The 124,395-nt window shown below is 44.3% G+C and overlaps 9 protein-coding genes and 3 long non-coding RNA genes across 24 annotated transcripts; 5 read left to right on the top strand and 7 right to left on the bottom strand.

The window, feature by feature from the left end:
- Positions 1-2,832: 2,832 nt before the first annotated feature.
- Positions 2,833-15,585, top strand: tpp2 (tripeptidyl peptidase 2). Of its 2 annotated transcripts, XM_040203569.2 has the most exons (29): positions 2,871-3,420; positions 4,259-4,387; positions 4,599-4,694; positions 4,844-4,948; positions 5,066-5,190; positions 5,300-5,463; positions 5,625-5,779; positions 5,882-5,958; positions 6,039-6,166; positions 6,385-6,633; positions 6,733-6,848; positions 6,944-7,115; positions 7,216-7,373; positions 7,464-7,540; positions 7,640-7,746; positions 7,827-7,981; positions 8,139-8,255; positions 8,339-8,439; positions 8,523-8,619; positions 8,711-8,848; positions 8,943-9,187; positions 9,502-9,580; positions 10,997-11,035; positions 11,473-11,624; positions 11,741-11,837; positions 11,955-12,085; positions 12,929-13,214; positions 13,840-13,959; positions 14,044-15,585. In XM_040203569.2, exons 1-29 carry the CDS (start codon positions 3,256-3,258, stop codon positions 14,131-14,133), a joined length of 3,870 nt encoding a protein of 1,289 aa, XP_040059503.2. In that variant the 5' UTR covers positions 2,871-3,255; the 3' UTR covers positions 14,134-15,585. The 2 variants fall into 2 exon arrangements, with proteins under 2 accessions (XP_040059514.2, XP_040059503.2); XM_040203580.2 differs by lacking the exon at positions 10,997-11,035 and having other exon boundaries at positions 2,833-3,420.
- Positions 15,308-21,316, bottom strand: mettl21ca (methyltransferase 21C, AARS1 lysine a). Its single transcript, XM_078085573.1, has 8 exons — positions 21,272-21,316; positions 20,721-20,821; positions 20,480-20,625; positions 20,184-20,301; positions 19,236-19,928; positions 17,941-18,089; positions 17,742-17,859; positions 15,308-17,353 (listed from the first exon to the last, which is right to left on the bottom strand). The coding sequence occupies exons 2-8, from the start codon at positions 20,770-20,772 to the stop codon at positions 16,902-16,904; spliced, it is 1,728 nt and encodes a 575-aa protein (XP_077941699.1). The 5' UTR covers positions 20,773-20,821; positions 21,272-21,316; the 3' UTR covers positions 15,308-16,901.
- Positions 21,317-23,171: 1,855 nt separating this feature from the next.
- On the bottom strand, positions 23,172-25,692 carry mettl21e (methyltransferase like 21e). Of its 3 annotated transcripts, none has more exons than XM_040196750.2 (6): positions 25,609-25,692; positions 25,405-25,517; positions 24,308-24,447; positions 24,103-24,220; positions 23,870-23,967; positions 23,172-23,774 (listed from the first exon to the last, which is right to left on the bottom strand). In XM_040196750.2, exons 2-6 carry the CDS (start codon positions 25,436-25,438, stop codon positions 23,448-23,450), a joined length of 717 nt encoding a protein of 238 aa, XP_040052684.2. In that variant the 5' UTR covers positions 25,439-25,517; positions 25,609-25,692; the 3' UTR covers positions 23,172-23,447. The 3 variants fall into 3 exon arrangements, with proteins under 3 accessions (XP_040052684.2, XP_077941698.1, XP_040052691.2); XM_078085572.1 differs by having other exon boundaries at positions 24,308-24,511; positions 25,609-25,678; XM_040196757.2 differs by lacking the exon at positions 25,609-25,692 and having other exon boundaries at positions 24,308-24,511; positions 25,405-25,541.
- Positions 25,559-32,119, bottom strand: ercc5 (excision repair cross-complementation group 5). 6 transcript variants are annotated; one of them, XM_078085568.1, is made up of 16 exons: positions 31,850-32,119; positions 31,505-31,680; positions 31,285-31,400; positions 31,092-31,193; positions 30,797-30,851; positions 30,416-30,559; positions 30,117-30,327; positions 29,009-29,905; positions 28,604-28,917; positions 28,254-28,373; positions 27,943-28,156; positions 27,211-27,355; positions 26,882-27,082; positions 26,725-26,809; positions 25,928-26,486; positions 25,561-25,692 (listed from the first exon to the last, which is right to left on the bottom strand). In XM_078085568.1, the coding sequence occupies exons 1-15, from the start codon at positions 31,935-31,937 to the stop codon at positions 25,968-25,970; spliced, it is 3,387 nt and encodes a 1,128-aa protein (XP_077941694.1). In that variant the 5' UTR covers positions 31,938-32,119; the 3' UTR covers positions 25,561-25,692; positions 25,928-25,967. The 6 variants fall into 6 exon arrangements, 5 of the variants coding, with proteins under 5 accessions (XP_040052647.2, XP_077941694.1, XP_077941693.1 ...); XM_040196713.2 differs by lacking the exon at positions 25,928-26,486 and having other exon boundaries at positions 25,559-25,692; XM_078085567.1 differs by having other exon boundaries at positions 26,725-27,082.
- Positions 31,517-36,500, top strand: blzf1 (basic leucine zipper nuclear factor 1). 2 transcript variants are annotated; one of them, XM_078085570.1, is made up of 7 exons: positions 31,517-31,606; positions 32,811-32,900; positions 33,379-33,839; positions 34,117-34,316; positions 34,450-34,578; positions 35,098-35,326; positions 35,424-36,500. In XM_078085570.1, the coding sequence occupies exons 2-7, from the start codon at positions 32,882-32,884 to the stop codon at positions 35,607-35,609; spliced, it is 1,224 nt and encodes a 407-aa protein (XP_077941696.1). In that variant the 5' UTR covers positions 31,517-31,606; positions 32,811-32,881; the 3' UTR covers positions 35,610-36,500. The 2 variants fall into 2 exon arrangements, with proteins under 2 accessions (XP_077941696.1, XP_040052672.2); XM_040196738.2 differs by lacking the exon at positions 31,517-31,606 and adding an exon at positions 32,375-32,513.
- On the bottom strand, positions 36,294-38,227 carry trmt10c (tRNA methyltransferase 10C, mitochondrial RNase P subunit). Its single transcript, XM_040196724.2, has one exon. It carries the CDS (start codon positions 38,225-38,227, stop codon positions 36,671-36,673), a length of 1,557 nt encoding a protein of 518 aa, XP_040052658.2. The 3' UTR covers positions 36,294-36,670.
- A 441-nt stretch (positions 38,228-38,668) lies between these two features.
- Positions 38,669-39,895, top strand: txnl4b (thioredoxin-like 4B). Its single transcript, XM_040196769.2, has 3 exons — positions 38,669-38,881; positions 38,982-39,133; positions 39,515-39,895. The coding sequence occupies exons 1-3, from the start codon at positions 38,750-38,752 to the stop codon at positions 39,678-39,680; spliced, it is 450 nt and encodes a 149-aa protein (XP_040052703.1). The 5' UTR covers positions 38,669-38,749; the 3' UTR covers positions 39,681-39,895.
- Positions 39,896-44,703: 4,808 nt separating this feature from the next.
- On the top strand, positions 44,704-51,527 carry LOC120831290 (LIM and senescent cell antigen-like-containing domain protein 1). Of its 4 annotated transcripts, none has more exons than XM_040196678.2 (11): positions 44,708-44,939; positions 45,848-46,004; positions 46,152-46,218; positions 48,167-48,258; positions 48,372-48,521; positions 48,634-48,784; positions 49,483-49,575; positions 49,670-49,718; positions 49,803-49,878; positions 50,098-50,269; positions 50,749-51,527. In XM_040196678.2, exons 2-10 carry the CDS (start codon positions 45,856-45,858, stop codon positions 50,234-50,236), a joined length of 966 nt encoding a protein of 321 aa, XP_040052612.1. In that variant the 5' UTR covers positions 44,708-44,939; positions 45,848-45,855; the 3' UTR covers positions 50,237-50,269; positions 50,749-51,527. The 4 variants fall into 4 exon arrangements, with proteins under 4 accessions (XP_040052604.1, XP_040052612.1, XP_040052597.1 ...); XM_040196663.2 differs by having other exon boundaries at positions 44,711-44,939; positions 48,138-48,258; XM_040196670.2 differs by lacking the exon at positions 50,098-50,269 and having other exon boundaries at positions 44,704-44,939; positions 48,138-48,258.
- A 379-nt stretch (positions 51,528-51,906) lies between these two features.
- nkpd1 (NTPase, KAP family P-loop domain containing 1) lies at positions 51,907-58,670 on the bottom strand. Its single transcript, XM_040196650.2, has 6 exons — positions 58,496-58,670; positions 57,863-57,914; positions 57,329-57,445; positions 56,291-56,619; positions 53,607-55,052; positions 51,907-52,835 (listed from the first exon to the last, which is right to left on the bottom strand). Exons 2-6 carry the CDS (start codon positions 57,879-57,881, stop codon positions 52,608-52,610), a joined length of 2,139 nt encoding a protein of 712 aa, XP_040052584.1. The 5' UTR covers positions 57,882-57,914; positions 58,496-58,670; the 3' UTR covers positions 51,907-52,607.
- Positions 58,671-65,940: 7,270 nt separating this feature from the next.
- LOC120830531 (uncharacterized) lies at positions 65,941-67,241 on the bottom strand. Its single transcript, XR_005713917.2, has 3 exons — positions 67,070-67,241; positions 66,873-66,944; positions 65,941-66,697 (listed from the first exon to the last, which is right to left on the bottom strand). It is a non-coding gene; the product is annotated as an uncharacterized LOC120830531 (long non-coding RNA).
- Positions 67,242-81,776: 14,535 nt separating this feature from the next.
- On the bottom strand, positions 81,777-83,139 carry LOC144385303 (uncharacterized). Its single transcript, XR_013451528.1, has 2 exons — positions 82,915-83,139; positions 81,777-82,237 (listed from the first exon to the last, which is right to left on the bottom strand). It is a non-coding gene; the product is annotated as an uncharacterized LOC144385303 (long non-coding RNA).
- A 24,915-nt stretch (positions 83,140-108,054) lies between these two features.
- Positions 108,055-109,632, top strand: LOC144385282 (uncharacterized). The gene is made up of 2 exons (XR_013451471.1): positions 108,055-109,392; positions 109,486-109,632. It is a non-coding gene; the product is annotated as an uncharacterized LOC144385282 (long non-coding RNA).
- The last annotated feature ends 14,763 nt before the right edge of the window (positions 109,633-124,395 follow it).

Here is a 124,395-nt window from a genome sequence, read left to right as displayed (position 1 = left end):
ATGATTTAAAATGGGTCACCGGCACATTAAAAAATGCTAATGCTTTAACCGAATCTATGCTGACGGCGAGCTAATGGAAACAAGGTCATTAAAAAATCACGAAAATTGTTTGTTGTGTTTTGAGAAAAATCGACCAGATGGAAGAATGGACGAGGTCTCTTGGTGGGAGGGAAGGCTGGAAAAGGGTTTAACGTCCATTCAGGTGAATGACACGGGATCATCATCAGCCCGCACTTGAGGCTGTCGGACCACGCCTCTGAGGTCATGACCACGTTCCTCTAAATAGCCTGACTGCGGTCTGGAGTCTATTTCACAAAAAAGTTGTGTAATTGTGTATAAAGTTGCAAAATGAAAACAGATTGAGGAGGATAAGGTTGTTTTTTCTAAACATCTGACTTCCCCTCAGTTTTCTCCTGTGACCCTTTGGTGGGAACCTGACAGTAAAATGCTGCTTACACTGATGCATTATTATGACGTAACTAAAATGTCTCATAATAGTATAACACTCACAGAACAAGTTCTTTAACTTGCAGTAAGTTTTGCTTATAACTCATTTGGGAAGTAATTTTACAATGTTGTATTGAAACTTCTTCCATCAGTGCAAATCATCAATATAAAAACACAAATAGCAAAAATGCTATGATACATTGTATTAGAAAAGCTGCCCAACAGTATATCAATTTGTTCAAAATCAGCTCTTAAATTGTACCAGCTAAAAAATTAGCAACTTTACACGTTGATGATCCATATGTAATCATTGCATATTCCAATATTTTGATGCTAAAATGCTACAGAAATGTATTTTTAATGCATGTATTTCACTTACAGTACCAGTGAAAAGTATACTGGTGTATCTGAGCACCTTTCCTACCACATAGTGAATGTGTATTCTGTGCCTGCGTATCAGTGACCGTTAATCCAATTTGCCTGACTTTGGTTATCTCCTCTCAAATAATTTTGACACTATTTACACATAACCATGGTGTATACGCAACCTTAGCACGGCTTAACAGGGCAACAATGTGGGTTCTTTATGTTGGCCACATCCTGCCAGCTGCATGTTTGTGCAGCTTGTGGTTACATGGGAAAGCGATTTTGGGCTCTACCTTTACTCAAAGTCTATTTAGCACGGCAGGTAACCCGTGAACTCTCCTCTTATCTATACATTTTCATGCACAGACGCAACACCAGTCAAATCAGCAAAATATAACACACTGCAAGAGTAGAAGGGTTGCCTCTATCCTACAACACCAACCAAGGTACCGTCATATCCGCCAGTCAAAATTATAGTTGGAGAACACTGTTTTTTTTGTGGCTGTGAATGCGCGGCATCACAAAGAGAAATAACGTTTTAAAGACGTTAATGACGTGTGTTTATTTCAGTTTAGCTGAACTGGCTACGCCCTGTGGTGAACTACCACAAGCCTGTGTGTGTGTGTGACACTGAATCTGTGTGTGTGTGTGTGTGTGTGTGCAAATGCTATAAAACAAAAAAACAGAAACAGGCCCTCCTGTTGTGGATCTCTAACTTACCACGGGCAAAGAAAAGTGAACAAGGATGTCAAAACAAGCGTCAGCTTGGCATCAAACAGCGCGTGTGTTTGCATTTGTACGCCTGACAATGAAGAGCCACGGACGGATAGAGGAAGAGAAGGCAGATGCTGTCTCTAAGCAGATTAGTGAAAGGATGCTCACTGTTGTTTTATTGTGCACGAGCCAGCCACCGGAGGAGGGCGCGGCACACTTAAAATAACTGCACACCAACAATTTACTCTCCCAACCGTGGCTTACTCTGTATTTTTTTTGTGGTACGAGCACCCACCGTAATATACAGTGTACGCCTGTGAATGTATACGGTATACATGACACAGACGGGGAGTTCTGAGTTGAACAGATGGTGATTGACATGTGCTAAATTAATCGGGTACTATGGGGGGGGGGGCATAAAATCCCAGTACATAGGACCTGAATCAAGGATTAAAAGAGTGAATGTGATCTAGCGTTGAGGACAGATCACCAATGCAACTTTATCTCTATTATTTCCAGCTTACATATTTGCAGAACGTCCAAGTCGATTGTTTCCCCATCGCAGCATTCTCAACATCTGGAGAAGATAAAAATACTAAAAGTAGAAATCCTGTTCCCCATAGTTATTAATTGGGTTACAGAAAAACTAATCAGACACATATGCAGATATGGGCAGTCATTGCTCCACAAAGATTTGTACAAAAATCAACCTTTTGTAAATGTCCTACAGTCTCTGATTTGCAGGGGTGACTATTTTCATTATGTAATCCTTCCAACCACTTAAGCGAGTTTGAGTTACAGTCTAACGATATACAGCAATATGGGATTTTTGATTTGTGCAAGCGGCGACAGAGTTGCATGACTTGTTTAGATAAACATAAAACTTTAAAAAGCTAAATCCTTAGCCGTCAATGTCCATTATGTCGTCCATAAATATATTGTACAAAAGTCATTTATTTTCAATTGCCAAAGCAGAACTGACAAACTTGGCCACACTCCGTTCAGTTTAATAAGCCCTTTGGAACAAGGAGAACAGTGTGTGACAAAAGCAATGCCACAACTATCGGTGTTATAGCGCCACCTAGTGTGCATTGTGGGCCAGTGACCCCCCACCTTCAACGTTTAAAGGACAGAGGCAACAGTCATAAAGAATATTTTAAACTTGTCTGAGGGTTTATGCCGTTGTTAATTTGGACTGGCTGGTCTAATGCAAACCAGTCAGTTTCACCTTTAACTCGGTCCTCTTTGTTAATGGGGGCCACTGGTCAGTTGGTGTCACGGCTCGTTGCCATGGAGACATGAGTTAGGCCTGGGGCAGGGAGCACTAAAGATCAGCAGCTCAGCTCTGCGCCGTGTTCAGACAGTTGAACAAGTCCACATACCGACACACGTGGCACCGATGCAGCACAAGGCATCTGCTGTTTTAGCTCTGTGTTCAATATATCACAATACATGTAATTTTCATTCATATTTTGTGTCACATGGTGAACTCGGAGCTTTCACCCAGAAAAGCCAGGGTACGGGCTTTGAATGCTAGATAAGACGGCATTGGGCATGATCAGCCAAATGCTGTCATTTGCAGTATATAATGTCGAATGTCCCGTTCAACCAAGGTTACAGAGGGTCGGCTTGCACTGCCGCTTTAAACGGCTCTCCGCCCGGTCTCTCTAACCCGGTGGTTCTCTTCCCTCATTTCGCCGCTTTGTTTTCACTGTCGCTCTTTTGACCATGGCTGCTCATTCCACCGAAGAACCGTTCCCCTTCCACGGGCTGCTCCCCAAAAAAGAAACGGGTGCCGTGTCTTATCTTACCAGGTTCCCCGAGTACGATGGCCGAGGGGTCCTCGTCGCCATCCTCGACACGGGCGTGGATCCCGGGGCCCCCGGCATGCAGGTAAATCTGACCCGCTGCCTCACGTTAGCTACTCACATAGCTGGTGCTAGCTAGCAATGCTAAAGGCCCCGCTCGTTCACGTTAGTTGTAATTAAGGTAACACACTGTCTACCAACGCTGGTAGCTACATGGCTAGCAAAGACAAGAACACCGACTCTGACGGTTAGCCACGTAGCTGGTTTGACAACCAAATGAACAGAAAGTAATGGATAGCAGGCACTTTCTCCCTGCTGTCTAATCGCGTGTCGGTGTTAAAACAAATGTACGAGCACCAACGGTAACGGTTAGCTCGGTGGTTTATCTGCTAGCATGTTAGCCTGACAGCTAACGGTTGGATTTGTGTTGGCCGTCATTCTCCTCAGTCACTTCGGTTTCCCTGCCAGGTGCTTCCAGTACATTAATCACCCGCGATCTCTTAGTTGTGGTGAAGTGAGACGTGAGGTCAAGTGGTCCACGAGTAGATGTTTTAACTTGACGTTACTGCCAAGTCACACCGTAATTATTTAATTAAATAATCATTCTTTTAAGCTGAAGTTAATGTCTATGTAACCACTTGCGTTAGTTACGTACGTAAACGTGTTTGACGTATCGTTGCATTAAACTTAAGGGCGATCGTTTCATTTTCAGTCAAATGTCACCTATCAAATATGTACGTTACATGGACAATTCTGTTACACGCCATTACAACGGTATTCAGCAGGGTTAGTACATCATTTAATTTAATTCAAGTTGAGTTGACAGCCCTCCCTGATTAAGATGTGCTGTTGCCCTGAATCCCTCTCAGCCTTAATTTTGTGATTTAAGGTCCTGATTATTTTCTTAATTCCTGCTTCTTTAGGTCACAACTGAGGGGAAGCCAAAGATCGTCGACATCATCGATACGACGGGCAGCGGGGACGTGAACATGAGCACGGTGGCCGAGTCTAAAGACGGGACAATCCTCGGCCTCTCTGGTAGAACGCTTAAGGTCAGTGGCCACCCCAAATACTAATAATAGAAACAAAACAAAATGAATAACAGCTGTCACATAGGACATGTTCCAACGCAGGTATTTGTCCTACATCATTTTTAATTCAATCTGTGTGGCCCCTTTTTAAATCTAATTATACTCTACTAGATTCTGAGAGCAACACTTTGTTTCCGTCTTCATATTATCGTGGTCTTTTTATGTCTTCCAGATCCCTCCTGCCTGGGTCAACCCGACAGGGAAGTACCGCATTGGAGTTAAAAATGGCTATGAGTTCTTCCCTAAGGCTCTCAAAGAAAGAATGCAGGTAGATAGCACGTCCCAGTGTTGGATTACTACAACGTAATGGGTTTATTTATTATTACTAAAACTATAATACACAATGAATGAAAAACAATTCGCTCGCCATCCTGTGTGGATCTCTCATGTTACTTTTGTTTTGCTTTGATCCACTAGAAAGAGCGAAAGGAGAAGATGTGGGACCCAACACACCGAGCAGCAGTAGCTGAAGTCTCTCAGAAGACTGAAGAGTTTGACCTCTCTCACCCAACACCCTCACAGGTCAGCCACGGACCTGAGTTCTTTGTGAACCCGTCATGCAGTTTCTAGTCACAGTGCTTTGTGTTTTAAAAAAAAAAAGTCTCTCCCTCCTGTTATTCTCCTCCTTTCTCTCTCAAGGTGGAGAAGTTGCAGAAGGAAGAGCTGCAGAGTCAGTCAGAGTTGCTGGCATCGTTGGAAAAGAAGTACAGTGATCCTGGTCCTGTGTATGACTGTGTGCTTTGGCACGATGGCGTCACATGGAGGCAAGCAAAAAACGTTTTTTCCCTTTCATACGTGATCTTTTTATTATTTTCCCTTTTTTTTTATTTTGAACCTTTCTTATGTTTTATCATTCTTGTTCGTTCTCCTTAGGGCTGTAGTCGATACTTTAGAGAGTGGAGAACTGTCCCAGTGCACCGTGCTGAGCGCCTACAAAGAGACGCAAGAGTACGCAACGTTGGGCAATGCTGAGATGCTTAACTACTCTGTTAACATCTACGACGAGGGAAACACACTCTGCATTGTCACCAGTGGAGGTGAGCTGTCCCGAAGCACACAGGATCTATTTCCTCTAAAATCTTCATAAGATTCAGTCAGTGGCCACAGACGGCTGTACACCTTCACCTTTAAAGGTTGCATTATATGTAGAAGTCCACTACATATTTTCCACTTCAACTTGTTTGTGCGCTTTTTAAAGGCGCTCACGGGACACATGTGGCAAGCATTGCAGCCGGCTACTTCCCAGAAGAACCTGAGCGTAACGGCGTGGCCCCCGGTGCCCAAATCCTGGCCCTGAAGATTGGAGACACCCGCCTCAGCACCATGGAAACAGGCACAGGACTCATCCGAGCGGTATATTGCTGAGACAAATATAGATTATCAGTTGGCTTACCCTTTTTTCCATCCCACCCTTTAATTTTTTTTCTTCTCCATTCTCTCTCTTGTCACTCAAAGATGATTGAAGTCATCAACTACAAGTGTGACCTGGTTAACTATAGCTACGGAGAAGCCACCCACTGGCCCAACACGGGGTAAGTATTGCAACAGCATATATGTGGGGGGGGCGGCTTCACAACAATGTCTGAATTGATGTCAATCTGTCCCCTTTCAGGAGGATTTGTGAGGTGATCACAGAGGCTACGCAGAAGCACAATGTCATATTCGTTTCGAGTGCAGGAAACAACGGGCCGTGCCTCTCCACCGTCGGCTGCCCCGGGGGAACCACCAGCAGTGTCATAGGTACGTTCACTGAGGACCTCCAATCACTTGATTATCCTTGGTCTACAACTTGACTGGTCTACCACGTTTTTGACCGTCATTACAATAAAACATTGGTCTGTTTTTATAATTGAAATTGCGATGGCAGTTAAAAGACAAAACAAATATATTGTCAGCTTTAAATGTCTGTATTCATTTTCTTTTCATGCCTCCTTAATCCCACTCCCTTCTTTCCACAGGAGTTGGGGCATATGTGACTCCGGACATGATGGTGGCAGAGTATTCTCTTAGGGAGAAGCTACCTCCCAATCAGTACACCTGGTCATCCAGGGGCCCGAGCACAGACGGGGCCCTGGGTGTCAGCATCAGCGCGCCGGGCGGGGCCATCGCCTCCGTACCCAACTGGACACTTCGTGGCACCCAGCTGATGAACGGCACGTCCATGTCCTCCCCTAATGCTTGTGGCGGCATCGCACTAATCCTCTCAGGTGAGTGCGGGTTCATATTCGACACGGGAACAAACTTTCCTGGTATGGAAATGCAAATCTAATGCCAGCGTCTGTTTTTTTTTCTCTGTGCTTTTAAAGGAATGAAGCAGAGCGGGATCCGTCCCTCTGTTCCTGCGGTGAGGAGAGCGCTGGAGCACACGGCTCTGAAGATTGACGACATCGAGGTGTTTGCACAGGGTCATGGAATAATCCAGGTAACTCTTAGTCCATAGTCATTTTCATTTGTTTGGCCAGTTCTTTGGACGTTTCTGTGTGCCATCCCGTGACCTACTCCCTTTCTTCCTCCCAGGTGGACAAGGCATTAGACTACCTCACTCAACACGCCACTTTACCCACAAGCCACCTTGGCTTCTCAATAAGTGTGGGATCACAAAGAGGCATCTACCTCAGGGACCCAGCCCACGTTCTCGCCCCCTCAGATCACGGAGTAGGAATTGAACCCGTCTTTCCGGAGAACACGGGTACCGGTCACATTTAGAAGCACAATCATTTACAACAACGGCATTTTCAGTGTTTTCTCGTCTTTTCACACCATCTGTCTTCTTTCAACGCCCACCGCAGGAAACTCTGAGCGAATCTCCTTGCAGCTCCACTTGGCGCTCACGTGTGCCGCCCCGTGGGTCCAGTGCCCCTCCCATCTAGAGCTGATGAACCAGTGTCGCCACGTGAATGTACGCGTTGATCCTGTGGGACTGAAAGAGGGAGTGCACTACACAGAGGTAGGGACGGGAAGGAGAGCAGGGCGGAAATAATCACTTCGTCTATTGATGCTAATCTGGACACTTTGAACACGTGCTGCTTATTTTTAGGTCTGCGGGTATGATACAGCAGCACCAAGCTGTGGCCCCTTATTCAGAGTCCCAATCACATGCATTATCCCCACCAAGTAAGTCCTTGCATCATATTGTTTCTTTTTTTCCTTTCTGTCTGTCGCCACCACAAGAGGTTTAAAATGTGTCTGATGTGTCTCTCTTTCATCTGACAGAGTGACGGATACCCGTAATCAGGAGGTGGGTTTCACAGACGTCCACTTCAGGCCCGGCCAGATCAGACGCCACTTCATCACCGTTCCTCAGGGAGCCTCCTGGGCAGGTCGGTGGGCTTGAGAAACTTATCATACATTTCTTTCATTTGATCCAACGTTCAGCTCCAGTAAAGTGTCTCTCCTGCAGAGATCACGCTGACCTCTCATTCGGGAGACGTCTCATCAAAGTTTGTCCTCCATGCGGTGCACTTGGTCAAGCAAAAAGCGTATAGAGCTAATGAATTCTACAAGTTTTCCTCTCTGTTGGAAAGAGGCTCCCTTACTGAGGCTTTCCCTGTGCTGGTACGTATATTTTATTATAATATACGCTCAATTGCTCAAAAGAGTCCCCTTTTTTAAAAAAAAGACACAAGTATCTGTAATGGAAGTCACTTTATTCTGTAGATGCATAATAAATAACACGACGGTGGACTAATTTCTACATGCTTCTTGTCTCCAGTCCGGAAAGATAGTCGAGTTCTGCATTGCACGCTGGTGGGCGAGCCTGGGCGACGTCACAGTGGACTACAGCATCTCGTTCCACGGACTCCACACTTCACCTGCACCGCTGCACATAGTGAGGAGACGACGTGAACGAGTAAACTTGGGCCGGAGCGCTCTCCGTTCTCTGTGCGTGACTTGTCATTTGTCTCCGCGTAGCACGCCTCAGAAGGAGTGACGAGTTTTGATGTGTCGTCGCCTCTGAGGTACGAGGAGGTGTCCCCCACTATTACCCTCAAGTCTTGGGTTCAGCCTCTCCGGTAACTGCACACAAAACACACACATGCAAACTGGAACGTACGTGCATGTGCAGGTCATTGAGTGATCCTCGTTCTTGTTCTAGGCCCTTAAATTCAAAGATCAAAGCGCTGGGAATGAGGGACGTTCTGCCTAACAACAGACAACTCTACGAGATTGTCCTCACCTACAGCTTCCACCAGGTAGGACCAACCAATCGTCAGAGTGGAATGCAAGATTTTTCGGCCCGGTTTTCCACGCGTTGTGTATAATCTTTGTCTGTTCTATCCTCAGCCAAAGAGTGGCGAGGTCACCCCCAGCTGCCCCATGCTGTGTGAGCTACTGTACGAGTCCGAGTTTGACAGTCAGCTCTGGATGCTGTTCGATCAGAACAAGAGACTACTGGGCTCAGGGGACGCTTATCCACACCAGGTACGCTTGGCCACATTTAGGAGCTCACCCCTGAAGAGGACACCCTTTCTCTCTATTTAACACGACTCCCTGCTGTCTGTTTTCCCCTCTTCAGTACTCTCTGAAGCTGGAGAAGGGGGACTACAGTGTGCGCCTGCAGGTCCGCCACGAGCAGTCCAGCGAACTGGAGCGCCTGAAGGACCTACCGTTTGTGGTCTCTCACCGTCTATCCACCACGCTGAGCCTGGACGTCTACGAGTCGCACCGCGCTGCCCTGATGGCCAAGAAGAAGGCGAACTCTGTCACCTTGTGCCCAGGGGCTACGCAGCCCTTCTATGTCACAGCCCTGCCCGACGACAAGTGAGTCCATTTGGCGAGCGACTTTTCATGTGTGTTGTATCAAAGAGCAGCAGAGAAATAACAAACAAAAAAAGCTGTGACACAAGAAACCCCTTAAATATGTTTCGAGATGATACTATACAGTGTGTGTTAACATAATTGCTTAAATATGAGGCAGTGGTGTCTTCTTGTTTCCTGCTTGTGCTAATTAGTTCACCTAAAAGAAGTCAGGGAATGTATCCGGGTGCTCCAAGGTCGGACCACTGCTGGAAATGTGTGATCAAATGGAGTTTAATGTTCCCATCTGTCGCTCTCTTTCTCCCTTTTTTTCCCAGGATCCCAAAGGGGACGAGTCCAGGAGGTTATCTTTCAGGCTCTCTGGTTGTCCCCAAGAGCGAGTATGGCAAGAAAGCAGTGAGTTGTTACCCTCTGTCCTCAAACAGTAGTCAGTCCTGCTGCTCGGGCTCTGAAGTCGTGGTAGTTTTTCCTCTCCTCCTGTAATGAGGCTCATTCCCATATCGTTAGGTGAACACATAACACACTACACTGCAGTGCCTGTTGGTTATGTTGACCAGTGTGCTATTTAGTTTGAGCTGATTAATATAACAATGTGGAACTGTACATGTCGTCCCGAGGATCAGGATTTAAGACGAGTGATCCCATATTGCTTCCTCTTTTATTATGTTTGTCATCACCTTCAGCGCTGTTTCGACTCTGGTGTGTGTTGCTTCTAAAATTGGTTGCTTTTTTTTCCTCTTTTGCTTTTGTCCATGCTTTTGCTGCTCGGCCAAAAACCCAATTTGATCTTGCTCAATCCGTCCCTTGGATTCTAACACACTGGATCTGGCTAGTTTCCGGTTTGTTATGTTGCAGATTAGTAGGAATTCTATAGCCAACACTATCATATAAGTTGTCACTCTTTTAGCCAGTTGGGACTTCAAGAAATTAGAAGGATATTTAGAATTACAAAGAAAACAACATTAATTTGGTTTGTGTTCCCTTAGAGTATTTATTTATTTCAATGCAAGTACAGATACAATGCCTGTTATTTTGGCCCAAATAATAAATTGATCATTTATTTTAAACATTACTTAAACCTATTTTGTCTTTAATCTAAGAAAAGAAGCCAATATTCAGTTAAATGTCTAATTACAAGAATAATGAGTCTGACCATCCTCAACAGTTAAAGATGCATTTTGGTAGTTATTGCAAAAAAGCATTCAGGATTGATACCAAATCCAAAGCTTTTACATGCAAAAGAAAATGGCTTTTATTATTACTTCAGCTAGCATGTGTTGCTTACCTTTTGGAAGGGAATAACAAACCTTTTGTATGTGTGCAATACAACAGCAAATGCATTTCTGGAGCTTCTCTGTGGGCTGCAGGCTTTCCACTGCTCGATGGTTCTCTCATCGCACACGTCCACGTTCTTTTTGTTTTGAACAGCTCTGTGTGTCTTTGGCTGGACGTTCTGACCGGGCAGCCCTGATGCCAATATCTTGTCAAACTTCAGCACCCATTTAGAAATATCTATTCAATGTTTTTCTTTTTGTTTCACATTGCACTCCTGAAGACGTTTCATTGCTTTGAGTGTCACGCACAGATCCAAAGTTTACCGTCTTCCAAGTCAGATTCACTGTGAAACATTGTATAGTGTCGTGTTCAGAAAACTTGAGCTTTGATTTCTACACTGTAGCATTTATTCAAATCCGACCGTTAGGTGGATTTAACTCTGTTTGAGTGAGGATGAAAGAAGAAGAAGAAGAGACCGAATCCTTTTTGTTATGTTTTTGTTGTCTCTTCCTTACTGTGTGTTATTCTGACCACCAGGGGCAGGCCTCTGCAAAACGACAAGGGAAGTTTAAAAAGGTACTGGATGAGCTAGAAACTACAACAGAGCGTCCACCGCTCTCCTACCAGCAAGAAATGGCTTATTGCTTACCTTCAGATGGAATCTGTTACATCCTCATTAATTATGTCAAAGCATGTCATCACTGAAGTATGCAACTGGTCATAATGGGACTTTCATTTTGATATAGATATAGACATTTTCTGGTGGTCAGTTCAAATTAATAATACCTAATAATATATTCATTGTCAATACCACAACATTTAATTGATAATGAGCATCAATTTAAACTTGTATCACCATATTTAAAAGGGACACAACTAAAAGAGTTGGGAGTCACGGGACAATGGTAGGAAGAGAGGGAGATTTTGAGTTGGAGAAGAGGTCATGGATTTTATTCCATGTATTGGTTATCATTATTGGACTGATCTATATGTTTTCTTTGGTATTCATACAGGATATTGTGCCAGTCGTCTACCACTTAATTCCTGCTCCCAACAAATCAAAGAATGGCGGGAAGGAGAAGGACAAGGAGGGGGACAAAGAGAAGGATGTGAACGAGGAGTTTGCAGAAGCTCTGAGGGACTTAAAGATTCAGTGGATGACAAAGTGAGCACAGTAGCTCTTTCCTTTTTCTTAGCCACACTTTGCTCGCTTTACCTTTGTTTTTAATAATCTTTTTTGGTTCATCGAACCAATCATCACGTTCTCTCTTTGCTGTTCAGATTGGACTCAAGCGCCATCTATGAGGAGCTGAAAGAGACCTACCTGGATTACCTCCCGCTGCACGTGCAAAGGCTTCACCAGCTGGACTCTGAAAAGGTAACGCTTCACGCTGGGGAGAGACCAGGCGCGACGAAGCATTTAATTATTCGGCTCTGGGAGGAGTTTGTCTGAACTCTGCTCAGTTCTTTTTTACGCCTTCTGTTTGTTGTTCAGGAGCGCGTGAAGCGTCTCAAAGAGGTGGCATCAGCTGCCGATATCGTCATATCCCACATCGACCAGACGGCCCTGGCCGTTTACCTCACCATGAAGACGGACCCTCGGCCCGACGCCGCCTCTATCAAGACGTATGTCGACACAGTATTAACGGGAGAAAGATGATCGTTGTTGGTAAAGAGAAGGACAAACATTGTTTAACCACATAAAAAGTGAATTGAAGCGGAGCCTTTGACTGCGATGAACATTACAGACATGGGATGTTTAAAAGTTCTTCAATAACTGCAGTTTGATTGTCCTTTAACATATATCAAATGTGGAACGTCAACACATAGATACAGTATAAATCACAACCTGAAGGTGGTTAGTGTTCAACAATAAACTACACAGTGTAGCTTTTGAAAGTAGAACTGGAAGAGGAGATGTTAAATGAATAAGGGATAAAAGCGTAACTCGGGAATTGATCATTTATAGCCAAAGTATGTTAGTCATTCAGGGAATTTGGCCTGGCAGGTCGTGCATAACATTAGCAAGAAGACCATGAGACGATGGACAACGAGACAAATTCAGGCAGAAAAAAAAATATATATATATTTTACAACTTAAATGTACACTATAATATATAAACTAATATAAGGTGAAACAAATTATATTACATGCACACTCTTTGTAGCCCGGTGTGACCAGTGAATTATGTTAGCAAAGGTATGATAAACATCACGGTGTAACTGACATTTGTGAGTTTGTACTCCTCCACATCACATACATTACATCCAGTCACGTGTGGTCAGTGATCAATGTTTGTTGTGTGAAAAAGTGCCTTTTTGATCATTTAAGATGTCAGCAGAAGTGGTCTCTGTTTCCGGTGTCTCACACTGGGACCGAGACACCCGAGTAGATCGTCCCATTTAAGGAAAGATGCTTAATCTTCAGGCCTCGATTGTGAGCTGTCCTTTTTAACGTCTGCGTTTCAGGGACATGGAGAAGCAGAAGTCGTCTCTACTGGACGCGCTGTGCAGGAAGGGCTGCGCTCTGGCCGACCAGCTGCTGCTGCTGCTGCCCGCCGTGCCGCAGGACGGCGCCGGTGCCGTCTCCACGGGACGGGTAGCGGCAGCAGGAGAACAGGAGGAGCCGCAGCAGGAGGAGGAGGCTGGGGAAGAGGTGGCCAGCAGTTCTGGCGACACCACGCACATTGTGGTTAAAGCTCTGACGGATACGTTTTGGGAGGTGCAGAAGTGGGCGGAGCTAACTGACTCCAAGGTGAGCCAGATGTTTTTAGAAAATGAAAGCAGCCAAATGTTAAGAACAAATGTGTACTTAATCCCCACTTACGCCGTTTTTATGAAGATTCTGGCATTCACCAATGTTTTCTTATTTGGGATTTGTTGTTCGGTAAGAACACAACCAAGAGAACTCCTACACAAAATAAGTATAGTAGTAAAGTTATACCGTTTTCTAATTTAAAATAGAATATTTCTCTCCTTTATAATTTTGCAACTAATTATTTTTATCATTTTACACATAGTCTTTGCTTTAAGAAATACACATTGCATTCCATGCATCGGACGGGACACAAGCTTTCAATTTACAACATATTGGAATTCAGCCTCACCTGCAAACACCTCACCTTCGGCCGCACCTGCAAACAATTCCGCTGTTTAGGAACACGTCATGAATCACGCGTAGACTTCTTAGGAACAAATGTAAGAAATATCTTGGGAAGATATTGGTGAATGAGGCCCATTGTTAGTTAACCAGTGTGAACAACAGTGTGTCTGTTTCTCAGTACTTACTGACTTTACACCGGTTCTAGACTGAAAATGCCACTTTGTATAAATTAAATGAATCTTCAGCTAATCTACATCTATCATTTTGCGTTGCTCAGGTGTTGATGTTTTCATACAAACACGCTCTGGTGAACAAGATGTACGGCCGAGCCTTAAAGTACGCCTCAAAGATGGTGGAGGAGAAGCCCAGCAAAGACAACATGAAGAACTGCATTCAGGTATGGGAGCCATCTGTCTTCTGCCTCGTCTCCAAAGACTCCTGCTTCCCTTTAAATCACCTCTTGTTTTATTTTGTTTTCCAGCTCATGCGGCACCTTCAATGGACGCACTGTGCCACCTTCAGTGAGAACTGGCTCCCCGTCATGTACCCCGCAGAATACACGCTGTTCTAGACACATCGCATGCAGCACGAGCAGCATGGCCATACATGGTCAATTGGATATCATGTCCCTCAGGGTCACATGATCTATGCATCTGGGTTTTCAGATGTAGGTGGACATCAAAATGAGGGACGACGCAGAGTGTGAACGTCATTCAGCGCTGCAGACCATGTGGCATCGCTGTTCATTTTAATGCCACCAACACATTACTTTTTTTTTTTTTTTACACGTTTGACAGCCTGTAGTTATCGCTGAATACTTTTATATTGGGTGTTCTTCATTTTTAGTGTCATCTACACATTTAGAAGCTTTTCACGTCTGCACTCATGCTCAGCTGCCTGGGCGCCACTTCACAATGACCTCATTCTTTCGTGTAAATACTGTAGAAGTCCAGGGACGCATCCCTGGTCTTAAAAAAGGAAAGTCGTGTCCCCGTCTCCTCACACAAACAAATGAAGAGCAGAAACAGCCGTAGCTGATGGTTTTGATACTTCAGTGAGGCCTGGAGGACCTGCTGTGCATGAAGTTCGGACATACGGGGTCTCCGACCTAAAAGGGAGACAGAACCTTTTCTTTTTTTTTTTTGATTGTTCCAACCGGGCCAGATTGATAAAGTTAATATTTAGTCTAGTCTGTGTTGTTAGACTTTGACTGATGTACACAGAGCAGTGTTGAGGTGCCTTCCTACATCCACCGGACCTTTTTTCTGGTCGGATGACAAACGATGCGAGGCCCTCTTGCAGTTGTTTCATCCCCCGGCATTTGGTGTCAAATGTGTGTCTAAAGCTCACATGCTCAGTGGGACGAGGAAGCCAAAAAAACCACACCGTCTCAGCCTGGGCTCACCTCCAGAGGTGTTCCACACAGCAGCGAGCCGAGGTGCACATCTGCCGTGAGAGATGCAGTTGTGGGCAGCGGAAGGATGTTTAGTTTTCATCGTTAAATGTTCACCCAGGATTGGATGTTTCTCTGCAGCCGTCGAAATGTTGCATTTGTACATACAATAATGTACATACACACATAACATCAAGATGCAATAGGTCTATAGTGCAAATATTATTGGAGTTGATGTATTTTGCATAAATGCATGTCTTCTAGGATGTAACGAAAAACACCCTGAACAAGCTTTTGGGGATAATCCATGAATTAGAGTTGTGTGTGTGTAAGTGTAAAAACAGAACTGAAATGAGGGGTTTAATTATATTTTATTTTTCTCTTTTTGTCGGATGCATTAACATCCGACCACATTAACCTTATTTACCTTTAAAGGACAATCGCAATGCTTTTGTATGTTTTATCGTTTTTTACTGCAAATTGTATACTTTACATCAAAGATGACCATTCGACATGTGTTATTTAGAATGTTTATGGAATTTTCCATAGAACCATTTATCAACATGATCATTTTAAAACGTCCATAGTGAACACCAAGTCTGCATTAAAGGCCCTTAAAACATTTCTAAATCATCTTTGTACTTTGAGTGATTTGCTTCTAAATGAACATTCAAGGGAAAAGTTAGTTTTCATTATTTCTCTTGAACATTTTTTTTGCTTGTTCTGTCCAACTGGGTGGTGTGGGCTTATTTACAAGTATGAATCCTTACTAATCCATATTTCATCAAAACACGATGATAGGCGCTGTGTTTGTTTTCCCTGTTGATTTAAAAAAAAAAAAAAAAAGCTTAAACCTCAAGGCAATTTATCAGACTTGTCGCATCTCAATACCCCCAAAAGCTTTTAAACACCCTTTTTTTTTCACCACATATGCAGCAATTGCCATTTGCTACTTTAAGCTTACGTGAGTGATTTAACAAATGGGGACATCTGCCTGCTAGTTTTTCAGTGCAAATGAGGACCATGACACTAACTACACGATCACGTTTCAGCTTTTATAACTAAGATTTTAGGCCGAGGCCTTTCGTCCTCATACGAGTAGAAAATCTTTCCTGACGACAGAACTGTTCATATACACAGCGAATCCGTGGTCAGAGCTCAAGGTCACCTCGTTTTCATTGTTTTTAGCTCGGACTTGCACTCGCGTGTTTATTCCTGCGTCTTCGTCCGTCTATTCTCCTCTCTTCCTGCGTTGGGTTCGGGCAGATGTCGACTGTAAGTGCAATTCAGACGCAGTAAGCGCGGCCTTGACGTTCGCTGCAGGACTGTAGCGTCTTTTTCTGGCACCAGACTGCTGCTATCTGTTGCTTCTGCTGGATGTCTGGGGTTTATATTTGCAGTCATACAATCTAGTAATCGCCAATATTTTACAGAAAGTTCTGAAACAAGGTTGTATGCTCTTATTATTTTATACCCATTCTTCCTGATGATGTGGGGAAGACTCAAGCTGTCACACTATTTTGTGTTTGCATGGAAGTACGTCACACACAAGGAAAACAACACTGAATAAAACTGAGCTTTGCGTGGACGGTTCTACCATATTACTCTTGATTTTACTCTGCGTCTGCTGGACCACAGTTTGTCCAGAAATGACAAAGCAGAGGACGTGAAGAAGGTCGTGCACAGGCTGTACAGTGTGTATCTGTGGGCCGACACGGAAGGGAACCCTCACTCAACCCATTACTGGCCCGCTGACACAACCACGTGCCACCGATCCTCCATGCCCGTGATCATTGCGATCAGGTCCTCGCCCTTCCAGAGCGCGATGTGAGTGTAAACACTTCAAACGGAAGCTCTGACTAAGCACTCTGAGCCTGTCGGGCTCGTGGAGTTATCTATCCATACGTTTCTATCTCTCCCTCTCCACATGCCGCCATGGAGTCTTTTTATAGCGTTTTATTGCCCTCCACGTCTTCATCCTCTTCCTCCTCCTCACTCGTCAGATCTCCCTCTTCCTCCTTGCATGTTGCCATGAAGATCTTCATCTCTCCGTGTTCAACCAGCAGCGTCGTGTGAAAAGCCTTCTTAAAGTTCTCCGTGAAAGTCAGATCGTTCTCAAACCTCACCTTGTTGGCCCAGATCACTTTGGTTCCCGGTTGGCAGAAATGCTTCATGGCGTCCAGGAGCCCGTCCAGGTAGTCGTGATGGTAGACCACGTCGGCTGCCAGCACGTAGTCGTAGCGGTAGACGGATGCGGGGTAGGTGCTCTCCAGGTCCTGGCCCCAGGACAGAGCTGCCACCTGGGGGAAGGATCTGCAACGACCCCTGGTGTTCCTCATCACGTTGGCCAGCAGGTTACCCAACACCTCAGGCAGGTCTGTAGCTGTGACTGAAGCTCCTGAAGAAAACGAGACACCTGATGTCAGTTTGACTATCACAACAGGAATGTATGGGGACCTTTCGTTCAGGAGTTTCTTGTGTGCAAATGCAGTTCAAGTAACTGGAAAAATGCATCCAAATACATACTTTTGTCCTGCAATTGATAAATATAATATTGCTAAAAATAAGGCAATAGTTCACACACAGGTGTGCACATTATAGACTGTGTGTGTGTGTGTGTGTGTGTGTGTGTGTGTGTGTGTGTGTGTGTGTGTGTGTGTGTGTGTGTGTGTGTGTCATATGCACGCAGACACTGTGTTTTGTGTAGAGGTTTGTATATCACGTCACGGTTACTTTCACTTTCACTGATTGTGCTCATTGTGTAATTTAACCATGACGCTGCTCACCCAGCAGACTGGCCACGATGGTCACCAGTCCAGTTCCTGCTCCGAGCTCCAGGACCTCCTTCCCCTGCATGTTCACCTTCGTCCTGTTGTTCTCCAGGAAGGAGCACAGGGCCAACGCCTGCGGGGAAAAAGACATACACATCTGTTACACATCTTCAGAAAAACAGTGGAAAACGGTAATGACGTGTTAAGCGCTCACCGCCGGCCACATCACCGCTCCGAAGGAGTCTATGGACTCGTGAATAAGTATGTCGTGTCCCGCGTAGTGGTAGACGTCCCTACCGATGCGGAGGTTGATACTGGGAACCCAGGCGGGAGTTCTGTCCCGCCGTTCATCTGCTTTGATGTCTGGATGGGATTGTTGAGAATTGAATAAGAACATTGAGATGAATCACACACGATGCCACAATATGCAAGTCGAGCACGCGATTAAAAGAAAAGGCCTGCAGCTTGATGTGATACAAGGAAAAAAGTGCAATTCAGACGCACTACACCGGTGGGAGAAGCACACCGGCCCACTGGTTGTACTGACTGCAGAGGTCAAAGGTTTTAGCTTTAGCACGCTCTGGGTGTGTCACACCTCAAGTCTAAGATGTTACGTTTGTTACTACTGTTTCCAAATATTATAAGAAGCCCCAGAGCAGCTTTTTAACTGAGGAGTAAACTGAACTGACAAACCAACACAACGTTTCAGGTCATTTGTATTAAACGGCCTTTCTCTCCGTCAAAACCTGTGAAAAACTCTGCCTGGGTTGGTTGTTTCTTCACTTGTTGTAGCTTAGTGATATCTAGCAGACCATCTAGTTTAATGATTATTTGTGGAAGTCCCTTATTTTCACTGCCTCACTAAAAAAATTAGGCTTAGACAAATTGTGATTTGCATCAAAGCTCATTCAATTTAAAACAATCTTAAGAGTGTGCAGCTATTCTAACAGCTCCATGAGGCCCGGTCACAGCACCCGTCTGTCATGGCTACATGGTTCTTCCCACTCGGCCACGTTCCCGGCTTGCCTTTGTGTGTGTGCGTGTGTGTGTGTGTGTGTCTCTCTGTCTGGCGGTCAACCAGGGGCCAAGTCACTGCTCAAACCTGCTCCTCACCTCCCTCAGTCCACATAGCTGCCACTAATCCTCTCATCTTCTCGGAAGCACATCTACCCCGGCTCTGTCTTGAGCAGCCGGAGGAGTTCATTTCAGGTTTTGCTTGTCGTCTGTTGCCCTGTTTCTGTGCTAACCAGCGTTGCTCTGTGTGAGACTCGCCCTCCTGCAGCTTTACCCTCTCGCAGCCGGCCAGCTGTGTTAAGTGGCTCGGCTTGAAGATCAGCGTTCTACATTTCAGCCTTTCAGGATTCCTGGCCACACATCAACACCTTGTTCTCCGCCAGCCGTGAAAGCTGTGACAGGCCTACGTTGCATTGGAAAATTGTTCATCTCTGTACTGTATATTTGTCCAAACCAAATAAAACAAAATGATACATGATCAGGTAGTGGACTCACCTGTTACTTCTTCCCCACTGTCCGTCTCCTCGTCCTCTTCATAGTCGTTGTCTTTAGGGCGCGTGATCCCCTCTATCTCTTCCTCACAATCAGACTCAGGCTTGTTATTTTCTTCCTTGTCTTCTCTTACTGGCTCTACCACGAGGGGTTCTTCGGTTACATTATCTTTTCCTTTACTTCTTTCTGTATTGACATTTTGAAGCTCAAGCTCTTTATTGCTCCCCTCCACCACGTCCTCCTCCTGCTCCTCATTTTCTTCCTCTTCCTCACTCGTCAGATCTTGTGTTTCCAGATCTCCTTCTCCCTCTTCCTCCTTGCATGTTGCCATGAAGATCTTCATCTCTCCGTGTTCAACCAGCAGCGTCGTGTGAAAAGCCTTCTTAAACTTCTCTGTGAAAGTCAGATCGTTCTCAAACCTCACCTTGTTGGCCCAGATCACTTTGGTTCCCGGTTGGCAGAAATACTTCATGGCGTCCAGGAGCCCGTCCAGGTAGTCGTGATGGTAGACCACGTCGGCTGCCAGCACGTAGTCGTAGCGGTAGACGGATGCGGGGTAGGTGCTCTCCAGGTCCTGGCCCCAGGACAGAGCTGCCACCTGGGGGGAGGATCTGCAACGACCCCTGGTGTTCCTCATCACGTTGTACTGGAGTTTACCCAACACCTCAGGCAGGTCTGTAGCTGTGACTGAAGCTCCTGAAGAAAACAAGACACCTGGCATCACTGAGCTGCTGATCTACATTTCTTTTTCTCAGCTAGATGTTTCTAGTAAGTTCTGCTTTAAAGGGTTGAAACCAAACACAGTTTTCAAGGCACGCGCTGAGCGTATAGAAGAGTAATGGACGCTGGGAAGAGCCCTGTCTCGTTCCCATTCCTTTTATTTTCCCTTACTTGTTCTCTGAAACTGTGCAAAAGACAAATAATGTTGTACGTGAATGTTAAGCGTCTTACCAAGGAGCGCTGCTACAACAGACAGGAGGCCAGTTCCTGCTCCCATCTCCAGGACCGCCTTGTCCACAAGACTCAGCTGTTCACGATGAGTGTCCAGGTAGTGACAGAGAGCCAGAGCCTGAGGGCAGCAAAGCCAACTTTGATCATCGGGAGGCATATGCGCTTTAGGATTTGGGAAACTGAAGGATCACTAGAGAAGGTTGAATGTGGAGCGAAGGTTCAGAACAGCATCAGCAGACAAGGTGTTTCTAGATGGAAAAACAGCCAGCCAATTCACAAAAAAGGGGCTTACTCACCGCTGGCCATACCGTGCCCGCATAGCAGTCAAGGACACCGTCGATGAAAATCTCCTGGCCAGCATAGTAGTACACCTCCCTGTTGGATCTGCAGTAGAACCCTGGAGACCAGTCCGGTTTTCGTTGCTTCTGGGCGGCTAACTCATCTGAATGAAAAAGTCACACTCTCAGTTCTTTGAGGTCTTTCTGCGTGATTTTCTGAAGTTTTAAATCCAGATTTTTCTTGTATCCTTGATCTTACCTTTCACTTCTTCTTTATCTTCTGCAACCCCATCCTTCTCATCCTCCTCCATCTCCTCTTCTTCCTCCTCCTCCTCCTCCTCCTCTACCTCTGTATTTCTGCTGTAATGGGGTTCCCCCAAAAGGTGTGTGGACAAATTCTCCATTTGAGATCCTGTATACTGTTGAACTTAAAGAGATTTACAGAGTTTAACCTTCAATTCAACTTTTATTTTACTAACTTTTTTGTTGAAACAATAGTAAAATCATTATTATTAAAACAAGATCAATCAAAGGGTATTAAGATTATACAAGGTTTTCAAGTGCTGATACGCCACAGTAATTTCACCCGTCTTCTCATAATTGCTTACTTATTGCATAATTGCATACTTGCTGTGTTTATAAAATAGTTTATTTTCTTTAACTCTTAATTGCAGTCCTTCGATTTACATTTAGGAAAAACTAAGCATGCAATTTCTTGATTAAAAAGTTCTGAAAGTACTTTGCAGATAAGTTTGGTAAATATAAGCAAAGGTTAGCTTTTGAAAGCCCTGCCTGACGTCTGTGACCTACCTGCTTCTGCTTCGTTTCCCTGTGAAGGATCTCAGAAGCAACCCGACTGCATCTGGGGACCTCTGACTTTGAGGTTATAGCATCCTGCTGGTCACACCCATCACCATCACACGGGCACAAGGGTATTTTTAGAGCCGTGCCCAAATGAACACAAGCAAAATATAATATTAGCACGCACGTATACACACACACGCAAACAGCAATAACAAAAATGAGACTGTGAGGAAGCCAAAATGACATCATGACACCGGCAGGCATGTGTCGTTGCTAGAAGTATGGACTTCTGCTTCATGGAATCCTTCACGGTCTGCAAGCTCATACTGGATGTCATTTGAAATGATGTAATATGAAGTAATACTAAACCTGCATTAAACGGCACCTGCGTTTACTCTGCCGAATGATTTCCAGCCACTCGGTGGTCCACAAATAGTCACATCGGTAAACCAGACCAAAACCTTATTTGTGCTTGGCTGCCAGGGGAATATTGGCAGACAGCCCTTGAATGTGTATGTTGTCAACCAAACATTTATAACCCTAAAGCCTCGAGTCACTTAACTGCTATTGAGTTTGTTACACTTTTAACCGACTATGTAGACCATTCAAAACGTAAAGATGTCAGACGATGCAACGTAACACGATCAGGTTGGCATGCAACATAACCCCAAGCAAAGAAGGGGGCTCCTGTAACGTAAACCTCAATCTTTCTCTGTTATATTTGACGTCTTTGGCCATGAAGTATGAGCTCACAGTTTCAGATATCATCAAACTAAATTCACTCACATCCCAGAGCTTGAAACCCATCCAGGACCTCGGGAAGGTCCGGCCTGTTGATGGGCAGTGTGCGGTGGTTAGGTCATTCCTGAACCATGTGTTGTCAATGTGGCGCAGCCTTACTTGGACAAAAGATAAGGGTTTTTAAGCTCGAGTTTGTTGGCAACATGTTGGCTCTGCCTCTCGGGGGAAAGGTTGTTTGTTATCAAGAGACTGTTGACGGAGTGATGAGGTTAACCGATGCCTCTGTTGAGTATTTGTTGGTCCGGACGATGATATGCGGACCATCACAGCCCCCAGCATGGATAAGCCTCATTGGCCCCCCTTCCACCCAGCGGGCAAAGAGACAGGGAATGAAAGGACGGGAAAATGTTGGATGATGGAAATCACAAATTGGATATCAGATTTAATAGGTCACATTCATATCAGTTTATATCAACTTTTAGGCAATTAGTCTAACTGGTGACTTTCCAAAATATGTCATAAGTCTGTGCGTCACTCGTGTTACTGAAGCAGCAAATGCTGCCCAATATGGATGTGATCTTTTAATTTGACCTTGTTTATGTGTTGGGCAGCATAATGTTCTGTAAAGTCTCAGTCTGGTACAAACCTTGATGTTGCAAAGAAATATTAAACGTGTTGGACTTATGGCAAACTTGGTAGCAAACAGTTGCTAATTAACACACCCAGAGGTTATAGATCTACTTAATATTTCTTTATTTTTCTTCATTCACCAATATTGACTCGTATGGCTCTGTTTTTGGTCTCTACTGACAAGAAGATATCGGGCAGCTCTGCAGCTAAATGTCATGTACGGCATCTTGCAGCTGTTCACCTGCTGTTTGGTGCTGAGCAGGTATCTGCACAGAGAGTTATTAAAGCTTTTTAGCTGAAAGTGAATCGACATTGAAAGCAGTAAAAGTAAAAGAGTTAAAGGGCAAAGCCCAGCTTTGCTCGGCATGACTGACTGCATTTGCTGAATGCATTCACATTATCAGATTAAGGCTCAGAACATTCATTGTCCCAGCGTGCCATTCAGTGACTGATCGACCTTCATAGAAGAACGCGATTAGATAACAAATCCACAAAGTCCACTAAATATAAATTAAAAAACGTGGGTGTCCAAACGTACATTTTCCAGTTTATTAAATGATCAGAGCAGCAATAACAGACTTTTTCTTGACCCCTCGTCAAATCGAATTCAATGACCATTTTGGAGTCAGGGGTTTGTAAAATAAAAATGAGTCTCCTCAGTAGATAAATTCACCTGTCAATACTGTAAATAAAATGGGACATTTAAACATTTGCACATGAGATCCATAAAAAACAAACATTCCCAATCAGCAAAACCATTATCACATTTTACTGGCTCGCTCTTGAAATCACAGACACAGCGAACAAGCATTCAGGCGGCGGCCCCTCCCCGATCCTCAGTCCTCTCGTCCCTCCTCCAGGCTCGGTACAGCTTGATGCTCAGACTCGGCAGGTCGTACAGCTCCTCCAGGTGGAAGCGCCGCCGAAAGCGCTCGACGAAGCTGTTCTCCCGGTCCAGACGAAAGCGCATGGCCCACAGGATCTGCGTGTTCTCCTGGCACAGGTGGTCAAACGTGTCCATCAGCTCCTCCAGGTAGGGATGGGCGTACACCACGTCGGCCGCCAGGATGTAATCGAAACGATGTGTGGCCCGCGGGAAGCGCTGCTCCACCCCCTGACCCCAGGTCAGCTCCGTGACCTTGGAACAGAGGAAAACGTCGAACACAATGCAACAAACCTCGCTGGCCGGATGTAAGATCGACCCGACCGTATGACGAGTGCAAAGGACGATACCAGAGGGATGTACTTGCATCGGCCCTTGGTGTTCCGTGTGACGTTGTACTGAAGGTTCCCCAGCAAATCCGGCAGGTCAGTGGAGGTCACCTTTGCACCTGGACACAGACACAGGAGGGGGGGGGGGGTTATAGGGAGCGAGCTGCAAACAGCACCCGAGAGAGGAACAAATCCAGAGCTGCAGACGGGGACAGCAGTTACAGCTGATCCCCAGATGTGTTTTGTTTCCGTACCCAACAAGCTGGACACGATGGAGACAAGCCCAGTTCCAGCACCAAGTTCGATCACATTTTTGTCCGTCAGGTTGTGTTGGTCTCGGTTGGTCTCTAAGAAATGACACAACACCATCGCCTGTTGGGGAAACACAGGTTTACGGTTCGCTGGCGGCGGAGCGCAGCAGCTAATTGTTTGTTTTGATGCATAAGTCGGAGGGCGTACTGAGGGCCAGAGCACAGCGCCATAGAGGTCTGTGGACTCCTTGATACGGATCTCCATGTCAGAAAAGACGTATCCCTCCCAGGCCTCCGGACCAATCAAGGAAGGGTGGAAACAGCGAGCCATTATGGCTTCAGCCAGCTCTGCACACGCAGCAGGGAGGAGAAGAAATGAAACGCAGTGTAAAGTGTGAGGAAAATGAAGAGCCTAGAACGACAAGACGGACAATTAGACTCTCTCCCAGCGGGCATTTTGACATCACAGCAGCAGGTGCGCGGCGGTAATTCATCATACTGGCTCGCTGGTATGCTCCAATGTTACGGAGCTAAAAATAATGGTATTTTTTTTGCACTGAGCTTTTCATGTCAAACATTTTGCTTCAAAAAAGGTCATAAGAATAAACAGTTAACCTACACAATGCTACTGGGGCTAAATAACAGACATTGCTCATAGCAGAGTTCAGTACTTTTATAATAGTTTTTGTTAAAGTTTTATTTGATGAAATTAATGGCTAAATTTACAAAAAGGAACTTTTTTGGCACAGTGAGAGCTGTGGATTATCCAGGCTAACAAGAAGATTCTATCTGGAATTAAATTTGATTTGTTTTCATGCGAGGCTATCTTAAGACTTGTTGACCAGTTTTGCAAAACAATTTGAAACAGGTTGAAATGTTCCAACCATAAAAAAAAGCAGATGTCATGCAGCTTGTTTTTCTTTTATATCACATTACAGGTAACGCTTGATTCTCTGCTCTATAAATGAATCCGATGTAGGCTCGTGAATCTGATCCCGCCGTTTGTGTGTCAGACTCCAGCTGTGGTTCAGTGCCAACGGACACTCAACTTCTGTTATGCAACACAGATCTGGAGAAAAGGTCAGGGGAGACCACAGAGCCACACAAAGGTTGGGGAGCCCGCTTATAAAATATGATGTTTATACACACAGAAAATGTCATTAACGAGCAGAGAGGCACTTGTTTCCATGGAACTAATATTTCAGCATATTGTGAGCATCACATTATGGCATTTAGGATTAATTGTGCACGCATACCTCCTTGGAAAGGAACTTTGGTTTATAGGTATGCATTACTAATTCTCACCTTCTCCTTTAGTCTTGGACTGTTGAGTCTCCATGTTTGAACGAGTCCAACCAGGAGGGAAAAAACGCCCCCAACTGAATTCTTTGGCCCCAGATCCTTTGGATTTGAGTCATCTGGATCCAGATGTATGGAATAGCGGTTAGCTGTTCTAATTTTCACCCAAGTAAAGTGTTTCCAACAACTTCAACTCCACCCAGTACTTGCCGTCTCTCTCTCTGGACTTGCTTACACACCCGTCTCTGTTGCGGTAGAGTGACGTACAGCAACAGCTGCTCTGTCAAACTGGAGCTGGGGAGGGACGGGGATTTCAAAAGCCTGATCCGAAATACACCCAATTGATTTCACCAGTTAAAATACAACATTCTCATCCCTCCCACAGATTGTAAAACCTCCAAATATTTGAAAAAAATATGTTCAATCCGGTCAACAATAAAGAAAATACATATTCTTTAATACAAAAAGGTTCAATTCATTAAGGCATTCGTTCACCCGTTTCCATTGTAAGGATCAAACGTGATCTCACAAAGTTTCAACCGCTTGAAGGATTTATGTCCGTAGTCGAGTCAAAACTTCTTCCCCCGTGCCTTTCCTCTCCTGCCTCCTCGGCCTCCTGCGCTTTTTGCTCCACGGCCTCGTCGGCTGCCTTCGAAGATGGATCGGGCTGTAACCATAGCGACGTCCGCCCCACCGTCGCTGTCTTCACTGGAGCTGCTGCCTCTCCGAGGTGCGGCCTCCGCAGGCTGCGGGGCGGCTTTGGCCGAGCGAGACTCCCGGCGGGTGCTGCTCGCCTCCTTCAGCGATGGGAGAGGTGATTCAAGAATCGCCTGCGATCCCAGGAAGCCTCCTCCTGCCACAGGCCGCGGCTCCGCTCCCTCCTTTGGGCTCTTGCTTGCCTCCTTGCCTTTCTTAGCTGTGGATGGGGACGGCCTTTCCTCGCCGCTGCCCCCCTCTTCATCCTCCTCCTCTCCTTCTCTCCTCTCCTTTCTCTTTAGGCAGGTGACAGCTCTGCGCAGACGCTCGCTGCGAATCGCCTGCTTCTCCCGTTGCTCCATGCGGAAGAACGAGTCGATCCGCAGCTGAGTCTGGACCACAGCCGTGAGGGATGGAGGGGAGAGGATGAGCGAGATTAGAGAACGCGGCGGTGTCCCCTCCATTAACGGGTGTCTCAGCTCCGCACAACAGAGTGTGACCACGATCAAGAGACGGGGACTGAGGACAAGTGTCTCTCACCCTGTTTTACTCTCAAGCTCTCGTGAGTTAAGTCATTAGCTGGCATTTCCCTGCTATGCTATCATTTGAGGTACAAGTACACCGGCTTACCTGCTGGCTGCTGAGCTGCTTGATCACGGGCATAAGAGCCTCCTCCGTCCTCCGGCTGCTCCAGCCGAAGCGATTGAGACAGAATGTAAAAGGCCGGTTAAGGAGGCGTGACGCTGTGATGGACACGCACAGACACACAAACACATAGAAAGGATATTCTTTGATCAAGTCGGGCTGCGGGCGTCCCCAGCTGAAGAAGTTATCCGACTGGTCCACGGCGGGTTGCAGGTAAGCCTGAGCCACCGCCGGGTTTGGGAAACCAGGATAGAGTTTCAGAGCCTTCAACTTTTTCTTAACCTTCGTGTCCCGAGGATCAGCCACCAGGCGCTTCTTCTCCTGAACCTCGGACCACCATTCACTAGAGGGAACAGCAACGAGGAAGCACAGCTAATTCATAGTTTGGCTTTAGCAATAAGTCTATGGAGGAATTAGGCGTGAAAATATATAATCAGGAACCTTTGTTAACTCAAACCCGGAGGAACACACCTGAACTGTGTGAGTGGCTCCAGGCCGGACCCTGGGAACTCATTCAGTATCTCCATGCCAGTCACATATCCGACCCCCGGAACGCCCTCTGTGTAGTCACTTCCCAGCAGGTACGCCAGGTTTATCAGTTTGGTCCTGTCCAGACCTGAGACGGAGACGGAGGTCGGATTGGAGACGGAGAAGACCAAAAGAGACCAAAAAAAAGGCTGTGTGCTCTCTGCTCAATTTGCAGACCATCGCGACACAATTCAATACAAGATCAGCAGAGGAGCAACAACGTGCTGTTCCAGCCCAGCAGGCCACGTGACAGCCAAACAGCACCATCTGCAGCATCATTTCACCCGAAACGATTAGTCTGTTTTCTTCTCTTTTTTACATTAAACAGGATATTAAGACGTGACCTGATTGGACGGAGCGTTGGCTTAATTTCCCCCAAAACACAACAGTTTCGCATGAGCATCTCTAAAAGATTTTTTTAGATTTTACAATAAAAAGGATAATGATAATAGAACAAGTTCTGACGAAAGATATATATTCATGTATATAGTGTGTATGTATTTGACATCTTCAGTCAACATTTTGTCTGTGATCATGTGTCACGTGATCTGCTAAACTCAAAACATTGAAACTTCTACCAATTAAAATAACCCCAAAAAGGAACTAGGACAAGAAGAAATGACGCAGGAATAACGGCTGAATGCTTGACGAGGCCATGTGACCGGGAGCACCGACCCAGTTGGTTCTGCAGGTCGCTGTACTGGTAGTGTTCCACATATTTGTCCTGGCTGAAGAAGTTCCTGTAGACGTGTCTCCCCCCAAACAGCCACACGTCCGAGTCGTCCGTGATGGTCCCGTTGGTGTGGTCAGCGCGGTCCAGCGCGGCACACTGCGCCTCGGCCTCCATCGGCGCCACCATGAACGGCACGCCGAACAGCCGCAGCAGCTCCTGGGCTCAGAGAGGGAGAAGGTTGTTCACGTCAACCCCCCCCCACCTCATGCACTTTTAGGTGTTTAGGTGTGATTTCACTGGGTCTTCGGCTCACCTGGCTCTCCAGGTGCATCTGCCCGGTGACCGTGTTCGCCATCCTCTCCTGCTGCTGTTTCAGCTCCCTCAGGTTGCTCTGCTCCACCTGCAGAGAGCTCTCCAGAGCCTCCAGCTCCTCCTGCAGCACAACACACACACACACACTCTGCATGAGCCTTGTGTCATACACACATTAAACTGCTACACAGCTCAGCCTCAAACCACCAAACGGTGTGCAGTGTTAACTGAGAAGGTGAGGCACAATAAAACGGCGGCTCGTTCCACTCCTGAGGCCACATTCTTGGTTTTCTTAAAGAGAAGCAACGATGAAGTTCTCTGTGTCTAAACCATCATGACAGGAAGTCTCACCACGTCAAAGTGTTCCCATTCATTTATTGCGTGAGTTGAGGTGGATTCTGTCTCTGTTCCGTCCTTTAACTCAGTCTGTCTCTCTGTGTCGTCTTCTTCTTCCTCCTCTTCCTCCTCCTCCTCCTCCTCCTCCTCCTCCTCCTCCGAAGCAGCAGCTGGACTGAGAGCCTTCTCCAAACCGTCATCTGGTCTTTCTTCTGGCTTGGTCTCATCTTTACAGGCCTCAGGTGGAGATCCTTTCTGTCCAGCCATTACAAGTGAACCGTCTGCACCGCCCTCTTTCAATTCTTCGTCCGACACCTCGATGAAGCTCTCTGAGAGAGAAAAAAAAAACACTTTTTGTTATTGTCTGCGGGTTTCGGGAGTCACCAGTGAGTTGCCCTCTTCCCTCGACTGCCACCGTACCTTCTGACTCGCTCTCCTCACGGCCCTCCGACTTCACGTCGTCTCCTTTCCTCTCCTCCGCGGCCTCGACCGCCTCGTCGCTCCTCTGCTTTAACGGCCCGGGGGGCTTTTGGGCCTCGCCGCTGAGGGGTTCCCCACCTGGCTGAGCAGAGAGATTGCTGGACAACGTGTTCCGACCGAAGGCAGCAGCACAGTTCGCCTCTGTGGTCGTGGCTTGTTGTTTCTCCGTGTGGCCTCTACTTCCCCGCCGCGTTTCCTCTGTCGGCTGTTTTTTCTGTTCCGAGTCCGCTCCTCTGTCGTTGGGCTTTTGCGCCGTCGCTTCATTTCTCCGAACAGCCGCGGCCCCCGTCTCGTCTCCGGAGCCGCCGGCGAGCAAACTGCGTTTCACCGCGAAGTCACGGTTCTCACGAGGCAGCATCCCGCCATCGGGTTCGCCCTCCTCCTCGGAGCTGCTGACTACAACTGGCGGGACAGCGCGGCGGATGTCGGCCGGCGCTCCAGCAGGTGAGCTAAAGAGCAGAGTCCTGTGCTCGGTGTCCTCCTCCTCAGCTAGAGCTCGTTGGATCGCCAGCCGGGTACGCGGGGACACGCTGCCATCCATCTGGTCCCGGTCCGCCGTCTCCCCCTCCTCCTCCTCTGAGCTGTCGTTCATCGCAGCCCGGATCGCCTCCAGTGTACGGGGCGAGGGCGGCGACGCGTCTCCCCGGCTCGGTTGGGACGCGGAGGCTTTGGGTTCCGCGGACGACGGACCCGGCACTTGTGCCTTTGCCTCACAGGGCGGACGCCACAGGGGCTCGGGCCGGTCTGCCGCTCGCCTGGAGCCGCCTGCCGCCGAGCTGCCGGACCAAGCCGCAGCTGCCGGTCGGCTCTCGGGCGCCGCCTCCTTCGTTTTGGAGCCTGCGTGGGAAAAGCAGGGCGGTGTTTCACGTACCAAAACAAAAGACGGGTTTGCAGGATTTAAATCACGATGACGCCTTGATGGCCGCCGGTTGCGTTCAACCATGGAATGAAATATGGAACCAAATATGCAGTTATGATCATCCCTTTGCTGTAAAAACACAGAACCCCTCCTCTGACCCAGTAAACACACCAGCATGACCTCCCCCACCTTTAATAAGGATGTAGTGAGAGTAGTCCTCTGAAACCAGCCGCTGGGACTCCACGCTGCGACCCTGCTCCTCCCCGTCGCGTTGGCCGAGCTGCGGAGCGCCGCCGGCGCTCTGCTGGCTCATCTCTTTCTCCACGCCGCGCAGACGCTGATTCAGGTGGTTCCTCTGCAGCAGGCCGGCCAACTGGTAGTTGGAAAATTCTCCTGACCGCTGAGAGGAAGTGAAGAAGAGTCAATGATGAAGAGCAGGAAATGTGTGTGTGTGTGTGTGTGTGTGTGTGTGTGTGTGTAAACGGTACCTCTGGGGGTTTGTGGTACATGGTACGGCGTCTTTTGGCAAACTCTTTCATGTCTTTGAGTATCTCGTGTTTCATTTCAGGAGGCAGGCCGGTGAACTCCTCCGAGTTGATGTCCACGGAGTTTGGGTCCCCGTGCGAGTCTCCCTGAGAGACAGCGAGCCGCCGACCAACATATGACTTTGTTGTGGATGTGACTCCAAATAACTCGTGGAGTAGAGTTTGTATAAAGCAATCAAAGCAAAACGTGGCCACAGAGAGGCTTTCACACTGCTGAGGACAAGACCAGGTTTAAACAACAACCAAGTACCAAAGTACCATCAATATTTGCTTGAACAAACTATATGAAGCGAAGCCATTCATTCGTTCATGTGGTGACTTTACCTGATACATCTGATAGCCGTCATCCGTCTGCTCCAACTCCTCGTCCTCCTCTGAACTGAATAAATGAAACAAATATAAATGGTCTATGTTCCAGTATTATGGGTGAATTAACAGCATAAAGGAAAATATCTTTTGCAAAGTGCTTCTTCGTGCAAGGTTTACGTCTCATTGATTGACTTGATTCTCCCATCACATGCATATCGAACCTTTACCAGCCCCCACTAAGCGGATGTGTGCTAACCCGAGGAGCGGACTTCAACTACAACAATACCAGTGACCAGTGACCTTCTCTGACCTGCTTTTTTCAGCCTCCTCTGAAGCTGGCAGGGCCGGTAGAACATACATGTCGTCAACCTCATCTCTCCTCACAGTGGAGAGGCTGGGAAGAGGATCCTTACTGGGGCCGGATGACAGGGAGAGGAACTTCAGACGACTGAAATAGACAGATCATTGTGTGAATAGAGAGAGAGAGAGAGAGAGAGAGAGACCTGTGGTCTCCAAGTGCAGCTTTGACAGCCTGTCTCTTCAGGAACGTCTTCAGGAGTTTCTCATTAGTCTCTTTGGACTCCCGGCTCAACTCCTCTTTCCTCTGCCTCCTCACCGCCTGCAGGAGGAGACCACAGAGAACACTGGGAAAAATCACACGCGTTTGGACGAATCGCCCCAAATGATGCAGGTGTTTGTCCAGGACCCCCCCGCTGGCCGTACCAGGGTCTGTCTCTTCAGCAGCGGCGCGTCCCCGTCAAACACAAAGATCGGCCTGATGCGGAAGAAGAGCAGCTTACAGATGCGGTGGAAGAGAGTGAGCAGGTGGGCGTTTTGGACGCTGTTGCCGTCGCGGTCCCTCACCCCCTTCACGGCCTGGTTCAGCCATATGCTGATGTCTGGAGGGGGTCCGGTTAAGGTTCACGCAGTAGTTTGACACAATATGCGGTCGGTCGCGTCAGTGCATCCGAGCGGAGACGTGCAGGCGAGGGGATGGAGACCTGCTCGATGACGGACGGATGTGGGAGGATAAAATGAATGGATCACATGCAGGTTGTAAAAGGATACCGACGGCCAGGATCTTTCCCTCCAGGGTCTCGGGGTTGATGGGCTTCCCCGTGGTCTCCAGCAGCCTCCACAGTCCATGCACTCCCATGATCACTGCAGTCCACGACTCTCACGACGAGTAAAAAGAAGAAAAAAAGAAATCGCGACTAGTTACCTGTTCAGGACCATTGCGAGCGTTTTATTGAATCAACTTCGAAATGACTGAGGCGAGTGAAGAAGAGAGGGGAGGGGGCATTGTAGAGGTACTTTTCAACGTTCGATGTAACACTATTTTTTGTCCGGAGAGCATTAATGGTCCGCGCGCGAAGGTTCCGTGTTGTTTCCGTCGGGTCATATTTAGGTGTTGCACCACTAGCTCCGGTGTAGCACCCATTTACCGGATCGGTTTCTGTTAATTCTGTTAATCCACGATGTAAAGCTACAGAGTAACCGATTGGAGATCAGTTGTGTGTTCAGTAGACAAAGGGGAGGAAGGGGGGCATTTATTGTATCCACACGTTTGCAAACCAGGTAGCGTCCCTTGGCCGGAAGTGTTGCCTGAAACACCGATCCCAGGGAAAATAATAATCACTTCCTCCTCTAAGGCCAACTGTGTCCGGTAACACAACAAACAGCTGACTGCTGCTTACACGGATTACTGCTGGTTTGCTTCCATTCTTTCCCGGTATGTTGTCTAATAATTTCTCTGAATACCAAAATCCGATCCCCAGGTGTGGGCTAGCTACCGATAGCAGGGTAGCGCTGACGCTACTTTAACTCGGGATTGTTAAACTTCCCGTTAAAGCGCCTGGGCGAACAGAAGCTACCGAGTTAGCTTCTCTGCTAACGTGTGTATCGTTATCGGCCCCTCAGCTGTAAACCCCGACCTTTGACCCGCGGCATTATTTGCTCGACCTCCCGAGCGCTGAATGATGAATGGCGTTAATAACAGATTGCATTTTTCTTCTGTTCACCGTCTCAGGATGACCAGTCCCCCGGGTTCCCCCTGAGCCACAGACTGCCCTCTCGACTGACGCCTCCACCTCCTCCACCATGACCGCTGCTGTGAGAGGTAACGTCACCCATTGTTTTCAATTAACCTCCTGGAATTTACGTCTCCTTCCTGTTCATCAAGTTTCATGAAATGGATGAAACGTCTTGTATTGAGGTTGCTTTTACATTTGGGCTTCGGGTTCGTGTATTGTTTTAATATGCAGGGGAAGTGGTGTCTTCTCATCCAGCATGCATAGTAAAAGCCAATTCTCAGGGTCTAATTTGGACCGATCACAAGCAGCTGTACAGCTGCATGTTAAACCTGGACCTTTATGGTAATCTACCCAACCGCTACCAATAACGTATTACGGCTCAATATCCAGCCCTTAAAGGCTGCTTGGGAGGGTCTGTGGCTACACGCTGGCATCTATTTGACACCTTGAAGTTTTTGTCCCATCTTGTTTTGGCAAATCAACGTGTGCAATACGACGGTGTTTATAGGAATGTAAGAGTAATCTGCTTTGAAGTGCAAACGTGACTGTATTAATTTTGTCCAGGCCCCACCGGTGTGCCTATCCGAGGAGCTGGCGATGGCATGGAAACTGAAAAACCGCCCACCGCCATTCTGGAGGTAAACACCGATACACCGCCGCCGCCGGGTCCGCCCGCGGTTTCCCTCCTGAAGGTGGCGAGCCCTAAACGCAGCCCCAAATCCACCCAGCCCGCTCCTCCTGCGGCTCCCCAGCCCCTCGGGGTGCTCTACCTGGGCAAGGTGAGTCGAGAGGCCTGCACGGAGGTGGAGGCTGTGAGGATCCTCATCCCCCGCTCTGCTATCAGCCGGCACACCCGTACAGGACCCGCTGAGGGCAAAGGGGAGGCCGGGCAGCAGGGCCAGGGCTCTCCCCCGCTGCCTCTGGTGGAGGACTGGAGAGGACAGATGGAGAAGCTGCAGAACTCTGAACGCCGGCTGCTGCAGGACAAGGAAGGCCTTTCCAATCAGCTCCGTGTGCAGACCGAGGTAAGGCCCCAAGCGAAGAGGATAGATTCTGTTTAGTCGATGCGGCGGGCTTTGCCACGGCAGGTTTCATGTACCGAAACATGCAAGGCGTCTTGATATGTTGCACAGCGATCAGAATCAATGAATTTTAATGTGTCCTGTGAAATGTCTTGACTTCATAATTCCGTACAGTTGATACAATACAGTCATTTGTCTTATCTTAGAAATGAGCCCACTGTATTGTTGGGTCATCCTTTCAGCAATATTTCTGTATTTCAGCAAAATTTCTGTGCACCAGGTAAACCGTGAGCTAAAGAAACTGCTGGTGGCGTCGGTGGGTGACGACCTTCAGTACCACTTTGAGCGTCTGTCGCGGGAGAAGAACCATCTGATTCTGGAGAATGAGGCCCTCGGCCGGAGTCTGGCCCACACGGCCGAGCAGCTGGAGCGGATGAGCATCCAGTGTGACGTGTGGAGGAGCAAGTTCCTGGCCAGCAGGTTTGAAATGCACCAAAACAAAAGCCGTAACAAAAAACCCTGCAACCGTATGTCTGGGACAAGACCCCCCAAAACAATGAGGATTACATGAAGAATATCAACAATAATCATGCTGAATAAACGCTCTGTTCAGGGTCATGGCCGAGGAGTTGACGAGTGCCAGAGCGGCTCTGCAGAGGCAAACCAGAGAGGCACAAGGCGCCATTCAAGACCTGCTGTCGGAGAGAGAAGAGTTCTCCAGCGACATGGTGCTCACTCACAGGTAACATTAGTACATTTATTATTTAGAAAACTAGCGGGACATTTATCGATGGCTGAGAAGAGAGGACACACAAACCAACATGCGTGTTTTTAAAAACGTCAGTATTCTGCTCTTGATGTCCACAGTCTAGTGGGTTTGTTTAGAAATAAAATGCCATTTGGTCAAATACAAAGAGACAAATCTTTTTGCTCAACATTGACTCGTATATATATTTTTTCTGATTGGCACAGCTTAGTAGTAAGAACTTGACCAACACTCATGTTAATGTGGAATGAAATGGCCTTTCCCTTCTTTTTACATGTTAAGCTTTACGTAAACATTTACAGCTTCAGTCGTTTCCATAGTATTCATTTGCATGTAGGATAAACATACTTTAATTCTGAAACCTTTTGTTACATAAAACTATTTTAACATAAAGTGGCTGCTTTTCAAAGTAACTTTTGATGAAGCTGCACAGCTTCAAAGAACTTGAGCTGGAGCAAACTCAAGTTTGCCCGTTTGTTTTGTTTCCGTCGTCAGGTCTCTGGAGCAGCTCCTCGTCTCCCTGCAGTGGGGCAGACAGCAGACGTACTACCCCAGTGCACAGCCCCTTAGCACAGGAGAGCTGGCAGCAGCCAATCACAAGCTGGCAGTCGCCATCAACTCCCATCTGTTGGGAAACACCAGCAGCAGCATCAGCGTGGTTAAGAGCAGCACCGTCACGGCTGAGCTGCTCTGCAGCACTCCGGCTGAGAAGATGGCTGAAAAGGTGGGAAGTCCACACCTGTGTGGAAATCTGAGCCTTTTCTATTATTCGTTGTAAAATCCAGCGCTTCACACACGTTTTTATCCGTGTTCTCTCCCAGGTGCTGAAGATTTTGGATCCAATTTCCTGTTCGGAAAACCAAGAAGACCCTCCGCTCACTGACTCCTCCCCCTCGAGCTTTCAGAGCAGCAAGAAGAGCATCGGCAGGTTCCACCCATACACCCGCTACGAGAACATTACTTTTAACTGCTGCGAGCGCTGCTCGGGGGACATCCTGGTGCTGTAGGGGCCCAACGAGTGATATCAGGAGATAACTGCTGCTGTGTGTTAAGGGACGTCATCCCTCAGCAACGAAAGGTCGCTGCTCCAGCAGACGCCATTCGTAGTAAGAGGCCTTTGCTACACACTGACTGTTGCGTTTCCACAGTTTCTGATGTTTTAAAATTGTATTTTAATTAGGAGGAAAAAAAGCTGATAAATGGATTGGAGGAATAATGCTGAATTACAGCCTGGTTTAAATAATGTAAAGGGCTATTTATTGTTGAGATGTGAGGTCAGTGTTACATGATGAACAGACGGTGAGGCCTTTCTGCTTATTTATACCTGAACATTAGACTAGTGTTTCATTTCAATTATATGAGTAATGTGCTGTCAGAGCGAATAGGCTGTAATCAGACGCGCGAGGAAGTTCACAAAGGGGCTAACGTGCTAATTGAACTGTCACGATGCCGCTCATACCGCAAGGGCCCAGATGTCTCAGTGTGAAGGTGCTGTCATATTTCAAAAATAGTGTATCGATATTTTGTATTACGCTTGTAAAAGTGGTGTCGTATACATTCAATGTCTTGGAGGGGTTTGATGGTACTACCACATGTATTATACACAAAGAGAAGCATTCAATGCAGAGTTTAACTTTTCTGGTGTTACAAAAGATTGGTGCATTTTTCTAAAATAAAAATTCCATAAAATGTCATATGAAATATTTTTTATTGAATCATGTCATTTATTTTGGGTGATTCTATTTAAAATGCTGTTCAAAACCAAGCTGTATCGATGGTTTGGTATATTTGGTCTGTGGAATTGATGGTGACTGGTTTACTCTAAAGGCACACCAGAAAATTATTTATACATTTTGTTTTCCATGTTGGACCAAAAATAAAGACCAAAGTAGCTACCACTTTGTTTTTAATGTATTGTTCTTGTAATAACTCTGAAATAAAGCAGTCAGTGAGCCCCATCGACTGCCTATTACAATTTTAACCGCTTGTCTCAGATTTTGACATTTTCTCAGACGCCACTTGTAAACCGACACGTCCTTCTTATCCCAAGTTACAATTTGTATCGACTTTACTCCGTATCCCACCACATGTTGCCTCCGCCAGCACCTTTCTTCCCCCCCATGGTGCTCTTCAGCGATGTCCGTATTCTGGTTGCGGCTGGTTTGTTTTCTCTGTCGCGGGGGCGTCCGGCCAACCGGTCGCTCCCACTGAGCCCAGACTCTTGAGCGGGTCTGGGAAGAGTTTGGCCCTCGTATTTAAACTTCCTCTCACCGTTTCTTTCTTCAAACCTAAGCGGCCTGCCACCATCCGGTCTTGGGCCGTGATTCGAGACGCCTTTTCCTCTGTTGTTGCCGCCGTCTTTCTGTGTCCGTTGCTGGTGGAAGCCATCATACTTCCTCTTCGGCACGAACATCAGCGCCTCCTCCCATTTCCCCGTCTCCTTGAAAGTGAGCATGATGCGGATCATCTGGTCCAGAGTCAGATTTTTGGCTCCCACCTCCCAGTGCAGGAACTCATCCAGCGGTAAACGGGCCGTGGCCAGATTCAGACGCTTGGCGTTGGCCAACGACAAGCCTGACTGGATCGAGCGGTCCACCAGGGCTCCGATGATGTAGACCTTGGAGTGGTCGTACGTGCGGAGGACGTTGGGGGAGTCTGCGGTGAGGTACACCAGACGTTCCCGGGGGAAGCGCTCCACGTGCTGTTGGTCGGTGCTGGTGACCAGCAGGCGGTCCCAGGCCTCCGCGCCGTAGCGTTTGACCAGCTCTCTCTTGTAGGCTCCGTCCTCCTGCAGGTTGCAAAAGTGGAGGTGGTAAGGGTCAGTGGCCCGCCGGTTCCACCCTTCCACCTCCATCAGCTGGGACACCGTGTTCTCCAACTCCCGCTTGGCCATGTTGGAATCATAGCTCATGTCAAACACCAGCGGCTGACCGAACACCATGGCCTGGGCGGTCCTCCAGCCAAAGAGCTTGTCCATGGAGCGGTCCCAGAAATGCATGATCAAGTGGTTTTTCAGCTCAGGTCCTCTCTCTTCCTCGGCATCGCCGTCCTGTCCGCCGCTCTGCTCCATTGAGGCCTCCCTCGCCGTCTTCTTCTGCAGCTGCTTCTCCTTGCGGGCCCTTTTGTGGCCCTCCCTGATGGCCAGGTACTTCAGGTACTTCCTCCTGGAGGACTTGGTGGTGAGCTCGGACAGCGTCTGAACCTCTTCGTCGGTCATCTCTTGAGGCACAGTTTTGCCGGCTTGCTGCCACATTGCGACCAGATCGCGGGTCGCCTCGAGCGAGGAGCCGTCTTTAGAAACAACGCCTTGTTCTTTGAGGTGTCCACCCTCGTCCTCGGCGCTTCGCCTGGTCTTTTCTGGTGCCGCTCGGGCTTTCATTACGGATTTCCATTTGTCCAGATCCAGAGTGTGCATCTCATTGGGGTCGTCGCTCTCCGACTGGGGGGCATCTTTCCACACCGGGATCCCGGTGCTGAGGCGACCAGCGGAAATGTGCGGCCGGTGGAGAGCGGCAATGCTGCCTAGGAGAGAAGTTCTGACTTGTCTCTTTGTAACACGGGACGCCAAAGAGAAACCGCCTTTCCACAGTTCATAACAAGCCGGGTTAGTGAAAAGCCGTAACATTGTGATGAACTGTATTGAACTGCAGCGAAGTACGGTACTAACGAGAGGAAATACAGACGGACACTTTGTCCTTACGTGCCATCAACCCGGGTCTCTCCGTTTTACAGTCAGTAAAATGTAATCTACATTTTTAAGTCTTAGATATTGTTTCGTCCACTCGTCGCGACGTTCATGCTTGTCCAAAAATAAGAGAAGGTCACGTTGTTCAAATGGTGTCACACTATAATAGATCGTAGGGAAACGCTACTATGTTGCGCGATACAAATTGTATGGTTCTAAATGCGTATCTCTCATCGGCTGATAATAAAAATATATTTTAAATTAAAAAAGATGTTACTACAACTTGCCAATGCTGCTTTAACTCTCTATTGGAGGTGAATACAAATGATATGAACTGTTTTTAGACTAACGGTAATTTCATGTCGTATCAAGCCGGATTCTTTTCCCCAGCGACCTACAACATTTATGACGTAACTTCCGCCTGTTAGCACAACAAAGAAAGCTAACTTTGTAGCAGCGAAAATGAGTCTTTTTTTGAACAAATTAGCTTGCAAAAGAGACATAGATGAAGTCATCAAAAGTGTAGCAGAAAAAGTTGTGGTTTTGAGGTTTGGGAGGGACGAAGACTCCGTTTGTCTGCACCTCGATGAAATTGTAAGTAGAACCATTAATGGAGATAAATGACTGCTAAATGTTAGTGACGTTGGGACACGACTGTTTTTATTTTGCAAATGTGTCTTTCTGTCAATCGTAGCTGTCAAAAACCGCCCATGACTTGAGCAACATGGCGTCCATCTACATCGTTGATGTGGATAAAGCTCCCATCTACACGAGATACTTCGACATCAGTTACATCCCCTCCATTGTCTTCTTCTTTAACGGACAGCACATGAAGGTGGATTATGGGTGAGTGAACATTGCTGAAGTTGTGATCGTCTGGTAAACAAACACGTACGATTCTCCTCGTCAAACAGTTTAACTATAGGGTGGCATTAACGATTTAACTCCTAAACCAAGATGTGAAATCTTACAGATCGCCACAGTTTACAGATCTCCTCGACATCTTCAAATGTCTCCCCCATAAACAAGGCAAAAATATTCAATGTATGTTACAGTTATAGCTGAAACCGTGTTTATCACTTTGAAAATGACCTTATTGGTTAAACGGCCATCGCATTTCCCTCCATCCAACAGTCCACATCCCAGAGCTCTTGAGAAGCTGGTTTTGAATTTTTGCCACCTCTACAACTGTAAACAAAATAATCTGATCTTATTTTTTCTTCTCAGTTCTCCAGATCACACAAAGTTTGTTGGCAGCTTTAAGACCAAACAAGATTTCATGGATCTGATTGAGGTCATATACAGAGGCGCCATGCGTGGGAAGATGATTGTGCAAAGTCCCATCGATCCTCGAAATATTCCCAAATTTGACCTCCTATACCACGGAATTTAAAACGAACACCCGCACAATGCAGCCTTAAGGTCATTATGATTTCCAACACGTGTTTGATTGAAAAAATGTGCGTTTTGATAAAATAGGTTCTGCTAATTTATTTAATATATGCCTTGTTAAAATGCACTCATGTTGACGTTTCCTATGGAAAAGAGTGAGACACAATAAAATCGATGTACATGCTCAGTTTTTTTTATAATAAACTTCTTTTTTAATCTTGCCTCATTAATCACAATCTCAAGAGCACCAGTTAAAGTAAAATGGCCAACTGAATACAATTTCTGGATAACTGACCAAATAATCGATTCAAGATTAATAGTGATATGAGTCGTACTTGCAGCCCGACAGAATACACCAAACCTGTTGGAATTAAGATTTGCTGATATGAAATAGCTGTCTTTGGTTGATGGCCGATGCTACTGCTGGGCGATGACAGAATATGGAATCATACCATCTTTCTGTGTAAACATTGTCAATAAACCGCACATGCTACTGTGAAACACAATTAAATGATCCAAATCCATAATAACAAGTTTGTTTTTCAAATAAAAAAAAAAAATGTAATACAGTTATTTCATATGTAGTATGTTGAATGTTGTCATTGAATTACCATATAACATGCTATATGTTGATATATCTTTGTATTAGATATTACATTCTCATATCTTGATCACCCATCCCGCGCCATAAACTCCCTTTGAATCTAAAGGTGTTCTTCCACATTCAGAGTTGACCCAACACGGCCTCTTTTCCCTTCTGCCACAAGAGACAACATCAACGGATGACGAATTGTGGGTGTCCATCGTTGCGTGCCTTCAGCAGCAGGCGAACCTCTCTGTTCATCCCCGGCGTCTGGCTGAGGACTGTGTGGTGGTGACACTGTCAACACTGGTGTTATATAGTCCAGAACAGAGGAGGCAAAGGCGTTGATGTCTGTGTGGGAGTCCAGTGTGGCCTCGGTGGCAAACACTCCAGTCTGTGTGTTCAAACCGGAGCTGTAGTGCAGAGTCGTCTCCCTCTGGCCTCACTTTAACTGTCCTCACAGTGGGTTTCACACGTCCGATGAGAGGTGAACTTTGGGGAGAACCTGGGTTTCACTGGATAGGAAGGGTATTAAAAGTGATGTTGGGTGATAATTCTGAGATGTAGTAAAATAAAACTGCGTAAAATGGAGATACACAACACGTATCTCCGGGTCGTTAATGTGTCGATCGGTTGACTTTACACACGTTGAGTCGTGACTGTCTTTAACATACAGTGTTTTCCTCCTCAGAGGAGCCGGCAGTGTGCACGCCCCAATGTGTGTCTGTGGTTGGCGCTGTACAGAGGAAAGACTTGACTTATGGCACACTTACAACCATTGATGTGTGAGCTATTGTTTGAGATTACACAACTAATAACACAACTCACAAGTTTAAACTTCTGATCTCTGATTAAATTGTAACGTCTTGCCACCTGCTCCATACATTTTGGAGCTGCCTTCCACCTTTACTACTTCGTCCGTACAACCTGAATCTATAACCAAAGTAAACAAGTTTATGAAGAAAACGGCGTCGGGTCAAACAATAACTGCTATCTCATAATAGTTAATATAGTTAGCTATCTGTGTGTTTGCGACATTTACCAGGGGCGGATTCTTCATCCTGTCATGTTGGCAGGACGGACTGGAACAAGCTGCTGAACGTGCTCATTTCAGTCAATATTGCATCAGAAAACATAAACGTCTTTACCAAAAGGTTAACACTATAACCTCTTTGCATTCTGTTGATGATGTGAGTTCATTTGTTCATGTTTGAAACTAGATTCCTGCCCTGCTGTGGCCCATTAAACCTTTTATTGTTTAGTTTAGTTTACAAAGAGAACGTGTAAAGCTCTATAGTCAAATATCTCTAATTCGTCAACTTCAAAAACAAAAATCACGCCAACCCTTCTTTTTTCTTTTCTCTTAATCTTGAAAGATAAATCACTGGCAAAGTAGCCTGGCACAACATTTGCAAATTTGTTTTTACGTCTACATCTGAAGGTGCCCTGTGGAGTAATAGATGGTGTGGAGGAACGTTTTGATGAATGCTTTTCTGTTTTGTTTGTACGTTCGAGGATGCACAAATACGTCCAGGCAAAGTTGATATGATGTTTTCCAACTGCAGAGGGCAGCAAAGCAAATGTATAACTGAACTAGATGGTGGTATCAGGATACGTCTGCATGTAGAGCTGATTGATGTCTTGACTTGGTGGAATAAAACAAGCCATCGTCGCTTTGTTAAATAGTCTCACTTCTTCTTGGGGCTGACAGTGGTTTTTGTAAACTCCTAATCCTTGTTGTCCCTCAAGATTGAGGACACACCTGTAGACCCCCTCCCTCAAAGTCCCTGAAACGGATGGAAATTTTCCCTCATGTTTGACTTGCAGGCAACAGAAGGAATGGTCGCTATTAGGAATGTTAAGGAAAAATAATGATTCTTAAAACAATGCAACTGTTGTACATTTTTGGACCCTCGCCCTTAAGTTAGTTAAACAAACAGGACCAGGAAGATGGTCCTGAACTGTGGGAAATAGGCCAATGTTGGCCGTCACGCAGAGCTTTAAACGGGTTTTAGCTTATTTTATTTTTGTCCCAGACGTCCTGTTTGTGGATCAGTGCCACGGTCGTGTGCTTCCTCCTCGGATGCGTTTAGCCCGTTCCTTCGCCATGAGGTTCCTAACATAAAAATGTCTTTCAGACCAGGACGCTTAGAAAATAGCCTTAATGTGTGATGGATATTGTACATGCACCAGATAAAGATGTTCACCATTATTAACTAATATGTTTTTCCGACATGCAGTAGAAGTTGCTACAATTCTGGTCCCCCATAGTCATTGAAGGTCTCTAATTTCATTTTTAGTGTGACAGATTGGGAATGGACAAGAATAACAAATACTCCGTGATGAGGGGACAGTGATCCGTAACACATATCAATCCACTGCTCCTGCCTCCTCTCCGCTGTTTCCATCCGATGTCTTGGAAAGTGTTTCTGAGTTGCTCTCATTTAGAAGGCAAGGCCAGTTTATTTGTGCAGCAAATATCAACAACAAGGCAATTTAAAGTGCTTCACATAAAACCATTAGGACCATCAACACATAAAGCAAAATAAAAAGGCATGTAAAAACAATTAGGAGCATTGATTGAAACATTAAAAACAGACATTTGAACAATAAACATGCTTAATATAGAATAAAAGTCTTAGCGCAGTTTATTAAAGACAGTAAAATGCATCCACTTCATCCTTTAACAATAGAGTTGTCTCCTATTCTGTGCTCTGAATCGATATGGATAAAGCTAAAGACAGATCCGTCTCCCTTTCTTCTTTGGCCAAAACCATCTTATTCTGTATATACTGTATTTGAAGAGATTCAAATAAGTTAATGCGTAATGTCCACAAGCTTCAATTTGGGATGCCCTGTTCTTGACATTGTTAATATCAAAATGTTATATTGCAAATCAAATGGTAGAAGGAAATGTGAACCGATATCCTCTGTATATTTACTGAATCGCTTTTGATGCACTTTGAGTCTAATGAATCAAAATGAGCTGCAATATAATTTGGGCATTTTGCAGGCAATTGATTTTGATACATCGGTCACTAAAGCTGTCTATTCTATTCTATGAGTCATTCTTGCTCGGTCTTTATGGAGTAATTTTCTATTCTCACAAACACTTTAATTCTATTCTAATTGGCGGGGTGGAATTGTTTGATTTTTGACAGATAAGCTTTTTGGGGACGAGACAAGCCAAACAGGGGACATATCATTCTCTCTAATATTCATTCTCTAATGGCTTTTACAAACGACAAGATATATTCTGGCTTAACATTTATTAAACACATGTTGTGGGGAAGTGTAGTCGCAAAAAAGGTTCTCAAATGCAAAACACTCAAATTGGTTGACTGCAGGGTATTTTAAAACATGGACAAAATCTAATTTACATTTGTCAACATCAGTCATGTCTGTAAATACAGCAGCACAGTTATAATCAATTGACCTTTCTATCTTCAAGACAGAACATGTTTTTTCTTGAAGATGACTTGGAAGTCAAAAGTTAGTGTATGTATAATAGATAAGACATCATAAGACATAAGATCATTTATGTGACAGCTGAATGTTGATGTAAATGAATGTTTGCATGAATCACTAAGAATGAAATAGTTTAAGTATTGTTATTTTGCAATAGAGTAAAATGATTATAGTTGCAAGATGTTGTAGAGTGGATTCATCAAGAATGATGTTGTCTGAGGACACCCGTGGGCTGTGCAATAAAAGCATTTTTCTCTTTCTTAGTAAACCTTTAGTAAAGCAGTCACAAGCTATTTGGGAGTGGAAAACGTGTTCAAACTCCCACATGAGACATAAGGTGAAGTTGGCTCTCTGTTTAATCATTTGCATTGAAATAGTTTTATTGTGGAACCGACACCTCGCTAAAATGACAAATCTATAAAGCCTTGAAAATTTTGTTTGAAATATTGTCACAGTATAATTTTGTCCGACAAAAAATAGCATAAACGTTTGGTTTTTCCCTAAGATTCTGTCCTTAAATACAATGCAGCCATTCACAACCTGCAGCTCCCACAGAGCTGCAGGTTGTGCAGAGTGATGTCAAGGATCAAACCTCCCTGCAGGTAATTGTGTCATTATGAAGAAAGGGAATAGCTGAAATACAACACTAGCAAATGTTATCTATCCTGCACTTAGCTCCAAGCAGAGTGCTCTCCAGGAAACCACAGGCAACACGAGGACACGTTCAAATGGTACAAGACAGAAGTTGAGTGCTGTCTCCTGCTGCACTCACAACTAATCATATGTTCTAAGGCAGAGTTCACTATGGACCAAGGAGTCCTGTCCATTACATTACATTACATTACTGTAATTCACTCCTGTAATTCAGTAATGATGATACTGATTATTTATTTATGTATCTATTTATTGTAATTCATGTTTGGTGTAGCAGATGGAGAAGGTTAAACCTCCAGAGACCCCCCCCGCCCCCCCTCTCGCCCACTCTCCCCTCCGCCCCCGAGGGGGCGACCTGAAGCCGCTGCCAACTCATCGGCGGCCCGGTGCTGCAGGGAGGGACGCGGCGGCGCAGGACGAGCCCCGCTGAGCCTTGAGAACTTTGCCAACCGAAGGAAAGGAGTTCGCTCACAAATAAATGCCAGTTTATTTGCCACATTTCTAGAAACTTTCGCGTTCAGAGGGGATGCTCGGGGTCGCTGGAATGACGGGCAGGTAAGATTGTTTTTTTTCTCATAAGCTTCTGTAGCTGACGTCATCGGCTAAAGCTAACGTCGTGTTAGCTTACCGCTACAGGACACTCGATACACGCTGTTAAAGACCCCGGCAAACATTAGCAGCATCAGTTCATAATCTAACGTCAGTCGACGCTGGCAGTTTGAAGGCGTTCTGCTCCTGCCCTGACGTTAGCTATCTTTATTTAAATCAGGATAGTTTTCTTCCCCAAATCGGAGCTAACTATGCTAATAGTAATTCTCAACATGTTGAAAATGATTAGCGCTTGCGTTGATCATAGCCATTATGGCCATTGATTCATTCAAAGTTCTTTAAAGATGGCAGCTAATGCGTTGGATGACAGTACTAGACAAGAAGATAAAATAACACAAAAACAACATAACTTTTGGTTGGTGTAACGTCACGTGCCACTATTATATTTTGCAACTCATTGCTAAATATTCGTGTTCAACATGCAGCTCCAGTCACCAATTGTCCTTTACTGACCCGAGTTACTGCCAGAAAGTCTTGTGTTGTGGGACTGCATTAAACTGTGCATGGATTGGTCTGGGTAACATTAGTGTGTGTGTGTGTGTGTGTGTGTGTGTGTGTGTGTTTCATATGAATGGCTGCGCATTGTCATTCAGATAGGTGTCAGCACCTCTATTCCAATACCTAATTAGGAGATTGCAGCGGAGGGAGTAACAGTGTTGGTGAATTCCCAAACTGATTCACACATTATTTCCCGCTCACCATGGTAACAGCTGCTGAAACAATCACAACATAGTTATGTGAAAAAATGATAAACACCGGTCCAGGCGTGCATCCCAAATGCCAGCCTGACATTTCACTGGGACTCTGGGGGAAGTAACATGAACTAATATGTATTTTCTTGTCTCGTGCAACAGCATTGCTAATGCCCTGGCCAGTGCAGCATGTGAACGTTGCAAGAGTGGCTTTGCAGCCACCGAGAAGATCGTCAACAGTAATGGGGAGCTGTACCACGAGCACTGCTTTGTGTGCGCCCAGTGTTTCCAGCAGTTTCCAGAGGGACTCTTTTATGAGGTAGTGCACGCCGAAACGCGCCGCGAACCCTTTCACGAATTGATCAACCAGGCTGTGTGCTGCACGTGGACTGCGGATTTGCCATTACGGAGAATGTTTTGAATGTTTCTCCTGAGTGAAATAATACAGACCCTCTTTTTGTCACAGTTTGAAGGGAGAAAATATTGTGAACACGACTTCCAGATTCTCTTTGCCCCTTGCTGCCACCAGTGTGGTGAGTGTTATAAGGCCTCATTCATTTTTTTTTCATGCCTGTCTAGATGTAATAATGTGGGGACTACACTTTGTGTAAATATTAAAATCCTTTTGATTCTTACATATTATCTATATCTAACCATGTCTGTATCAAAATGATACGTGGTCTTCAAATGATTTGGGGGGATTAGGCTTTGCTTCGCTGCTCACCACCTACGCAAAGGACCTTTTTTTAGATTCCTGGAAGCGTGTGTGCGGTTCAACCTGTAACCCTCCCTTGCACAAGCCTCATGACTCGATCTGAAAAGGATTCACCTGCTAACGATTTGCTTCAACGATGACTCATCTCAATGCGTAGCGTCCTCAGTATTGAATTTTACTTTTACAATTAATACGAGCAATCAAATAAATCTAGACTTGCTTAATATATTGTTAATAGGTAATAATTGTGCCGTTCCCCACCGTTCAGCCTTGGTGAAACACAAAAATTCAAGGAGAGCCGAGAGGAAGGAAGAAAAAAAATACAAGCGTGAAAATCAATGACAGCAAAACGTAGCGACACGGATAATGTTCTGTCACTCCATTGATGCAGGATCATTCACGTCTGCACCACAATTCCTCTTATAATTTAAAAATGTCCACACCTCGGGTGTTGATGTGTGCGAGGTTTGCCACGACACAAGCACATTAAAACATCTTGATTAAGCTTCAGTTTAATGCAGCCAGCTTTATCTGACAAACCTTTCATAAACCGCTCACACTCTGTCTCGTGTCTCGCACACAGTCTCGTACTGTACAGGTTTGTACATTGTTGCAATGCAGAGAACATCTGGAAAGGCGCTGCATGTCGTGCTCTTCGTAGTTCCCCCTCATTGAGGCTACAAGCCAGACAACGTATCGCAGACAAGTTAAAGTTAAATGCGTGTTGGTAAAATGTACAGGCTCTGTAAACAATCAGATTATACTTCTTTAAATGTGGAAGCTTCATGGCATGGATTTTATTTTGTATAGCACAATCTTGAAGAGGGATGGATGGACGATATCGCAAATTTGCCTCAGAGGGCTTTACAGTCTGTACACGTGTGACAGTCTAGAAACACTCAGGCGGGCACAGGAAAACCTCCCCAAACAATGAAAAGGCCTCCAACAGGGAGAATAAAGGGAAGAAACCTTTAGAGAGACAGAGGAGGATCCTCCCTGGGACGGACAGAATGAACAGCGTAAAAGATGCACAATACGTACAATTCATCTGACAGAAATGATTCAAATACACATATTATCTCCTCACACGTGTTCATGATCATGTGCTCGTCAGCGGAGAAAAAAGACGCTCTTACTTTACGTTTATTTGCCGCTGTACTGTTAAAAAATCCTGGTTTCGGTGATCGACTCTTCCGCCTTCTGACGTTGGACGCACACGCGCGATTATCCTGATCAAACTAACGGGAGGAACTGAGACTGACGTCAATCATGCCGTTAGTTTGATCTGGATAATGGGACATTTGGATCGACTTAGTGGAACCACGTACGAGGAACAGGGCCCTGATCTTTAAGTGTATTCATGCTTTTGTTTACCTTTTTTTTTATTTAGACCATCCCACTTGTGTTTAGATCACCCATGATGCATTTAAGTGCTCCGTAAGCTTAATCTAAATACTCCCTGACTGTGCCCAGTGAGAGACAGACATGCTCTAATTAAATGAAATAGATCAAATTAAATTGTATCCAACAATGAACTGCCACTTTGAGAACACTATAGGAAGCACTGCAGTGGATTGAAGTAACACCAGAGCTCCATAGTGTTCTGCTCATTAGGAACTATGATATATGAATATATATATTTTGTGTATGACACGGCGATGGGATCCAGTCACAACAAATAGGGACTCAGACTTCTGCTGTCCTCAAACTGATCTCTCACTTATGGGTTTCCCTCAGGGGAGTTCATCATTGGTCGTGTCATTAAGGCCATGAACAATAGTTGGCACCCCGACTGCTTCTGCTGTGACATTTGCCAGGCCGTGCTGGCGGACGTGGGCTTTGTCAAAAATGCTGGCAGGTGAGTATGCCGTATTCTAGTCTTAATAAGGTGACCCTGTGACAGCCTGTGAAACGGGTGGTTACACTCGTATCTCGCCGCTGACGCTCCTTCATTTGCGCTCTGACAAATAGGCACCTGTGTCGCCCTTGTCATAACCGCGAGAAGGCCCGTGGCCTGGGCAAGTACATCTGCCAGAAGTGCCACGCCATCATCGAAGAGCATCCCCTGATCTTTAAGAATGATCCCTATCACCCGGACCACTTCAACTGCAACAACTGCGGGTCAGCCTCCCCTCTCTCATTCCGACTGTCAAGCACAGGACGCAATGCAGACGTCAGAGTGTATTCGAGACATCACAAAAAATGGTCTCCGTTGTGTTTTAATGGCCCACAGGAAGGAGCTGACGGCTGAAGCCAGGGAGCTGAAGGGAGAGCTCTACTGTTTGCCCTGCCACGATAAGATGGGTGTACCAATCTGTGGGGCCTGTAGGAGGCCCATCGAGGGGCGCGTTGTCAATGCCATGGGCAAGCAGTGGCATGTGGAGGTTTGTCAGAAGGAAGGAGGCTATTTTTGATGCACAGTAAATACGCAGTATTGCTAATTTAGGAGAAGTAACCCCACCATGCACGTGACGTGGACAATATCTTTCCATGGAGTTGCAAACTTGTTTGTAAAGCTATTGTAAGTAAAGCTTTTACCGTGAAGCATGATACAACTATTGAATGAATTCCACAATACGTTACCAATACGTCTTATGTACAGGAGGATTTAAGGCATCGATTGAACAACAAAACACTGTTAGTTAGCTCATTTGAGGCAGTAGGAGCGCAGCGATTATTTCTCCCGAGGCAGAAAGCATCATATTGTTTATGTTTATCTGTCTGTCAGCTGAATTTTCTACTCTTCAAAATGCTCAAGACTATCAACATTGTACTGAAGTCATTTTAATTATATTTACAGGAATTTGTTTAGAATCCAACTGCCACAGGAACTTTTATGAAAAGTAGAGCTTTTCTAAAAACACTGGGGCTGAATATGGTTTGATAAAACCAAAACATCAGTAATGGGTCCACAGGTCAAGTCTATAACTTTTGGAAACAATTCTAACTAAGTAAACATATTCATATGACGCTCATTTTTTATTCATGTCGAGTTGGCAACTGCTCCTCTAGTCAATTTCACAAGCATACATTAGGAGTTTGCTTCCCCGTCTCCCTCAACAACATTTCTTTCTGTCGGCAGCATTTTGTTTGTGCCAAGTGTGAGAAGCCTTTCCTCGGCCATCGGCATTACGAGAGGAAAGGGTTGGCCTACTGCGAGACTCATTATAACCAGGTAAGCAGCAGAAGAACCGCAAGCACAGAAGACCTGCAGCGCTTGCTTTTAAAAATGAAATAAAAACGATCCAATCTCCTTTTTTGTTTTTAAGCTCTTCGGCGATGTGTGCTATCACTGCAACCGTGTGATTGAAGGGGATGGTGAGTGGTTTGAATGTAATTGACATAAAATGCTGCTTGAGCGTACAACAGTTGAGTGTTCATGCGTCCCTTTCTTTGTCTTAGTGGTGTCCGCTCTCAACAAGGCCTGGTGTGTCAGTTGTTTCTCGTGCTCCACCTGCAACACAAAACTCACTCTCAAGTAAGTCACGTTGCTCAACAAGAGCTCTTTTTCTCTTTTACTCACTAACCCTGTACGATACTGACATTTCCGCTCGACTAAACGTGTACATGGTGCAAAATGTGTTTCACTTTCCCGCTACAACTCTTCCCTCCTTGGCTCTTCCCCCCCCCCCCCCCCCTCTCTCTCCCTCCAAATTCTCCTCTTACATGCTTCGCTTCACTTCTGCGGTCACTCAAGAGATAAGTTTGTTGAAATTGACCTGAAGCCGGTGTGCAAACACTGCTTCGAGCGCATGCCAGAGGAGCTGAAACGGCGGCTGGCTCGACGCGAGCGTGATGCCAAAGACCGCAAGAAAAATCCCGCCGTCAGCCTGTAGAGTTATTAGTCTTAACTCGCCTCTCCACGGCTGGTTGGTGCTCTCTCTGCCTTCCTCTTTGTCCGTGGGGTTCCTTGTTCTGCATGATGTTATTCTTTTTCTTTAATTTGTGATGTAAAACTGGCTCCCTATGATTTAAGTTTTGAGGAAATATACATGTATATTTATTTATATTTAATGCTAATGAGTGGGACCTCAACTAACAATTATTTCCTCGATCTATGCGTTAAATGTTGGGTCTGTTAAATGTCCAAAGGGGAAGTCTATTCCCTTTATTGTTTTGGTCATTCAACAGTCTAAAACATAATTATGTACATATTTTAAGTTGGCGGTTTCCACATTTGCTCCTAAAAGCATGAAGTTTATCGTAACACAATTCAAAGTTAGGAGGTTGTGACTTTTGGGAACATTTGGGCCGGAAGTGTTGATGCCAATGCAGGTTTGAGGGGAATCACAAAGCTTAATGGAATTGGATTTGTTTCTGAGATTTGCCTTTGCTTCCTTCTTTGCAGGAACAAGTTTGTTGAGTTTGACATGAAGCCGGTTTGTAAAAAGTGCTATGAAAGGTTCCCTCTAGAGCTGAAGAAGAGGCTGAAGAAGCTGGCTGAGTCTTTGGGACACAAGTGAGCGGCTTCGCTGCCTCACTCTCCCGTAAGTGTTCCCGCTATCGCCTGTGGACTGCTTGATAACAACCCAAGAATTGTACCTCAGTGTTGAGATCCATTTAAAATATAAATCTATGTCACTGTGGTGTTGTCTAAAAGGGGCCGGTTAGCAGATTACTTTTTTTCTGCCATAGACACAAATGTAATTGTTCCTAAATGGGCCGGATATTTTTTTTTATCATAGCAGAGACAATGTGTCCCAGTTAATTATAACTTTACCCATGAGCCTGATAACCAACTGTCTAAAATGTTCTTGAACCTGAAGGTTGTTATATATAGAAATTATATTGAATAACATGTGTGCCTTGATTATAAGAAGAATGTGTCTTAAAATGCAAATTATGTTTCAAATGAGACGTAGCCTTGTTGTAGCTGCACCTCATTAAATGCACCTCGATCACACAAAGTATAGACTGAAAGCAGAGTTACGACCTTTTCCCCCTTTTGAGCTCATACCTCCGTATGAATACTTGCAAAGTCACCACTTGTGCTCTTTAGGATATCGGTTTCTATTCTTGCTAACATGAAATTATAATCTCTATGTTTCAAGGACAAGGCTCATAAACAAGCCTATAAGCATTAATGAACCCACCGGTTATGAATAATAAATATAAACTTGTGATGAACTTGTGCCTCCTGTCACTTTTCTATCAGCTGTGAATCAACAGTTAACATTCTAGATTCGGATAATTACTCCATGAATGTGAGGATGCTTCCGCAGTGAGTTGTACAAAATGTGCTCACTGTATGTTACTGTCTGATGGCAGTGGAATGTTTTTGCCTCTACAGTAAAGGCCCTGGGATTGTCAGCCTCACATTTTCACTATCTGAGGGAAATAGGTCAAAGGAATAACGATGAAATGAACTTTCAGCTCATGAATTAACAAGCAAACCCTTTGATGTGAGAATATCATTAATGAGTCAGCATATTGCTCCGCGGTTTGTAAACTGGCAAATGTATTTAGAAAAAAATGAGTTGTGATACACAATAACAGCAAAATTTGCTTGTGGCACACTTGCATCTTTTGCATTAGTCAAAATGGTAATTTTATTGCATGAAATGGAGAATCACAGTTTAGTACAATATTTTCCACTATATCAATTCAGGTAGAGCTCCCTAACACATCACAGTGACACAAACCAAGTCTCCACAAGCTAGATTTGCAGTAAATATTCTCTAACTTTCTTTAACGGTTGTGCAACCTCCAACGAGGATATAAAAAGCACTGTATTTTGTATGTTTTGTTTGAATGACATTCACAGCTTTTTATCACTGGGATCCTTTTGTGTTTGCCACCTTCCATTGCACGCTGAAATCCACAGCAACAACAACAACAACAACGCATACTAGTTCTTATTCTCAGCAGACAGTCTGACTTGTCATAGCAGAAAAAGGGCAGGTGTTTTTAGAAACATAAACAAAGGCTGCATTTGATTAAAGTGAAGCCATTACCGTGTTTCAGGAAGCCAGCATGCACAATGCCAGGACCCTGATGACAGCCAGAAATGTGGAAAAATACCTCAAATGTACAAATGTACTAACTACTGCTAGTATTACTTTCCCAACATAAGTTAATCAACATGCATTTGATAATTATTTGACGTAGTTACAAGATTTTACATTTTCCTCTGCAGAATCGAGAGTTGAATTCTTACACCGTGTCCACAGTAGCCGACCGCCAACTGGGAGCATGCTGGGGAAATCTCTACCGCTGGTTCTGACAGTGTAACGGTTTTACTGCCATTTGCTTGTGTTGCGGTCGGAGATGTGACGGTGGACCCAGGAAGTGCAGTCTGAAAGTAGCCCATTCGCCTAAGGTCATACCTAGGATGTCTTTAAGGTCATCTGCATCACCGAAGATCAGGGCCAGGCCGTTGAGGTCTTTGCTTCTCACAATATCAATGTACTTACTGGGGAATTTCATTCTTTTCAACTGAAAATAAGAGGAAAATATCCACATTATCAACACTGAGGAATCATATGAATAGGTTCATAACCTTTCTGTTGCAGTCTCATGGTTTTGATTTGAATCATCTTGTGTGATGAATAAACACACACATCCTAATAAATACTACTGCTTTGTGTGCGTGTTTAGGATTCTATTGATGGTCAGCTTTAAAAAAACATACAGTTAATAGCTTTTCCCCTTCTGTTTTTTGGCCAAAATAGCATACATATGATAAAAAGTGTAATAACTACTTTGTCTATCTGATCAATTGCTATTCTGTACGGATAAAGAGGATCCCACTTACAAGGGATGGTTCTATTGTGTAAATATCAGTATATATGTCACCCGTGAAGAAATTAATCCATATAACAATTTTCTAGAATCAACTTTCCAAAGTTCGGTGCTGGTTGGCTGATTCAAACCCTTTTTGGATCCCACGCAGAAAAAAGCGCTCTTAGTCACTCAGAAGCCAAATGAACCCCTCCTCCCCCCCAACGACTCCTAAAGCCAGCGCAAAAGGCGCTGAAATTGCTTGTGATGCGCATACAATGGCTGCTGCACGTATCTCAATGTAAAGAAAAAACGCCAACGGTAAGCAGCATTTATGATTGACATGCTTGTGATGCCTGGAGGTTATTCTGCTCTGGCGACGTTTGTCTGCATATGACATGTCTGCATTAACGTAGATAATGCCGCAACACTTACTGCCAGATCAACAAAGACTGAAATCTGATTGCACTTGACGAAGTTCCTTACCTCTTTACACACATCCTCTTTATCCATGTTGACGATAGTTGTGATTGGCAGAGGAGCGAGGTTCCTCATCCAACCAGAATCTTTCAGCCTGGCGGTCCCTCTGAGGTGAGCCAGCTGCGTCCTAATCGAGCGGTCCAGGTTCACCGTCGCCTCTTCAAAGGTTTTAAAGTCCTGTACCGTGAATCGGAAATCCATTTTGAGAAATCTTTCAAACATCTCAGGGTCTCCGTCCTGCTCGAGGAGGTCTTCAATCTGTGGACTCATCACATAGAGCTCAGCCCTGGACTCGCTGAAGACTTGCCACAAAGTCTTTGAATCAGCCGCGTCGGTCTCATCGTTACGATCGATAGCGGCTCTCTGCTGAGCGTCTTCCACACACTGGATGATCCAGCTGAGGCGGCAGGGCCACTGATTGGCCAGGACCACCCACGCCGCGATGTGGTCCGGTTGAGGAAGCTCCTTCTTCAAGGCCTTCATGATTATCACAGTCAGTCGGATGGAGTTGATCTCCCTCCTCATGGACATGGCATCCTCGAACATGTACTCGTTTAAGTTCCTTCTGCCGCTGGTCAGGATGCTCCTGACCGACTCCTCCACTTCCTCCTCGTTTGCATCCGGCGCAGATGTATCTCTGTCCATCAGCTCATAGGATTCGCTTGTGTCAGATGCAATCTCCACACAGCAACGTGTATGTTTGAGGCTCCTGGTTCCACGTTTTCCTTCGCTTGGGATTACGCGCTCCGGTTCCTTCGAAATGCTGGCAAGGCTGTCAAATAAAGTGCGCTTTGAGTCGTCGCACAGTGGGGGGACAGTGAAGGCCAGCGTCACGATGCGGTTCAGCATCGCGTACGCTCTGTCTTCTTTGCTGAAGCAGCCGTCCGCAGAGTTCACCTTCTGCACAAGAACATCGGGGTCGACGGCGAGGATGGAAATGTAAGGACTCTCCTCATCGGAGAGCAGGATGTTGATGGCGTCCAGGACCGCCACTATTTTCTTGGGGGAGCAGCGGTCCAGATTAGTGATCTTCAGCACCACACGGATCCTTCTCCGCTCAAACACCTCCATGAACCGGATGAACTGAGAGAGGAACCACATCTCCTTCCTCACTTCGTCCATGAAGCCCAGCCGGATGCTGATGCGGTCGTTGTCCATTCCCCTCTTGATGTTCAGATCCTGGTTGAAGATGAGGTTCTTACCTATGAGGAAGGCAAACCTCAACGCGCTTGCTGCAGGGACTCCTATGGCGCCGATGACCAGGCCCTCCATCACGCCCACCTGGGTGGTTGTTCCGTTCAGCGCCGCGCCTGGTTTCAGCTCGCGGAGGCCGAAAGTCAACAGGTATGCCAGGACGATAGGTGCCACCACAAGAATGAGCAGGCAGAGCGACCACAGAGGGCAGCAGCAAAACATTTTGGTCCTCCAATGGCTTGGGCTGTCCTCCATTGTCTGAATTCAAAGGAATGAAACGGAACAAATGCGGTGGAATATTAGATCTCACTGTGTTTTTTGCGATGCGGTCGGAACTTTTCATCTAAGGCCGCCTTGATTTCCACATGTTCGTTGTGAGTGAAATAAGGGCCCTATCTGATCCGCTCGCAATCAATTGACTTGACTTGTTGAACCCCTGCCTTTTCATCTCGCGCCATCACCACATACATTTTCCTTTTCTCCACTACATATCCTGAAGGGTGGATGGAACTAATTACACTTCTGCATAAGTTATATTTGACTAAATATTACAGATTTTATTTATTATGTGTGACTTCAGTGTGATTTGCGTAGGAAGAAAAAAAGTCAATAAAAAGGGTGACCCAAAAAAAATACAGCCACCCTTCTGTTGGACCAGGTGCATTCTGGCTGCGGGAAGCACGACGCGCTGTAACTCGGGTGAATTTTCCCCGGCTACCTGCACTGAGGTGTTTAACGACTCTCTGCTGTGTTAATAATCTCTCTCTATCTCAAAAAGCCTCCAACAACACACTCTTTCTCCAGCGTATTCTTCTTTGTTTGCGTTAGTGGATCATTTGTGTTTGTCGCCGCAGCCACTATTTGTTGTTTTTGTCCGCCTTTGTCACGTTTTATTCCGCTGTTGTTTCTGAATGGACCCGCCGCGGTGTCTCTTTATTTATTGTTGTCCATGTTTGAGTCATTATCATCAGCGGTCTACTCCGGTTGCTAAGTGCTCTTTGCGGAAATGGGAGATAATGCGGTTGTTGCTTTGGATAGAAGAGCTATCTGACATCCTGTATTACCTTTTGCAGCCTAACTGTGTTTATAGTTTTTACATATATTATCATCATATGATGATCTGCAGATTTGACCGCCCATTGAAGTCCCTTTCCCTGGGAAACAATTGCGTTTTAACTGACTTCCTTTTTTACTTTGTTTCAAACTACTTACTTTTACTTGTAGGCTACTTGAATAAAATAACTTTAAAGTGCATTAAAGTTAGATGTTATAGCAGTTTTTCTCCTGTTCCAGTACATCAAATGACTGTGATCTGACTTTGCAGAAATACACCTGGCTGTCATCGGTCCGCATTGAGAACAATTGTCTAACAAAGGCCAAAAAGAAACCCGAGAATGGATGAAATACTACTTCACCACTAAGTTTCATGCCCCTGCAGCTGAGTAAAGCCAAACCGAGCCACGCGCATTGGCGTTAGACTCTGTAGGGTCACAAACCTTCTTCTTGACTTCCTCATCGTCATCATGTTGAGCCACACGGTAGAGGACAATCTGTAATTTGCCAAAGTTCATCTGCATGGCGTGAAACAGCCGTATGGCCAGTCCAGCCCAAAGCAGGTCACTGCCTGCAAAGTGCCAGGCACTGAAATGTACATTGATGAACCGGATGTTCTGCTGTTGCTGGTTCTCCTTCGTCCAAATGGGCCGATAGAAGAGCATTCGACCAATGAGAGCGAGCAAGCCACCAAGTGAAGGTGCAACTGAGCGCGGCTTGTGACGTCCTTCATATTTCTGCTCAATATTCAACGCTTCCTGCTTCATGTACACTGAGGAGACAGAAAACATTGGTAATATTTACATTTTTGTTCCATTAGCAGGTTGAGGTAGACCACCACTAGGATAAAACATATAAGTCAAAGCAGAAAGACAAATCAAGACTGGCAACACATACAGCACCAGTCAAGGTTTGGAGCCACTTTCTCATTGAAGCGAATGAGAAAATGTGTAAGAGGCTGAAAATAACATAATTTCTTTGTGTGTCTTGCACCATTTCATATTATTACATTACTTTTTACATGCCATTTAACTGACGCTTTTATACAAAGAAGTTCAGTTAAAGTGTGTTTTATTTTATCATCTTATTAAGAAATGTGCTATATTTTTGTCAAGGCCAAGGTGACCCTGCTCATTCATTAGTCTTGAGGAAAAAAATATGCTGATAGTTTTGCAGACAATTTGCCCACATTTGAATGATCACAGTCGATAGTGGGGGGGATTGTTTGGACACAGTCTTTATACGAGGAAGCTCCGAGGTGGTGACAGAGCTCATTCATGAGCCAAGAAGTAGGTGCTGCCACAGCATCAGTATCTTCAACAGTCCACCATTGTTTCACACAGCCATTCCCGCAGTGAATATTGTAGCATAAACTTTAAAAAGAGGTAAAGATGAGCGGGGTTTAAGCAGTAGATGTAAAGCTAGAGCCGTGCGGCAGACAGAGGTCATGAGATGCTGGGAGACGGTGTGTTTGTACCTACCTGCCATTTGTCCGAGGATCCTGTGAATTCGATTCTCACATGAGGAGTAGAGTCCTACAGTTGCAGGCGATGAAACTTCTGTCAGAGTCTTAGACAGCGCGTACGCATAGACGTCATCTGTAGGGAGATTGAGACTATTCAGAAACTCATCTAACATTTATTTTTTGTTCTGGTTAATTTAGCTGATGCTCGTCTCTTTTTAAGGATCATTTGACAAACCTTTTCACATAATTGCCCATACTTAACGAAGAACTAGATCTCCCAAAAATGGGAGGGAATAAAGGGTCCTGCATTAATAATGCCAATTTAATAATCCAATAATATAAGATAATTATTACATGAATAGTATGATTAATATTTAATTCAGACGGGTAAAGGAACAGAGGCCGTAGCCACAATGCGCACATCCTTAATTGAGACAAGCATTTACACTCAGTTCATTATCATATTTACTGTAAAAGTGAAACTAAAACTGAGCCCCTCTGAGCAGGAGGGGAGAAAGCTGTGTCCCGCCATCGCAGGCGGGTACCTCACCGTGGTTTGCCTCGGACATGTCGACTGCGTGGGGGGGTCGTGCAGCTTCGACCTGCGGGAAGCGAGAAGCCGCAGATGGAAGTGAGTGCGGGCAGCGGCGCTGTGTTCGTGAGTGCAAAAACCCTCCCCACTGACCGACGGACACTCCGGGTGCGCACAGCCTGTGACTTGAGAGATGCGTGAGAACGGGTGCTCAACAGCCAACGCGAGTGAACGCGAGGCCGAAAAACACAAACTCACAACCTGCATTTCTTCGTTTTCTGCTGATGACAAGAATGTAATGCGTGTACTTTCCCCGAGCGCAGGCGGTTCTTTTCTTATGCGCAGGGAAAAGTCAACAGTTTCGCTCTGTCAATGATTACCTCGCATAACACCTTTTCCTCCCGGCAACACGTTTCCTCTTTACGATCTTATACTACATCTTGTACAGTCTTAACAGAGCAAAACGGAGTCACGGACAGACTTTTATTCCTGAAAAGGTTCATGCTTGACTCTTGATGGACTTTGATCAATGCGCACAAAATAATCCAACGTTATCGTTACGCTCGGAGCCGTGTGTGCTTGACGCCTGCGGAGAAACACAACGACTTGTGTGTTGAAAACGGTTTTTGCTGGTTGAACAATTAAGCTTACCTGGTTGATATCACAGCAGACCTTTATTTACGCTCATCTTTCAACCGCCACTTCTAACATATCCAGAAAACAGAAAGGAGCGAAGGACCAGTGGACCTTCCACCCCAATCTATTCAATGTCGTAAAACTTTACAACAGAGGGAAACAATGCACCTGACATGCACACGCAACGTCTGACGGACACTATATGCAGGAACTGACGTCACGTGCAAAATGAAAGGATCCCCGAGAGATGCTGTGTTTCCATTCACCCGCTCACACCTGTTGCAACGTGCTTCTCCCGCTGCTCCCGAATTTTCTCCATTCATGGAATCGGAGGAATGTGGGTTGTTCCTGGAAGCATAACGAGGTAGAACAAGTCCCATTCCTGCGATGGCCTCTAGCATTCAGCGTCCAACTTTTTTTTTTTTTCCAGCCGTGGAAAATGGAAGAAATGAGCGCTTTTCACGCTGCAGCCGTGAGTCTGCGTGAATCATCAACGTTTGGAGGCCCTCAGGTTTTGAATGGCGGGACTGCTCGTGCCGGCCCGAGCTGACGTGCACAGCAGTTCGGATGCCAGGGCAGCAGCAGCAGCAGCATCAGCACCACAGCCTGTTCTGCCCCGGGTAAGATAAGTTATGACATAACTGGTTAGTCAAGCTAAAACAAGCTTGAAGCCTAATTTCATGTGGCATATTGACATGCGTTGGCTTATACTTTTACCATCTGGTGTCGCGTTTACTTTTCAACAAAAGTCACTATATACGCAGACATATTTGATTATAAATGCTTTTAAATTTGTGTTAGATTGATCAGCCTTTTATTGTTACTTGTTTTATTTGATTAGCAGACTAAAGTTTTCAGTGTGTTTTACATGCAAGAAGTTGTGTTTTTGTCCGACAAATGTGTCACCACTACAGCAGCATTTTGTGTGTCAACGTGGGCTGAAACACATTGTGACACAACCATTTACATGATTACTGTAACAATTTATGCTGTATGACAACACAAACACACCTGAGTCAACACAAACAATCTCACACGTCACTGCAGGAAATGATTGAAACAATGTTTAATTAGTGGAAGTCTAAGATTTAAAGTGCTCGGCCTGCAGATGGATTCTGCCTTAACTCAAACTACTGGATTGTTAAACTATTTTAATTAACTTGATTGTTGTAGTGATAGTGAGGGTGTGTGTGTGTGTGTGTGTGTTTAAGTGAAAGGGAGGTTCTCAGTTACTGCTTCACCAATACTTAATTAATTGGATTGTATCTCGCCTTCTATGAACCCTCAGCACACATCCACATTGCCCTTTCAACACATACACCTTGCAGTTGAGTTAATGAATTCACCTTCATGATTAATCCACGATTGCTCCAGACAAAGATGAATTCTCATTCTTCAGAATTGAAGTGATGTCCTTTTCTTTCGGTTAAGTCAAAAGGGATTTTGCTTCAGACGAAAGGGAAATTAAACTATTATTATGTGTTAAGTTCAGTCAGAGGCTGGTTGAAAGGATCCTTTGCATCGACTGCCGGACCTCAAGTGACATTATGCAGTTTTTTGTTAAATATATTTAATTGAAGTTGTAGTCCAACACAACACCAACAGAGGGCGCTAAAGTATCGTACATTAAAAGCGAGACAACGACGTTTGATCAGCAGCCCCACATTGCACCGCTCTGATCTATTTGATACGGAGGAGGAAACCTGATAACGAAAGAGGCATTCACTGAAAACCCGGGAGCGCCCAAGAGCTTCACTATGCTAGAACTTCTCTTGGATGAGCTGATGATCATTTAATGTAAATCAGTAACTTCAGAACAAACACACAAAAACACACACATTCATAGATCCAGAAATGTCTATCTGCCTTATCCGTTGTTCCTACGGGCGGACGAGCCTGAGTATTGACACGCAGCCCGACACCACCATGCGGAGCCTAATTGGCCTCAAGACCTCTTGTTGTTGTGATCTATTGATCAGCTTCACTGCAGATCCAGCGACGTCGCAGGAAGAGAACAGAGAAGGAGCCACATATACCGAAAGTAAGCACTGTCAAATCTGAGCATCATGTCTTTGCTCCCCCGGCAGAGCTGTGCAGCAAGGAAAGATGATGATGTGGTCCTCATCCTGAGACGCAGGGGTCCAAATCCTGATTCACACGCACTGATTGTCCTTTATTGTTACCAAAGCGGATGATGGCAGCAACAAATGGAGGCTTGTGAATGCCGTGGCCCCCGACGATCTATAGACACGGTTTGCTTTAACAATCCCAACAGAGACAACAAGATGTAAACTCCTTCACGTCCGCAAAATGCACTTTTTGTTTGATACTACAGATTGGAAAAAGAAAAAGGGAGCTATGAGATTGCCACCGAAGAGCCCTTCAGGGGCAGGCTGAGCGAAATGGTATGCATGCTGATCTTGTATCTATCAGCACAAGCATCCAATGCGTGATTATTTCGGGCTGCACCTTCAACCTCCTCTCCATTCACATTCAGATCCAAGATCACATCATCTCATTCTCATCTATTTCTATTTCGACTTCCTCTCCCTTCTCGAGCAGCGCCGCCATTTCAATGTAAATAGTGTCTGTCGCTCTCTCCCTCTTAATCCTCCTGTCTCATTCTGTACAGCCTTCCTTCAAATCCCGGAAGAACTCCTAAGAGAAACATGCGCATGTACATGAGGCCTGCCACACAGTATGTCCTTCGCTTCCTCGTAAAAGGTAATACATTCTCCTTTATGGGCCGCACAAATTTCCTATTCTCTTCTGTGTGCGTTCCCATATGGTATTACATTTATGATGCATGACAGGCTTACAATTCTCCATCTCCTCTGCAGCACACCGCGTGTAGCTATCCAGAAGTTAAGGCGGCGACAACGGGCATCATTCCACATTTTTCTTTCTTCGCGGTTGCCTCTTTGTATTCCTCTCCAGGCTTAAATGATATCGGTCTTTCTGCCCGGCATGTGAGGGTACAGCTATCAGCTGCACAACGAGCTCTTCTCTGCGCGGTGATGGAGCGGGAACGAGTGCCCACTCTTGTACCTTTTTTAGCAGCACACAACTTTACACAAATGTGTGCGCTTATGCACGTCCACCTGCTGATCCTGCCTCCCATTTTGTCGTCAATATCGCTGCGTTGAGGGGTTGATAGCTGTTGACAGGCTGAATTGTGGAGGGAAAGATGATGGAAGCTCTTGTAGGAATAGAATAGTTGAGGTTGAGACCCCTTCAAGGGTGTTATTAGGTTGTTATGAAATCTGATCCCCATCAGACCTCCACTGAAGCATGGGGGAGGTATCTGTACAGCCAGATGCAGTACACGGCCCCTTCCTCCTATAACTTCCTCTTATCTACCCTCCCTCTCACACACACACAAACACACACGTTTTGTTTTATATTTCATGAACACACACACGCGCATCGTGCACTACATCATCAAAGCTCTCGACAAGATACCGGAGTACGCCCTGATCAGTGAGGAATCAGTGAGAGAACGGCTTTCATAGCAATAATGTAAAAATGCTTCTGCTATAATTTTATTTTATTTATGTACCCTTTATTTAACCAGGTAAAAGTCCCATTGAGATCTCGATCTCATTTTCAAGGGCGACCTGGCCAAGAAGGCAGCAGCACACATTGTCAAAAAACAGCCATAAAATACATATACAGTACATGACATGAGTAAAACCACAATACAAATTAAGTTAAAAAACTAAAATACAAAGAAAAAATGGTCAAAAGCAGAGGCACCGTTCAATAGATTTTTGTTGTCTGTCCATTTGGAGACGTCGGAAAACATTAAAAGATACAAGTTCAGACAATTTCAGTTCAGCCTGGAGATTGTTCCATGTTGATGGGGCGGCAAAACTGAATGCTTTTTTTCCCCAATTCAGTCCGCACTCTGGAATGTACAAGCAGTAAATAATAAAAGAAAAAAGTAAATAATACAAAGAAAATCCACCGAAAAATAAGAGTGCACACATGTTCACAACACAGCTGTAGAGCCTGGACCCGTTTGATAGGTGCACATATTTGTGTGTCCAACAGGTCTGCCAGATCAAACAAAAATATAATTTATTTCTCAAACTCAGTTTGGGGTAAATTGATACATTTGAGTGTATTTACATTCAGGCCATTTCACTTTTGTCCTTATGCTTTCTTTTGACAACGTTTTTTAGCTGCTGCATTATTTTCTGTGCTGGTGGTGAGAATCTAGTGATTGTTGCAGTCGGTCCACCACTTCAGTCCAGACTGAAATATCGCTGCAACCTTTTGATGGGTTGCCATGAAATTCACGATCCCCAGAGAATGAATGCGAATCACTTTGATGATAACCTGATCTTTCCCTTGTTGGGTTTACATTTGTGGTTTGAGCAAAATGTCTCACTGGATTGCCTTGGACGTAGGTGTCCCCCTTGGGATAAATTGTAAAAACTTTAATGGTACGATCATTTTTCCAAAATATATAACATTTTATGTTTTCCAGATATTCAACTACCCACAAAACATTATCATCCGCCTCAGCAGTATTTTGTGTTTCCTGCTCATCTGTAAATTAGAGCGACAAGCCGTACCTGCTAAACACCAGCGTGTTAGCATTGACTTTTTGATCACGTTAGAATGCTGATGTTAGCATTTAGTACTTAATGCAGCGCTTTAACTAAGTACAGCATTACAGAAAAGCTTGCACAGCTGTAGTGTATAGGTCTAATTTAAATACTTTATAAAGATCGTTCACAGTTCATAAAAGTCGAGCATTGAGTATTTGTAAAGATTTGATTTCTCAACCACCTAAAGAAGCAGTAAAAAATGATTTGGGCGGGCTAATGCAAAATCAATGTACACACAGCACCAACTTCGACAACATTGCAATAAAAAAAAGCAATATATCCATGTAGGATTAGTAATTCTATTGAAATCTGACAAAGACACCTTGGGAAACAAAGGAGTAAGTGCTGGCATTGTTATACCCGCTGCAGAGCCAGCACTTACAGCTAAATGTCATATTTTTGCCATAGCTTTGAGGGATTTCACATTGGTAATTCTATCTATTTGGAAGTAAAGACAGAATGATCAGATTCCATGTGGTAAAATGCAGCTTCACGTAGTATATTAGAGAGATAGGATCATTGCAGATTGCATACACATACATTGTAACTGACATTTTCAATTTTAGTAACATGTGGGAGTGTCACATGTATGTGTGAAAAAAACAGGTTGGATCCACTAATCAAAAAAACATTTGTCACAGGTTTCCACATCCATATGGAGACGTATCCGTTGCAGAGGCGTCGAGTTTGAATGATCAGGTTGTCTACGTTCGCGCTAAGGTTTTTTTCTGCTCATTTAAAAAAAAATGTTGCATCTATTACAAAGTATTGAGATGTCATGTCTGTTTACGCGGCGCACACGAAGAGGAGCCAGGCTGGAGAAAAGGCAAGAGGTCGACAGAAATCGCAGCGTGCATGGGAATCCTATTTCGTGCGACAAGAATCATTTAGAGTGTCTCTCAGAGCTCACTCTAAACCCCTTCTGTCAGCTGTGAGAGAGCACGCTCTAATCCATTGTCACTGGGTGGATTCATTTGCATAATTCCACCATTGTGCAGCCCCAGATCCTTTTCCGCGTCCTCCCTCACATGTGAAAAGACGACGGAGAAGTAGAAAAAAAAAGAACTCTCCCAGACCTTCTGCTACTTGTTGCTTGGGAAACGTGGGTGGAAACGCAAAGGGAAGTACAGAAGGGCAAAAAGGAGCGAACCGGCAAAGGAAAAAGTTAAGAGATGGAGCGGGCGGCGGAGTGTAAATACGAGGACCAGGGAGCAGAGAAAGGAAGTACAGACAGAAGACTTACAGAGAGAAGAGAGGGAACTACTGTTCACTCAATGCGATACATGGGCATTTTTTGTTACTTAAAAAGTAATTTATCTACGTCGACCGTCTGTTAGTCCTTTATTCAAGTGTGACCAACACATGCACGCACACACACACTTTCCTCAATGTTCACGTGTGTCACTGTTTGTGTGTTGTTGTTATTGTTGTGTGCATGATGAGGCTGTATTGCTTTATCCTCCAGGGAGCAGGAAGCTGGAGGGAAGAGAGGCAGGAGGCAGTGCTAAATTGTACAGATAAAATCAATATGTAGTTAAGGGGTGGGGCTGAGCCTTTTAGCGGGAACACGGTATATTATTGCAATCGCCCTGTGCAGTGTTAAATAGATTATTCTGAAAATGTGATGTGGAAAGCTCCCTTGTCAAAGAACATTTTAGAATGATCACTCGGTACTCAGTGATTACTTTTTCTTTTTTTCCCTCCCTTTCAGCATGCATCAAAGGTAACTTACAATGTGACTGTCCTTCCAAGAAAAGTACCAGCAGTTTGCGAAATAACCCCAAAAGCCACATGATTACCCTCAGAATGCCCTCTCTCCATGCTAGCTGAATTACTAAACATATTAGTAATGTTGTAAATATGTATATTTTAACAAGACATTAGTTTAGTAGTTATGGGTTATATGCACACATTTTGAAGCCCGATACCACAAAACCTGGACAAATAAACGCAAACCGAACTGCATGGCCAACGCCTCTGTGCAGCGTTTAGAGAAAATATGTTTTTTGTTGATTTGGGTGGAGGTGAATTGATTCAGATTCAGTGGGACTAACCAGGGAGCATCTCTTGCCCTCAACTGAGAGACTTCACACTGTTACCCCTGCTGGCAAGGAATGAAAAGCCTGCAGAGCCGTGTCCTCTGTCTCCCCGGCTGGCTGTCTCTGTCTCAGCGCTCCCACTGCCCTGATAAGCAGAACAGCATGCCCTGCTATGATCACCATGATTCATTACACATAATCAGGTGTACTAATGAGGTCATAATCAAGATAATTCATGCAATAATTAACAAATATTTCTCTACCAACATGCACCAGTGAAGAGTCCAACAAATCAAAATGATATACAACTGCGGAAAACCCAGTCCATTAAGAGCTGTCTGACACTGTTGGAGCAGTATGCATTGCCATTTTAAAGGCTTAGTTTATTTTTGCAGTTTTTTGTGTTGTGTTCTTACCATCACTTTGTATTTACCATGTTAACACCCTCAAAAAGGCCGATCCAAAAGCCACAAGCGTCGGTGTTGTAACCTCTCATCTCAACTCAATGGGCTTTACATTGAAGGACAGTATCTATACGGAAATTTGTTGTATTACTTCCGCTTGCGTTACGTTATCAATGCCATGGCGCCAAATTTCAATATATTGATAAATATAAAACATGCGGGGGCTCATGGTTTAATCCATCTAACAGAAACTCGTTGGCTAAGCTAACGTTTTTAGCATGGCGGTGGAGAAAAAAATTCTGTAAAACCGACGCAACAAAGCGGTTTGTATTTTGCCAATACAGATGTACACATATATCTTTATTCACTAAACCTTTCACTGGCTTGTGAGCAACGTGTGGAGCCCGGATGGTTGTGTCACGGCGGGGCGCCGCAACATTTGTCGGCGCAGTAGGCTACAGCAAAGGAAGATGGGATTTTCATTACACCGATCCTTTCAAATAAGCCTGGATCAGCCCTGACACCGTAGTGCAGTGCCTGTGGCTGTGACATCTCTAATAATCTATATTTTTATATTAACTATAGATCGCATTATTGCTTACTTGTATTTGAGAGTAACTCTGAAGATCCTCTCACCTCTCCGGCGCATTTTAGCATCTTTCATTTCTTTAGCGGATTTGATTTTGAGGCTGGAAACTTTATGGTTTTGGTTCACACTCACCAATCGTCATCAATGTTGTTTTCATAAAACTAAAATTAAAAACACTGTACACTACTTGCCCAGATAGATAAAGTTAGAAAGTAGCTGGTGAACGTACTTTAGTCTCCAAAATGAGTCCAAAGTGTCTCTGGAGCAAATCCGAAAAGGAGATTGCATATTGGACTGATACTCCACAACACTAAGATACATTCAGAAAAATAGGTTTGCAGTAACCATGCACTGGCATGGAAAACGGAACAAGTTGGGAAGTCATGTCTGTTATAGCGTCTCAGAAGAGTTGAGATGTTTATTCATCCAAAAATATGACCGTGCATACGTGCTCATTTTTCAACACTGCTTCACATTGAAATACTAATCCTCGCAAGCTGTTCAGTACAGCGGCAGCCTTGAATTGTCAGCCAACGCCGGAACAAGACTGGCTTCAGTGTGGGCCTCGCCTGGGGGAAAAGGAGCAAAGCTGAACCAGAAAATCTATTTCTCATAATTATGAATACCAAATGATTTCCATAATTCACTGAGCAGAGCGGCAAGACGCTGCAATAAGGTTAGAGTAGGTTCTGCAGGGGTGTCGATTGAAAATATTGACCTTCTGATTAAACATTTCATACGTACTCAGTCTTGTTTAAGCTGCCAAACATTTGATTGACAAATGTAGACTCCAAGAGAGGGAACGAGGGCCGGTCACTTGTGTCATTCAATTTGTTTTCAGTTGGGAAAGAAAAATCCATGGTTCTATTAATGATTCGGCCATAATTGAATCCCCCTCAAAGCTGCAGCCATAATCAGATTACACTTTTTCAATTACTTACTATTCAAAGGTTTGCTTTTGAAGTTCACGCAGCTAACACCGGCCCGATATGTTTATTCATGTAAGTCCATAGCCAAACCGAGTAGACCATCCATCAACACACGTCGGTTCGAAGTGACTTCCGCTTTCTTTTCTCTCTGCTCGCTGTTCGAGACCTCCCTCCCCCACCAGAGAGCCGAGTGTGAACAGCAGTCGCCGCGGCGGAGCCCCGCAGAAAACAAATGGCGTCTCTGCTCGCTCTGTCACGGATCATCAAAGGCTTCCACAGTTACACTCAGTGTTGGCAAAACAGACGTGGGGCTAGTGATTGCTAGTTAAGACGCATCATGCTAAGACCCCCGATGGGTGCTAATTGTCACAACGTGGCAAAGGCTTACAATCACGCACGCAGATGCCGACACACATATATGGTCAGACACACACACACACACACACACACACACACACACACAAATAAGCATACTATAATGGTTTAAATTCTCTTTGATGATGTGGATGCCCCCTGCTGTTCACCATATTACTCTGTTCACATCAAACAGGTTGTTCTGGTAAGAATCAGGGACACGATGACAAGACTGCGGCTCATTCTGATGCCAAGCTTTTTGTTCAGATGGAAAAATAGGTTCCCCCACCCTTTTCCCCCACCTTCTTTTCTGTCAATATAGACTCTTACATCTGTTTTCCTCAGCCGTCTGTGCAAAAAGCTTCATATCCTATTTTTTTTTCGCGTCTCGTGTTTTTCTTGTCTTGATTTTTCCTGACAAACCGTCTCCCCTTACATTCTCCTCCTGAGTCACCTGGAACTCGCCGCAGCAGGCCGCCCCATCATGGCTGATCATCCAGACAATGTCAGCGTGAGCCACAGTTCACGGATGATAATGACCCTGCCCAGCTGCTCTGCAACCTGGGACTCACTGGGCTCCTCTAACCTACAGTCTGGTGTGTGTGTGTGTGTGCGTGTATGTGTGTGTGTGTCCATGCATGTGTACATGTGTTTGTGCAAATTATTTTGTGCTGAATGGAAGCCGGGGAAAAGGCGATGCATTCCCTATTGTGTTGTTTTTGGATGTGTATGAATGCATCCGTTCGTGCAGCGAACTCGGTGAACTGAAGATTTGTGCGCCGCTATCTGTGCATGAGCCTATTGGTATGGATAGCGTGGCTTGATCTCGAGCCTGATCTGTACTTGCTACCTTCACACCGCCCCCTCCCATCCCGTAATACCACCGCTACCTCCAAAGCTCTTCTAACCTTTCTCATGCACAACCACCTGTCAATCAGGTTCGTTGCAGCGCAACATGGTGACACTTTGTTTAGTGTTAATTGAACCCTCAGTTTAAATCGGAATAAACTAATATCCATTATCTGTTATTTCCAATGTAACCCGTTCCAGAGCCCTTATTAATTACAGCACGCAGCTTGGCGAAAATCCATTTGCTGATAAAACGTTTTGAAGAAATGAGGTTTGAGCTGTTTGTAGATAAAGATGCTTTGGCTCCATATTAACATGCATGTATGGCTTCAATCTCACATTTGAAAATAAAAAGAAATATTGAAATGTCTCTTTGTGATGATTCAGTGGAAATGGTTTCCTTAAAATGGTGAGAAAGACTTTGCATGAAGCACATTTCCTCATACCGAAAAGTTAGGATAGCAGCTTGTTCCTCTCGTCATTATTTTAAAAAACACTCAAAGGGCATCAGTATGCTTCAAAGGAAATGCTTCTCAGACTAACAGCATCTGAGACGCCTTTCCCTATTCCTTTACATCACTTGGAAATGTCAAAGAATTGATCCACATTGACAGAGAAATCTGTTGACGTTAAAATTATGCATAGCTTTCTTTTAGAGACGCGGAATACGTTTTAACACTTTCCTTGCAAAGATTGAAGGTAGCAGTTGGTCTCCAGACAGATGAACAATAGCACTTCTAGCACTTCGCTTTAGTCATATTTAGAGATTACTACCAATTAGCCCGGATAGCATGCTAACAGATTGCATAACATGAAAAATGCAAAATACACAAAACCAATAAATCTTCATCTACTTTTTACTCTCTTAAAGATGAATAGTCAAATCAAAAACACTGGGTCAATATAATCCTTATGCACAATGTCAAGGAACAAAAGAAACAGTAAAGAAAACACTGAGTCTGGATGTGTACATATCATAAGTCCTTAATCAAAGTAATTAAACAAAGTGACTCCAGAGTAATGCTCGGTGTCTTGGGTCAGACGAGTGTGTGAGCTGGGAAGGGAGGGGTTGTTGGGCCTTGCAATCCGAATGAATATAGTTCAATTCAGTGTCTGAAGTTCTGTTGACAGGCACTTAAGTCCAGTGCAGTTCATTGTGTGTGTGTGTGTGTGTGTGTGTGTGTGTGTGTGTGTGTGTGTGTGTGTGGTTTAGGGTAAAGAAAGGACAAGCCTAGAGGTCTTTCAATGGAAGAGACTCCGCTCGATGGGCCAATGAAGGAAAGGAGTCTCACAACAGCATCCAAGCACGGCCAGGTTGTTCCTGAACTGGGTTCTCCTGGAACCATCTGATCCACTCTCCTCAATGCCTCGTTGTCCACCGAGTCGATGAACTCAGCCGCTTCTTTTTCCTTGTGGCTCCAGTTGAGGTTTACTTGAAAGCTTATGGTGTACAGCAGCGGTGTCAAACACATTTCAGGTTCGGGCCAGATACTGCCCACTTCCATCGAACGCGGGCCAGACCATTAAAATCATATGGAGGGGTGGCGCTGACGATCCGACCTGGCACTGGCGGCCAGCCGGACTTGGCATAACACTATTTACCACATCTATTTCTCTCTCTCCTCCACTACCTGCTGCCGTTGTTATTTGATTATTCTTCCCTTTCCCCTTGTCACAAGGTTCGTCTTATTTATCTCCTCCTTGCCTGCACCCTCTTTTGCGGCCAGCATGGAAAGAGCTATTCTGTGCATTTCATTTTTTCCCCTTTCCGCCACACACCCTTGAAAGCACAGCATTGCACCATCTTGCATCACATGTATTGCAACATGGAAGTGAAAATGAATGTAAAACACAAAAAATTCTAAAGTATACGTCTGATCTTTCCGTGACACGAGTGGGTTTCTAAGAACATCTCGGCCTCGCAACAGGTCCTCTAAACGGAATGACGGCACAAGAGTGAAACGTCTATGGTAAAATGTCATGTCAGTAATTGTCTGCTGCCGCTTATCCGTTCCGCAGCGAGGATGGGCTTACAGTATTTCCTGCGCCGTCTCCTCTCTTAATCAATTCCCTGAGAGAAGGTTAAATTCTCTCCTCACAAGCCACCAGCTCCACCTGTGGGGGAGCGCCTCAAATAGAGATCAGACTGCAATCAGTTGACCGTCCGTGTCGTTACAGGATTAGCTCTACCCACAGCATGGGCACATACGTCTGGAAGCTTGTCCAATATTGGGCAGGTAATAGAGCAAGTGACTGCATGTCCCCTGGGAGAGATTAGTGCTCCATGTCCCATATTAAGTACAAGGCTTAAGGAGTAACAAATGACGCGTAACAGAAACAGAGTTCACTGTTTTACAGTTCGATTTGTCATGGTCCTCGGTGCTTTTCTATAAATAATAAGTCGTGTGTTGTTTGATTACCTAAACACATGACGATGATGAAAATTAGAAACATCATTAATGGTAATATATTGTGCTGTTTTAATGCCAACAATAGGAGGGCAAACCACCTCTGTAACCATTATATTCATATTATTTATGTTTTTGCAATTGGACTGCCAAGAATGTATGCTTTGCTAGAATATTCAGCAGTGTCCTTCAGAGCTGCTTCTTTTGTGATGTATTTTTTTCAACTTATTTTTTAATTTTCAACGTTGGCTAAACAGCTGGGCTCTACAGCTGGGCTAGTTGCTGTCACTTTTTTACCGAGCCTTTCAATCATAATGGAAGAGAGGCAGGACAAATACTACGAACCGAACCGCACCGTATTAGGTTATATTTGGTCAACAACAAGTATAACGGGGAAATTAATACACATAGTCCATTTGCTTTGGCCTGATCCGTCTGGAGCGGGTACTCTACTGTGTGCTGACAACTTTACTTCTGCAGATATTCCGTCTTAGCAACCAGATGCACCCAGAAAACAAAACACCAAACCTCACTACCCTTCTGTGTCCTACAGAAAACAAGAAAGAAGTTTCCTTTTGTCATTTAATGCACAACACTACACAATAATGGACAAAATAATAAAGCTTATTTATACAGCATTGAAATTTGTAATTTGCAAAAAAAGCATTACAAATATTAAAATCCTTGTCTCTGATCCATTCAATGAATTTATAAATAAACGCTTTAAGTTACATGTTAAATAAATTCTGAATAGGACGCAGAGGTTTGGCTAATTTAGCACAGACATTCATGGTCCCCGGAGGATTAAACCTCGGTACTTTTGTGTCATCCTGACTTTTCTTCTATTTTTTCTCTGCTAAAAAGTGGCTGACTGATCCCTTTTCTATAGCAACCACCAAGTTTGACATTTGCTGTTTTGAGTTAAATATCTCAACAGCTATTGGACTGTGATGATTGGTCCTGATACTAACCAAGTAATATCCTCTTCTCAAAAAAAAGTGGATTTTAATTTCAAGACCGTTCAAGTCTGCAAGGATATGACGCCCTCTCACACAATTATTTTCACTTAATATCCCCTAAAATACATTGCACTTATAGATCCACTAGTAAGGGCTACGGTTAGGCTTCTAATTCACTATAAACCTAGCATTGTTATTTGTGCTATTTCATATATGCATTTTTCAAATCGGATTTAAACCACAAACTTTGCTTAAAATGTAATCAGCACCATCTGCACCTTTTGAGCGCAGAGGGGAGAGGTTGCTTATGGTAAACTGTGGAGCAAGCAATATTCTTATTCTTCAATATTCTATTGATGTGTATTGAAATCCCAAAGTACGATCTTGATGTCATATTAGTGTGTAAAATCACAGTGAACACAACTCCATTGATTAATTTCAGGTCAATTCTAGAGGATCAGTTTCAGCATACTTTTCATAGAACAAATTCCTTGTGCAGGATTTTGTGTGGAATTTAAAGCTGAATGTACAGCTGTTGCACAACCCTGTAATATACTCACTCTCAGTTCTAATCATAATACCGTAAGAAAACATATATTCAGGGAGTTGAATTTTGGAATACATCAGTCTAATTCTGTACACATAAAATATGCCATTGTAGGAGCGTGGAAACAAACGGCGAGGCGAAAAATCCTTTTGGGTGAACCGTGTCCGTTTATTCCCATCCAAACATTTACGTCCTGCTACTTTTAACCTCTCCCTGTCACCAGGGTTATGCCCCTTTCCCTTAAAGGGGCCCTGTGAAGTCGGTCCTCATGCAGTCCCCTACACCATGGCACAACCTCAATCCGGTTGAAGATGAGGTGACAGGTGAAAATAGGTTTTGGGCATGCGAGCATTGACTTGTTTTACTTAAGCAAACATTTAGCGTGAAGCAGAAAAGTCTTGTTACAATAATCCACAATGGATCAAACTGTGACCTATCTTCTTCTCCAAGTGAAGGCTGTCTGTGATACAACAGTAGTCACTAATAACAGGATATACTGCACTTTTTAAGAGGACCCACGCAAATGCCCTCTGTGAGTGGCACACACACGCACACATACACACGCACACACACGGGACAGATATCGACAAATACCCGCATCACAATAACTATGCCACGTTCAAGGTAGCCCGTAGAGAAAGCCGTTGGTCGTGCTCCATCTCGGAGCTTGAATAGGCCTCATTCCTCTCAATAGTTGCTCATTATCTATCCTGCTGGTGTTTGAGTTTGATTGATTGGCCATAAGATATGCATGACCCTCATAAATTATTGGGAGAGAACAACCAATACATTTTTCTAGGTGGCCTCTTACAACAGTGTTACTGGCCTGGCATATTAAATAATTTACAATCCTGCAAGTTACGCCGGCTATTTGAAAATAACCCATTAAAAGCATCATGGTGACATTTCTCCTCTCACAACATAAACCACCTCCGTCACAGTTCTATTTAATCAAGGTGGATTTGTCATCAATCACATTCCATTAGGCCTTTAATAGGATACAGACACAATCTGAGGGGATGAATCTGGAAGAATCTGCCAGGTTGGAAGGGGAGTTTTATGAATATTAGCAGGTTAACAGTGATTAATGTTATAGCCTATAAAGACACAACTCTAAACGTATTAACTCTTAACTGTCTTGATTGTCGAAGCAAAGGCATTACAAATGACAAAAAAAGCAATTCAGTTCAGACATGTTATATTATTATAATGTATATAATATACACAATTCTGCATTTTGAAAGCTTCAAGAGCACATATATAGTGAGACAGTTAGCTATTAAATAAAACCCCAAAATCAAAATGGCCTCATTTGGTTAATTTCCACGGTATAATTGCTTTTCTTTGACCGTACACCTGGCAGCCACCGATCTTCCCTGAAAAGTTGAGTTTGGTATAGATTCTTTGTGATAGCCGGTCAAGCGTTAGAGATGTGTGACCCTCTTTCACCTTCCCTGCGTCCCATGGGTGAAGTGAGGAGACAGGAGGGAGAGAAGGAGGAGACAGAAAATGGGGAAAACAGGTGGGGCGAGCGTCCCCTCTCACCCCGCCGCCTCCCACCTTCGTGTCCCAAAGGAATACCTGAAGGGTCGTGTGACTTGGGCAGTATGCCGCCAAAGGGGCTTCTTCCAACAGACTCAAGAGGGAGTTTATAAGTGACCAATTCATGCAGGTTCTTAGGGAGTTTCTTCACGGCGTCGCTTAGGATCTGGCCCAACGTTGAATCGATCGTTGAGCACCAGATGTTGATACCTTTTCTGCACAACCAGAGTTGTGAGTAATTTGCTTTGGTTTACTCACAGCCTTACGTGTTCGTTGGAGCAAATGTTTTCTTGACAGCTCAAGTCTCTAATATTTACCGATATGGATGATATCTTTTGATGTGAGGCAGACTTTGCGGAGCCTGCAGAGCATAGATGCTATTGGGGTTGTTTAAGAGGGCGCTTTGAAAGAGTATCGGCTTTGAACGTCCGCACACTTTGTTCAGCTCAGTGCTGAATACAAATGATGTCCACGACCAAGAGGCACAGGGTCAAGTATTGCTTCACGCACAGGTTCCAAACGTCTGATCGATTTGAAAAACAATATCATTTGATTCAAGCTCATTCATTCAATTTAAGATTAAAATGTTGTGGTGGATGTGACTCTTGCTAGCAATGACATGAAAAGAGTTGTAGATGAAGGGAATGAGTGCACATTCACCACCTACCCAGACCAACCGCGTTTGATCCAAACCTCACTCCTTTGAAGTGTGTATGCCTTTGTGCTGGGCCAGCAAGGGCATGTGTGGAAAAACCTTGGATGCAAGTGATGTCATAATTTACACACACACACACAAATGCCACATGCACATTAATGTGCAAATGCATCAATGCGCACTCACACCGACACAGATGGGAAAGTAAATGGGAAAATGTTTCTTTCTCCCAGAGAAATATAGCTTCAAAATTGTACTTCAACCCGTTTTCTTTTCTCACTCCGGACTATCTCAAATGGCAATCCAAATGTTCGTTTTATCAGATTGCCCATTTTGAGCCGGGAAAGTAGAGAAAAAAGTCTCAAAGAATATTTCAAATTCAGGGTTCAGACCAACACAGACCGCTAGTTAAGTTAAAAGTTTTTGACCTGGTCCAATGTGGTCTAGATGCAGAAAAAACACCATAACAATTTGAAGCAGATGTGATATGTAGGTGGTGACAATAAAATTAAGGTTGTATTAAGTAGCCTGCTTTGAGTAAATGTGTGTGCAATTCATCAGCAATAATCAATATGAAAGGCAAATGACAATTGAAGCAAATGTCAAAATTTAGTTTTCAAAACAACCGAATATTTTAAAAGTCCCCAGAAAAGATGCATAAATGAACCCATTTGGAGTGGATTTGGATTGGCCAATTTTTGCTGACTTATTTGAACATCGACATCAATCCCTTCCTCAACATGTTGCATGTTCAAAGTTCACATAAAGGATGGAATTACCAGCTCTTTGGGGGCAGCGAACAGGCAGTCACTGGCAGTAAAACACAGACAACAAGTTTGAATCACTGCAACCATGAGATGTTTTTAAGCATGAAGCATTTACTCACTCTGAAAATCCTATACACATTCCTGCAGCAGAATGCTAGATTGGCCGTGGACGACACAGATGTCCTCACTTACTCCCTTACAGTGTGTGAAGTACATGAGTGCTCAGAGAAGATTGATTGACAGGTGAGAACCCTGAAGGCCTTAACAAAAAATTAAGAAAATCCTGAAATAACAATGAATTACTTAAAAATGTCTTCAGTTCAGGCTTCATCAGGCATTAACCTATTATTTAAACTGAAAAACATGCAGTATATTTGAAATCTGAAAAGAAAGTTATTTTTTTTCCTTCATTGTTTACCTTGGTGGTGTGTGTCCAAAGCGTGTTTATAGTGTGTAGTGGATGGGCCTGCTTGTATCTATGCATTATTGTATGCTACAGTATTTTCTTAAACTCCAACATAACATTGAAGCGCTAGGTTGAAGGGACCCCCCTGATTGGCAGGTAATTCATGCAATTAGCTGTAAACAAACACACACGCGCACCGATATACGCTAAGAGAGAGGACTTGACCTTGACTCACGTGGAAGACCCTTTGTCCTTCTTAACAGGAAAAACGATCAATAGCCAAGTCATATAATTTCCCAGAGGACTTCCCAGCACACAGGACTAATATTTTGTCTGAGTGGCCATGTCTATTCTGAGCACACATGTTCAGACTTGGGTTTCGGTTCCAGATTTCACTCTTTTTTGTATCGTATGTTAGGGATGCTGTTTTCTCGAAATCTTATCCCTTAATCTTATAGAACACGGTAATGCTCTATAATGCACTGGTAATGCAATTTGAATGATGTGTGATGTTTTTTTACATCCACAGTACATTTGTCTATTCTTGTCACGGTGTGGTTCACTTCCTGTTGTATTTTGTAGTTTTCTGCCACTTGTGTCCCCGGGTAACTTCACTTCCTGCCTTGTCCCGTCATCCCCTGTGATCGTCTAATAGTTTCCACCTGTGTCCAATCACCTGCACCTCCCTTGTGTATTTAAGCCGTGTGTCACTTGTCGCGTCATGGTCTATTGTTGTGGATGTCCGTAGTTTCATGCCTGCAGTTTCATGCCTGCTGGTTTTCCCCTGGTTCCTGTGCTTTTCGGCTTTTTGACTAATAAAGTCTTTTGTTATCCTGAGAGGTCTGCGTTTGAGTCCTGCCTCCACCCCCGCATCCTTGACAGAATGACGTGACCAAAGAAGGGCTCAGCAGACCCGTTGCCAGATTACGGACCTGATTACCTGGACGTAAGAAGTCCCTTCTGGCAGCGGAAAACAAACTTCATCTTCGGTCCCAGGGGCTATCAGCTAGCCTGCCTCGAGCTCCGGGATCTGCTAAATCCCAAGAGGAGCCCTGGCCAGAGGAATAACCGACTTCCCGCTGGGCAGCCGCAGCGGTCTCCCGTTCCCGCTGGGCCGCCGCAGCGGTCTCCCGTTCCCGCTGGGCCGCCGCAGCGATCTCCCGTTCCCGCTGGGCCGCCGCAGCGATCTCCCGTTCCCGCTGGGCCGCCGCAGCGATCTCCCGTTCCCGCTGGGCCGGCGCAGCGATCTCCCGTTCCCGCTGGGCCGGCGCAGCGATCTCCCGTTCCCGCTGGGCCGCCGCAGCGATCTCCCGTTCCCGCTGGGCCGCCGCAGCGATCTCCCGTTCCCGCTGGGCCGCCGCAGCGATCTCCCGTTCCCGCTGGGCCGCCGCAGCGATCTCCCGTTCCCGCTGGGCCGCCGCAGCGATCTCCCGTTCCCGCTGGGCCGCCGCAGCGATCTCCCGTTCCCGCTGGGCCGCCGCAGCGATCTCCCGTTCCCGCTGGGCCGCCGCAGCGATCTCCCGTTCCCGCTGGGCCGCCGCAGCGATCTCCCGTTCCCCGACTCCGAGACTCTCAGCCCCGGCCCCGACTCGGCCAGTCCCCGCTCCGAGACTCTCAGCCCCCGACGCCCCCAGTCCCCGCTCCGAGACTCTCAGCCCCCGACGCCCCCAGTCCCCGCTCCGAGACTCTCAGCCCCCGACGCCCCCAGTCCCCGCTCCGAGACTCTCAGCCCCCGACGCCCCCAGTCCCCGCTCCGAGACTCTCAGCCCCCGACGCCCCCAGTCCCCGCTCCGAGACTCTCAGCCCCCGACGCCCCCAGTCCCCGCTCCGAAACTCAGACTCCCTCCCTCCCATCCCATGGTCCTCTCCCACCCTCCCGTTGGTGATTTGAGGGCCGTCTGGGATCCGGCCCTTGAGGGGGGGGGGGGCTATGGGGTGGGTTATGGGGGGCACTGAGCCACTGACTGCGGAGGTTTCCCGTGTCCCCGAGCCACCGCCGACCCCAGAGGTTTCCCGTGTCCCCGAGCCACCGCCGACCCCGGAGGTTTCCCGTGTCCCCGAGCCACCGCCGACCCCGGAGGTTTCCCGTGTCCCCGAGCCACCGCCGACCCCGGAGGTTTCCCGTGTCCCCGAGCCACCGCCGCCGCCGACCCCGGAGGTTTCCCGTGTCCCCGAGCCGCCACCGCCGCCGACCCCGGAGGTTTCCCGTGTCCCCGAGCCGCCGCCGCCGCCGCCGACCCCGGAGGTTTCCCGTGTCCCCGAGCCGCCGCCGCCGCCGCCGACCCCGGAGGTTTCCCGTGTCCCCGAGCCGCCGCCGCCGCCGCCGACCCCGGAGGTTTCCCGTGTCCCCGAGCCGCCGCCGCCGCCGCCGACCCCGGAGGTTTCCCGTGTCCCCGAGCCGCCGCCGCCGCCGACCCCGGAGGTTTCCCGTGTCCCCGAGCCGCCGACCCCGGAGGTTTCCCGTGTCCCCGAGCCGCCGCCGCCGACCCCGGAGGTTTCCCGTGTCTCCGAGCCAGCCATTCCAGAGACGTTCCGTGCCCTGCAGTCGCCGCTCCGGAGCCGGCCAAATGATCGTCCGCCAGGCCGCCCGCCAGAGGCTCCCCGGTCGTCTGGCCGCCCACCGGGCCGCCCGCCAGAGGCTCCCCGGTCGTCTGGCCGCCCGCCAGAATTTCCCGTGTGGTCTGACCAACGTCTCGGGTTTCCCTCCCTCCCACCCCTTGTCCGCTCTAGTGTGAGCCGTCTGGAATTCGGCCCTTAAGGGGGGGGTACTGTCACGGTGTGGTTCACTTCCTGTTGTATTTTGTAGTTTTCTGCCACTCGTGTCCCCGGGTAACTTCACTTCCTGCCTTGTCCCGTCATCCCCTGTGATCGTCTAATAGTTTCCACCTGTGTCCAATCACCTGCACCTCCCTTGTGTATTTAAGCCGTGTGTCACTTGTCGCGTCATTGTCTATCGTCGTGGATGTCCGTAGTTTCATGCCTGCTGTTCTTCCCCTGGTTCCTGTGTTTTTTGGCCTTTTGACTAATAAAGTCTTTTGTTTTCCTGAGAGGTTTGAGTCCTGCCTCCCCCACGCATCCCTGACAATTCTTCTGTAGAACTTCAGAACTGTAGAATTCAGTTTTACACTGGCATCAACAGCAAAACTTACTTAAATTCTGCTGACATGGTCACCTCAATAGCCGCACAATGCACTCTATGCAAGACATTTGTTTTAAAATATACGGTAATGAGAACGATATTTTTAACAATTGCCTACACTGACATCCTGTAAAGAATCACCACATCTGGCACGTGGATTGGTAATGATCCTCTTCATCCGCTTGCGTCTCCGCAGTAGTAAGTAGTTTTTTTCAATGTTACAATTTTATAATCAACTATGTCACACTGACTGATCTATGCCATAAATTAAGGAAACACAAAGTCATTTGGTGTGTTTTTATTCCCCACTACATCCCTGTTTGTGACTAGCTGTTACTCAATCAAAATCAAGCCAGCTGAATTGCAATCAGCAGATCTACATTTAAAAAATAAGATTATATTCGTCCCGCAGGCTAAGTTCCACTAAGACAGAGAAAAAGAAAATAAGATGATGCGTGAACATGTTTTAATGTAACTGTGTGGAGGAACAGAACAGAAAATCCCAGTAGCAAGTTGATCATAACCCTCTCGGTGCACAGCTTCCTGTTGTGCAGTTAACTGTCAGACGACAGAGGGAGAAATGGAAAAAACAACAAAGGGGGAGACGAGCACAGGAAACAAGAGGATTGGAGGAGCTGTCAGCTGCACTCTGGCTTCTTAGGGTTTAATATCTTTTTCTCATGCACACATCTAAACCGCCTCCTCATCTGCTGTCAGTGAATGCCAGCTAGATGTCACTTTAACTCTGCATTTCCAGCTCGTGATAGAAGAACTGAAGGTCATATCACTAACTGTGAGCTCAGTTTAATGGGACTGAACGTACCCCCCAGATAGTCCTAAAATACACTCAACAGCTAAGTTGTTTCAGGGACTTGATCACGTGTAGCAGTATCTGCTGCACATCTGCTGGGGACCCTTTTATTCATTATATATAATATAGTTGAACATGGGCCGAATGGAAATATACTCCTTGTTGACATTTTAGTATTAATAGATATTGTATTGCATGGGGGGACAATGGAGATAAATCACGTAAATCTGTTTTGCAGATATGTTTGTATGAACGTTGAACTCTACAGATGCGTTCATTGAAAACATTCCCTCGTTATGTTGAAAAAGGTAATCTGTCAAACAAGTCGGATGAACATCATTTCTATGAAACAAGCGTATATTATCGTTTTTCGATGCCATTTCTATTGCAATAATAAAAATTTAAAAAATGTACTCGCTAAATGAATTGTAGATGTAAAAAGGAAGAAAAATAAATGAGAGATAAGAAGCGCGAGCACTCATGCAGGATGCATACTAACTCCCAGGAATGGCGGACTTCAGTTTGACCTCTGGTTTGGATAATCTGGCTAAATTGTTGGCTCTCCTTTAACATGTATTGTGTTTTTTCTTTGTCCGACCGCCTTACGTCCTGCAGTGTTATCGACAGAACAAAACGATTTTCAGCAGTTCCAGTTTCATTCCAGTTTTAGTCTAGATCAAAGAGCGCCAACCGAGTTGCTGTCATAAAAATGATTCTTGTTGAGTGAGAATATTACGTAATCACAATCATACCCATCAGCCAATTTTTATTGCCCCAGTCATTTATTAACTCTCCTGGATGCATTGATCCCTGGTTTGGGCCCGTTATGGCCGATGACAAAATGAAAAAAATAATGGATGTTTGATTAAGGCTAAAAGACGATTGGGAATGAGCACTATATCCGACATAACAGGGACATCTGTATTCATCTGGGTGAGTGTCTGTATGTCCCATTTCTGGTTTGGAGTGGTCGAGTGAGTGTTTCTGTGAGTGAGGTCACACTTTGTGAGATATCAGAAAAGCAATTTTCCCCCCTAGTTCAGCGGTATGTATTGGAGAGAGACCACAACAGGAAGAAAGGGATTGTGGGATGTGGCACTGATAGTCATCTGTTGTTCACTTGGACAAAGTGTATTGCTTCTGGCCCATGCTTGTGTGTTTGTGTGTGTGTGTGTGTAGGGGTGTATTTTTGCAGTACAGTGTATTCATACTGTAGTACAGTGCTTCTCAAACCTCTTCACCCCCCACCCAAATGGGTCATATATTTTTTGTTTTGAATTAGTTTCATTATAATATATAAAACATTAGTTTTTCTTTCCAAGTACATTATCTCTCCAATTTTTCTTTTTTAATTTCTTTAACTGAAAATAAAATGCAATAAAATTAATTTCAAGTGCAAACATCACAATTCCCAACATTTAATAGCAGTATTATTTATCTTATTCTATTCACATGATTTTGTTCCCATGATCAGGGTGGTGGGTCTTGTCAGTTTAGTGAGCTTCACACGTTAAGACACACTGGGCTCTCTCTCCTTGGCCGACTATAGTGCTTGTAAAGCCAGGGACAGATATTCCTCGTTATATCATCCTACCTCTACCCTTTTTTGTGCCGTTGTTGTGTTGGTCCCGTGGCCTTTTACATCTCTTACAGACCAGTCACAAACCTGTTCAGGGTGCGCCCCCCAGTTTGGGAACCACGACTAGAGTAGATGCATCTGAGGTCATCATGATAGTTCTTAAATATATTATCTCACTGTTTTTCCTGCCTCAGTGTGAGACAACCAGCCTACGGACTCTACTGTACTTCCACTGATACTGAACATTGAAAATAAATTGTGGGTTTAAATGAATATTACATCAAACACAACCAGAAATGCATCTCAGAGTGAAATTCTGAATCAAAAGTTGAAGTGGGAGCTGGTTGCAGTGCAGAGCAAAGTAATTCCTTGGAAGGTTACGTCATGTGCACGTCTATGTGTGTAAGTACAGTGCATCTGGAAAGTATTCACAGCGCTTCACTTTTTCCACATTTTGTTATGTTACAGCCTTATTCCAAAATAGATTAATAGACAACCCATAATGACAAAGTAAAAACTGTCTTTGGCAAATTTGTTAAACATAAAGAACGAAAACATAACATGCATATGTATTCACAGCCTTTGCCATGACACTCAACATTTAGCTCAGGTGCATCCTGTTTCCACTGATCATCTGTTACGTTTCCTCCGGTTAAGAGGGAAACGCTGACATCCAATGGGGGAATAAAACAGGAACCGTGTGAGGCAGTTAAAGAAAAGTAGGTTTATTTACAAAAAAAAGAACATAACGGGTAGGTTGGGAAAAGGTGGGGGGGGAGAGTGTACTGTGGGGGTTGTGCCAAACAAAATTATCAAAGTACAATAAAACCAGGCCTAGCTCAACTCGGTGGAAAGAAAAAGGAAAACAAAAGACCTGACTCTATTCTACAAATGCTCAACATAACAGAAATACATCGGTGGCAACAACCCATAACCTAGTGGAATAACAACAGTAACTCTGCGTGTATGTGGGTGTGTACAGGGTACCCCAGCCTTACCTCAGTCCCACTTCCCCCACCACAAACCTCAATGGAAAAAAAAGCAAGCCCCCGAGAGAGAGCACAGTGAGAGGCTTTATAGTTGCCCTCCATATCGGATTGGCCGGAGTGTGGGCCAATACCGGGGTGCTCTGGAGGCAGGGCCAGCCAATACTCCGCCCCTCACCTGCAGGACAAACAAAAAAAAGGTGAGGGCAAGAGGCACAAATCTCTACACGTAACACCCCCACACATACAAGTCCAACCAAAGGTTTGGACAATCATTTAGTTATAATGCACGAGACAGGGCATCGGCGAGTACATTTTCAGAACCCTTTTTATGCACAATCTCCAGGTTGTAGTTCTGAACAATCAGGGACCAACGTGCGGCGACGCAAACGATTCCGGAGAAGCTGGCGGGAGCCCCGGGAAGAGTTCTCTTTTCTTTGTGAAGGGCAGGGCGCCCTGGAATGGGTTCGCCCCGAGAGAGGGGCCCGCGCTTGTTACGTTTCCTCCGGTTAAGAGGGAAACGCTGACATCCAATGGGGGAATAAAACAGGAACCGTGTGAGGCAGTTAAAGAAAAGTAGGTTTATTTACAAAAAAAAGAACATAACGGGTAGGTTGGGAAAAGGTGGGGGGGGAGAGTGTACTGTGGGGGTTGTGCCAAACAAAATTATCAAAGTACAATAAAACCAGGCCTAGCTCAACTCGGTGGAAAGAAAAAGGAAAACAAAAGACCTGACTCTATTCTACAAATGCTCAACATAACAGAAATACATCGGTGGCAACAACCCATAACCTAGTGGAATAACAACAGTAACTCTGCGTGTATGTGGGTGTGTACAGGGTACCCCAGCCTTACCTCAGTCCCACTTCCCCCACCACAAACCTCAATGGAAAAAAAAGCAAGCCCCCGAGAGAGAGCACAGTGAGAGGCTTTATAGTTGCCCTCCATATCGGATTGGCCGGAGTGTGGGCCAATACCGGGGTGCTCTGGAGGCAGGGCCAGCCAATACTCCGCCCCTCACCTGCAGGACAAACAAAAAAAAGGTGAGGGCAAGAGGCACAAATCTCTACACGTAACATCATCCTTGAGATGTTTCTACAACTTGATTGGAGTCCACCTGTGCTAAATTCAGTTGATTGGACATGATTGAGAAAGGCACACACCTGTCGATATAAGGTATCACAGTTGACAGTGCATATCAGAGCATAAACCAAGCCATGAAGTCCAAGGAATTATCTGTAGACCTCCGAGACAGAATTGTATCGAGGCACAGATCTGGCGAAGGGTACAGAAAGATTTCTGCCGCATTGAAAGTCCCAATGAGCACAGTGGCCTCCATCATCCTGAAATGGAAGAAGTTTGGAAACACCAGGACTCTTCCAAGAGTTGGCCACCCAGCCAGACTGAGCGATCGGGGGAGAAGGGCCTTAGTCAGGGAGGTGACCAGGACCCCGATGGTCACTCTGACAGAGCTCCAGAGAGGAGAACCTTCCAGAAGGACAACCATCTCTGCAGCACTCCACAAATCAGGTTTGGTAGAGTGGCCAGACGGAAGCCACTTCTCAGTAAAAAGCACATGACAGCCTGCCTGGAGTTTGCAAAAGAGCACCTGAAAGAGTCTCAGACCATGAGAAAAAAAATTCTCTGGTCTGATGAAACAAAGATTGAACTCTTTGGCCTGAATGCCAAGCATCATGTCTGGAGGAAACCAGGCACTGCTCATCACCTGGCCAACACCATCCCTACAGTGAAGCATGGTGGTGGCAGCATCATGCTGTGGGGATGTTTTTCAGCGGGAGGAACTGGGAGACTAGTCAGGATTGAGGGAAAGATGAATGCAGCAATGTACAGAGACCTCCTCGATGAAAAAGAAGCGCTCTGGACCTCAGACTGGGGCGACGGTTCATCTTCCAACAGGACAACGACCCGAAGCACACAGCCAAGATAACAAAGGAGTGGCTTCGGCACTCTGTGAATGTCCTTGAGTGGCCCAGCCAGAGCCCTGACTTGAACCCGATTGAACATCTCTGGAGAGATCTGAAAATGGCTGTGCACCAACGCTCCCCATCCAACCTGATGGAACTTGAGAGGTTCTGCAAAGAAGAATGGGAGAAACTGCCGAGAAATAAGTGTGCCACGCTTGTGGAATCATACCCAAGAAGACTTGAGGCTGTAATTGCTGCCATGTATATACACGTGTATATATACATGTATGTATATACGTGTATGTGTGTATACGTGTGTATATACGTACATATACGTCCGTGTACGTGTGTATATACGTCCGTGTACGTGTGTATATACGTCCGTGTACGTGTGTACGTGTATATACGTACGTGTGTATACGTATACACACGTACACGTACATATATACACACATACATGTACGTACGTGTGTACGTACATACGTATGCGTACGTACATGTATGTATGTATGTATGTATACCGAACCGACTCCTCCTCCTGTGGGCGGGAGAGGAAGTCCGCCACGACCATCTGCGCCCCCGGCCTATGGACCACCTTGAAGTTTAAAGGCTGTAGCGCCAGATACCACCGAGTGACCCGGGTGTTGGCATCCTTCATGCGGCGGAGCCACTACAGCGGGGCGTGGTCCGAACAGAGGGTGAACTGGCGTCCCAGGAGGTAGTACCGCAGGGAGTCGACCGCCCGTCGGATGGCCAGGCACTCTTTCTCCACCGTACTGTACCTGGCCTCTCTCTCGGACAGCTTCCGGCTGATGTAGAGGACCGGGCGGTCCACCCCCTGCACCTGCTGGGACAAAACGGCCCCAAGCCCCCTGCTCGACGCATCAGTCTGCAAGACAAAAGGGAAAGAGAAGTTAGGTGTATGGAGCAGTGGTTCCCCACAGAGGGCCCGTTTCACCCCCTCAACCGCCCACTGGCACCGATCCGTCCACTGGCCCGGATCTGAGGCACCTTTCCGGGTAAGGTCAGTCAAGGGGCTGGTCAGCTCGGGATGAACCCCATGTAGTTGCCTGCCAGCCCCAAAAACTGCCTCACCTCTTTTTTGTCTTGGCCCGTGGGCAGGCTGCGATGGCTACGGTTTTGTCCACCTGAGGGCGCACCCTCCCTCTGTCCGACTGCACACTTCCCCGGGTTGGCGGTGAGCCCGGCCTGCCTCAGGGACTCCAGCACCGCGCCCACCTGCTGCACATGCTCCGCCCACGTGGTGTTGTGTATGATGACGTCATCTAGGTAGGTGGCGGGATACGCAGCATGCGGACGCAACACCCGGTCCATGAGGCGCTGGAAGGTGGCCGATGTACCGAACAACGCAAAGGGAAGCTTGGTGAATTGGTAAAATCCAAACGGAGTGGAGAAAGCAGTCTTTTCCCTGGACTCTGGTGACAAGAGAATCTACCAGTAGCCCTTGGTCAAATCCAGTGTCGTAAAAAACACGCGGTGCCCAATCGGTCCAGGAGTTCGTCGACCCGGGGTATCGGGTATGCATCAAACCGTGGCTCGGGCTCCGGGGCCTTGCCCCTGAGCGTCTGCTCCCGTGTCTCTCTCGCTCCAGGTCCTGCTCACTGCTTTTTCACAGGGGAGATAATCAATTGTCATTACGTCCAGCTGTGCTTGCTCGTTACCTGCCGGCACCCTTCCCTGGACCACTCTCCCCCCTGCAGCCTATTATACATACGTATAATATAAATACATAGATAATAAAATGAACTGATTGGCTTTGGGGCTTTGGATATTTATACATATTTATTCACTTTTCTGACTGGAAAAGTCCCCACAAACAACTTCATTCATTAGAGTGATTTGTCTTTTTGTGATCCGTTATTTCCCCAATTAGCTTCAGAGTCAGAGATTGACTTCAGAACCCAGGGGAAGCTTTTAGTTGTCTTTTCTGTTTGGTCGCCACATGAAAAGGCCATCTACAGGAAGTGGGTGTGGAAGAGGGGGGGTCCGCTTTGGAGAATCACAGTGAATGTGATTGTTTTAGTTCTCTTCTTTGCCATTTCATTAATTAGCCAGTGAAGGTAACTTATTTAGGGATTCTTGTTTTCTTTTTCCACATGTTCAGTAGTATAGTCATGATGAATAAACTTTTATCGATAAAAACGTCATTGTTTAAAAGCAGGTTTTTAAGTTTTCTCTACTATTTTTATTGAGTTTAAACAGGTTTTATATACAAAAATTCACTTTAATAAAGTAATAAAAGAGTCTGAAAGCATCTGCACTGACAGGAAACCTCTTGTTATGAAAATGAAAACGTGTCTTATAATCATTGACACGTTATTCACGTCATTCAATAAAATAAATGTTGCTCTTACACAAAGAATGTCAGTGTGTTGCTCTTACTTTACACTTTCATGTGATTTCACCACTTTTGTTCCGATCTGGATCTTGTTTTAGAGTCAATATATATACATATATACATATGCATGTATACACATTGCTCCTGGGCAAAGGTATTAGAGCAGTCTGGATTTCTGGAGCGAGACGTTTTTTTGTAGACATTAACATGTATACTGTCGGCCCCCACTCGAACATAAAAGGAAAAGATACTTCAAGCAAACCTCGGCTGGATTTTCTCAGACATAATTGTCACTGTCAATTTAATTTGTACAATAGTTTCCTTATAGCAGCTCTTTCTTAATGAGCTCCCCCTGCCAGAGGATGGAGTAAAACCTTTCATCACTATTAAATTTGGACAAACATTAACGAGCTGCAGCAGATGCCGTGCATTAAGCTTTTATTCAAATCTGCCATTTTCTGTGCTTTGGTTGGACAAGGGAGCGAGACAGCGATAGGTCAGCGGCGAGGGAGACGGCGGCGTGTGCACATGTGGTACTTTAAATGTTCAGTTCACAGTGCTTTGGGTGGAAAATGTGTGTGTGTGTGTGGTGTGTGTGGGGGGGATTCGGAGCACTTGTATGAGCACTTGTATGACTAGTTCTAGTTGGACTCTGTGACTATCGTCTTTTTTCTAATGGGCCTCTTAAATCCAGAGAAATGGTGAGACCCGACCTGTGGATTTGACAGGAGGAGTAAGTCGTGTGTGTGCGTGCGTGCAAGTGTGTGTGTGTGTGTGTGCGGCGTTCCAACGAGCGTGCATCACCTCAGTCAGCGCGGCGAGGAGCCGACGGCGTGTGAATCTCTGTGACTCTGAGGGGGATGACGGTGTAAGGCACCCCGAGGAGGGGTGGAGGGGGGGGTCGGAGGTCGTGACAGTCCAATTAAAAAGATGAGGACACGCGATGTGTCGGGGGAGGACGTGTGATTCGAAACAGCTCGACAAACACCCCCCTCGGCTCTAATAAGCAGTCCAACGCGCCTTGGCGCCGCCTCTCACCGCCTCGGTTTCCTGCCTAGTTTGAGATACACAAGCTGTGGCCCAATTCCGCTAGGCTGCAGATCTTGGTTTGTGAAATGGCTCAAGTTACGTGACGTTGGTAACCGATGTTGTGCATTAAATGAAGCTTAGGTGAAAATTCAGTCAGGAAGACTGGACAGGCTGTGCCGTTCCCTGGTGGCCTCCTCTCTCCCTGGGGGTGCACGGCCAGCTGATTAGGGGCGGGGTCGGGTAGTATCAGACGTGGGTGTCGTTATCGTAAACCAATCGCATTGGTGCAGGCAAACGTTAAAAACTGTTCTTCTCTCTTTTGCTGTCAGTTGTCATTTCAGCACGCGCCAAAGGTAACCCGCCACCACCCCTGACACCTCCAATCTACAGCAGAACCTGGCATAGCAGGAGAGTTATACAACTTGGGCTCTACCACCACCACCACCACCAGTGTCTGGACTCCCAAGGGGGGGATATGCCTCGTCTCGGCTCGAGATCCCGGCCCTGGGTCTATCCTGCGGCAGGATGGAGTCCAAGCCCCAAACCACATAAGACGGTAGAATGAACTGATCTTATTTATAACGTTGACGCTGTCCTGCTGCACCTCCCATCCCCCATACAGCCCTTGACCCAGACCACCCCTCTCACCCGAACCCCCCTCCCCATCAGTGTACCAACACACACTCATAACAAATGCACAGCTGCTGCTAATGTTTTATATGATAATCAAAGCGATTCATGAGAACTGACAGTGTCTCATGACATTCTGGCTTCTTCTTCTTTTTCTTCTTCTTCAGCAGGATTCACCTGTAGTGGCAGAGCTGGACGTGTCTGTATGCGCAAGAAATGACAAGAGTCCCAGCTTCTGGAAAGATTTAATCTCATTTACTTTCCCTGTTCTAACAAACAGTCAGGGTGATGTCAGGTGCAGAAAATGCTCCTAGAATAACTGATCAAGCATTGAGACTAGTATCCATGATGAGGTTTCACAATCTGACGGGACACGTGGACGGTTGCTGCTTTAGATGTGAGGACTGTAGAATGTTTGACGCTATGGTGGAAGCTGCTAAAAGATTTGAAGTGAAACAAACCAGAGATTACATACACACACACACACACACACACACACACACACACACACACACACACACACACACACACACACACACACACACACACACACACACACATACTTATACAAAGACATGAAACTAATACAACCAACAAGGCAGTAATTTAATTGAGTTTTCTCAATTAGCGTCTTTCTGACTGTTTTGCCAATTAGATGTGATTTTTCCTTTTTAGATTTGAATAATGTGTGACATGTTTAGAATACTCTGCTGCAAAGGAATCAGTGTTGTCTATATCAAACTATATCATCCCTCTGCAATACTAACTGCTACTTTTTCCTCTTCATAATAGCTCTCTGATTGTTGGCCAGGCGTCTCTGCCACCTGAGCTGCAGCCCACAACGTTTAACTGCTTCAAATTGGTTTGCTTCTTTTGCATTTACGCCTCCCCCTTTTAAAATCTTTCACGAAAGCCATTATTCTTTTAGCGTCATTTTAAAATGTTATTTGAGCCTTTTATTCAGCAGTGCGCTTGACATTTTCTGGTGCTGCCTAGCAACAGGCAAACACCTGCAGCTACCTCCAGCGTTCCAACTGATGAGCTGAGGCTTTTTCCAGCCTGAATACAGCGGGCCATCTCACACATGCTAAATGCCACACATATAATCCTAACCGCTGTGGTACTTCTTCCTTACACAGTGAATATTAATTATTTATTTGCTGTTGGAGTCCATTTTTTATGAACAGCTATCTAGTTTTTCTTCCAGTTGGTGTTGGTTGATTCACAACATGTGCTTTGCTGTTTCAGTAACCGGTGTAACTGCAAATAGTCCCTCTTTAATGCATACCAACCAGATATGTAGCACTATAAAGGACATGAAGGTCATCCAGGTTGGCTAGTTGAATTGGGATGACCTGCACCAGTCCCAACAACCAACGTATCATCGTGGACGAAACATTGCTAGAGGGCTTCAAAGACTGGCACATGTCTACAGAGTAACTGTCCAAGCTTCAGAAGCAGCAACAAACAGGCAATCAGTCTGTCCAATTCGCGTCAATTTGTCTGTCCATGGGATGGTGTTAGTCATTGTAAACAAATTCCAATTCGGTGGAAAGTGGAATATTAGACATAGGGGAGAAGTATGCACAATTTACTGTGAGAAAAAGATTATCATATTTATACAACAGTTTCATTAAAGTATAATCACATACAACATTTTTTAAAGATGGAAAAAGTGTATGGTGGCGGACGAGTCAAACAAACACATGGCTTTCATCTTGTGGTCGGCTGTAACTGTTTTGTTACAATCGTTAAATCAGTATGTTTTACGTTTTATTTTGAAACAGGAAATGGCTTGTAACTTGTGACCTATAATCAGGAAATGAAGGAAAATGACCTTATGGATCCATGTGGGTTTTGTATTGGACCTCACAGCACATGTACATAAAGGCAGTGGTTAAAAACACATTTCATTTGTATTCATTATGTCTTTTGTGTGTTTTGGTTTTACTCTGTCTTGCGTTATTAAACCTGTGAACAACTGTCTTCACAGTCGTGATGTCAGCAAGGAGGTTGCCAAGGTGTATCACAGCACATATACCGAGGGCAGCATATCGACATTGACTTATTTTCTCATGTCAGTTGCTCCTCAGGTGAGTTGTCAAATTTGCGCCTTTTCCTAATCTTAGTGAATTGGTTTTGCGATAAACGTTTTGTGTAAAAGAAGTGCATGTGACAAGCCCAATCTAAAAGGATCAATAGATGGAGCCGCACAAATAAATAATACAAATTGTGAAATAAAAAAGTTTTTATTTTATTTTTGGCAATAGGTAAACATCAAGCAAGCCTCTGCATTCCCCAACCCACTCCCCTCTTTTTACATTGAACGCTTTTGTTCTGCTGCCAAACCAGGCGCAAATGGTACTTTCTAGCAAAGTGGATTTCAAGTGGCGTGTTGGTGGAGCGCAATGCCTCAGCTCCTTGAAAAAAATAAAAAGGTTATGAAAAAAAGAGGGAAAGACAGAGAAGTGAAAAGTAAGCGGGGACTACGTTTCACCCAATATTCTACAAATAAAGGTGGTTATAGTCCGTAAGGGCAATAAATGAATCCGTCAGCTTAGTTTAAAATGGACTACATTCTGATGTTGATGGCTGATGGCTAGCTAGCTACTGTAGCTACACAAACGGACGGAGCCATCAGAGTAGTGTAAAATAAGTATTTCAATCGGCTCAGCCACCGAAAGGAAGCACCGAAAAATGGCAGCGGTTTTTGGTACCCAACCCTAAGTGGGAGGTCACATATCTCTCATTTTGTTCTTTTGATGTTTGCTGATTAATTAGTGGTACACAGGCTTGTCTTTTTAGACAAATGTTGTTTATGATGATATTCTTAAATGCTATCATCTTTATCTTCTTGTCAGAATTGCATTTTGAATTGCTGTATTGATTTTAAATGTTAACGGCAGATAATAACAAAACAGATCTCACATGTTAAATTTGCCAATTTCTCAAACATATGCCCATATTGGGAAAATCATGTACTGTATCTGTGACTTCTCAACATTGTCTTTATCCAAAAAATTGTTCCCCCAGTTTGCAAAATAAATGTAGTCACACCAGTGCTCTAATGTCCAAACCTTAATCTGTTTACATGACCAATTTCTATTAATCCAAACCGTCTTTTCATCTCATCTCATCAACCGCTTATCTGGAGTCGGGGGATAAAATCTCTGGAGTCCCCTGAGGAGCCGTCCTCCCTCCTCTGGCTGTTCCTGGAAAACTTCCCTAAAGGCAGGCGTCTAGCAGGCATCCTTACCAGATGCCCTCAACACACCCCAACTGGCTCCTTTCTACGCAAAGGAGCAGCACTCCGAGCTTTTCACGGATGACTGAGCTTCTTACCCTCTCTAAGGGAGACACCAGCTCCCCTCCTGAGGAAACCCACTTTGGCCGCATGTATCCGTGACCTAGTTATTTCGGTCAAGACCCATCCTTCTTGACCCTCGGTGAAGGCAGGAAAGAAGATTGACCGGTAGACCGAGAGCTTTGCCCTACGGCTGAAAGCGAGTGCAACACCGCCCCCGCTGCTTCGGATCTCCAGCCCAACTCGCACTCGCACGTCTTCCCCCCACTCACAAACAACTCTGAAGTACTTGAACTCCATCACTTGGAGTAAGGACAGATTTTTCTATTATTAGTGCTTATAAGTCAGTATGAGCTTGCTGAAATGCTGTGGTGATATAAACATCAACATGTAAGTGTGTGCTGCCCAGCCATAACAAATATCTTTTTTTTTTTTTACCTAAATGACGACTCAGTTAAGTCAAAGATGACCACTACTGCAGTTAGAGAGTTTCTTTGGGGGTTAACATGTGACAAGTAGAGAGTTTATTCTTTGGCATTACTTTCAATCAAAGTTATATTGACCCTTAGAGAAGTTCAATAAAAAAATGCAGGTTATGAGTTAAGCTGAACCGGGCCTCAGGGAGTCTGAAGAGTTGCACATAAAGTAGATTTATCACAGCTTCTTTCTGGTTCTCACAGGTTTTCACTCGCCTCTGAGAAACATTTATCTAAAAATAGAAACTTAATTAAAGCTTTTTATCAAGGCTTTAACCACTTACTTGATACTTGAATCAATCACACTGCATTAATTTGGCAGATGTTTTGGTTCAAAGCAACTTGCAATAAGTGCATCCAACCTATAGGCAAAAAAAAGCATTTACTACAAACCATGAACGTTAGCACACACATCTTTTTGGTGACAATTTGGCAGGAGGATTATAAGAAAAAAGAACAGGTTTTTGTTTAAGTAAATTAATCTGCCGTCCTTTTTGTGCCTGACTCATTTTCAAGTGGAGAACTGCAACTGAATCATTATTAAAGAGGGGGAACTGGGGGAGGTACTGAAGCGCTGATATCCGACCTGCCTAATCACCATGGCTACCACTCACTTCACCTGGCGGTGTCCATTAAAACACAGCATGTTGATTTAAAGGAGTTTAACACGCCAGTGTTGTCTGCTAACTTGTGTGTACATTTAGATGCAACAAATACACATTATATGTTTAATGTCACGGCCAAGATGGCCAGAGGATAAAGACACAAACACTTTATTTAGTAATGTTGATAAACTATGACTTTTAGTCAACATGTGTGTACAACATGTTTCCAACTAAACATGATTTCAGCTCTGCCCTCTACCTCTACCATCATTTAAAAACACACTCCGGTCACAGAGATGGATACCAGTCAGCAAAAAACTTAGTTTGAATTACAAACACCAGTCAGATTGATCAGCTCCCTCGTCCTTTATGGTTGGAGGTACACAGTTCAGAGGAACAGAAGGACGGGCTCTGCTCTGCTGCAGCAGCATGGCGGGACTCGGGCCTGGCTGCCACTGCTGGGTGCACCGCGGGACAACAGTGCTGTGTGGCGAACCGACGTGCTTTTGCTCCTGTCCTCTCTGTCCTCTGGTTGTTAGGTAAGCTGTTAGCTTTTGATATTTGGTGGCTATGGCTCTTTCACTGCGTGCAGATGTGTCCTTGGGATTTTTAACCCCATCAGCGTATGAATGGCCGTGTATGTGAATTCGATTAGTGATTATTTATGGGCGGGTGGCACCTTGCATGATGTCATCTGCCATTAGTGTCTTAATGTCTATGAATAGTGGCATGTACTATGAAGTGCTTTGAGTGTTTGGAAGACGAGAAAGGTGCCGTTTACTGCTTTGTCGGGTAACAAGCAAGATCTGCCGTTTTCAGATCTGCCGTTTTCCAATATTGCCGTTACGTTTTACCCAACAGATGTTGCTAAATATGTCATATATATGTTTCTAACCGAGCCACCTATTGTGATTGTAGTGTAGCAAACGGCTCCATCTTTGCCTCAGATTTGAAAACTGTGGTTGAATGGCGTTTTATAAATACAAAAGATCGCACACTTTGTGCTCAAGTAGTTCAGCTTGCCTGAAGCATTCATTTTTAAGCTTATTTAATTGGGAAGTGTGTATGTATCAATGTGTATTTAAGTGTGTGAGTACGAATGTAACACACATTTCTTTTTTTCTTCTAACGGTCTTTGCAATCTTCTTTTTTGATATTTCAATAAAAACACATTTTATTATTTTCACTGTGCTTCTGAAAAGAGAATTAAACAACCTGATCAAATCTCAATCATGAACTTCAATTTCACTGTCTTTAATTCACTAGTCCAGTTGTCATCTGTCACATGTAGGGAAGGTAAAAACAACTGTGATTGAGTGCAATCAGCACCTCAATGACACAATTTATTTTCCTGTCACAAGGAATAACTGTGCCCAGCCCGTCCTAGTTTGTTCCTTTGCCTTGAATCCCTTATCCCTTTAAAACATACCATTCCAAACACTGAATAAATCAACAGAAAGATAAACTCTGATCTTTTGTTTGGGTCTAAAGAAGTAGGGATCAAGCAGTGAGTTTCCAGAAGGCCTTCCCCTTCCCTTCCTTCATTTTAATGCACAAGGTGTTTGTGAAATATGACAGGGATGGCCGTGTGTGTGTGTGTGTGTTTGTGTATGCGCGTGTTTCTGTATGTGTTAGAACTGAGGAGAAGCAAGGGAAGCGGAAGAAGATGAACATGCTTTATGGCAGTTGTAAAATTCTCCATGGTCCGTCTGCTAGGAAAGAGCCAAGGGCAGAATGTTTATGACTCCCAAGCATTATAAACTACCTCTGTGCATTTACCTCAAGCTGCTGGGTCTGGCCAGCCATGTCCCCGCTCAGGAGAACGGGCGTCGGAGTGGCGTGTCTCTTCATGAATACTAACTATACCTCTGTTTCACTATCATTAAATGCATCTATACAATTTCCAGCCTCACCTCGGCTCCTGGTAAAGTCAGGAGCACCGAAGAGCCATTTCATGCAGGGAATATCAACTGGTCCAGCTCCTACATGGGCTGAATGCATGCCGGTCCTCTGTTAGTACAATGCATTCGAAACAGACAGAAAGCAGTAGGGCAATAGTAACGTGACCAACGGGGCGAGCAAAGCTAGCATTGCGTATTGAAAGTAATGTTTGTTGTCAAATAACTCCGGTCTAAAAAGTCTGAAAAGAGCTGTGAGATCCTTTGCAAGGTAATAGCCTTTTGAATCATTTGAAATATTTAAGGGAAAGTTCCATTGATAAAGCTGTGGAAACCAGCTAATTTTGAGGGGATCATTTAAATGTGACCTTCAAAATCATATTATCCAAATGCCAAGGCTGCATGAGTAATCAAAATGCATACTCTGCCGTATGGATATATTGAGATGTTGAGATATTTGTTTTCTTCAATGATCGTCATTTCTGCAGTTTCAAATCTTTGTCAATTTGTCAGAAACAACCTGAGGGTGGAGAATAAAGTTGTTATATTTGCTGGTGAGGGTTGATTTATGCACTGTTTACCTCCTTCCTTAGTACAACTAAAGTTAGCTAAGCTGCCAAAAACAACCTGACGCCGAGGGCTACGTCTACCAGTCATTTCAGCAAAGTCAAGAGTCTCCCAGCCAATTTATACAATGCATCTACTCTGCTATGCTGAGATATCATTGATCAATAAGAAAGTAAGAGACTAATGAGACTGTGTCCTTCCCATTATTTGTAGGTTCGTCCTCTTACAGGTTGTAGCTCCTCAGGGCTACAACCTGTTGTGCCGGGTGAAAACATACAAATTCGACACCCAGCAGTCACAACACATCCACAACAACATACCACATAATTAATCTCCATGATTTATATTCAGCTCCCATATGTTTCCCAAATTCAAACTATGTCACGTTTCGTTGGTGTGAGGCGTGCAGAATAAGCAGCAGCAGCTCTTCCTAACAGAAAGGACCTTTCCTCTTAGGGTGTTGAGTCTTGGTGCACAGACACACTTAATCTGTATCCTAACACCATTTCACACTCAGACTCTGAAAGCTGCTGTCAAGGGATAAAAGATTTATTTTCCTGTAATTGCCTAATTTTGCCTTTCCTGCAGGCCCAGAGGGAGCTGCAGCCCACCAATAGACAGCCTAACCTTGCCTACTGAGGAACAGTTCAAGGATGTAATACTGTCAGCGTCACATAGTGCTCTCTGGTGATTTATCATTACTGCCTCTCTCTCTCTCCCTCTGTCCCCCCTGCACTTCTCCTCACCTTCTGCTTGAACAAACATTTAGTCACTTGTTATGGCTCCGCTCATTGAAGGTAAACGCCGCCGAGTGTTTGCCTTGCAAACGCAAAGGAGGGGATCTGTTGATAGAGGTAACTTGGAACTGAGACCGCAGGGGTGATATGTGGAATGACTGCAACACACACCTTGGATGTGTTGTTTGTTAGAATCAATAGCCTGAACAAGCAAGCGAAGGGAGTGCCTTTGTTATGCTGGGCCGGAATGAGGTCAGTGATGACGGCTCACTGATGAGTGTTTACTCTTTGGGAGTGCTGAGAATGGCAGATCAGGTGGACAATTAGGAAAACATGATGGCTTTGTTTTTGCGGTTTAGTACAGACTTAAATGTAAAATGGCAAAAAATAAATATACAAAGTAAGACAATACCGACCCACTACATTAAGTCATTTGAGGAAGAAGTGATCATTTTTGTAACCCTCCGTTGATGAAATTTGTAGCTAGGACATTTTAAAATAACTATTGACCAGACAGTAGACTGCCACGTGGTCCCGTAAAGATTATGTGTAAACTGAGGTACATGATGCGTGAAGCCTACAGCCTATTTACCACAGTGCATGTAGCAGTATGCTCAATTTTACTCCTTATCTACAGTCACTCACCAACTTTTGCTGGGATTAGTCTGGGTTTATTCTGTACACTACATATGTAGTCTTAAGGCCTTGGCAGCTTATGGCTTGTGTAAAGTTATTACAAATAATTCAGTTCAATATCCAGTCTATAAATACATACATACATACATTTTCTTTAAAGCTAGAGAAAAAGAAAAAAACATTCCTGTTTTTGCAGCAGAATCCCCATTATGGATGCAAAAACACAAATGTTTAGTTCTTCACATTTAGCATCGATACTGTGTTTGTTATGAAGCAGGGACTAAAAGGATCAATTACAATTGTTATAGATGTGTAACAATTGTTCTTAGTCTCAGTGAAGTTTTGAAAGAAATCAATTTTTGTCAGTAACAGTGTGTTTCACGTGGCAAAACCTTTCATTTAGTTTGTGTTGAGGCCCTAACACGTTCGGACGTCTGTTCTGCCATGAACAATATTCACTCTCCAGTGCGTTAAGTGATTTTAATCCATCCTCCACATACAATTACCAACGTAAATGTCCTAACATTGAATTACATTTTTCGGTCACAGGCCCCACACAGCACAAGACGCCACCTCATTAACACTACACGTTGACACCTGCGACACAGTCAAAAACCGTCAGCTTCCCATCCACACCTGTTTGTCACGGTGTGGATTTATTTCCTGTCTTATTTTGTAGTTTTCTGCTTCTTGTCTCCCTGGGTAACTTCACTTCCTGCCTTGTCCTGTCATCGTCTGTGATTGTCTGATTGTTTCCACCTGTGTCCAATCACCTGCACCTCCCTAGTGTATTTAAGCTGTGTGTGTCTTGTGTCACTTGTCGCGTCATTGTCAATCGTCCCGGATGTTCGTAGTTCCCGCCTGCCGTTTTTCCCCAGTGCGTGCGTGCGTGCGCGCGTGCGTGCGTGCGCGCGTGCGTGCGCCTTTGCCTTTTGCTTTTGTTGCCTTTTGGACTATTAAAGTCTTTTTGTGTTCGAACTCCGCATTTGAGTCCTGCCTTCCCACGCATCCCTGACACTGTTCTCATTAACAGGCATCTTCATGGTGATGTGCCACCCTATGTTCAAATGTAGGAATTGTATGTTTGTATATTGCATGTAACAATTCACCCGGTGTTTACCCCAAGATAAATAAAAGCAACCGTTGCATTATGGCTCCAACAGTTTGACTTGATCACGCATCAATAAAGTAGTTTGCGCCACATAACAAATTAACTGCACTAACTGATCGGGGGCTACAACAGGAGCATAGTCATAAGTAATATGATAATATACAGCAAGCTGGTTATTACTCTGGCAAAATGTTGCATGACTGACTCAATCTGAATCTATCATGTCATTCTCCTTAGAATGATATTGCTCTTGTAATAGCGGTCGTTGTAACCTTTTTATTTTGTTGAACCTGTCAGGGAAGGGCCACCTACAGCTTCACTATAGGTGGACTATTGTGCTAATGTCCTGTGGATGTAGTGTCTTTGTCAGTGGGGGACTGATGGAGCGCAGCCCCCTGCCATAAGGAAGGGGCTCAAAAAGTTTGTGTCCGGGTTGAAAAGGGTCGGCTACAATCTTTCCTACCCCCTCATAGTCCTGGAGGGACAGCAGATTGCAGCCGATCACCCCCTCTGCAGAGCGGATGACCTCTGCAGAGCGGATGACACGCTGCAGCCTGTCCTTGGCTGTGGCTGCAGCGTACCAGCCGGTGATGGAGGAGCAGAGGATGGACTCAATGATGGCCGTGTAGAAGTGCACCATCATCGTCATTGGCAGGTTGAATTTCTTCCGCTGCCTCAGGAAGAACAGCCTTTGCTGAGCCTTCTTGGTGATGGAGCTTGAGATCCTGGGATATGATGGAGCCCAGGAAATGGAAGGACTCCACAGTGGTGACGGGGAACAGTGCGGTTGCATTCCTTTGGATATCCACAGTCCCTGTCCCCACTCTTGAACGCCTGATTCTTCAGCACAGCTGTCTGAGTTCAGTTTGTCACTGTTGTAACTCACCCTGGTGCATGATGGGACACAGCTGACCCCCTCCTCGTGAGTCATCCAGTCCCCGCCGGATCGTTAAGTCACATTTGTGCGTGGCTGAAGTATTTTTGACCTGCCTGTCGGCGTTCATATTTGCTTTGTTTTTGACTCTGCTTCGTTCTTCCCACAGAATTATCACCTCAAGTAAACCCCCTACAACACGGTCTCCCTGCATGTGGTATCATCCCACCACCGCTCTCCTCGCTCCTCACCCAATCCTTTAATAAGTACTTTTTGTCACTATCGTTTTGGTTCCGGTCTGCTTTTGGGTACCCTCAGAACCCTGACAGCTGATAGATGCCGTCACAGCCTCTGCCTAGTCATGCAGAATACTGGTAGCAGTCCTGAATATATCAGTCCGTACAGTCCAGACATGCTTGGACCAAACTGCATGTATTTCAAAGCAGTGGCCTCAGTCAGATGACACGCTAGTGAACGTGCTTCATTTTCGCTATTGTTTGACATTCAAAGGCTGCGAACTTTGACATGCATTTTCAAACACTACAGTGCAAACATTTACTGAACTGGAGCGAACATGGCAGTCATAATTTAGTGTGGGGATTGGGATTCTGTCTTTGCTGTGACATCCAAATTGTTTCTGTCCTGCTATGTTGAATAAAGACATGCGTGACAAATGTTCCACAAGTAGTATATTTCAAAGTATTTGTAAAATTAATGAAACTCATTCCCAGGGAATGGTGGTCACTGCACAATGGTCATGTACTGCCACTGTAATTTGTCTGAAACCTTTCATCTTCTAGATTATTTGTTATGATATAAAATGGGGATAAATGCCCATTATAAAGCTCATAAGTCCCAAACCCAAAGATATTATATCCTCACATCTGAGAAATGTTTGACATTTATGCTTAAAAAATTAATCGTTATAAATTGTTCAACACAACAATATATGTTGAATATTGTTGCTTAAAAAAAACCCTCTAAAATGTTGCGTCAGCTAAAATGCCATCAAGCTGCTGCACTGGATAAACTCTATTACCCACCTCTGGAGATTCATCTCATCAAACAGGGATATGAAACCCTTTGCTCCGTGAATAGATGCTGCACTCGACCTATGTTAATACATTTTGGTGCTGTTAACATCAATTGCAGATGGAGGTTAGGGATCACGTTCCAAGTGTTGATGCTTTTCCTTTATGGGAGGTTCCTCGTTCCCCAAGCGTGGCACCTTAATTTGAACTCTCAATTTACCATCACGCTGATAATGGCTACATTTGTCAGTGTGAATTGGTTAGGTTAATTTTTTTTCACACAGAACTAAATGGGAAGATTAGCTTAACAAATTACCACTGATGAATGTCCCATTAGGAAAATTAGGCATCACAGGCTGCTTGGCTGATCATGTCTTGTGTGGAAAGTCACTTACTGTAGCTGACCTTGATTCTGGCAGCAGCCTTAGAACAGTAAAATTACTGGGGGCATATTCCACTGCATAACTTCATCTGTATTGTTTGTGACATGTACTGTATGTATGTGTTTGGACAACCCAAACCCAAGAAAATAATAAATCAAATTGTCTTAGTTGTTGTCTAGGTTTTATTACACACTGTTAGGGTTTTTCTAAAGTTCCATTAACTTTGACTAGCTTAATATATAACTTGTTTTATTGACACTCATCGTTTAAATACACCGGGGTGGTGCAGGTGTGTTATAATCCGGCTCCAAGGCCACAAAAAATACAAGAAACCACGCTACAGGGATTATCAGCCAACAATTTTTATTCTCCAAATTAACTGATTAGACAAACAAAACCACCATTGCGCTGGGGAACAGGAGAAAGCCAGAAGTCGCACAAACACCCAGAAAGGTGCAGGTTTTAATGCTCTCAAGACAGTGGCCAGCTGCATCTGATCTGCCTGATGGCCTCAGCTCCCCTCCACCAGGAAGTTCACCCTGTAACACACACACAGACAGAGACACACCCACAAATACCCTGGCAGTGGCCCTGGGGCCGTCACAGGTGACACAGCTGGAAACTATCAGAAACACGGCAGACAATAACACAACGAGGCAGGAAGGGACGTTCACCCTCGTACAACAAGAGGCAGGAAGCTGCAAAATAAAACCACGCCTACTTTAAAGGTAACAGTCATCAGGTATCTTCATTGTATTTAATAAAAATGTTCATTTCCTTATCAGTTATTTGGAAATCTCCTTGAAATAAATGTTTTTACTAATCAAAAGTAACAGAGCAATTTTCTTAATAACTGCTTTGTTACCAGATATTAGTAATTGTGTGTGGATCATATTTTGCTAACCTTTTACTTTTGTATTATTCATAATATTTAGAAATATTATAAGGAGCTAGTAAATTGGCTTATCATCATTGATTACCTATGATTGTATACAAACGTGTAATTAGTGCAACTTACTTTTTGGAAGAAATTTATTGACAAAAATACAGTCCGCATAAAGAAAATAATGCTAAATTTACCAAATGGTTCTACATGTTGTGAGAAAATCTGCTTATAAATGGCACACACTTGTCAAGATTGGACATGTTTTTCAGTTCACACTCATTTTATTTTGGACACTGGCTTGAAAAGAGCAGATGAAACGCCTACAGGGACTCTTGTATTGTAACTATGGCAATGAGACTAAGATATGCTGTATTTCTTCTCATCACAAACCTGTTACAAGGATTTAGAAGAAGATCTGTATCAAAGAATAATTATGGCGGGGAGCAAAAGACATTCCTTTACACTAAAAGTTCCTTATTTTATGTAAATAAAGTATTCTGCCTTTAAAATGCTGATATGCTTCAACAATCATTAGCAAAGAAATCCTTCAGAAACTACCAAAAACCAGGAAAAAGCATTTACATATTTACACAAGAGTGCATGCATTGATCGTTTCATAATTACAAATGGTGTGATACCCATGGCATTGGCCACAGCAGTTGCCTCTGTCGGAAAACTGTCCCTCTAAAAGTACCAGAGTACCAGAAAAGTAGAGCCAAAAACCTCATGTACGTACTTTTCCTCATCGGGGTCCCCATGCTCTAACTCTTTGAAATGGGTGTCCCGTAGGTTCCATGTGGGTAGTGGATTTTTACTCATTATTTTCCTGCCAGGTTAGCTTGATAATCGAAGCTGTTGTCCGACTGTCTCAATTTACTGTGAAAAGGCCTCCATTAGCTGTGTATTTTACGTGGCTATGTTTTCTCTTTCCGCTATCACCAATTTCTATTTGTCGAGGGTCTTTTTGCTGCATCCTCCCTGAATACTCCTCTCCTTCTCTGCTCTCTTCACTGGCTACCAGTGGTGCTCACGTACCGTGGTGTGAGTGGATCGGGTCCAGTCTACTTCCAGGACAGTGAAGCTGTCCATCAAGCTCCTGAAGTTTGTGGATGACACCACCCTCATTGGACTGATCTCTGGTGGGGACGAGTCCGCCTACAGGTGGAAGTCTGACCATCTGGTGTCGTGGTGCAGCCAACCTGGAGCTCAGCGCTCTAAAGACAGTGGAGATGGTTGTGGATTTCCGGAGGAACAGAGCCCCACCTTCCCCCATCACCCTGTGTGACTCCCCCGTTACTATTGTGGATTCCTTCCGTTTCCTGGGCTCAATCATCACCCAGGACCTCAAGTGGGAGCTGAACATCAGCTCTTTCACCAAGAGGGCTCAGCAGAGGTTGTTCTTCCTGGGGCAGCTGAAGATATTCAACCTCCCTAAGACGATGATGGTGCACTTTTACACGGCCATCATCGAGTCCATCCTCTGCTCCTCCATCACCGTGTGGTACGCTGCAGCCACAGCCAAGGACAAGGGCAGGCTGCAGCGTGTCATCCGCTATGCAGAGAGGGTGATCGGGTGCAATCTGCCGTCCCTGCAGGACTTGTTTGCTTCCAGGTCTCTGAAGCGAGCCAAAAAGATGGTAGCCGACCCCTCACACCCCGGACAAACCCTGTTTGTGCCCCTTCCATCTGGCAGGAGGCTGAGGTCCATCAGGACCAAGACCTCCCGCCACACAAACAGTTTTTTCCCCATCGGCAGTTGGGCTCATCAACAGAGCCCGGTCCCCCACTGACTGACTATAACATTCCACCGGTAACTTTTTCATTCTGCACACGTCACTTTCACTTGTCACTTTTCACTCGTCACTTTTGTCACTTCATGTTCGCTAGTGGACTTTATTTTTTAATTTTTAAATATTTTTTAACTTTAACTTTTATTTTAAACTAACCCATAGCCTTACACTACTAACCCATAGCTTTATATTTTATTGTATTACTTGTGCACTGTCTACTGTCGTACTGTCTACTGTCGCGCACCAACCGCCAAGTCAAATACCTTGTATGTCTGACATATTATGGCAATAAATGTTTCCTGATTCCTGATTCCTGACATGGTCAAACCCTACATGCCAACCCGCACACTCCGCTCTGCATCTGCCAAACTGCTCGTACCTCCCTCACTGAATGCTTAGCACCCCAGAAGATAGAAACAAGCCAGAGGGTTTTTCCACCTATAGCAGAATGATGTAGACGGTCCCATCACCAAAAACAATACGTTAAAAGAGCTTGGACTCTCTCTGTCCCTGTTGTCTCTGTTCCCTAATATTCTGTAAATTATCAAATGAGATCAGTGTACCTTTGCCAATTGCTCAATTATACTCAGAAACTGTCTGTTATCTTGAAGTTGGTTTGTGTCGCCCCTGAATGGTAGATTCCTGAGGCTAAATACATTGTACAATATAGAACTCTCTGTAGTGATATTTTGTTTTTGCTAAAGGCTGTAAGATGATTATAGGACAGAATTCTGGAGGTTCTCCCTTTTCCAACTGTGTTTAAGTGCAGTGTTTCTCCCATTTTCTGGACTTTGTATTGTAAAGCTTTTGTCATTTAATGTAACAATTTACATCCAATCATTGGAAGTAAAAGATGAACAGCAAGCATGGTCATCAAAATAATGCTTTAGTTCGAGGTGCTATGTACTGGTTAGTCCTTCCCTTCTTTTGCGGTATCCGCAAAAGCGGCTTTCTTGGCCTTTCTTGACCTCTCCCGCCCTGCTCTCACCAGGCTGCTGGCTGGGTCTCTCCCCCTCCCTGTCTCTTCTCTCTGGTGCTGCTTATTCCGTCTCCAGACTCCAGCTGTTTCTGTCACAGGATGTGACAGTTCGACTTCTGTGCAAACTGATTACTGTATGTACACTTACCCATATTGCAGGTGTAGTGTTACAGCAGCATCTTCAACTTTCCTATCTTAAACCCTGTTATTTTATCAAAGGGAGTGAAATTTAGACAGTTTTTAAAGCGCCATGTCAAGGAAGAGTAAAAAAGGAACAACCTTTTATGTTAATGATGTACAAATATGCATTTTGAGGAATTACTGCAGTAAATTATTTAATGGCTTCCCTTTATTCATGCACCTGACCCGGTGTTCTCCCATGGTCGGGGGCCCTGGATGCTATAAATGTATTTACTGCTCCTGCTGTGTTCACAGCATCTCTGCCGCCACTACTTCTGTTAAGAGACATTTCGGCTTGTTTTTTCAAGCTGAAGATTGCTTGGAAATATTGGCAGACACAGGGTTTGTTTTTCTAGGCTTGTTTTGAAAATGTGCTTGGTCTTTACAGCCTTGTTTGAACTCACCTTGCTCAATACACAGAAAACAAAACGGCCAGACAATCTCAGATAAAACACAAGCTGTCAATCATTACCACCCGCTGCTCCGCTCTGAAAACAGCACCAACTGTAAGGCCTGTGTGCACAGAGCGCCGTCTCTGTCCACGCGTCTCTTTGTATTTGTTCGTTGTAACACCCACCGCAGTACTTTGAGGTGCACCTGCGGATTTTCCATTATCCGACCAGTCACAGCAACGGGCAAAACCACAGAAAAAGGTGTAAAAGCTTAGCTTGTTGTTTCATATAAATGATGTTGAAATCAAATGAAAATATCTGGCGCTAACTATTTAAAAAGCATACAACTGTGGACCTCCGGATTTTATTACACACGCACACTGATTAACAGAAAAGAATGACTGCCAGCAGAGTTTCCTGCATGTGAGAGTAGACCACCGAGTGAAAGCTCAAGCAAACACACCCGCAGAATCTCACACACGCACACACATGCACACGGACACACACACACAGCCGCGAACATCTATCGTCATAATGTTGTCAAGGATACAAGTTCATCCGGTTGCACAGTTTTTCTCTCTCTTCCCCTCAAGATAAAAAAAGCTGCGTTGCCAGAAGACAGTGTCTCAATTGGAGTAATACTTTAGACATAATGAAATGGAAACAATAGGCATCAGTGTGATAATTATAGAATAAATATTCAATAACATTTGAATTCAATTAAATCTAAATTGGTTCATTAAATGGTAATCAACCTGATTCCCTAAATGACAGTTCAAATTCAATCAGAATGAAGCTGCTGAATTTCTAGCAAATTATTATTGATATCATAGAAGATTGTAAGAATCATTTCTATTTATAATTTTTCATTATGGAGAAGCTACTTTCGTACATTTAGTGCTGATCTCTACTGTGTAAATGCTGATCGTGTCCATGGATGCAAATGAACACATAACTCAGAAATACATTTTGCTAACAAAAAATGTAGCTCTTTGGGTGCTCTTGATGGACTCCCTTGCTTCTATTTTGATTAGATATTTAGGAAGACTTGAAACCGTTGATTGAGATCATAAACATTTAAAATGTTTACTGAGTTAACTTTGGGTTTGGTCTAAGCTTCTCATGAAGGAAAAGAGACCTTGAAAATATCTGCATCCAAAATGTGTAGTCATTGTCAGATCAGGGAGTCGGATGTGAGAACCCACCTCTCATACCTGTAGTGGCGGGTTTGAATGGGCTCAATACAGGTCCTAATTACAAAGGAAAATGTGATTGATCCTAGTACAGGTCTGGGCTCTCCTCACATTAGACAAAGGGTTTTCACCCACAGAGGTTTGCTCATTCATGTGAGAGCTTAGTGGACTGGCAGGAGTACCCCAGGAAATAGAAAAAAATAATTAAATTAGAAGATATTGTCTTGTACAGTTGCCTCGTCTTTGATATTTACACCTATGGCTCTTTGCCCATATGCATTCTGTGCAGACTGCTGCTGTGCTTAATACCGTTGAGCTTTTTAGTATAAATTGAGCACAAGAGAGTTTTATCTCATCCCCTGCATGCCAGATGTCCTCACTGAGTGTGTGGAACACAATGGGGAATCTCTGCAGTTGAGAAGTTTTTACTGTGACTTTTCTTCAAATGTACTGCTTTGGTCTTCGGTTTTCAGGACGTATGTAAGTTTTAAGTTAAAGCCGCCAAAAAGTTGAACACCATTCTAGTCCGGGAGCATTTATGATGCAAAAACCCTTTCTAAGCTTGGTTCAGCCACTCACGAATCCGTCAATACGTATTATCTTACCATAAATGAAATATGACATGCGTGTATTGGACAGCAGACAGTATGGTGGGATTGGGCACAGCATGTCTCCTAGTTCTCTGCAAAGCTAGACTATTCAAAGTGGTTGTAATGACAGCTCAAGCAGGGAGCCTTCTCTGGGAATAAAGATAAGGCAGAGCAAGAGTGTCTGTGTGTGTGCGTATGTGTGTGTGTGTTGGGTTACAGGCAGGGGTTAAAGGAGAAGGGGCAGCATGGCGTGGAGGAAAGACAGATGGACAGAGAGGAGAGAAAGAGACAGATGGAGAGAGAGGAGGAGAGAGATATTGCATAATAGCCGAGAAATGGCCATGATTGCTCACTGTAGCATAATTTAAGGCTTGGTACCCATCAAAATCTTTCTATTGCCTTTTCCCTCTTTTATTGAACTGGTCTCTTATTCCCTGCCTGTTATTCCTCTTCAGTAACCAAAAAAAGGGGGCACAGCGTATTACACTATAATGCAGACTATAAAGGTGGCAACCAAAAAGGTTAAACCATTAAATGAAAACAATAGACACAATAAAAAGCATCATGCGAAACAGCTGTTTTAAAAAAAACGGCAATCACATTTGCAGCAGCATCTGACACATGGGACGGGAATTGTGAGGCAATGACAATTACAACAACAATAACAGATACTCACCAGAAAGTGAGCAAATTTCTATCTCAAGCCATCCATTTTAATGCATTCAGAGTTACAAATGCCGGTTGTTGGAACATTGTGATTGGTTACAAGAGGTTGTTTATAATGCTCTATAATAGCTGTAATACTATCATAAAAATACAAGAGGAAAGTACTCTTATAGTATAGTAAAAAAATATATATATCTGTTAACATTCATCAATTACTTCACGTTGGTTTTCCTTTCTACTCATGTCACTTCACCCGTGAGGTTTACTCTCCAAGGTTGAGTTCACTGTCACTATGAGAGCTCTCTGTATTCTTACAGCACATGAAAAACATATCAATTATTCCCTCATACCATTAAATTAACTTTTATATGTTCTGAAATGAGAATTTTTCACACACACTAAACACGCAGGGGAGACTGGTATTGAGGTGAGTAAGGACACTGTGAGCTCTAAAGATGTTGCATTTTTCAAATTGTCTTTAATGGATTAACGCCCACTGTTTTTACTGGGTTACTGGTGTTGTGGGAGCTAATTGTGGTCTGTACACTGAAGCCCTGTACTCGACTGTACGGATATTAACCACATCACAAACAGTAATAGGTGGAGATGCGTTACCAGGTCATATAAGTTATGAATGAAATGAAATGAATGAAAATTGAATGAAATTGAATTAAAGGAATAGTTTGATAACTTGCTTTCTAGTGAAGAGTTGATTTCCTTGCTTCTCAATCTTTTTACCAACATAGCTAACTGGCTTCTTGAAGTATCCCATCTCCCACACAAAGCAAATAAGTGCTTACAATTGTTTAAATAGAACACTGAAAATGGGACAAATAGGTCAAGAACATGTGAGTGGTACGTGGACAATTAATTAAGAAACGCTCAAAATGTTTTCTATACATTCACAATGCTATTTTCCACAGAATTAAATTGAACCCAATCACAAGTGCCAAATATGCCAAAAAAGAATTTGGTTTCACCATTGTTTTGTTTTGCTGTCAATGGGTAAACACTAAAACAACATGGACACAAGTACTGCATGGTTGCATTCTACACGTAGACACAATGAAGTATGGTCAATATTTTTTCACAGCTTGTTCATATCGTTCTCAGACAAGTTCCTCATGGTGTATGTGTATACGGTGAAGAAAGCAGTAATAACAATTATGTCTTAAGCACTGCAAAAGATACCACGCATCAGCTTGTCCAGCGAGCTGATCCCTCAACCCCTGAGTAGAAATACAACAGCCATCTGTAAAACTGAATAATGTCAATCAAATCGAAGGCAGCGAGTCTCCCTGACCTTGGACCTGCTCATTAACAATACATAGAATGTCTACCACCAGCTTCTCTATGATCCCTGTGCTCATCCTGTACTTTTCAACCACGGGTCTTGACTGTCCAGCACTTCATCCTCCGATGGGCACTTACAGAGTGGAGGAGCTCTGCGAGGCCCGGTGCTGTTTGGTTGGAGCAGAGGCTGAGGCTTGGACATTATAATTCCTGCAGCTTTGCACAATGGTCAGGGATAAGCTCACCTCAAGGTCAGGGAGCTGTGAGTGGAATACTCATTGGGAAGTCTGCGCTTATTTTCACACATCCTTCCTCGTCTCCTTGCAAATGTGGTAAGGATTCAGCTTCTCCCCTATAGGTTTACAGCCCCGGTGTGGGGTGCGGGGGGGGCGGGTGGACCGAGCGAAGGTGGGGTGGGTAAAATGGACAGACAGTGTGCTCATTATAATGGTAGGGGAAACACCAATGCTGTTTAAGATGCGCTGTATATCGTCACTGATAAATAAACCAGAATATATCCAATATATATTGTTGGTTTACCAGCAATTTATAAAAATAAATGGTTACGGCCCGTTTGCCATGTAGATTTTAATGCAAATTTCAAGGAACATGTGGGAGTCTGATATGCAGTTTTCATTTGACGCGTCCATGCATACATAGTGTTTCTGCTGTGAAGCCGACGCATCCATTGCTTACCCATATGCACAAAAAAGTGAAAAAGAAAATAAATCCTACACGGCTGCGCACAAACAGATAAATGAAAGGTGATCCCAGGGAACACTGACACGTTTGCTTACCATAGCCGGAGGAAAAACAGAAACTAAACAGAAGCAGTCTGCTCTCTAGCAGATCTATGACAATAACAAATTGGGGGAGTTTACTTCTCATATATTATTTATATTATTTGATAGGGTTGTAGGCGATCTACATGGGAGAGAAATTCTGGAGAGAATGCTGAACATCTTGGAAGTTTGGATAAAAAGGAGCTGCTTTCTCCAAGGTTTGTTGGATCTGTGTTTTCATCTGTCACATTTAAATGTGAATAACAGATACTTGTTCTTATCCCTGCAGGGCTCCAGCACACAAACATAACATGCTAAATCAGTGCTGTCAGACGGTGGAAGTTGTAGCAAACAAATATGTTTTTGCTGGTGACCAAATGCGGCCGAAGGATATGTCCTCCAGATGGTAGAAGAAAGTGTTTGTGGATCAGAGGTAAAGTCCCGTCCGTAGTAAATAAAGCGCTGGAGAAAGTAAGGTTCTTACTTGATGCCTCTAGATAACAGTGGTGATTAAATTCCGGTTCAGTCTGCTTTATCCCAAATTAAACTTTGACTTATTTCAACTTACTTTTGTTACGCAACTTATGTTCTCATTCTAAACCAAACAACAATCTTTTCCTAAACCGTATCAAATAGTTGTCTAGCTGAAATAACAAATACGGTTATACTTTTTTTTTCTAAACGGTTAGATGAGGAACTTCGATGCGATAAATACTCTGCTACGTGTATATGTAGACATTTTCGGTGCTCTACATAATATTGTGTAAATGTGTTGGTCCAATGCATGTCTCTGTTGTCATGCGCACAGTCAGTGTGTCACAAACAGACGTTCCCCGTCTCCGGAGTACTAAGGTCCGAAGCTCGGGATCTCAGTCACCCCTCTGTGGCATGTGACAATGGTTTGTGCCACTCAGGATCAGCCCACTGAGCGGGCACGGCCACTCCCACCAACACACCTGTGGCTCGTCTCTCATCAGGAGAGGTTGGGCATTTAAGCTGCCGAAGTCTCAGAAGCCGGTGCGAAGTCTTGTGCATGTTGCCATCACATTCTGAGCGTTCTCTTGATATCCTGTTTCTGCCTACCTGTTATTGACCTCTCCTTTGTCCCAGACCTCGTTCACGCCTGCCTGACCCTCGACGGTACCTCTGCCTACCTCCGCGCTCCCGGCTTTCGACCCCTGCCTGTTCACCGGACCCTACCACGCCTGATCCTTGTCTGTACCCCGCTAATAAAACTGCGCTCTGCGCTTGAGTTCACTCTGGTCTCTTGTGGTGCGTTACACAGTGTTTCAGGGATTCTTAGTTTTCTTGGAATCTCATCCTGATTGCTTAGCAGGATATCTTGTAGGCGTCTGAGTTTCTGCTAAACTGTTTCTGTCCACAGGAGACCACCTAATATTGTTGTAGCTACCTATTCTGTTTAAGGAAGTAATTTGACTTTAATCCGCTGGTTTCTTATATTGCCCCACTGATGGTTATAATTTCCTCCTAGTTCGACTCGGAATCGATGGCTGATGCGTATTAAGTCTGAGCTGTGAGACCTTGTATTATTCAGGCTCTTTTCATTATTATTCTAGTTAGTTACTCTAGGAAAATAATGTGGCTCATGGTTTTTGAAATTATTTTGAGTTTTGATTTTTATATTGATTTAGAAAATACAATTTCGAGAGGATACAATATATGTGTGAAGGGGAAGACTATTGGTCCAAGGACAAATTTGAAGGTTTTTTTCATGCCTTTAAAACAGCGCTTTTCATTTTGTTGATGACACCATCCTCTAACACACTGCACACACAACCATTATGAAGTCTGGAAACCTCAGCAATAAACTCACAGGACGCTGTGATCTTTGAAAAGTACAAAGGGCTGTGATCTGTTCGGAGTTAGAATAACATTTCTAGCTGAAAGTATGAAGTGGTGAAAAGGTAAATTAGTAAACAATACACAAAGAAAATCTTTGTGAGTCGTTAAATGATGAATGACTGTCATGTGACTACAGCCACAATGTGCTTTAGGTTTAGCATTCGTATTTATGCACAAAGTGGGACATGTTCTTGATAATCTGACTGATAAGGTTTGGATGTAAAACAGGAAAGCGGACAACTGCAAAGTTTTTAGATCATTTTTATTTCCTCTGACTCCACATGACATGAGACACTACGTAGTTTGCACATGACTGGCTGTCCAGATGGCCATCATGCAGCAGTTCCACAGCTTAGTAAAGGCTACACTTCACTGGAAAAGAATGAGTAGCTTTAAAGTCTTATTTTAGGACATTATCTCGAATGGTCTTAAAGACAATGTTCAATTAGTTTTGATATGAGAAATATACGGTGGAAACAACTTGACCTCCGCAGATTGACAACATTGTTATGAGAGCTGAGAGCGATTGAACAGAATTAGTAGCCAACTGAGCTGCATTCGCTCTAACAGAGAGAGCAATTATCAACAGAGCACAGATGAGCCTGATCATAATATTAATTAGAATGAAATCTGATACTCACTGTTTCACACTTTCTACATTACTGATTACATATTGTATACTAGTACATGCAATAAAAAACAGCAAAACATAATAATTCAGTAGTAATATCTCTCTTATAGGCACAGTGGAGATAATTTGTATACAAATGAAGCAGAAGGAACATCTGGAGAGCTTTGATCAACAAGTTTGCTTCCCTTTTTTAAACACATCATCTGTCTAAATTTCCCCATGACACTGTAAATCAATGCATATAAATATACATACCTTGATATCTGTTAAAGTCTGACATAGACGTGGTTGTGTAGCAACTCGGGGAACGATAGACTGCTGTGAGAGCCCCATTGCAGTTGAAGCGGTAATAAAATAATGAATTAAAGCTACTACAAACTACAGTTTAGTTCATTGACGCATGATTATACCAAATGGACAATACTTGCGAGCTGATAGAGGTGGTTTCTTTCGTAACATTAGGTTAAACATAAGAGTGTCTAGAAACCACTAGAGCCACTGATTAATAGAAGCTTACGTCATGAATAGGATTTTTTTTTTTTTGTTCTGATGTTGAAACCACACTGTGTGGCAAGGCTTAACGAATGAACTCAAGCAATCCATTAATGAAAAAGAAGAGGGTAAAAGATCAGTTCACAAGATGGGGGATGCAGCTGCCTGTTACAAAGAGATCTTATAGTATCATACAAAGGCTGAAATACACATTTTCTGATCGGTTAAGCAATATTCAAACCATATTGTTCAGACCACAATTACGAGAGATGGAGTTTTCACTCTTTCACGCTTCACTCATACTCGTACTTCTAATTCTCAGGTGTAGACATGAGGAGTTTGATACAGTAGTGTAGTACCTGAGATATGAGACAAATCGTATACATCTGGTGCCTATTGGGACTCCAGTGGGCAGGTTGAGGGATAAGCAGTCCACCACTCTTCTATTACTAGAGATTTCTCACCAGAGAGACATGCAAGCTGGTGCTGCAAAAGAGGAGCGGTAGCGCTGAGAGCACAGCCTCCAGAACGTCTCCAGCGGAGCTGGAAAGCGACACAGCTGCATCCAGTAGGGGTTAGGGGTGAGAGTTTGTATTTCCGGAAGTCAGCTATGACCCACTGCGGCACTCATTTCATCCACGCATGTTTTCATTTTTGTTTCCAGAATTGAGCCTCGCTCCGGCACAGCATGGAATCTCCTTTTTTTATCCTGCCTTTAAGTCTCTGGTTCATATTTTTTTCATCTAGCCACCAGTGAGCAGGCGAGTCAATAGAATAAAGTAATGCCTGCAAACCGTTGGTGTTGGAACCAAACAGGGAACCTTTTGTATATTTTGTTTCTTGGATCTTGTGATTTCATTCTCTCACATTACACGCATACCTTTGTGGTCTGATTACATGCTGTGTCAACACCCCTCAACATCTAAATTCACTGGGGATATAATGCCTGGGCTCCTTTTCAATTGCAATTCAGGTTTCATTCAGACAGAGCATGATTACCATAAACCCATGTCAAGTACTGCATGTAAGATCGTATACGGATGTCAATGTGGTCGTGTTGTAATGAATTACACGTCTTCATGTGCGAGTCGATGCGGCTCAGACCTGCTCTTCAGCCTTCTCCTGACTAAAGGAGAGAAGGACCTCTGATGTCCACTAGGTGACACTAGGTGTGCTCTGTTGAACTGAAGCTCGTCAAGTCTCTCTCCTCACGGTCCCTCGCTTGTGTCCTTCTCACAGTGAGGACACTCCCATGAGCCCACAAGGACTGTCTGTTTAGAACATTCCTATTAGATATGCATTACATATCCATGCAGGCTGAGAATAAAAAGAGCTTTGTGGTCGGTTTGTGGGCTGCACGCACGCTATTGTTGGAGAGATTCCAATCGGCTGCACCCAGCAGAAACGCAGGCCGGGTTCACACCTGGCGTTAACATGAATTTGGGGCGATCCGCTCGCAAGTGGACGGCTCTACGGTAAGCACAGGTGGGAATGCAGCCAGTGTGTGATTGTGTTAGATACTCACAGTGAGAGGTGATCCGCATCGGCTTGTGCTATATCGCCTTCACATTGTCAACAGCAGCACACGGCAGCTTCACTGCACATATAGACACTGCATCAAGAGCTCACCATAGGCGATGCAAGGATTGGCAAAGGCAATTGCATTTTCATAGCACAACAACAAGGCAATTCAAAGCGCTTCATATAAAACCCCCAAAACATGAGGCAAAATAAAGTTCGAAGTGCAGTTTGAAAGATTGACTTTTTACAGCCCTATGAACACACTTTAACAATAGTCCAGTCTACTGATGATGAATGCATGGGCCAGTTCCTTAACCCTTGATATACTCTTCAGGTTATAATAACACAGCAGCACCGTGCAGCATGCTCCTAATCCCTAATGACTTTTGTTTCTCTTAACACAAAGGCACACATAAAACACCATAAGCGATGTGCTTATTAGCATGCATATAGTAGTATATTAACCCTTTATTAGTATCATAAAGTACTTAAAAACATCTTGAAAATAGAAAATATGAAGTGGTCCATTAATGAAGGAGATATTTCCACTAGTGCTGAGTTTGTTCTTCTCCCACTGAATGGGAATTGAACCTGTGGATCTCAATAGACCTGCCTTTTTCTCCAGGCTTTATCCCATCACTTCAGAATATAGTCTGTCAATGGAAATATTTGTGGGCTATTGTGGATTTATTAAAGATTTCGCCACCCAGTAACCTCTGTGGGTGAAGTTTCACATGAATTGGTTATGAGTAAGACGACAAATATTCTGAGTTAGACATCCTTGATGTATTATTACCTGGATATTATTAGCATGCGTTTTTCATATAAGTGTGTAGCATATTTATTAAGTGTAATTAAGGGAGAATTAATGTTCTACCAGCTAATAAGGCCTATATTGAGCAAAGCATACTTAATATTAAGTATGCTTAATATTAAGTATTAATATTATGCTTAACTTCTTACTTACTGTTAATATGTTTTTATTGAGTACAAACTGTTATCGGTTTATTAGATGTAGATTATGGATAATAAGGCATTAACAAGTGCTTTAAAATCACTGATGAAGCTCCTCTATACCTCCAAATAGCATTTCCAACCATTGTTTGTTGTGGTCATGAAAGGCACGAGTGACGTCATCCTGCACGAGGGGGGTCTTTTTGACAGGAAATGACCAATTTCATTTATTTTGTTTGGAGATATGTGGAAAGAAAAGCCTCACACACTCTAGAATCAGGTCTTAATTCATTGTAATTAAATTAACATGCGGCCATTTACATCAGCAGCTGAGGGTGTGTTTATGCAACAGAAGGAGCAGCGCAATTTGCTGCTGTTTTTTGATTCACATTATGCGGCGACGTCTTCCAGTCCAGACCACCTGTGAAAAAGAACATTTGTCATGGTTGTATTTGGCTCGAATATGTTTTATCTGCCCACTAAACAAAATGAATGTGTTACTGTATTTTAACTCAACACACTCTCGTTTTAAACATCAGGAATAGAATACTTATAGAATATTTAATATCGGTATACCTCGCAATAATTTTTCATGAGTTTGACCGGAAATTACTTTCCATATACCGTCAAATTTTTGCTTGAGAAATTCCGGAAATGACGGATTCATAACAGGTTGAAATTAAAGACAGACTTTTCAGTTATTAAGAGTCACTACAGGTTCCTAATAAGAGTAATACATACGCGAATGGGGCTGAATCCTCTCTGATAAATGAAAGAACAGGTCACTTACGTTTTGCCAGGATGGGGATCACATTTGGGTTAATGAGCAATTAGTTGGTAGACATGAAGAACAAACTATTCTGGTGCTGGCTTGACCGGTGTGAAATAGAAATGCTCACGTCTGTCATCAGCTATTCTCCTCTTCGTCAAATCATTTTGCAGCACTGGAGGCATACGGGGGAAACAAGAATGAATGAAGTCCTCTGTTTTAAAGCAGATGTTGGCATCCACGCTTGCGTTTCAGCCGCACCAATGATACATCAGGTTGAATTGTCCCGGCCATTGTTTTCACATGATGTCGTTCGTAGTTTCCGAGGTGCACGCAAAGTGTCACCAGTAGATTTGTGTGGCTTTGATGTACAGTTCACTTTGTTTGTCTGCGTCGTGGATGTGTGTGTGTGTGTGTGTGTGTGTGAGTGATGGACAAATTTACAAGCTTCTCTTTCAGTCTCCCTCTTCATACATCGCCCTCTATCTCGCTGGAACACTCACTCTCCGTAAATTGTGTGGAGCTTGTCGGAAGGTAAAGCTGGGATTAGCGAGGCTTTAGCATCAAATCTCACAAAGGAAGTACCAGTAATTAGTATTCACTGGAAGAGTGAGAAAAGATGGACATGATCAAAGACCGTTCCAAAGGATTGTACACAGGTGAATATACTTGCGAGTCAACAAAGCAAATTCCGCTCCCTCCTGAAATTGTTTCAACCGTCTCCTGTGCTTTTAACTGTTGATTTTCACGGCAGACTTACAAACCAACAAAAGATGTTACTTTAAAGGCCACAAAGAGGTATGCAAAATGTTAACTCTTTTTCTTTTTTTTGTGATGTTTTCCTTACCATGTCAAACAATTTAAGACACATTACAATTTATACGTAACCCAAAATATGCGACTGAGATGTGGATTTTGAATGATTCCTCCGTGATTAGGGACATAACAGGCAATGGCTAATTTAGAGAGATTACAAAGTCATTGCATAGAAGGAGCGTAATCGAAATGAATTTCATATCTAACTGAATGTGGTAAGCCGTTAGTCTTCATTATTGTCTCATTTTGTTACATTAACCGAAAACAATTGCAGGAACGGATTGGACTGGATTTTAGGGGTCTCGTCCGGCACAGGACGCCCTTTCATACTCGCAATGCTGACTCATGTCAGTGAGATGGTTGGTTGACCTTAAAAATAAACCTGAGATTTTACAATAATGAAATACAGGAAAACCTACATCTCACCTAAAGGGAATGAATTAGCAAGGTGACCCAACAAATTATACTGAAAGAGGTTTTGCATCAGTTTCAGTGCCTGTTTCACAGCGTTAGTGGTGGAATTGAATTGAGCCGAATATACGGCCCAAACCCTCATTTGTTAATAATCCTGTGTTTCGAGGTGCGATTCAACGTGCCAATTTGTTTTTTTCACAGCCACATTTCCAGGGTCATTTATGTTGATTTGTCGCACAAGTGCCGCAATTAAGGGACGGCTCTTATTGGCAGGTTGACTTACCTCCACTTTACTGCAGTATCTGCTCTTCTGTTGCCCCGTTGTTGCTTTAGATTTGTCAAAGCAAGGCCATCAGTGCCAGGGAGATGGAAATGGATACGGGAACAGGACCTGTGAATTAAGAGTGCAATCGTTAATACCCAGGAGGTGGCCTCACCTTGAGCTGCACAGCAACAGAGGCTTCTCACCATTTTATAGGCGCAAAACCTTCCCGAGTGGACACTCGTTTCTGACCGAGGATGTCAGGGAACGACGGCGGACTGGTTGTTAATGTTCACTCTCGTGCAGAGTGGGCCAAATCTATTCCTTTCTCTTCGGGCTCGGATTCATCAGATTAAAGCCGTCTTCATAACCCACTGAAGTTATTCTGTTATCTTCTAAAAGTTTTTGAATAAATTGTCTGATAAAAGTAGGAAAAGATGAAATACATTGAGAGAAAAAAAAAAGACGCTGTATCATTTAAAAAACATGTTCAAACAATGTTTAATGAATAAATTTAAGATCACAGTCAAAGTCCTCATGACTTGAAGGGGTCTATGTTAATGCCGCTGTACTGCTGTTTAACATTTGCCTTACAAATGCAACACTGGGAGCCTCGTCAGCCCCTGTTGGGAAGCATGCTGAGGTCAGCATCCACAACACGACAGGTGCTGCTGCCCATCTCCTTTTGGGGCACGACATTACCATATAAACTTTGTTAATGACCTTGTCATTTACACAACTTAATTGCTGGAGTTGTGTCCCCTGAACATCTTCCCGTATGAATTATACATGGCAAAGGCGGCTCTGGACGAGGAGCTGCCGGGGATTTATAAGAGGCACGCCGGCTCAATGCATTATTTTGAGGGTCTTATGTGTCTGCCATACAAACAAATTCAATAGATAACCTAGCAACCAGGGAGAGCAAGGGGCATCCGTTTATTGGAAATCAGAAAGCAAATTGATTTTGGATCAAATTTAACTGAGGAAAACATCCTCAAAAAAGTCTTGTTTTTGTAGGAAATGGCAAATAGAGGGAAGGACTTAACTTTCCCATCATACAGGCTTGTTTTGTATTATAATCATTTAAGAAGAGAGAATGCAGAGTTCTTACATTGGCAGAAGGGTCAAGGCAATGCATTAAATGAATTAAGGTGTGATGCTAATATGGTTTGGTGTAGGCGGGTGTATCAAGAGTGGCCTGCTGATTCAAATGAGGTTTCATGTTGGAACTGGCAAATTTAACAATCATGTACACTTCACACAAAGTTTGCCAAGGTGCCAGATGGTCTCATTTGCCAACAATGGTATTGCAAAACAGAAAGAGATTTAATGTACATTTGCAAATTAATCAAGTGGAAGAATCAAAGCTCAATTCATCGCCTGCATACAATTTATCTATTTTCTTTTATCTTCTGCTCGCACATGAAAAAACAGTTCAATGAAAAACAATATGTACTAAAATTGTCTTTAATGTGCTCAAAAGATTTAGAGTGTGAGGAAGAACAGGAGGAAAACAACACAACATGAAATGATAAATTGTCAATATTTTCTTGATAACAAAACACATCAACATTATAACCTTTATTTTATCTGAACGCACATCTTTAGCTCTACTCCAAAGCTGTACTCGCTGGAGGATCTTCTTTACTCTGCTGTGATTCTGATAAACACAGATGATTTGTACGTCATGCGTCGGCATCTCTGCCCTACAAGGCTGTCTTCCAAACTGTGTTGTCTTGTTACATGAGTTTGACTAATTCCTTCTGAACAGAAGAACAAACAAGAAGCTTTCAATAAAGGAGTCGGCGCTGACATTCCCAACAGTCTAATAACAGTCAGTCATCAATAAAACAATAATCCAGAGGACTCAGGTTTTCAGTTTGAATAATTAAGTGACGTGATTTAATGGTTTAAAGTAATGAGAAAAAAGGCCAACGCAAATATGTTCTTTTAATGAGCAGTAACTTAACAGTAATCCCTGGGAAGAATTAAAAGGTTCAGTGTTTTATTCAGCAATCACAAGGGCTTCCATAAAGCTGAGGAGACACTCACGTCGCCCTCAATCACACACATGTTCACACAAAGTGAAAAACAGAGAATGGCCTTTAATATTCAAAAGCTATTGTTTTCAATTCAATTCGTCCACGCTGGGAGAGATTTTGAACATCTCCTACCCACCAATGTTATTTTCACTTTCAAAAACTCCCACTCAACTCCTCTCAACTTGTATGACATTGTATGTTTTTATGCCCCCTGTCTGTGGATGCTTCCCAAACGGCATCACTGGGAGAACTGTCTGCAGAGCGCAGATGAAAGCTGGCAGCGCATCTCGTCTGTTTGTAGCTGATTCCGCTGCTGCCTTTGGCCACTTGGAGCTACCTGTGCTCCACACAGTAACAGTATTACAAACATTACATTACTGGAGGAACTAAGCACAGCTGTGAATCTCCTGCAGAAAGCGCACAAGTGTCCCAGAGCATCGACGCCAGCAGCTGATGCCACTCAAGCGCTGCAGTTTCCCCGTGTGCATTACACATACTCACAACACGCACAATAATTAAGATGTCATTTATGATGTTTTAAATAAATTAAAACTTAGTGAACTAAGTTTTCTTGTCTCAGTGTTTCAACTGGGTTTACAACTTGTGTGTGCGGGGGGGCCCTCTGTCCGGAGTGTGCTCACCTGTGTGTGTGTGCGCACACGTTTCTATGTGTGTATTTTCGCTGTCTGTCTGTCTGTCTGTGTTTGTCAGAGAGGAGAATGTTAAACGCTTGACCGTGTAGAGACAGAAATGACTGAAAAAGATAAATGACAAAAGGCTATTTATTATGTTTAATAAAGGCTATAACCTTTACCGACTTCTTTTCTGATCAGGTGCAAAATATATATATATATATTAGGGGTGTAACAATTCATTTTAACAACGATGCAATTCGAATCGCGATTCATGGTGGCCGATTCGATTCATGGACGATCTGGGTTAATTTAAAACGATTCGTTTCGATTCAGTAACTTTACTGGACAGTGCAGGCAAAGTTTCTGAGATCCCTGTTGTTTCTTGTAAGGAAATCAGGTTTAAATTAATTATGGATATTATAAACAAGCAAACCACAATTAACGGCAAATGTATTAACCTTTTATTTGAATCAGGGTGCCATTTTCAATGTAAACATTACACAATAATTCCACAATGTTTGGATCAATTCACAGAACCCCGGATTTTCAACCACATTGTAGGGTCGCATGTCTTTACAAATAAACTTGGCAATTGTTACTGTGATGTTGAGTTTCATTCTGGCGAGGCCTGAGGTGTCTGCAGAGCTGGAGTTACCTTCTGCTGCTGCTGCAGCGGTAACGCTGCTAGAGGTTCTGACTGTCGGCGTTGTTTAATCCCACGGCGCCTTAGTAGATGGCCAGAAAGATTCGTTGTGTTTCTGTGGTTTTTATTTGTCTTCTACATATTCTACAAACAGCGACCGACTTATTTCGAACACCTCCGTGTTTGCAAATGCCAAAATGTTTCCACACGCTGGATCGCTAAGTTAGTTTGTAAATGTCTCGCTCGCAGTCGTCTCCTCCATGCTGTGTTTTGTTGCGTACTGATGACGTCACAGACAGGCAGACTGAATCGAGTAACGTTTAACGTGTCTAAAGTGCTAAAAAACAAACAAACAAACACACATCCATACCGTTTTTGTACTTAAATCCAATGTGCAGTTTCCAAGTATCGATACAATCGATTGTGTACCATTTCAATCCATTTGTAATCGATTTATGTCGTCCGGAATGCCGATTTGCGGAGCACAGATCGATTCAGTTGGATCGCAGGAATATAAATCGATTAATTGATTCAGTGAATGAATCGTTACACCCCTAAAATATATATATATATATATATATTAATTTTTTTTTTTTTTAATGGTCGGAGAAACCAAAAGAGGAAGTCAGGTGATCCTGAAGAGCGACAAAGTCCAGATATGGAGAAGGTCAAGGTAGATGGATGAATCAACAAAACTTTAGACTGGCGAGCTGCTGTTATTATTGTTTCATAATCTTAACTATGTCTTCATTATCGTAACTTTGATAAACCATTTTCATTCAGTCTTTTTTGTGGCTGAAGCTAAACTAAGCTAACGTTAACCACGTAATGAAACAGTCAAATTTGGAGAACAATTATGGCTTTTAATGTAGGTGACAACAATGAATAGCGGAATAAGAAAACAACAAAGACAACAACAAACTCAGTAGTGTGCTTACAGTCTGATTTTACACTTGTTCACTGTTTTTAGTTATTAGTTCCAGTAAGCTCATCATAATTCCAGCAACGTAAAACCCTTTAAACATATCTGAGATATTTTGACAGTGCTCCCGTGGGTTTGAATGAAAGGTTGACTATCTACCAGACACATGGACCTTAATGTTGAAAAGGTCACTCCGCTCTAAATAGTCACCGTTGCTGAAGCCATTCCCCTGATAGAACCGCTGATAACTTTTAAATAAAATACACCAGTGCTTGTGATGCATTACTGTGCCACCGCCATTGGCGTTAATTCATTACCGAAGAACCAGGCAGAGATTACACTTTTGTGTTGCTTGACAATGTCACGCAAGCCTGTGCAATCCAGATAATTATGAGTCGAGAGCTGCAGAATGAGAAAGCTCTCTTAGCTCATTCTTCTCGATGGGCCTCTGCCAGATACTGACAATGACTGACCTTGTGCTTGGAAAATCACACTGAATTAACCATGGAGCACATATCACTTATACACCCTGGCTGCATTCCTCTTGAGGGGCCTGGAGTCATCTTTCAAAAAGAAATTAACTCAACTGCCTAAATTATGTCCCCGCTCCCGTCACACAACAGAGACATATTTGTCCCACGGCAGCTTTGGACTGTTATCTCTGAGAAACTAAAATGAATGTGATTGTCGTTATGGCCAGTTATTGATTCTCAAAATGTGGCACTTATTAGTTAGACGTTGGCCGACCGCACCCTTTATATATTCTGATAACTTAAATTTCACAAAATATATCTCACTGCAAGGCACGATCAACTTAAGATGCATCATATTTCTCCATTTGAATTGCTGTCAACTGCTGGTAGAAAGAATTTACTCGACACCGGTGTGAAATCATTGAACAGGACATGGATTCAATGCTTGCAAGCATGGAGCAGAGTTGACACACATACAAGACGCGCATCAGGGCCACTCAAAGGATTATTCACACACGTCTACCCCCCTCATCAGGGGGGGAGAGGACTGGATCAGCTCCCACTAATCACCTCCATCCATGAGAGAGAGAGAGAGAGAGACAGAGAGAGAGAGAGAGAGAGATAGTATTGTCATTCATGGTTGAAGGAGATGGAAGAGAAACCTTGTTTACACTTTAGCAATAAAACTTCACATCGCGAGTTCTTTGGGAAAATACCGTGATCCTGGTTTCACAAATCATCCTCAACATCTGTTTATCTCAGGATCACCACGTATCCGTCCAACAGGTCACAGACCTCCTGTCCACTAGCAGTGCACCTTATGTTCATTTTACCAACAACTGCAAACAGGAGAAAGCAACAACTTTAGAAAACAACAGTAATCTTGATGAATTTCAATAAATAGGGAGAAATAACCTGCCAGCAGAGTTCCCATGACTCTAACCTTCCTGTCAAACATCAACATGGGTGTAATTGGCACTGCTGTTCTGACATTTAGTGACTTCACAAAAATATTTGTATTTGTCTGCCAACCAGCATAATGACCTTATTAACAAAAAGAACAACAACAACCACTATCAGACTGTTATAATAATGTCCTACATGCATATATTCAGATTCGTCTCCCCTGTATAAATGGTTGGAAGCAGATGTTTCTTTTCTCCTGGACAGAACGTTTGCAGTTTTGAAGCGTTTCAAAGACTTGACATCACTGAAAAATAATGGTTTGACGTATTTTGTTGACAAGAGCCAAAACAGCACTGTTGTGGGTGAAAGCACTTTGTTTTGTGACAAATCCGTCACCCCGACCGAGTGCTAACTGAAAAATAGAAAATAAATGGACATAAATAACACAATATTTTGACATGGTTAATATGAACTAAACTTGTATAGGCTTCTCATGGAAGCACTCCAGGGCTCTTATACTTGCATTTGCATTTGACTAAAAAGGTGAACCCAATGTCTCAGTTTAGTTTAGTCCGTTGAGTTAACTGTGTGTGCACTCAGTGGCTCAACAGGAACAGAAGCTTTTCGGTATAAACTGAAACAGACGGCGAGGCAAAGAGTTAAAAGAAAATTAGCCACATCTGCATCTCCTCTGAGTTTCCTCTAATTTCAAGTGCTTTTTCATCTCACAGAGGCAATGCAGATGTTCATTCAAGTACGGTCTCAGAGGCTGTCTCTTTGTAGAGGCTCTGCCTTCCCTTCTCAGCAAATTAGGTTTTTATTTTACTTTTTGGTTGAATTGCAACTGTAAGCAAACTGAGCTAATATCAGAATACAATGTCCTTATAATAAAAAAAAGAAACATCACAAAACACATATTTTTTCTGTTGTTTATCGGAGAGTTCACTACATGTAATGTTGGACAGCAAGACCAAATGCAATTAGTAAAGTGCCTTTTAGAATGAAAATGTTCAGATGAAAGCACAGCTGAGGTGCAGCTAGAGGGGAAAAAGTCAGCGACGCACTTGATCCCAATTTGACTCAAGTCTGGCAGCAGAGACTGTACGGCAGTCTTAATTGTCAGAGTATTTACCCTTTTCATTTTAATGGCAAATATTACGTCATTCACAACCAGCTTTTGCCACAGTTGTTGCGAGGGTCAGAGGGAAGGAAGATTATATCCACCAATGGCATTCACGCTTAAAAAAACACAAGCTTATTTTGAGCTATATTATTTTATTTTATTTGCCATAAGCCTAACTTCCCAGGTTTTGCCTACAAAAAGTTTGCCACCCCTGCACCAATTTAGTCCTTTTACGCACTTAAAAACCCTTTTCTGTTAGATACACTCTCCCATAGTGAATTTGATAATTACTGAGCTCTGTCTGCTCTGTTCATTTTGAGGTAATGATAGGAGCTTCTTTTCTAAAAGCTGAAAGGCGGATTTGCAGCTGCAGGCTCACTTGAGACCAAATCATCTCATCAGGTATCTTGCTCTGGGATTGAACAGGTAAGCAGCACGTGGCTCACTTCCTGTCATCGCTGCATCTCTGGCCCATCCACCCGCAGCCCGGCTGTGTAGAATGATAATACATGTCGCTGCCTGGAGCGCACTCCTGCACTTTGGGTGAATAAATCTCATCGGATATCATGTATGGTAATCCAGATTCAATAGTTAAGCATCCTCGCACATGTAAAACACCGATGAATGGACATTATAGGATGGAGTCAAAAGCACGACTGGCTATGTGCTCTGATTTTACCTACCTACAGGGAATATTCATCCGGTTCTGACACCACACCAACACACTTCTCTCTCTCATGATGTGTGACTATAGTAATAAGAATATCTAGAAAGACATTTGCACACGAGATTTCTCTCATTTCCGAGAGACAGAAGTTAGGCAACAAGTCGGCATTAGCCGCATATTGGATTCACATAATTGTTAAAATTGACAAGGTGCAATGAAGACTGAGTTTCTCTGCTTTTTGACAAATCATATTTTATTACATCACACACACAAACCTACAAACACGCACACACAAACATACACACTAAGCTGTCTGCTGATTTCGGCCTTTTTACAGCGGTAATAGTGCTTACGGCCGGGACGGTGGCTGTTTGGGGATCTCTACGAGTCAAGGTCCAAAAACAAATTACATCTTATCGCAATAGGTTCCGCCAAAGAAAACAATATGGAGATCTTTGAAATTGTATCTTCCAGAACTGAATTGAACATTCATCACAGGAGATACTGGAGATACATCCTAAATTACAACACTAAAATACATGCTTTGGTGTGTTGTGTAGATTTATAATCTGAAGCAATTTATTGTAAAACAGCCCGTTTGAACAAAGAAGCTAAACTGCTATTAAATCTATCATATGTTATGGCAATTAATCCATGAGAACATACTGATAAACACATTGTAAAGCCCACATTTTTGTTTTTTGGGCTATGCAAAATAAATTGAATTTAATTGCTAAACAAGAATAATAAATGCCCAAATCCTGAAATAGTATTAGGCTACATGAATGTGCCTAAATGTTTTATATGATCATGCATGCCTAAGCCGCGGTGCTCTGTAGGCAGTGGTTCCAATATGGAGTATATAAAGACAGGGCTTCTATCTCTTA

This window comes from Gasterosteus aculeatus, chromosome 12 (genome assembly GCF_964276395.1).
Source record: "Gasterosteus aculeatus chromosome 12, fGasAcu3.hap1.1, whole genome shotgun sequence".
In the NCBI taxonomy this organism is placed as follows: Eukaryota; Metazoa; Chordata; class Actinopteri; order Perciformes; family Gasterosteidae; genus Gasterosteus; species Gasterosteus aculeatus.
The sequence above is the reverse complement of the archived record's forward strand: the minus strand, read 5'-3'. Positions and strand labels throughout refer to the sequence as shown.

Coding starts and splice junctions, on each gene's coding strand:
- tpp2 (XM_040203569.2), top strand. CDS start 3,256: ATGGCTGCTCATTCCACCGAAGAACCGTTCCCCTTCCACGGGCTGCTC. Junction 5,959..6,038: donor ACCCACTGGCCCAACACGGG/GTAAGTATTGCA, acceptor GTCCCCTTTCAG/GAGGATTTGTGAGGTGATCA. Junction 12,086..12,928: donor GACGCCGCCTCTATCAAGAC/GTATGTCGACAC, acceptor TCTGCGTTTCAG/GGACATGGAGAAGCAGAAGT.
- mettl21ca (XM_078085573.1), bottom strand. CDS start 20,772: ATGGAGGAGGATGAGAAGGATGGGGTTGCAGAAGATAAAGAAGAAGTG. Junction 20,302..20,479: donor CGGGCACGGTATGGCCAGCG/GTGAGTAAGCCC, acceptor TGCTGCCCTCAG/GCTCTGGCTCTCTGTCACTA. Junction 17,860..17,940: donor GAGCGGTGATGTGGCCGGCG/GTGAGCGCTTAA, acceptor TTTTCCCCGCAG/GCGTTGGCCCTGTGCTCCTT.
- mettl21e (XM_040196750.2), bottom strand. CDS start 25,438: ATGGAGACTCAACAGTCCAAGACTAAAGGAGAAG. Junction 24,448..25,404: donor GTCCAAGACTAAAGGAGAAG/GTGAGAATTAGT, acceptor CTGCGTGTGCAG/AGCTGGCTGAAGCCATAATG. Junction 23,968..24,102: donor CATCGTGTCCAGCTTGTTGG/GTACGGAAACAA, acceptor GTCTGTGTCCAG/GTGCAAAGGTGACCTCCACT.
- ercc5 (XM_078085567.1), bottom strand. CDS start 31,937: ATGGGAGTGCATGGACTGTGGAGGCTGCTGGAGACCACGGGGAAGCCC. Junction 31,401..31,504: donor TGCTGAAGAGACAGACCCTG/GTACGGCCAGCG, acceptor CTCCTCCTGCAG/GCGGTGAGGAGGCAGAGGAA. Junction 29,906..30,116: donor TCACTACATCCTTATTAAAG/GTGGGGGAGGTC, acceptor TTTCCCACGCAG/GCTCCAAAACGAAGGAGGCG.
- blzf1 (XM_078085570.1), top strand. Junction 34,317..34,449: donor AGCAAGTTCCTGGCCAGCAG/GTTTGAAATGCA, acceptor CGCTCTGTTCAG/GGTCATGGCCGAGGAGTTGA. Junction 34,579..35,097: donor GACATGGTGCTCACTCACAG/GTAACATTAGTA, acceptor TTCCGTCGTCAG/GTCTCTGGAGCAGCTCCTCG.
- trmt10c (XM_040196724.2), bottom strand. CDS start 38,227: ATGTTACGGCTTTTCACTAACCCGGCTTGTTATGAACTGTGGAAAGGC.
- txnl4b (XM_040196769.2), top strand. CDS start 38,750: ATGAGTCTTTTTTTGAACAAATTAGCTTGCAAAAGAGACATAGATGAA. Junction 38,882..38,981: donor GTCTGCACCTCGATGAAATT/GTAAGTAGAACC, acceptor TGTCAATCGTAG/CTGTCAAAAACCGCCCATGA. Junction 39,134..39,514: donor CACATGAAGGTGGATTATGG/GTGAGTGAACAT, acceptor TTTTCTTCTCAG/TTCTCCAGATCACACAAAGT.
- LOC120831290 (XM_040196663.2), top strand. CDS start 44,911: ATGCTCGGGGTCGCTGGAATGACGGGCAG. Junction 46,005..46,151: donor CAGAGGGACTCTTTTATGAG/GTAGTGCACGCC, acceptor TTTTTGTCACAG/TTTGAAGGGAGAAAATATTG. Junction 48,259..48,371: donor TTTGTCAAAAATGCTGGCAG/GTGAGTATGCCG, acceptor TCTGACAAATAG/GCACCTGTGTCGCCCTTGTC.
- nkpd1 (XM_040196650.2), bottom strand. Junction 56,620..57,328: donor GATCCTCGGACAAATGGCAG/GTAGGTACAAAC, acceptor CTGTCTCCTCAG/TGTACATGAAGCAGGAAGCG. Junction 52,836..53,606: donor AAGAGGATGTGTGTAAAGAG/GTAAGGAACTTC, acceptor TCTTATTTTCAG/TTGAAAAGAATGAAATTCCC.